This window comes from Zingiber officinale, chromosome 1A, assembly GCF_018446385.1.
Source record: "Zingiber officinale cultivar Zhangliang chromosome 1A, Zo_v1.1, whole genome shotgun sequence".
Taxonomy (NCBI): domain Eukaryota; kingdom Viridiplantae; phylum Streptophyta; class Magnoliopsida; order Zingiberales; family Zingiberaceae; genus Zingiber; species Zingiber officinale.
The window spans coordinates 110838931-110983109 of NC_055987.1; the positions used below are offsets into that span (position 1 = coordinate 110838931).

The following is a 144179-nucleotide window of genomic DNA, read 5'->3' on the forward strand; positions in this document are numbered from 1 at the left end:
CTTCCCAAAACCAGATGCCCGATCAACCTTAATCCATATGGATTTCCTCGTGCCTGGTTTCACTCACCAGGACTTCCCTTCTGCCTAGCTTCACTCACTAGGTCTTTCACCTGGCTTTACTCACCAGGATTTTCCTTCTGCCTATCTTCACTCACTAGGTCTTTCACCTGGCTTCACTCACCAGGACTTCCTTCTGCTTGGCTTCACTCACCAGGACTTTTCCACTGCCTAGCTTCACTCACTAGGTCTTTCACCTGGCTTCACTCACCAGGATTTCCTTCTGCCTAGCTTCACTCACTAGGTCTTTCACCTGACATCACTCACCAGGATTTCCTTCTGCCTGACTTCACTCACCAGGACTTCCAGTCAAGTATCCAGTCAACCTTGACCTATTTGACTCTCCTTTACATCTCAACTGATCAACCTTGACCAAACGGGAATTGTATCAACAATCTCCCCAAATGAACAACTGCACCTGCATTGTCCATATCATCTAAACCCAATATATTGTCAAACATCAAAACCCAAACCAAGACTCAAGCTTGGTCAACCAGGTCAACCTTGACCTAAAGGATATTGCACCAACAAGATGTACCTTCTTTGTCGTCTAGTACCTGTAAAAGAGTCTAGAAACATTTCTCCCGCCAAACCTGTTATACAATCATATAAGTTGTTTATGAACATTCTTGGAACATTTATTTTCGCTTATACTGAGTTATTTTTTTCGTTCAGACCTGTTATATATATATACAACTAGATATTATATTATGAATTCTGCAGGTTCTTGTGTCTTTACATACCTGGGTGATCATATATACTCGACCAATACCGGTTCATGCCTAGTTGCACTGCTCCATACCATCTTGCCTTATCTATCTTGCACGCTTAAGCCTAGTCGATATTGGCCTACCTCCCCAAAGGTATGTCTCGGTCAATATTGACTTACTTTCGTTAAGGTATACATCGATTGATATTGGCCTGCCTCCCTTAAGGTATATATCGGTCGATATTGGCCTGATTCCCTTAAGGTATTTCTCGGTCAATATTGTCCTACCTTCCCAAAGGTATATCTCGGTCAATATTGGCCTACCTTCCCAAAGGTATGTCTCGGTCAATCTTGGCCTGTTTCCCTTAAGGTATTTTTCAGTCGATATTGGCCTACCTTCCCAAAGGTATGTCTCGGTCGATCTTGGCATGTTTCCCTTAAGGCATATCTCGGTCAATATTGGCCTACCTTCCCAAAGGTATATCTCGGTCGATATTGGCCTACCTTCCCAAAGGTATGTCTCGGTCGATCTTGGCATGTTTCCCTTAAGGTATCTCCAGGTCGATATTGGCATATTTCCCTTAAGGTATTTCCCGGTCGATATTGGCCTACCTTCCCAAAGGTATGTCTCGGTCGATCTTGGCCTGCCTTCCCAAAGGTATGTCTCGGTCGATCTTGATCTATTTTCTTAACTCTGTTATCTCCCTTTCCTTTTTCACTAAGGACCTACTAAACCTAACCCATATCACTAGCCTTCCCTTCAAGTCTAGTCGAAGGAGGTGTAGCCGACTGACTAGACACAAGTCTATTTTTTGTTTTTTTGCCTAACTTTACCCGTGACTTGCCATGGGTACTGAGGTAGCCTTGTGAATTTCTGGTACAGCAATCCCGTGAACTCAAGTACAATGATCCCGTGACTTCCAGTACAGTGATCCCGTGAACCCCAGTACAATGATCCCTTGAGTCCTTTGATCCTTTAAATAAGGCTATGACTCTCTCTTTATTCTCCACTCGCCCTAGTTCTTTTTTCCTCCTTGTTCATTTCTTCCTGCCGAGAGTATGGCCTTAGATCCCCCTTTCTGGGGGTAATTCTTGTTGGACAAGGCGAGATCTATATATGAGTTTACCCAAGCTTTGGCTTTAGTTAACTTTTTGGTCCGAGAAACTATCCTAAGAAACGAAGTTTCTCGAGATCTAGAATCTCCAGCCAAAGGCACGGCTGCTCTGGAGACCCAACAAGCTTCAGAGGAGTTCCCACTACTCATGGAGGGCCAACAAAATAGCCCATGGATGTCGCGATGAGGGCATAGCCCAGGTTATCTGCAGGCTAAGGCGGCCACTCTGGAAGCAGAGCTTCAAGGCTCAAGCAGGAAAGGGACTCTTCAATCACCTTTCCACCAGGGCATGAATAAATCTGCCCTTCCTCATTCATGAGACCACTTTGCTTCATATCTTCTTTTGTCCTGGGCAAAATATTCCCACTTCTGCAGCCCAGACAAGCTTCTTCCGTGCCAGGCAGAATATTTCCACTTCTACGCCTTGGCAAGCTTGGCTCCGGTAGGATTGAAATCTTCTAAGTACTCTGAGAATTTAGATTAATAATCTGCACTGGCATCCTAGGATTTTGCATTTTGAGAGGAAAAATGTAATGTTATGTATCTGATCATGTCCTAAATGTAAAATTGAATGGTTTTTGTATCAAATTAGGTGACTCTCTTGAATCTTTTTGGTTTATGAGAATAGACAGGCTCTTCAACTTTTTCAAAATACTTAGCCTCCTTTTTTTTTTTATGAATACTAATACTCCCTTTCTCAATATGTCACCCGACCGATATTAATTTATCCACAACAAACAAGGCTATCTAGATCGATATTAGCCTGCTTATGGTGGACAAGGTTATCTCGATCGATATTAGCCTGTCTATATAGACAAGGCTACCTCGATCGATATTAGCCTGTGTTTTATAATAACATTAATTTAGACAGTGTTTTATGCCTAACTGACTCTCCTCATTTTTTGATTTCTGTCCTCGGTTCGGATTCTGTCAAACTCAATCCATCCTTCTTTATTGCGCACAGTAAACCATGTTTCTTTTCTCCAGAATTTCCTTGATCATGATTAGCTTTTCAACGGTAAGAGAATGTTGGAGGCGCATGACGAGGCATCATCAACCCCTACGTGATACGATTTGTCGTGTCCAACATAAATGCCCACTTATGATTATATGACACGTGTCTTCTCTCTTTTCTGTGCAACACTAGCATTTGCCCTTTTTCTATAATCCACGGCATCTATTGAAAAAAGGTATTCTGATCTAACGACGATTGTGTGTCTTCTAAACCCTAAACCCTTTATGTTCTTGTCGACTTTGTCCCTTTCTTCCTTAGCTTAGTGTTCTTCCTTTGCTGCAGTCTTTGATCAATCCTCGCGCTCACCGCTTTCCAGTGATCTCCTTTCTTGACTTCAGTAAGTAGTTTGTTATTCTACTAACCTTTACTTCTGTCTATGGCTGAAGAAACGATTGCCCCTTGGTATGTCCAAATTTCATCTTCTTTTGACAAGAATGCTAGGCTCACTATTCGCAATCAGTATGAAATCCCTAGAGAATATAACATCTTGATCCCTAAACTGGATGATCATCCTCATCATCCTCCCGCGAACTGCGTGACCTTTTTCATGGATCAATTGATAGGGGTTTGAGATTTCATATTCCTCCTTTTCTAATTGATGTGAGTCAGTACTTTAACATTCCCTTGCAACAATTCGCACCTAACACCTTTCGCTATCTATGTGGTACTTACATGTTGTTTCGTCTGTTAGATATACCTCCTACTCCCCAAAATTTTTTCATGTTTTCTTACCCAAAATGTTCGGAGCCCGACGTTTTTCTTTTCCAATCTCGAACCAAGACGGTCCTTTTTGAGGACATGCCTTCGTCTCTCAAAGCTTGGAAATCTCGCTTATTCTTTATGAAGTTTCCTGGGCCTATCCCTTGGTCCCATGCCTGGAAATCTTCCTTACCTCCTTTGCCCGATGTCAAGGAGTTTCACCTTCATCCTTCTTTTCCTCTCTATTGCCAAAAAGTACTATGTCGCCGCCTTTCTATCCCTAGATGGCTGCGGGTCGATTTTCTGTATCTATTTGGTTTAAGCCCTGTCAAGCCTAATACACAAGGCTCTTTAGGTAAAGTTTTGCTTTTCTCCTTATTGATTTTTGCTAACTAAAACCCTTCCTCCTATTTTATGCAGTGGCTGGGTTTTATGCTGCTTTGATTGATGAGGAGCTACATTTGGAGGAAGCTCAGCTGCACGCAAAAGAGCAAGAGCTCCTTACCACACTTAATCAGCCCTCCTCGACTGAGGTCTTGGCTCCTGCGGTGGAAGCTTCCAGTTCTCAGGTGGTTCCTGAGGTTCCTGGGGGCCTTCCTGCGGAAATTCCTGCTGTTCCTTTGCCAGCTACTTCTTCATCAGTGGCTGTTGCTTCTCCAGCGACTACTTCCCTTCCCATTATCGAGCTTACATCCCCTTTAAGCTCGGAAAAGTCTTTGGCTGAGGTTGCTCCCAGAAAACGTCCCGACCACAAACTTACCAGAGCTCCTCCTCCCAAAAGGAGATTGATTCTTTCTGCTGAAGAATTGCTCTCAGAAGATTTTGCTTCCGCAAACCTTCCTTCTGCTGAGCCCACTTTGGCTGACCTTTATCCTTCTCTTGTTTTCTCTTCTTCGCCCTCTTCTAGTACCACTGCTCCTGGTGACACTTCTTTCACTTTTCCCTTGTCTATTCCAGAATCTGGATCTTTACCCTCCTCACCTTCTACCTATCTGGTTTTTGCTCCCCCTTCTATTCCAACTTCTTCTTTTTCTATGGGTTCTTCTACCATTCCCGTCCTCCCTATATTGTTGGGAGGTTCTTTTGCTAGTGCTTCGGAGGAAATTCATCCTCTCTTTGGAGAGCTCACCACTCCTGAGAAAATTGATCAATTCTCTCACAAGGAAACCCATGTATGTTTATTAATGTTCATTTATTATTTATCCACGACTATTTTATGACCCTTTATTATATTTCTAGCGAGGATAGCCAACATGGGTCTGTCTCGGCTAATGCATAACTTATATAATGAGAACAAGAGGCTGAATTCTGAGAACGAGAAGCTGAAGCAACAAGTTATTGAGCTATCTTCTGCCGCGCTTTCCACTAAATCCAAGAAACAGATTGAAGCCCAACTTAAGAGTCTTCAGTCACAATTTAAATCGGCTATGAATCTCAACAAGGAATTAACTTCCAAGTTAGAGAAATAGACTGCTGAGACCAACAAGTTAAAATCTGACTATGAGTTTGCGTTGGCTGATAAACTTAAGGCTCTGCATCTGAAAGATGATGAAATAGCTTCTTTAAACACCTCTTTGAACACGGCTAAAGCAGAGGCCTCTACCAAAGATGCTGAGCTAAAGACTTCCCAAACAGCTTTGGTCGTCTACAAGACTGGTGAAGATACTCGCTTCAAGGAGCGGGCCACCATCATGATCAATTCTGCTGACTTCAATAGGCCCATCGCAAAGTCTATTTTGGCTGCCTATACTGCTGGGGCTGAAGGAGTGATTAGGCAATTATGGGAGCAGGGCTTCCTATCTCGTGATCCTCCTCTTAATTTCCTGGATTGACGCAGACTGTTGGCTGACAAGCCCGACGATCTATTTCCCCAATTGTCTATAGACTAACCCCTTGTAAGGTTGACTGCTATTGGTCATGACAACTCTTGCTGGAACTTGATTTATTTTTGGTGAGGTTAAACTTCCTCGTATCTGTTATCCCCAATTGCTTGTATTAATGAATTTGTTAAACCATTCGGTTTACAGTTTATTCCATACTTTTATCTTTTATATTTATATATTTCAAAATTATATATATATATATATATATATATATATATATATCAAACTTGTTCCTTTTCATTTAGGGTGGTTTACTTCCTTCTTCCTAAATTTTATCTCCTTTTCACAACTAGCTTTTCTTCCTTACTCTTATCATATTTTCCAATCTATTGCTATTTACACGGGGACCTAATTTCTATCAGTATATTGTAACATTATCAATTTCGACTGAATTACTATATCTCGATCGATTTACTGTATTATTAATCTCGATCGATCTATTATAACACTATCAGTCTCGATCGGTCTATTGTAAAGTTCTTAATCTCGATCGGTTTTTATATTATAACTGCCCAATTTAATATAACACTATAGCTCGATCAATTTATTGTATTGTTAGTCTCAACCGTTCTATCATGGCATCCTTATATTATCAATTTCGATCGATGTATTATAATGTTCTTAATCTCGACCGGTTTTATTATAACCGACCGATTCACTATGATGTTTACGAGTATCGTTCGGGATTTTACAAGTAGCAGCCTTCCACCCGATCTAGTGTACTCGTACGGGCTTATTGTTTAATTAGGTAGTTAATCTTTAAACGGTCTGTTCGTCCTCATACCATAGCGGCTTTCCTCATGCTTCTTTGATTCCTTTAGAATCAAGTGCAGAGAGAAAATAAAACCCTGTCGCGTTTTTCCGAGGATGATCGCTGAGCCTACCTTCCTTTGGGATTTGGTTTTCCTTTTGAAATTGATCCCATCTCTTAATGACGCCATCTCCTTTTATGGCAGTTATGTCTCCTTATGCTTTTCTTTGTTGAATTTACATATTTTCCTTTTTCCTACCCTCCTTTATAACTAAGTTATGCCAAAATTATCATTGGCCTTTGGGTTTTTCCCTCTTTCTAGTTCTTCTTCTACTTCTGTTTGAGGGTTTTTGGTCTAAGGCACAGAGGAAGGCAAGGGATTAAGACACTCTCTTATGTTTTCTGACTTCATCTCCTCTTTTCCCCTGTTCACCTTTCTTTTGTTGTTCAGCCATGGCCACTTCTTCCCCAGCGTGGTTTATTTCATGCGCTTCTAGCCTCACCGAGCCAGAGGAGTCGGAGTTACAAGTAAACTATGGTATTCCCTCATATATGGTTCGCCCCTCTCCTCAAGATAGTCCGCACCTTCCTCCTCTAGGAAGTATCTCCATCTTTCGAGATCAAGTTTTACAAGGTTTTCGATTCCCTATTCATCCCTTTTTCATTGATGTTAGTATCTACTTCGAGATTCCCCTTAATGAGTTTATTCCTCAATCTTTTTCTGTCCTCATGGGTTTTGTTGGTGTGTCTAAATTACTAGATTTCCTGCTATCCCTCCGTCTTTTTCACCACTTCTTCCTTCCTCGTAAAATAGACATTGGCGTTTTTAAATTTCAGTCTCTCCCTAAGGCTATTTTGTTTAACTAGATTCCTCCTCAAGGGGAATGACATCACAAATTTTTCTTTATGCGTCTCCCTTCTTCTCCTCCTTTTCCTATTAACTGGATATATGACCTTCCTCCAGTTCCTAGTGCTGACAATCTTCTTAATGATCCCTCTGTATCTTTCACTTTATCCAAACTAAAGGAGGCTAAATTTTCCTTACCGACCCTGATTGCAGAAGGTTTAATGTTTCCCTTTGGAGTAAGCTCTATTGAAACCCCCTTGGAGATGTCTTTTGGTATGTTCAATCACCCTTGATCATGTTTACTATCCATTTGTTAATTATCTTCTGTAATAACGCTTGATTTTTATATTTCAGCTGATGTTCTTCTACCTGCTTTCATGTATAAGAACACCACTATGACCAAGTCTTTTTTGAATAAACTTGGAGAAGAATGGTTACAGGCTTGTCAAGCTAATCCTACTTCTACTTTGGGTTTATTATCCAAGGAAGAGCAAGCAGCAGAAACTGTTGCTGCCATGGAAGAGAAAGAAGAACAACCTTTTGTGGCCTTAGTCAAGAAACCCAGGCTTACTGAGGATGTTCATTTTAGCGACATCTTCAGTACCTTTGTTCAAACCCCCATTGTTTCGGCACCTATTTCTTTTGAGAGAGGTAAGGCACCAATGCCTCCCACCCACATTATCTCCAATCTTTCTCTTAGAATGATGAGGCCGGCTCTACTTATTCCTTCCTCTTTTGTTATTGTTTCAGCTACTTCTGCTTCCCAGATGGCCACTACTAGCTCTGCCTCCTCTCAACCTCTTCCCTTGGCCCTACCTTCTTTAACTTTTGGATCTCGAGCTAAAAGGACACCCTGCTGGAGATCTTCTCCGAACCCAGCGCCCTCAGCAATCTGTGCTTCAACAACTGAATCAACTCTTCTTACATTGCCACCTTCTGTCCCTTCTAGTTCTTCCTCTGTTGCTCTCGTTTCTACTACTTCTTTCCCTTCTATTGCGTCTTCTTCTTCCCGGCCTTCTTCGCCTTTAGTCCCCTCGCCTTTATTCAGACAAGTTGTGGGTCTACCTTTTCAGATGGGATAAGCCTCCGATCCCCCTAGTTATGGTTCCCTACAGCTACAAGGCATGTTGGCTGAATCCTGGCTACATAGCCAAGAGCAGTTAAGGGGCACCAATCTTTCAAGTCGGGTTGACAGTCACAGTCGCCAAGCGGTTACTGTAAGTATTCTTAATTATATGTTATTAACTTCTTATCACTCTTTCTAACTGCATTATTATTTTGTTTAGTTCCTTGCCTCAAGTCTTCACATAGATCAGCTACTTATGGCTCAGGACCGGGAGAACGGCAAGTTAAAAGCTCAAATAGAAACATTGAAAACTACTCTTCCTCCTTCTCACACTGACATGACTCAATTGCACGAGAAGGTAGCCTCACAAGATCAACAACTAGAGGCTATGAAGCAAGAATTACAGGAATTACAACAATCATTGAGAAACAAAGAGCTTGAAAGGAGAACCTTGGAGCTACGAGTGGATCGATTGCATTCCAGTCTCCAGGTGGAAACTGCTTTGAAGGACAAAGCTCTCTCAGATGTTTCTCATAAAAGCATTGTTTTAGAGAAAGTGGAGAGGCTTCATAATGTCTTTCTTTCTGAGCAGGCTCAAGATTCAGCCTCAAAAGATTTTGCTATTTTACAGGAGCAAGAGCAAAGGAAAACTTAGGATGCTGAGATATCCTCACTCCAGAAGGAGATAGAGCAGAGACAGTTTCAAAGATCAAGCTGCTAAATCACAAGGTGAATTTCAAAGTTACAAGGAGCATGAGGAAGACCGATGGGAGGACAGGCTTAGCCTATTTGAGGTCCCCAGAATTTAACAAGGAATATGTTCGACGTATTATAGGAGCTCTAAATCACTCTGTTGTTGGTGCAATTTCCAGTAGGTCAAGGTTGACCTAGTTGACCAAGCGTAAACCTTGGTCATGGTTTCGATGTTTGACAATACAGAAAGACATGTAGACATGGACAATGCAGGTGCAGTTGTCCATGTGGAGAGATACTGATCAAGGTCCGATCAGGTTGAATGTAGAAGAGTCAAGTAGGTCAAGGTTGACCAGATACTTGACTGGGAAGTCCTAACTGGGATGTTAGGCAGAGTGAAAATCCTAGTGAGTGAAGCTAGGTGAAAGTGAAAGTCCTGGTGAGTGAAGCCAGGCAATGGGAAAGTCCTGGTGAGTGAAGCCAGGCAGTTGGAAAAGTCCTGGTGAGTGAAGCCAGGCAGTTCGGGAAGTCTTGGTGAGTGAAGCCAGGCAGTTGGAAAAGTCCTGGTGAGTGAAGCCAGACAGTTCAGAAAGTCCTGGTGAGTGAAGCCAGGCAGTTGGGAAATCTTGGTGAGTGAAGCCAGGTGAAAATCCTAGTGAGTGAAGCTAGGTGGAAGTCCTAGTGAGTGAAGCTCGGCAGTTGGGAAGTCTTGGTGAGTGAAGCCGGGCAAGGGAAAAATCCAGATGGATCAAGGGTGATCGGACATCTGGTGTTGGAAAGACCAAGTGGGTCAAAGGGATTGACCGGACACTTGGGGAGTCTTAGCAGGTCAAGGGAGTGACCGGATGCTAAGCATGATGTACCAACAGGTCAAGGTTGACCGGATGTTGGTTTGGAAGGTTTGGGACTTGGTTTGAGCAAAAACCAAGCTCTGGATCGATCAGTGGATCGATCCAGTGATACACTGCGTATTTGGATCGGTCTGGTGACCGATCAGTAACCAAACAGTAGCTTACTGAGTGTTATCTGATCAGTCTGCAGTCCGATCAGGAAACAACGATCAGAAGTTCGGGAGAAAAGGAAGGGACATGCATGCTGATCGGTCCCTAGGACCGATCAGGGTCTTCCTGGACCGATCAGGACATAGCCTGATCGGTCCAGGCTTAGCCTGATCGGTCCCCAAGACCGATCAAGGACAGTGTGGACCGATCAGGTTGGAGCCTGATCGGTCCAGGACTAGCCGTTGTGAGTGACAATGGCTAGATCTAGGTTCTTCTGCTGTCTTTGGCCTCTGTTCTTCTCGCAGGTGGATGCAGGCTATAAAAGGGCTGAGAGCTTCTACAGTGGACCCTCTCTCTTACTCTTCTTCTGGTCCGAAGCTTCTGCTTCTTCTTCTTCATTGCTGTGATTTGAGCTTTGCTGAGCTCGCTTCTGCTTGAAGCTTCGTGTGAGCTTCCTTTCGGCTGGGTTCCTGCTGTTGTAGGCGTCGCTTGAAGCTGCTGCTTCATCCAATCGAAGAGAACGCAAGTAAGCGAAGGTTTTACAGTTGTATTGTATTTTGCTTCTTGCTGTACTTGTACTCCTTCTTGCTGTTGTAAGTTTATGTGGCGAGGTTTCTCCACCCATAAGGAGTTTATATTAGCCGATTTTCTGGGGACTCATCCATCGACGGATTGATAGGCTTCGTCCACCTTACGGACACGCCGAGGAGTAGGAGTATCATCTCCGAACCTCGTTACATCGACGAGTTTGAGGTTTGCTATTCTCCGTTGTCGTTTCTATTGTTTATTTCCGCTGCGCTAACCTTGATTTGTAGAAAGAAACGAACGATTTGGGGCGGCTATTCACACCCCCCCCTCTCTAGCCGCGACCATCGATCCTAACAAGTGGTATCAGAGCCAGGTCGCTCTTCGTTGGATCAACACCCGAGGGAGCACGAGCTAGAGAATGGATCTATTTAGAGAAGATGTCACGATTCCACCCTTCTACGATCGCGACGACTTCGCGTTTTGGAAGGGAAGAAAGAAGTACTTTCTTATGACTAACCTTGAAAATTGGAGTTGTGTTCAATTAGGTTTCAAGCCTCCGATGGACAAGAAAGGAGAAATCCTAGAGAAGAAGGAGTGGACCAAGGAACAAGTCCACCAATCCCTAGTCAACAATGAGGTATTGAAAATTTTTGAATTTTCTTTACCTAATGATGTTTTGTGTAGGATAGGTGGATATAACGATGCCAAGGAGTTGTGGAACAACTTGGCAAAGTTCCATGAGGAGAACTCCACTTCAAGTCATGAAGAGGAGTCAAGTGAGCCAAGTAGCTCACTTCATGGAGGAATGGATTTAGAAGTTGAGGGCCACTCAACATCTAAGGAAGAAAAGGAGGAGAGTTCTTCTTCAAGATTGGAGCAAGAAGAAGAAGCTTCTACCTCCGGAAGGGATGAAGAAGAGAGCTTTCATCCATCCTCAAACCTAGGTAACTCAAGCATTTTAATTTCTAGCAAATTACACATAATGTGCTTTGAGTGTAGGGAATTTGGGCACTACAAGAGTAAGTGTCCAAGGAGGATTAGGAAGACTCCACCGGCGCCAAAGGTCAAGAAAGCCGAAGTCCCGATACGCAAGGGTAAGGAGCACGTGGTGTGCTTCCAATGCAAGCGAAGGGGACACTATAGGAGCCAATGTCCGAGGAGGAGGCAACCTCACAAGGACAAGAAACCAAGCACATCGATAGGGGGAGCTAAGGCAAACCCCTAAGGTAATCTTTAAGGCTCATTATTGCAATTCTAATAAGACACATGCTAGTAGTTTTATTGCAATTGCTAATAATGATAAGCATGTTAATTATAGGAATCAATATATGAGCTTAGGTGCTAAACATGTTAGCTTGAATAAGGACAACTCTAGAAATGTCAACCCTAGGATTAACTCATCTAAGGTTAAGGGAAACTTAGATAAGAATCCCAAAACTACTAGACATATGCCTAGGAGTACCTCAAAGAACAATGACAAATTAAAACTTGAGGTATTAGAAAAGGAGAATCAAGTCTTGAGGTCAAGACTTGACACTTTAGAAAAGACCCTTAATAATTTAGAGAAGTCAACTCTAGGGTCTAAGGGTCAAAAACCCAAGTCTAAGGACATGAAAGGTTTGGGTCACAAACCTAAGTCCCAAGTGGTCAAGCCCACTTATCACAATGTTCCATTCGATTATGGAACAAAATCTAGGACTAGGAAGAACATCACCAAGGTCACAAGGGGAGTCACCCCTAGAGTAGATCTTGATGAGTTCCAAATGACCAAGGCTTTAAAGCCTAGGAGGGTCATTAGGAGGGTTGCTAGGGAAGTCATCCCTAGTGAATATTTAGTGAACCCAATGAGCTCCAATAGGTATTGGGTTCCTAGGAGCGTGATTTCATCACGCTAGATGAGTTAGGGTGTGCCAACCTTACTTGAATAGGTAGTTAACCCAATCATGGCAAAAGGTGGCACTTTAGGAATTTTCAAGGTGTAATCAAGCCTTGAAAATGAAATTAAGAATTATTCCTAAGGTGATTAGAATGTGCCAACTACATTTGAGGAGTTCTCTTAGGTCAGTTTAATTGGCACATAGTGATCTAAAAATCTTTGGTATAAGATGCTAGGTCTATTACACTTAGGAATATAGAACCTATGGCAAAATAATCAAAATTATCAAAAATGGCAATTAAGGCTAGAATTAGGTATCTTCTATACCTTTACATGTTATTTGCCATATAATGTTTGCCATATGCCATGTCATGACATCATATTTATTTTATGATCATTTAAAATGTCATGATAATGCTTAGGTTAGTTTAAATGTCATGCTTTATTTAAGTTTCACACTTTATGCCATGACATCATGACATTGGCACATGTTCCATTTATGATACTATTTTATGCCATGTCATCATCTCATGCATTTATAATCAATGAAATTGACTTAAGGATAAACAACACAATTTGATATGGAGATCAAATTGTTGTTTAGAAAATGCATGAGAACTTAGCCTAAGATGACCTAAACACATATCTCACATCAAAATTAACTTATGTGTTTGATACACCTTAGATGTGTGTGAGATATTAGGATCATGAGTTAGGATCAAGATGCATAGTTCTTGTACCTAGATGAGCCTAATTCGAAATGAGGGATCATAGAGAAAGCTTGTGTACAAGTCATGTACATTTAGCCCTAAGATTGTGGTCCCAAATTAAAGGGTTTTAAATCATTTTAAAATTGATTTGAAAAACCTTGATGAAGCTTTTCTAGTGATAGCATTCATCATTGAGTAAGTTGATACAAAGATTGATTAACTTTGAGCTATTTCAAAGTCTTTTGAACTTTGTATCAAGATTGAAAAATGGAAGCTATTTTCATAGAAAACTATTTTTCCATGATAGCATATATTATGAGGAATGTATCCTCAAAATTTCACAATTTTTGGAATTTTCTGTAATTTTCTAGAGGTTTCTGAATTTCGTGGAGAGAAATCAGAATTTATCAGACCTTTATCAAGTTTGTGGACCGATCAGAAGGGTTTCTGATCGGTCCAGGGGAGCCTGGATCGGTCACTGTGACCGATCCAGAGGGAGCCTGTCGGTCTGGTGACCGATCAGGGCGTGCCAACCTGCTGAATTTCGACTGTTTGTCTGAAATTACAGCTGTGGAAGTGGTGTTTTAGAGTTCTAAAGGTTTGAAACTCTCCAAGACATTGTTGGTGCAATGGTCAAGGGGGAGTTGACCTTTAGGGGAAGTTTTACCTATTAGTCAAGGAGGAGTTGACTTTTAGGGGGAGTTTTTACTCGTCGAAATTTTTGAGGATGAGTGATATGGGATTATCACTAAGTTGATTGTTGAATTTAGTATCAAGGGGGAAATTAAGGGTTTCAATGAAAGGTATGGGACTTTCATTAGGAAGAAACTCTTGACCTTGATTCACTCCTTTTGATGTGTGTCAAAAAGGGGAAGAATGTCTAGAGAATGTTCAAGGAAGAACATTGGAGTTAGTAGGAGAGTTTGTTGATGTGTGCCAATAGGGGGAGAATGAAGGGTTTAAGTTAGGCCTTCATTATCTAAGAAGGAGGTTGCCTTCTTAGAAGGAGAATGTAAGATTGTAACTTATGTTTCATTACCTAGTGGCATGAGGAAAGTTGAGGCTATTGGATCAGCCTAACTTAAAGGTATTGTCAAACATCAAAAAGGGGGAGATTGTTGGTGCAATTTCCAGTAGGTCAAGGTTGACCTAGTTGACCAAGCGTAAACCTTGGTCATGGTTTCGATGTTTGACAATACAGAAAGACATGTAGACATGGACAATGCAGGTGCAGTTGTCCATGCGGAGAGATACTGATCAAGGTCCGATCAGGTTGAATGAAGAAGAGTCAAGTAGGTCAAGGTTGACCAGATACTTGACTGGGAAGTCCTAACTGGGATGTTAGGCAGAGTGAAAATCCTAGTGAGTGAAGCTAGGTGAAAGTGAAAGTCCTGGTGAGTGAAGCCAGGCAATGGGAAAGTCCTGGTGAGTGAAGCCAGGCAGTTGGAAAAGTCCTGGTGAGTGAAGCCAGGCAGTTCAGGAAGTCCTGGTGAGTGAAGCCAGGCAGTTGGAAAAGTCCTGGTGAGTGAAGCCAGGCAGTTCGGAAAGTCCTGGTGAGTGAAGCCAGGCAGTTGGGAAATCCTGGTGAGTGAAGCCAGGTGAAAATCCTAGTGAGTGAAGCTAGGTGGAAGTCCTAGTGAGTGAAGCTAGGCAGTTGGGAAGTCCTGGTGAGTGAAGCCGGGCAAGGGAAAAATCCAGATGGATCAAGAGTGATCGGACATCTGGTGTTGGAAAGACCAAGTGGGTCAAAGGGATTGACCGGACACTTGGGGAGTCTTAGCAGGTCAAGGGAGTGACCGGATGCTAAGCATGATGTACCAACAGGTCAAGGTTGACCGGATGTTGGTTTGGAAGGTTTGGGACTTGGTTTGAGCAAAAACCAAGCTCTGGATCGATCAGTGGATCGATCCAGTGATACACTGCGTATCTGGATCGGTCAGGTGACCGATCAGTAACCAAACAGTAGCCTACTGAGTGTTATCTGATCGGTCTGCAGTCCGATCAGGAAACAACGATCAGAAGGCAAGAAGTTCGGAAGAAAAGGAAGGGACATGCATGCTGATCGGTCCCCAGGACCGATCAGGGTCTTCCTGGACCGATCAGGACATAGCCTGATCGGTCCAGGATTAGCTTGATCGGTCCCCAAGACCGATCAGGGACAGTGTGGACCGATCAGGTTGGAGCCTGATCGGTCAAGGACTAGCCGTTGTGAGTGACAACGGCTAGATCTAGGTTCTTCTGCTGTCTTTGGCCTCTGTTCTTCTCGCAGGTGGATGCAAGCTATAAAAGGGCTGAGGGCTTCTACAGTGGACCCTCTCTCTTACTCTTCTTCTGGTCCGAAGCTTCTGCTTCTTCTTCTTCACTGCTGTGATTTGAGCTTTGCTGAGCTCGCTTCTGCTTGAAGCTTCGCGTGAGCTTCCTTTCGGCTGGGTTCCTGCTGTTGTAGGCGTCGCTTGAAGCTCAAGAGAAGGCAAGTAAGCGAAGGTTTTACAGTTGTATTGTATTTTGCTTCTTGCTGTACTTGTACTCCTTCTTGCTGTTGTAAGTTTATGTGGCGAGGTTTCTCCACCCATAAGGAGTTTATATTAGCCGATTTTCCGGGGACTCATCCACCGATGGATTGATAGGCTTCGTCCACCTTACGAACACGCCGAGGAGTAGGAGTATCATCTCCGAACCTCGTTACATCGACGAGTTTGAGGTTTGCTATTCTCCGTTGTCGTTTCTATTGTTTATTTCCGCTGCGCTAACCTTGATTTGTAGAAAGAAACGAACGATTTGGGGCGGCTATTCACACCCCCCCTCTCTAGCCGCGACCATCGATCCTAACATCTGTGACTGGAGTTATTTAACAATTGAGAGAAGGTGATTATCTAGCTCGTGAACCCTCCCCGCGATTCATAAATCGTCGTAGACTTAACCAAGAATTGCCCGAGGATTTAACAAGCAATTTCAAATAAGCATGATCATGTATTTATAAAAGACTTGTAATTAAAAGACTTGTGATTAAGTATCTGCAGTAAAAAAAAATTTGTACTTACCTGCTTTTCTTGGCTTGCCTTAGCTTGATACTACTTCCTTTGAGACGATCTTGAGAGCTAAAAATAAGTGTCATTTTGTTCAGAAATTCTTCCTTAGTTTTTGAACTTGAGCCTTGCTTTGATAAGCTTCTCCATCTGTAATACCTTCATTGTCCATATGATTTTGAGCAGTAAAAATTTTCATGAACCCCCTGAAATTCAGTCAGAGATGACCATGTACAAAGAATTCCAAAGACCTTAGTACTTCCACGGGATATGTAATACCTGAGTGAATTTATACTAATAACTCCATGAAATTTCTATGCTTTTAGCTGAGCATAAAATCCCGACCAACTTTAGAGAAAGAGCCTCATATGACTAAGGCTCTTAGTCGGGAATAAAGAATTCTCTTTGAACTTTGAAAATCCTGGTCGGGAGTGTAATACTAAGTAATTTTATGAAGAAATCCGCACAACTTTGAATTTCAACCAATAATATAATCCCGATCGATCATAACGAGGAAATCAATCAGCCAATGTTTTTCAGCGATGCCTCCCATCTTGATGGGCTCCACATGAAGAATTTTATCATACTTTGAGTTTTCGATCGGGCGTGTAATCCCGATTGATTTGGGTCCATAAATTATTGTGCTGTATCATATATGGATCAGGTATTCAATCTTGCATGATTTTACTCATAATAGTTTAAAGTCTTCGACTCCTTTCATGAAGACCCTTCCGGGTTACTTCATGAGTTTTCCCGATCGACTATGCTTTTATGATAGTTTAAAGTCTCCAGTTCCTCCCATGAAGACCCGCCCGAGTTATTTCATGAGATTTCCCGATCGACTGTGCTTTTATGATAGTTTAAAATCTCCGGTTCCTCCCATGAAGACCCGTCCGAGTTACTTCGTGAGATTTCCCAATCGACTATGCTTTTATGATAGTTTAAAGTCTCCGGTTCCTCCCATGAAGACCCATCCGAGTTACTTCATGAGATTTCACGATCGACTGTGCTTTTATGATAGTTTAAAGTCTCCGGTTCCTCCCATGAAGACCCGTCCGAGTTACTTCATGAGTTTTTCTAATCGACTATGCTTTTATGATAGTTTAAAGTCTCCGGTTCCTCCCATGAAGACCCGTCCGAGTTACTTCATGAGTTTTTCTGATCGACTATGCTTTTATGATAGTTTAAAGTCTCCGGTTCCTTCCCTGAAGACCCGTCCGAGTTACTTCATGAGATTTCTCGATCGACTATGCTTTTATGATAGTTTAAAGTCTCCGGTTCCTCCCATGAAGACCCATCCAAGTTAATTCATGAGATTTCCCAATCGACTATGCTTTTATGATAGTTTAAAGTCTCCGGTTCCTCCCATGAAGACCCGTCCGAGTTACTTCATGAGATTTCCTGATCGACTATGTATTTATGCAAAACTAAAACGCTTGCACTAACCTTGTGATGGTTTAACTTCTTTGAGATTTTCTTAAGGAAACCTGGTAGATCCTTCCTTAAAGCTCCCAATTGACGGTTGCTTGAACAGATTAAAAATGTTTGCTCAATAATCATCACGCTGTTTAAGCCATATTTATTTCTTGGGTGATATTTGGCCTGCATTGCATTTATTGAGTTGAATAAAGTACATAAACTATAAGCATACTTGTCATTTGTTCGCAGGGAAACTGCTTCAAGTAATTTTGATTTGTTCTCTCAGACATATCCTTGAATGATATGAGCTTGTTAAATTCGGTAGGGCTGTAAATGATTCATGCTCCAGGGATGCTCGAGAATTCTACCTTCAGCATCTTAGAGATAATATGAACCTGATGCCAGTTTTTCTACCACCTTGTAAAGTCCTCCCCATTGTGGTGCTAACTTGCTGACATCCCCAACGGGCTTAACACGTTTCCATACTAGATCTCCCACTTGGAAATATCTTGGGATGACTCTTCTGTTATAATTTTGCCTCATTCGTTATCGATATGAGGTGAGACGAGTTGCAGCTTTGTCTCTGATTTCCTCTATCAGATCTAGCTCCATGAGTCATCGACCAGCATTGTCTTCATCATATAACTGTTTTCTATCAAATTCTACTCCCACCTCGATAGGAATTACTATTTCTCCCCCATAAACCAATTGAAAAGGAGTAATCCTTGTAGCTTCTCGGGGTGTAGTACGATATGCCTAAAGAACACTAGGAAACTCATCTACCCAGCTGCCTCCGACATGATCCAGTTTGATTTTTAAACCTCTTATAATTTTTATATTGGTTACCTCTGCTTGACCATTACTCTGTAGATACGCCACAGAGGTGAATGCTTGAATAATACCATAGCTTTTGCACTAGTCTAAGATTCTGTCTCCTTGAAATTGCCTTCTATTATCAGAAACTAATTTATGAGGAATACCGAATTTGCATATGATATTTTTCCATAGGAATTTAATAACTGCCTCTTCAGTAATCCGAGCAAGTGGTTCTGCTTCCACCCATTTAGAGAAATAATCCACTGCTACTAATAAAAATCTTCTTTGTTCAGTTGTCATAGGAAACGAGCCCACTATATCCATGCCCCACTGATCAAAGGGGCAGGAAACTATAGAGGTCCTTAATAATTGCGTAGGATGATGCGGAATATTCTGATGTTTCTGATAAAAGATACAAGTTCTTACAAATTTGTTAACATCTCCATGTAGAGTAGGCTAGAAATATTCTGCTAGTAAAATTCTGCGAGCTAAGGATCTCCCTCCTATATGACTGCCACATGAGCCTTGATGAACCTCTTATAGGATAAATTGTATATCTTCTGTGCCAATACACTTAAGAAAAGGTCTAGAGAAATCTCTTTTATATAACTGCTCCCCTATCATAGTATACTGAGCAACCCTCTTCTTAAATATCCTTGCTTGTTCCACATCACTCGAAAGAATGCCCTGCTGCAAATATAATATGATTGGTGCCTTCCAGCCGCCTTGTATTTCTACGTCATCTTGTCTTTCAATACAAGATATTAACAGGGTCTGCTCCACTGGCCGATCCAGATTCTATGGTGTTATAGCAGAGGCTAATTTATCTAATTCATCTGCTACTTGATTTTCAGATCGAGGAACTTTTTTTATATTTACTTCTTGAAACTGAGACTTCAACTTATCAAATGCCTCAACATAAACTTGAGCCTATCATTATTAATTTCAAAGTTACCTAATAATTGTTGGGCTTCTAACTGAGAATCAGAGTAGATGAGAACCTGAGCTGCTCCTATATGTCGAGTGGCCTGTAATCCGACTATCAATGCTTCATATTCTGCTTCATTATTGGTGGCTCTATAATTTAGCCTAATAGAAAGTTGAAGTCTATCTTCCCTCGGAGATATAAGGAGAACACCAATTCCACTATCTTGTCTGGTTGAGGATCCATCCACATAAACTTTCCAAGTATTTTCTTCTTCGGGGCCTTGAACTTCTGTAATGAAATCTGCTAGAGCTTGTGCCTTGATAGCCGAGTGGGGTTGATACTGTATGTCATACTCACTAAGTTCGGTCGCCCATTTGATCAATCGACCGGATGCCTATGGGTTAAGCAACACCCACTCGAGAGTACTGTTGGTCAATACAATAATTGCATGTGCTAAGAAATATGGGCGTAACCTCTGGGAAGTTAACACTAATGCATAGGCCAACTTTTCAAGTGTGGTATATCTACACTCGGCTCCTTTTAATAAATGACTGGAAAAATATACGGGTTGTTTCTCTTTCCCTTCCTGTCTAACTAACACAGAGCCTACAGCATTCTCATTGGCTGACAGATATACCCAAAGGCTTTCTCCCACTACAGGCTTAGCTAATACAGGAAGGGTAGACAAGTAATCTTTTAATTCTTGAAAAGCTTTGTCACATTCTTCATTCCATTGAAATTTGTTCACCTTTCGGAGTATTTTGAAAAAATGGAAACTACGGTCGGCCGACCTTGAAATAAATCTGGACAAGGCTGTAATCCAGCCGGTGAGTCTTTGAGCTTCCCTCATGTTGCGTGGTGGCTCCATGTTTTGCAGCGCTTTGACTTTGCTCAGGTTGGCTTCTATTCCCCGCTCGGACACCATATACCCCAGGAACTTTCCACCTTTTTCTCCAAATAAACATTTGCCTGGGTTTAGCTTGAGCCCATACTGCCTCAATGTCTTGCAGGTCTCCTCTGTTGGTGCAATCGACCTAGGTTTTGATCGGTACGATCATAGTTTTGATGTGTGTGTCAAAGAGTTTAAGTTAGGTCACCCTTGTATCTGATATGTGTATTTGAGTTGTGCAGGTTCGCAGGATACACATGCGACTCAGGTTGATGGCTTCGGGTCTGGTGAAGGATGAAGCATCCGAGGGACCGTGGACAAGGCAACGAGGACAAGGGCCGAGGGAAGCAATTTCGAGGCATACACGAAGGATGGCATTGAGGACGAGCCGCAGGCTTGAATGCATCCGAGGGACGAGAGCCAAAGAAAGTATACTTGAAGGTTCTGTTAAAGCTGTAAAGGAAGCATCAAAAGAGTCGTAAGGGTGAGGGTACGAGTGCACGAGAGATTGTACTCGGAATAAAAGCATAAGTTTTAGGGTTTACTATAGCAGTACTGTAGCATTACTGTAGTGTTACTGTAGCAGTACTGTAGCAGTCGACTCCATATTTTGGCAGTCGACTGGTGCAGTCGACTGCGCAGTCGACTGGGCGTGAACAGAATGGTTCTGTTCGTTCGGTCGGTGCAGATCAGTCGACTGCAAGTTTTAGCAGTCGACTGCACCAGTCGACTGCTAGTTTTAGCAGTCGACTGCACCAGTCGACTGCTAGTTTTAGCAATCGACTAGTAAATAACCGTTGGTGCTGGAAAGTAGCCGTTGGCTACCTCTAACGGTAACACCAGTCGACTGATGGTTTTGCCAGTCGACTAGTACCGAGATGAGTTGATATGATGATCAACTCTCTCCTCTTATTTAAGGGATGCTTTGGGGGCTTGAAGGAGGTTACTGGTGCTAATTGTAAACCTTCTTAGACTTGCCCAAAGCTTCCAAGTTCATTCTCTTCCTCCTAATCTAATTCTCCATCTTGTAAGAGGAAGAGACATTTGTGAGAGGTTTGCTCCACCGAGAAGGAGAAAGCTCTAGCCGGAGATTGCCGGGGACTGATCCACCGAAGGATCAAGGGCTCGTCCACCTCAAGGACACGCCGTGGAGTAGGAGCAAACAATCTCCGAACCACGTAAAGGATTTGTGTTAGCGTTTGTGCTTTCTTGCTTATTCTTATTTGTTTTTAATTGCTTTAGTTTTTAGTATATTCCGCTACGTACTAACACCTTGTAGAGATGAAAGTTAATTGGGGGTGACCTAGTTATCCAACCCCCCTTCTAGCCGACCACCGATCCTCCAACAATTGGTATCAGAGCAAGGACGCCCTTCAACAGACTAATCGCCAAGAAGAGCACTTCATCAAAATGGCCGGCTCAAACATTCATCCACCCAAATTCGAAGGGGACTTCTCTTGGTGGAAGAAGAGGATGGAGGTATTTTTCGAAACCGATTTTGACATAATGCTAATCATGAAAAATGGTTTCGAAGTGCCTAGGGATCAAGACAATAAGATACTTGAGAAAACAAGGTGGAGCAAGAAGCAAAGGGAAGAACATTTAGCAAATTCAAAAGCCATCCATCATCTACTAAATGTTCTTCCCCAACAAGAAGTAACAAGGGTGGGAACTTACTCAAGCGCCAAGGAGTTATGGGAAAAGCTAGTGGAGCTTCATGAAGGCACATCGGAGGCAAAATTGGCAAGAAGAGATCTTCTCCGAACTCAACTCAACAATGTAAAGCTTGAGAAGGGAGATAATGTATCTACACTTCATGCTAAAATTAAAGAAATTTTAAGTGGACTAACAAGTGTAGGTGAGAAACTCTCCAACCGAGACATCATAATGAAAGCCATCAATGCCTTCCCAAGAAACTCGACATGGAGCTCTATTGTAGATTCATTCTACATTTCAAAGGATCTAGAGAAGAGCTCTCTAGATGAATTCTTCTCAACAATGGAGCTTCATGAAACAAGGGTTGAAGGATTAGAAGGAGAAGCAAATAGATCAAGAGGAGTAGCCCTTGTGGCAAACAAGGGAAAGGGTAAGAAGAAGAAGTCTTCATCCCCACCATCCTCCAACTCCGAAGAATCAAGTGCCTCAATGGATAGTGATCAAGAGGCATATATGGTAAGGAAGATGAGAAAAGCATTTAAATCTTTTTCTTCTAACAAATCACATGCTAGGAGAAGTTCAAGGGCCAAGAGTAGAAGAAGAAAGATCAAATGCAACAATTGTCAAGGAGAGGGACATATGAGAGATGATTGCCCTCTCTTGAAGAAGAAGGAAGGGAAGAAGAAGGAGGAGAAGAAGACAAAAGAAAAGGGGAAGAAGGCTCAAAACCTAAAAGCAACATGGGATGATCCTTCATCATCATCGGAGGAAGAAGAGCACCATGTAGTAAATTTTGCTTTAATGGGAATTGATGATGTAGCCTCCACCTCATCCGAGCAAGAAGAAGGAAGGAGCTCAAGTGAAGATGAAGAGGGGAGCTCAAGTGAAGGGGGAGGTCAAACTTCGGATTCGGACTTCTCGGTAAGTGAGGTACATAATCTTCCTCCCCATATTTTAATTAAAATTATTTCAAGCACAAATGATGATTTGTTCAATGCAAAAAGAATAAATAAATCCTTGAAACATGAGATTATGTGTCTTGAAGAAAAATTAGAATCCATGTCTTCTAAGGACAATGATATGCATGCTTCTTCTTCTTCAAGTTCAAATGTATCATGTTTAGAAGAAGAAAATAAGGAATTAAGGGAAAAGGTAGAACACCTTACCAATGCCCTTAGGAAATTTGAAATTGGCTCTAAAACCCTAAATATGATCATTGGGAGCCAAAGGGCAAGTTTTAAGAAAAATGGGATAGGATACAATGAACCAAATAATGACAAGACCTACCATTGTCTACTTGCTAGGGGACAATCAAAAACCAAGACCATAGAACGAAAATGGATCCCCAAGGAATATTTGGTTAACCCAATTAGAAAGAATTTCTATTGGGTGCCAAAGTCAATCCTCAAGGGTTAGAGGATTTTGGGTTTAGTCAACCAATGAAATCATAGTTCAAATCCTTGAAAAATGGTTTCATTGGTTGACTAAACCCAAAATCCTCTAACCCTTGAGGATTGATTTTGGCACCCAATAGAAATTCTTTCTAATTGGGTTAACCAAATATTCCTTGGGGATCCATTTTCGTTCTATGGTCTTGGTTTTTGATTGCACCCTAGCAAGTAGACAATGGTAGGTCTTGTCATTATTTGGTTCATTGTATCCTATCCCATTTTTCTTAAAACTTGTCCTTTGGCTCCCAATGATCATATTTAGGGTTTTAGAGCCAATTTCAAATTTCCTAAGGGCATTGGTAAGGTATTCTACCTTTTCCCTTAATTCCTTATTTTCTTCTTCTAAACATGATACATTTGAACTTGAAGAAGAAGAAGCATGCATATCATTGTCCTTAGAAGACATGGATTCTAATTTTTCTTCAAGACACATAATCTCATGTTTCAAGGATTTATTTCTCCTTTTTGCATTGAACAAATCATCATTTGTGCTTGAAATAATTTTAATTAAAATATGGGGAGGAAGATTATGTACCTCACTTACCGAGAAGTCCGAATCCGAAGTTTGACCTCCCCCTTCACTTGAGCTCCCCTCTTCATCTTCACTTGAGCTCCTTCCTTCTTCTTGCTCGGATGAGGTGGAGGCTACATCATCAATTCCCATTAAAGCAAAATTTACTACATGGTGCTCTTCTTCCTCCGATGATGATGAAGGATCATCCCATGTTGCTTTTAGGTTTTGAGCCTTCTTCCCCTTTTCTTTTATCTTCTTCTCCTCCTTCTTCTTCCCTTCCTTCTTCTTTATCTTGCTCCACAAATCGTGAGCATTCTTGATCTTTCTCTTTCTTTATCTTCTTCAAGTTCAAATGTATCATGTTTAGAAGAAGAAAATAAGGAATTAAGGGAAAAGGTAGAATACCTTACCAATGCCCTTAGGAAATTTGAAATTGGCTCTAAAACCCTAAATATGATCATTGGGAGCCAAAGGGCAAGTTTTAAGAAAAATGGGATAGGATACAATGAACCAAATAATGACAAGACCTACCATTGTCTACTTGCTAGGAGACAATCAAAAACCAAGACCATAGAACGAAAATGGATCCCCAAGGAATATTTGGTTAACCCAATTAGAAAGAATTTCTATTGGGTGCCAAAATCAATCCTCAAGGATTAGAGGATTTTGGGTTTAGTCAACCAATGAAATCATAGTTCAAATCCTTGAAAAATGGTTGACTTGAGACCTTAAGGGGGAGCACTTAGCCTTGATAGAAATTCATGATCAATAGGGCTAAGTAGAGGTTACCTTTATCTCACAATGACTTGAATTATATTCTAACCATAAATGTGAGATACTAGGATGATACAAATAATTCACTCATGCTTATTGCATTTTGATGAGTTATGAAATGTATCAATTTTTAGTGATCATAGGCCAACTATGGGGAAAGCAAATGTTTAATTAATGGACATCTTGACCATAGATCATAGTTGGACTTTTCAAATGTTTTGAAAATAATTCTATGTTTTATTTACTGTGGTTTAGCTATTTTGAAACATATGATTGCAAAACAAGGTTTCAAATTGATACAAACTTGATTGATTTTTAAAGTGTTTGAGTTTTTATCAAAACTTCAAAAATATGATGAATTTTCATGGAAACATATTTTTCCTTGTTAAAGAACATTATAAGAAATATGTGTTCAAAATTTCATGATTTTTCGAATTTTCTAGAATTTTTTATGCATTTCTGAAGTTGGCTTCAGAATGCTGAAATTTGGTTTTGGTATGTTCCAGTCGACTGCGACAGTTAGCAGTTGACTGGTATCTATTTCCCAGCACATTCAAGAGCTGGTTTTGGGTATTTTTAAGTCCACATTGATACCATAGTATGTATACATGTTTGGTACAATTTTTGATGGTGTCAAAGGGGGAGAAATGCAAAGGTTTAAGTTAAAAACCTAACTATGTGCAAAATTTGAAAATTATGGTTGAGAGCATATGTTAAGGGGAAGCTTGGGTATTATGCTTCATATTTACATATTGCTTCTAATTTTCATGTTGATATTTATGCCTAACTTAAACATATTGCCACACATCAAAAAGGGGGAGATTGTTGGTGCAATCGACCTAGGTTTTGATCGGTACGATCATAGTTTTGATGTGTGTGTCAAAGAGTTTAAGTTAGGTCACCCTTGTATCTGATATGTGTATTTGAGTTGTGCAGGTTCGCAGGATACACATGCGACTCAGGTTGATGGCTTCGGGTCCGGTAAAGGATGAAGCATCCGAGGGACCGTGGACAAGGCAGCGACGACAAGGGTCGAGGGAAGCAATTTCGAGGCATACGCGAAGGATGGCATTGAGGACGAGCCGCAGGCTTGAATGCATCCGAGGGACGAGAGCCAAAGAAAGTATGCTTGAAGGTTCTGTTAAAGCTGCAAAGGAAGCATCAAAAGAGTCGTAAGGGTGAGGGTACGAGTGCACGAGAGATTGTACTCGGAATAAAAGCATAAGTTTTAGGGTTTACTGTAGCAGTATTGTAGCGTTACTGTAGCAGTACCGTAGTGTTACTGTAGCAGTACTGTAACAGTCGACTGCATCTTTTGGCAGTCGACTGGTGCAGTCAACTGGGCGCGAACAGAATGGTTCTGTTCGTTCGGTCGGTGTAGATCAGTCGACTGCAAGTTTTAGCAGTCGACTGCACCAGTCGACTGGTAAATAACCGTTGGTGCTGGAAAGTAGCCGTTGGCTACCTCTAACGGTAACACCAGTCGACTGATGGTTTTGCCAGTCGACTAGTACCGAGATGAGTTGATATGATGATCAACTCTCTCCTCTTATTTAAGGGATGCTTTGGGGGCTTGAAGGAGGTTACTGGTGCTAATTGTAAACCTTCTTAGACTTGCCCAAAGCTTCCAAGTTGATTCTCTTCCTCCTAATCTAATTCTCCATCTTGTAAGAGGAAGAGACATTTGTGAGAGGTTTGCTCCACCGAGAAGGAGAAAGCTCTAGCCGGAGATTGCCGGGGACTGATCCACCGAAGGATCAAGGGCTCGTCCACCTCAAGGACACGCCGTGGAGTAGGAGCAAACAATCTCCGAACCACGTAAAGGATTTGTGTTAGCGTTTGTGCTTTCTTGCTTATTCTTATTTGTTTTTAATTGCTTTAGTTTTTAGTATATTCCGCTACATACTAACACCTTGTAGAGATGAAAGTTAATTGGGGGTGACCTAGCTATCCAACCCTCCCTTCTAGCCAGCCACCGATCCTCCAACATCCTCTACATCCCTGTATAGATCAATAGCTTGAAGAGACTTAATTAAGATATCATTGACATATACTTTCATATTTCTTCAAATCTGCTTCTGGAAGACCTTATTCATAAGCCTTTGATAAGTTGCTCTTGTATTTTTAGTCCAAAGGGCATAACATTATAATAATAAGTACCTTCAGATGTTATGAAACTGACCTTTTCTTGGTTCTCCTTAGCTAGGGGGACCTGATGATAGCCCTGATAAGCGTCCAACATAGAAATGTATTCGCACCCAACTGTAGAATCTACCAATTGATCGATCCGGGGTAGCGGATAATAATCTTTTGGGCAAGGTTTGTTGAGATCATAGAAATCAATACATACCCGCCATTTGTTTCCTGGTTTAGAGACCAAGACCACATTAGCTAGCTAGCTAGGGAACTGTACCTCCCTGATGTAGCCAGCTTCCATGAGTTTAGCCACTTCTTCCTTGATGATTTGATTTTGTTCGGCATTGAAATTTCTTTTTCTTTGCATGACTGGCCTGGCGTATGGGAATACATACAAAGAATGCTCCATTACTGAAGGGGAAACATCCATGACTTCTTTGGGCGTCCAGGTGAAGATATCATTGTTTTTCTTCAAGCACTGAACCAGCTCGACTTTCAGTGTAGGATCAAGATCGGCCGCGACATAAGTAGTAGCTTCAGGTCGACCGGTCTGTATCTGGACTTCTTCCTTTTCTTCATAAACCAGAACAGGTGGCTTTTCTTGAATGACATTGACCTCCATTCTTTGGATTTTCCGAGCGGCGCTGGCTTTGGTTCGGACGATCTCTACATAATATTTATGGGTTGTCTTTTGATCGCTCCGCACTTCCCCGACTTGGTCATCAACGGGAAATTTAATTTTTTGACAGAAAGTAGAAACGCCCGTCCTAAACTCGTTTAGGGCCGGTCGACTCAATATTACGTTGTAGGCAGATGGAGCATCCACCACCATGAAGTATGATCTTCTTGTCCTCATTAGGGGCTCCTCCCCCAAAGATATGGCCAATTTTATTTGACCGAGCGGTTGTACCTCATTACCAGTGAATCCATATATTGAAGATAATATTCACAGAACTACCAGTATCTATGAAGGTACGAGAAATAGTATAATTGGCTATCACAGCCTTAAAATGCATCATCATGGGGTATTTCTACCCCCTCAAGGTCTCTGGGCCCAAATGGTGATTTCTGGACCAGCTGCTCTTTCCATGCTGCACCCTATAGCATGGATCTCGAGTCTTCGTGCACGTGCTTTTCTGGCCCTGTTGGAATCTCCATCAGTGGGCCCTCCCGCGATCATGTTAATGTTGCCTCGGGCGGCATTACTCCTGTTTTCTTCTTGCCGGGCTATCATGGCTTCAGGCTGAGTCTTCTCAAGCACCTGAGCTGTACCAGCCGGACCTGGTAATGCGCCTTGTTGAGGCTCGATTGGGCGATATTCCAATTTGAGCGGACTTTGCTGCCTAGGGTATTGTTGTCGATAATAGTTTTTTCTCTGATAATGATCCCTATTTGCTCTTTTATTTCTTAAAACAAAACAGTCTTCAGTATGATGACTGCTAGTTTTATAATAAGTGCACCATCTTTTCGGTGCTTCTGGCTACATCTCCACATGTTGTACTGCTTATGGACAATATTTTGGATGACGATGGGGCGGATGAACTACTCGAGGCCCCCTCGGTGGAGGAACATGAGCAGGAGCTTTCTCCTTAACAAGAGTAGGAGAAGAAGTAGTGCCTTATTTTCTATAGGCAGCTTAAGCTTCTTCAACATTAATGAACTCAGTGGCACGTTCGATTAAGGAGTCAAAATTAGTAGGAGGATTTCTCACCAGATCTTTAAAGAAAGCATTATCATTCAAGCCTAGAGAGAAAGCACTTACTAATATTTCAGTAGTAGCGTTGGGTACATCGATAGCCACCTGATTGAATCTTTTGATATAGGCTCTAATGGACTCCTTAGATGTTTATTTAATCGAAAATAAACTCCAGGGAGTTTTATGATACCTTTTGTTACTAGAGAAATGGTGTAGAAAAACCTTCAAGAAATCCTTAAACTTTCGGATAGATTTTTCTGGCAATCTCTTAAACCAACGTTGCGCGGCTCCTCTGAGTGTTGTAAGAAACATTCGACACTTCACTCCATCAGAAAATTGTTGTAATAGTGCTACATTCTCAAATTTTAACAAATGATCTTCTGGATTTGTAGTCCCAGTTGACTCGCCGATCTGTAGATTTTGATACCGCTTGGGAAGCGGATCATCCAGCACACTTTGAGAGAATAGAGAAATAACTTTCTCTGGCGAACTGTCACTAGCTATCATCTTAACTTTGCGTTTCTCTCTATCTGGTGCTTTGCCAAAGGATTCCTAAAATACAGGCCTTCGTCCTCCCTGTTCCAAAGGAGTACGAAGGAAGGCTCGAGGACGCCTAGTCAGAGAAGCCGTAGCCGGAGGGAAATATACATGATCTTCTTCTTCCGACTCCTTTCCCTTTCGGTGCTCAGTAGTTGAAATTGCTGGATTATCAGCTACCTGCAAAGTAGCTCTAGTATGAGCTTGTTATTGCTGCTGCAAAGCCTTCTGCACATGAGTGTTGATGAGGAAGTCTAGATCCTCGTGACTAATAGTGAGTAGATTTGATTTTCCAGCCTCTTCCATCTTGTAGTCTCAGATTCAAGTGAAGTTCCCATAGACGGTGCCAAATTTAATCCTGTCTGAGAAGCTTGATGATCCTGTCTAAGAAGCTGGACAAAACGGAGATCCAGAAGAAAGAAACCCACCGTACTGGTGAAGAATAATGTCATGCCGATGAAGAATAACGTTTGCAGAATACCGATCTGAGAAATCCAAAGCGGATCGGGAGAGAATAAAGTCACTGGAGATTTTCCTCGTATGAAGACCCGATGATGAAGAAGAACGACTACTCGGAAGAGAAGAAACTCTGATCCAAAGCTTCCAAGCTTTCCTGCGCACCAAAGACCAACCAACACTATCGTCAGTGACCTAAGACCGGGGTGGGAATCTCTGGCTAGGCCCTCTGACACTCAAGTCAGTGATCTCTCTCGGTGTGGAAGAAAGAGGGAGAAGATGGTGAACAGTAGCTGGAAAAATTAGGGTTATGAATGTGCGCAATAATGTGAACTTACCTTGCCAACGGAGAGGATTCCCCTTTTTATACCACTTCATATAACCTCCGTAGTCATGAAGTGAACCTCGATTTATTAGAGTTCGTTATGAGATGATGTCAGCGGCGTACTTGCGGTAGATGACTTTTAAGGAATCTTTTTTGTACCCCAGATGTACCTTCTTTGTCGTTTAGTACCCGCAAAATAATCTGGAAGCATATTTCCCACCAAAATATATAACACCTGTCATGCATTTACATTTTACAGATATCCTCATTAATTATCTTCTTTCAAATATTCATTTATGATCCTTTCTCAGGCAGCTTCTATTTGCACCCTTTTATGTTAATAAGCTGCATTTTATCCAATATCTTTCCAAGGTATTGATCGACCGGCCTGTACTGGCTCTCCCCTTGAAAGGATATCCCCGACCGATATTAGCCTACCTTCGTCCTGAAGTTATGTCCCGGCCAATATTAGTCTACCTCCTTTACAGCATACATATCTTCCTCCTAGGAAGCGTATTTCGGTTGATATAGGCTTACCTCCTATCGGGGTATGTCCCAACCGATATTAGCCTACCTTCATCCTGAAGGTATGTACCGGCTGATATTAACCTACCTTCATCCTGAAGGTATGTCCCGGCCGATATTAGCCTACTCCCTTTAAAGTATATATATCTTCCTCCTGGGAGACGTATTTTGGTCGATATAGGCTTACCTCCTATCGGGGTATGTCCCGACCGATATTAACCTATTTTCATCCTGAAGGTATGTCCCGGCCGATATTAGCCTACTCCCTTTAAAGTATATATATCTTCCTCCTGGGAGGCGTATTTTGGTCGATATAGGCTTACCTCCTATCGGGGTATGTCCCGACCGATATTAGCCTACCTTTATCCTGAAGGTATGTCCCGACCGATATTAGCCTACTCCCTTTAAAGTATATATATCTTCCTCCTGGGAGGCGTATTTTGGTCGATATAAGCTTACCTCCTATCGGGGTATGTCCCGACTGATATTAGCCTACCTTCATCCTGAAGGTATGTCCCGGACGATATTAGCCTACTCCCTTTAAAGTATATATATCTTCCTCCTGGGAGGCGTATTTTGGTCGATATAGGCTTACCTCCTATCGAGGTATGTCCCGACCGATATTAGCTTACCTTTATCCTGAAGTTATGTCCCGACCGATATTAGCCTATCTCTTTTGCTTTTCCTTCCTCCTTTTCTTTCCTCATCGGGAGACCCACAAAACCTAACCCATATCACTTGACAAAATGAAAAGCTGGGAAAAAACCTACTGTCAATGAAGAATAATACCTGTAGAATACCGATCTGAGAAACCAAAAGTGGATCTAGGAGAATGAAGTCACTGAATGCCCTCCTTGTGTGAAGATCCAATGACGAGAGAGAAACTTGACTGAAGAAAATCGAGATCTGGAGCTTCCAGGGCTTCCTGCGCACAAGAGACCAACCAACACTATCGTCAGTGACCTAAGACCTGGGTAGGAATCCCTGTCTAGGCCCTCCGACGCTCAAGTCAGTGATCTCTTTTTTGTGTGGAAGAAGGAAGAAGATAAACAGTAGTTGAAAACTAGGGTTGTGAGTATGAGCCTCAATGTGTACTTACCTGGCCAACGGAGAGGATTCCCCTTTTTATACCACTTCATATAAACTCCGTAGTCATGAAGTGGACCCCGGTTTGTTAGAGTTTGTTATGAGATGATGTAAGTTGCATGCTTGTGGAAAATGACTTTTAAGGAATCTTTTTTGTACCCCAGATGTACCTTCTTTGTCATCTAGTATCTGCAAAAGAGTCTAGAAATATTTCTCCCACCAAACCTGTTATACAATCATATAAGTTGTTTATGAACATTCTTGGAACATTTATTTTTACTTATACTAAGTTATTTTTATCGTTCAGACCTGTTTTATATACAACTAGATATTATATTATGAATTCTGCAGGTTCTTGTGTCTTTACATACCTGGGTGATCATATATACTCGACCAATACCAGTTCATGCCTAGTTGCACTGCTCCAGACCATCTTGCCTTATCTATCTTTCATGCTTAAGCCTGGTCGATATTGGCCTCCCCCCCCCCCCCCCCCCCCCCGGCCCCAAAGGTATGTCTCGATCGATATTGGCTTACTTTCGTTAAGGTATACATCAGTTGATATTGCCCTGACTCCCTTAAGGTATATATCGGTCGATATTGGCATGATTCCCTTAAGGTATTTCCCGGTCGATATTGGCCTACCTTCCCAAAGGTATATCTCGGTCGATATTGGCCTACCTTCCCAAAGGTATGTCTCGATCGATCTTGGCCTATTTCCCTTAAGGTATTTTCCGGTCGATATTGGCCTACCTTCCTAAAGGTATGTCTATGTCGATCTTGGCCTGTTTCCCTTAAGGCATATCTCAGTCGATATTGGCCTACCTTCCCAAAGGTATATCTCGGTCGATATTGGCCTACCTTCCCAAAGGTATGTCTCGGTCGATCTTGGCCTGTTTCCCTTAAGGTATTTCCCAATCGATATTGGCCTACCTTCCCAAAGGTATGTCTCGGTCGATCTTGGCCTGCCTTCCCAAAGGTATGTCTCAGTCGATATTGATCTATTTTCTTAACTCTGCTATCTCCCTTTTCTTTTTCACTAGGGACCTACTAAACCTAACCCATATCAGATATGTTTGAATCACTGGTGAGACCTGACTTCTTTTGCTTGTGTAATGGCTCCAGTGTTGTTGTAGTAAACTGGTAATACTTCATCAATGGTCAGAACCACTCATAGTTCAGTGATGAACTTCTTGATCCAAATCGCTTCTTTTGCTACTTCCGAAGATGGAATGTATTTTGCCTCACAGGCAGAATCTACTATGGTGTCTTGCTTGAAATTCTTCTAGCTAACTACACCTATGTTTAATGTGAATATGTATCCAGACTGAGACTTAGAGTCATCCTTGTATGTCTAGAAGCTAGCATCAGTATACCCACGTATAACCATTTCACCATCTCCATATTCTAAGAACATATTCTTAGTTCTTCTTAAGTACTTAAGGATTAGTTTGATAGCCATCGAATGATATATTCCTAGAGCTGACTGATATCTTCTCATGATACTCAATGCATATGATACATTGGGCCTTATACATAATATAACATACATGGTAGAACCTATCACAGATGTATAGAGAATCTTATTCATGCAAATCCTTTCATCTTCTGTGCATGAGAACATAGATTTTAAAAGCTGAATTCCATGCCTCATGGGTATGAAAAATTTCTTGGATTTAGACATGCTAAATAGTTTTAGTACTCTGTCTATATATGTAGATTGTGAAAAATCAAGCAACATTTTTGATCTATCTCTATAGATTTTCATCCTGAGGATATAAGTTGATTCTCCCATGTCTTTCATAGAGAATATCTTGGACAACCAAACTTTAATTGACTGTAAAATTAGCATATCATTTTCTGTCAGTAATATGTCATATTAGGAATATGACTACACTTCCACTAACCTTTTGGTATACACAAGATTTGTCATGATTTTATAAGAAATCAAACTCTTTGATTGTCTCATCAAAATAAATATTCCGACTCTTGGATGTTTGGTTCAGTCCATAAATAGATCATGGAAGCATGCATACTTTATTTCTGTCAACAGATGTGAAACTCTCAAGTTGTATCATATATACGTCCTTAAGTAAGTTTACATTAAGGAAAAATATTTTTACATCCATCTGTCATATCTCATAATCATAATAAGCTGAAGTGGCTAGGAATATCTGAATGGATTTAAGAATAGCTATTAGTGAGAAGGTTTCATCATAGTCAATCCTTTACCTTTGACGATAGTATTTTAACACCAAACATGCTTTGTAGGTAATTACATTACTATCCATGTTAGTTTTCTTCTTGAAAATCCACTTGCACTCAATAGACATAATGCCTTCAGGTGGGTCCACCAAGTTTAAACTTGGTTTTCATACATGGAATCCATTTATGACTTTATGATTATAAACCACTTGTCCCTTTCTCAACTTTTCAGAACTTCTTCATAATTTGTAGGTTCCTCATCCTCATTGAATAACACATCATTTGATTCACTTATGAGAGATCCATATTTCTCAGGAATATTGCATGTCTTACGATATCTACGAGGAGGTTGTTTTACTATAGGCTCAATCGATGATTTATTATTATGAGTAATCAGTTGTGGTTCTTGACCATGCATCTCTTCAGTGTCTATTGGAGTCTCTTAGACTTTATCAAGTTCAACCATACTTCCACTTGTTTCCTATAAGAGACACTCTTTCTCTAGGAATGTCGCATGTCTGGAAATAAACACTTTTTGTTCTAAGAGATTATAGAATTGGTAACTCTTAATTTTCTTAGGGTAACCAACAAATAGACACTTATCAAACTTAGCATCTAGCTTGTTTAATACAGTCCTCTTCACATAAGCAGGATAATCTCATATCTTCAAGTGAGATATATGAGGTTTCTAGTAGCCCATATTTCATATGGAGTAGTAGAGATTGCCTTAGTCAGGACTCTGTTTAGGAAGTAAATAGTTGTCTCGAGTGTATTACCCCAAAAGGATTTGGGAAGACTTACATGATTCATCATTGACCTAACTATGTCCAACTGCTGGTTGGTCCTAGGAAGATCGTACCGGTTCCACTGTACAAAAATTTTGTACAAGTGTCGAACCTTTCCTAAACAACCTATTGTATTCTTTAGAAACTAAATTAGGAATCACAAATGGAATTTAATATTATTGATTCCAAATTTAACTTATCTGTTCTTAATGGTTTAGATTTGGATCGCAAGCGGAACTTAACACTATTGATCTAAATCAACCTAGGTTATAAATTCAATTAAATATTTATTCCTAAAATCGGCTCCCAGGTCAAACATGTTGAGGCACTTGGCCTTCTTGGGCATGGGATCATCCACCACTGCCTCGACAAAGCCTTTAATAGAAATTCAATATTTAATTTCCTAAAATAACATTAGGTTTAACCAAAAAGAACAATCGAATCACAAATTCAAAAAATAAAAGAAAAGAAACACAACTTCAAATATCTAATCTAAAAATCAAGAATCTAATGCCTCTTGTGTTTGGAATTCATACAAAAGAAAAACAACTAGTATGATGCAGAAATTAATTACTAATTATACCTTCCTTTGTATGCAACGACTTCTTAATCTTCTACCGTATTCCTCTTCTTATCCCGGACGTTGTGTGGGTAACGATCTACCGAGATGAGAACCACCCAAGTCCTTCTTCTTCTTCACCAAGTTTCGGCCACCAAGACTCCCCCAAGAGATGTAGAGGTTCGGCCACCACCACTAAGCTACAAGGGATGCTAGAAAGAAAGCCTCCTTTTCTTTCTTCTTCTCCAAGCAAGATCCGGCCACCTTCCAAGCTCCAAGGATGAAGAGGTTCGACCAAGGAGAAGAAAGAAAAAGAGAGAAGGGAGAACTAGAAGGGGCCGACCACACCAAGGAAGAGGAGGAAAAATAGAATAGAGTTGTTAGCCATGAAGGCACCTCTACCCCCTCTTTTATAATCCTTGGTCTTGGCAAATAAGGAAATTTAAATAAAAACTTCCATAATTCCTTTGCCTTGAAAAAGAAAATTTAATTGATTTAAAATCAATTTCCTCTTCTTAATTCATATGGCCGGCCACCTACAATCTCCCAATCATGGAAATTTTAATTCACACAAGAATTAAAACTTCCTAATTTGTTTCTGAAAATTTATAAAAAAATTCTCCAATAATTTTTCCCTTCATGGTGGGATATAAAAGGAAATTTTATAAATTAAAATCTTTCTTTTAAACATGTGGATGATTTCCAAAAAGGAAAGTTTTCTCTAAAATTAAAATCTCCTTTCAATCTACAAATAAGAAAAGATATCTTATCTTTTCTTAATCTTTTGAAGAAACTTATAAAAGGAAATATTTAATTTTAAAACTCTCTCTTAAATCATGAACATGGTTACAAAAAAGGAAAGTTTTTCTTAAAATTAAAATCTTCCTTCCAATTTACAAATAAGGAAAGATATCATATCTTTTCTTAATCTTTTGTAAAAAGCTATAAAAGGAAAGATTTAAATTTTAAACTCTCTTTTAAAACCATGGAATCCACATAAGAAAATTTTAAAAAATAAAATCCCTTTTAATATGATGTGGCCGGCCACACCAAGCTTGGGTTCAAGCTAGGGTCGGCCACACCATCTTACTCATCCTAATTGCTTTGGTCGGCCCAAGCTTGGATTCCAAGCTTGCGTGGCCGGCCCCATTAGGATGGGTATAAAGGTGGGTAAGAAGTGGGTATGTGGTTTGTATAATTCTCTATATACAAGAGGCTACGATAGGGACTGAGAGGAGGAATTGGTTTTGGTCTCCCGATGAAATTAAGCTTCCCGTGTTCGCCCCGAACACTCAACTTAATTTCATCAATAATAATTCATACCACTAAAGAATTATTATTGAACTACCGCACCAATCCCAAATTACGTTTTGGGCTCCTTCTTATTATGAGTGTGTTAGTCTCCTTGTGTTTAAGATGTCAAATATCCACTAATTAATTGAGTTACTGACAACTCACTTTAATTAATATCTTAGTCCAAGAGTAGTACCACTCAACCTTATCGTCATGTCGGACTAAGTCCACCTGCAGGGTTTAACATGACAATCCTTATGAACTCCTCTTGGGGACATTCTCAACCTAAATTACTAGGACACAGTTTCCTTCTATAATCAACAACACACACTATAAGTAATATCATTTCTCAACTTATTGGGCTTATTGATTTATCAAGCTAAATCTCACCCTTTGATAAGTCAAAGAAATAAATACTAAATATATGTGCTTGTTATTATATTAGGATTAAGAGGACACACTTCCATAATAACTAAGGTTTAGTTTTTTTATTAAGTCAGTATAAAAAGAACTTACCTTAAATGGTCCTACTCAATACACTTAGAGTGTACTAATGTAATTTATTTAGTCAAGATAAATTAATCCCTAATTACACTACGACTATTACCAATGGTTTGTTCCTTTCCATCTTAGTCGTGAGCAACTATTTATAATTTATAAATTACTGATAACATGATCTTCTATGTGTGACACCACTCACTATGTCATCTACGATATAAATTAATTGAACAACTACACTTTTCATAAATGTAGATATTTTTGACCAAAAGTGATTCTTTATTTCTAAATAAATGTTTATACAAAAGTTAGGCTTTTAGTATACACTCCAACAATCTTCCACTTATACTAAAAGACTATGCTGCTATCTATCCTGCCATACATCTGATTCCCAACCCTTTAACATGCCTATCAAAAGCTCTTGCCTTGAGGGCCTTAGTGAAAGGATCATCTGATGTTATCTAGGCGGCAACAACTTCTCCTCGTTTATACGATTTTTCGTATTGGGTAGTACTTGCGCTCTAGTGTATTTACTTGCCTTATGGACTTATGGTTTCTTCGAGTTTGCTACTGCACCACTATTATTACAATAATTTGTAATAATTTTTTAGGCAAACCAAAAATCATGTCTAAGTCCAACATAAAGTTTCTGAGCCATATAACTTCTATGGCTGCCTCAGAGGCTACCATATACTTAGTTTCTTTGGTGGAGTCCGAAAAACACCTATGCTTAACACTCCTCCATAGTTATGGCTTTACTTCCTAAAGTAAACACAAAAACCCTGAGGTCGACTTACTATTATCCCTATCTGATTGGAAACCAGAATTCGTGTCACCCACAGGGATCAAATTATCTGCCTTGTATGCTAGCATATAATCTCTAGTCCCTTTAATATATGCTTTATGGCAGTCTAGTGTCCCGATACTGGGTTACTTCGATATCTGCTAACTATGCCCTGGGCAAAACAGATATCCGGTCTCATGCACAACATAGCATACATTAGGCTTCCGACTGCCGAAGCATAAGAAATTGCCTTCATGTCCTCTATCTCCTTTGATGTCTTTGGAGACATCTCTTTAGATAAAGATACTCTATGTCTAAAAGGTAGAAAAACTTTCTTGGAGTCCTGCATGCTAAAACGAGATTGGATCGTATATGAAGCTCAGGATAAGCACAACATTCTTTTCTTGTGATCTTTGATCCCGAGAATATGTGCGCATTCTCCCAAGTCCTTCATATCGGATTGCTTGGACAACCATACCCCTACTTCCAACAACACTTTGATATTGTTTCCAACTACCAAAAATATTATCTACGTATAGTACAAGAAATACCACCACGCTTCCATCACACTTCTTATATACACAAGACTCATCCGGACGCTGAATAAATCCATACGACCAGATGTTCCAAGACCTTGAAGCTTTGCTTCAGTCCATAGACTGATTGAGCTTGCACACAAGATGCTCTTTGCTATTTTTGCAATGAACCCTTCTGGTTGCTTTATATGGATGTTTTCTTCAAGACTTCCGTTAAGGAAAACTGTCTTGACATCCACTTGCCAAATCTCATAATCCATATGAGCAACAATAGATAAAAGAATCCGGATAGACTTTAAGCATGACTATCGGTAAAAGGTTCCCCTTTTTTAACAAGCCTTGCTTTGAAAATATACACCTTCCCGTCTGTCCTTCCTTTTCTATTCTAGACCTAATGACTTTTACACCATTTGGTGATTTTTTAAGCTCCCAGACTTTATTACAATACATATATTCTAATTCTTTATTCATGGCTCTTTACTAAGATGCTACATCTTTATCTTGGAGCGCTTCGTCATATATCTGGGGATCAGGTTCATGTTCACCAGGGTTCTGGTCCAAAGACTCTCCCAAAACATGAATCTTTCAGGTTGCCTAACAACCCTCCCACTACGACGAGGCACTGTCTGTAATTGTGCATCATTTGTGACACGTGTTGTAGTTTCTTGTGGTATTACATCTTGTACAGTTGGTACTAGATTAGACGTGTCCTTTTTCTTTTAAGAACAATTTTACTTATGGGCTTTGGTTCATTACATAGTCCTCTTAAAAATCGGGCATTGGTGCTAACAATGACCTTCTGATTTTAAGGACTATAAACCTCCTTTCGTTTTTCTTAGGACAACGCACAAACAAGTGAACTCCTATCCAACTTCTCAGTGTCTCCCTTCAGCACATGTGCTGACCTACCCCAAATCTGAATATGCTTCAGATTAGGCTTACGCCTATTCTGCAATTCTATGGGAGTAGAGAGTTCTGACTTAGAAGGTACTACATTCACTTCCGTTTCTAAAGTATATCCTTAAAACAAATTTGGTAATTTTCTAAATAACTTATCATCGATCTACTCATTTCCATAAGAGTCCTATACCTTCTTTCTACTACATCATCCTAGTCGGGGTATACCAGGTGCAGTCAGTTGGGATTGAATCTCGACTTCTGATAAGTGACTCTTAAACTCTTCCAAGAGGTACTCGTCACTACGATCTCACCGTAGTGTCTTGATACTTTTACTCTGACGTTTCTCCGCATCAACCTCGTACTCTTTGAACTAATCAAAGCACATAGACTTGCGGCGCATCAAGTAAATGTATCTATATCTTGAATAGTTGTCTATGAAATATTCAAAACTACCTCTTGTCTGGATAGTCATAGGACCACATAAATCAGAATGAACCAATTCTAACACATCTTTGGCTGTATACCCCTTAGGCTTAAAAAGCTTCTTGGTTATTTTACCTTCCAAGTAAGACTCACATGTTTGGAAAATTTTCCATTATTAATGAATCCAAAAGTTCATCGGCTATTATCCTTTGAATCCTACTCAAGTTAATATAACATAGCCTTAGATGCCAAAAATATGATTGGTTCATTTCTGAAGGTTGCTTTCTCTTATTTAGTTAGAAGATATGTTATTAAATTCCATTTGTTGCATCATGAGAGTTATTGGATTTATAAATTGCCAATCAACATACCAGAACAGATATCTTTTCTATTTTCTTGATAACAACTTTGTTATCAGAATAGACACAGTATCTATTCTTTAATAGTTTAGAAACCGAAATTAGATTCTTTCTAAACTTAGTCCACAAAGACAATTTCTAAAAATCCATATTGTATTCCTATCAGAGGATAAATATCTCCCACTGTAACAGCTGCTAGTAGTGCCCATGTAGACGGTGTTTTCCCTTTCATATAGTTGTCGGGTTTCCTGGAACCCTGCAATGAATTGCAGACATGATTAGTGGCATCCGTATCTACACTCCAAGTACTGGTAGATAACACCACTAAACATGTTTCAACAACTAATGAATTAAATACACCTATATTGTTCTCAGTTCTAAGAGGACAGTCTACCTTAATGTCCAAGTTCTATTTCCAATCATTATAATTGGGACTACTAAGTCTTTTCTATAGTATAACAACTAGGGGATTGATAAATATTTTAAATCCTAAGAATCAAAAAATATTTGGTCAAGATCAACTCCTTAAAATCCCCATGAATTTTGTATGCCACGATAGTGTGGACATATACAAAATCAAAGAGGAGATTTTATTCATTAATTTTATTATCTCGTCAACCTTACTTTATGATGAATAAAATTAATAGTTGGTCTGTCAAATATTTGGTCAAAGCTTTGAATTTAAAATAATATTGATTCCTCAAACAACATTATTTAAATTCACCAACACCTCAAACACCGGGAATTATGCATGCCACGATAGTGTGGACGTATACAAATTCAAACATTTGTAAGAGGAGGGTTTTACCCATAAATTATCTTGTCAATAAGTTTTTATGACAAATAAAATTATCTCAAACACCGTGAATTTTATATGCCACGATAGTGTGGACATATACAAAACCAAACATTTGTAAGAGGAGTTTTTTCTATTAATTTTATTTTCTTGTCAACCTGACAAATAAAATTACCTCATACACCGTGAATTTTGTATACCACGATAGTGTGAACGTATACAAAAACTTGACATTTGTAAGAGGGGGTTTAAATTTTATTATCTTGTCAACTTGTCTTTTTGACAAATTAATAGTTGATTTTCTTCTGTCACACAAATAATAGCAGTGACTCCGATGGGGAGGACACTATTAGATGTGCCTAAATGTATACCATTACTTGACACTAAGTTCATTAATAAGATTGTGCCCCTTCCGATGGGGAAGATCACACGCTCTTAATAAATTTTCTATAGTCATCTAAAATGGAAGTTTTATCTAGTGATCCGCAAACAAACTCATTCGATATGGAGGAAGGCACTCAGAGCCAACGCGCAAGTTTGTTTGCATCACTTACAAACCAGTAATGAAGACCGTGGAATTTATTAAAATAAATCCCTCTCCCACTTAGTTATTTAAGGTGAGGAATTTTAACTATCCTATGCAAGCATTCATCACATGCACACACACACATCACAGCAAATAAAAGCAATAAATTTGGAAATTAATTTTTCAACTATTATGGCATTTTCCATCACTGTCCTTTGCGTGCTCCAACCCTAGCTGCTGCCTTCTTTAGCCACCGCCACCGGGTCGAGTCGTCACATCTATCTTGCTTGTTATTCCGCTGTGCCTTTGGTGCTCCAAAAGTACCACGCCTCGCAAGCATCTGATCCGCGACAAAAATAGAATTTTACATATATCGATCCTATATTCCACGAAGGAATGTACATGTAATCTAGATCGAAAATAAAATTCTAAAACCTAAGGCTAATACAGCTCCTGCTGTATTAGTTACATACAATCATGCACATACAAAAATAATGCCCTTGACATGTCCAAGGGTCCAATCACACACAACATCTATAAGCCATAATAGTTGGAACCTACAACCACAAAGTTAGCACATCCTACTATTATCCTGCCTAAATTATGTATGACATGTGCATAACCTAATTTGAAAACCAAACACACAGAGACAAACCCTAGCTTTGATACCAATTGTTGGTTGGTCCTAGGAAGATCGTACCGGTTCCACTGTATAAAAATTTTGTATAAGTGTCGAACCTTTCCTAAACAACCTATTGTGTTCTTTAGAAATTAAATTAGAAATCGCAAATGGAACTTAACATTATTGATTCCAAATTTAACTTATCTGTTCTTAATGGTTTAGATTTGGATCGCAAGTGAAACTTAACACTATTGATCTAAATCAACCTATGTTATAAATTCAATTAAATATTTATTTCTAAAATCGGCTCCCAGGTCAAACATATTGAGGCACTTGGCCTTCTTGGGTATGGGATCATCCACCACTGCCTCGACAAAGCCTTTAATAGAAATTCAATATTTAATTTCCTAAAATAACATTAGGTTTAACCAAAAAGAACAATCGAATCACAAATTCAAAAAATAAAAGAAAAGAAACACAACTTTAAATATCTAATCTAAAAATCTGGAATCTAATGCCTCTTGTGTTTGTAATTCATACAAAAGAAAAACAACTAGTATGATGCGAAAATTAATTACTAATTATACCTTCCTTTGTATGCAATGACCTCTTGATCTTCTACCGTATTCCTCTTTTTATCCCGGACGTTGTGTGGACAACGATCTACCGAGATGAGAACCACCCAAGCCCTTCTTCTTCTTCACCAAGTTTCGGCCACCAAGACTCCACCAAGAGATGTAGAGGTTCGACCACCACCACTAAGCTCCAAGGGATGCTAGAAACAAAACCTCCTTTTCTTTCTTCTTCTCCAAGCAAGATCCGGCCACCTTCCAAGCTCCAAGGATGAAGAGGTTCGGCCAAGGAGAAGAAAGAAAAAGAGAGAAGGGAGAACTAGAAGGGGCCGGCCACACCAAGGAAGAGAGGGAGGAAAAATAGAATAGAGTTGTTAGCCATGAAGGCACCTCTACCCCCTCTTTTATAATCCTTGGTCTTGACAAATAAGGAAATTTAAATAAAAACTTCCTTAATTCCTTTGCCTTGAAAAAGAAAATTTAATCGATTTAAAATCAATTTCCTCTTCTTAATTCATATGGCCGGCCACCTACAATCTCCCAATCATGGAAATTTTAATTCACACAAGAATTAAAACTTCCTAATTTGTTTCCGAAAATTTATAAAAAATTTCTCCAATAATTTTTCCCTTCATGGTGGGTTATAAAAGGAAATTTTATAAATTAAAATATTTCTTTTAAACATGTGGATAATTTCCAAAAAAGAAAGTTTTCTCTAAAATTACAATCTACTTTCAATCTACTAATAAGGAAAAATATCTTATCTTTTCTTAATCTTTTGAAGAAACTTATAAAAGAAAATATTTAATTTTAAAACTCTCTCTTAAATCATGAATATGGTTACAAAAAGGAAAGTTTTTCTTAAAATTAAAATCTTCCTTCCAATTTACAAATAAGGAAATATATAATATCTTTTCTTAATCTTTTATACAAAGCTATAAAAGGAAAGATTTAAATTTTAAACTCTCTTTTAAAACCATGGAATCCACATAAGAAAATTTTAAAAAATAAAATCCCTTTTAATATGATGTGGCCGGCCACACCAAGCTTGGGTTCAAGCTAGGGCCGGCCACACCATCTTACTCATCCTAATTGCTTTGGCCGGTCCAAGCTTGGGTTCCAAGCTTGCTTGGCCGGCCCCATTAGGATGGGTATAAAGGTGGGTAAGAAGTGGGTATGTGGTTTGTATAATTCTCTATATACAAGAGGCTACGATAGGGACCGAGAGGAGGAATTGGTTTTGGTCTCCCGATGAAATTAAGCTTCCCGTGTTCGCCCCGAACACTCAACTTAATTTCATCAATAATAATTCATACCACTAAAGAATTATTATTGAACTACCGCACCAATCCCAAATTACGTTTTGGGCTCCTTCTTATTATGAGTGTGTTAGTCTCCTTGTGTTTAAGATGTCAAATGTCCACTAATTAATTGAGTTACTGATAACTCACTTTAATTAATATCTTAATCTAAGAGTAGTACCACTCAACCTCATCGTCATGTCAGACTAAGTCCACCTGCAGGGTTTAACATGACAATCCTTATGAGCTCCTCTTGGGGACATTCTCAACCTACATTACTAGGACACAGTTTCCTCCTATAATCAACAACACACACTATAAGTAATATCATTTCCCAACTTATCGGGCTTATTGATTTATCGAGCTAAATCTCACCCACTGATAAGTCAAAGAAATAAATACTAAATATATGTGCTTGTTATTATATTAGGATTAAGAGGACACACTTCCATAATAACTAAGGTCTAGTTCTTTTATTAAGTCAGTATAAAAAGAACTTACCTTAAATGATCCTACTCAATACACTTAGAGTGTACTAGTGTAATTTATTTAGTCAAGATAAATTAATCCCTAATTACACTACGACTATTACCAATGGTTTGTTCCTTTCCATCTTAGTCGTGAGCAACTATTTATAATTTATAAATTACTGATAACATGATCTTCTGTGTGTGACACCACTCACTATGTCATCTACAATATAAATTAATTGAACAACTACACTTTTCATAAATGTAGATATTTTTGACCAAAAGTGATTCTTTATTTCTAAATAAATGTTTATACAAAAGATAGGCTTTTAGTATACACTCTAACACCAACATGGTTTAATTTCACCTTTCAAATACACTGTTATATTGTGGTGTATAAAGCGGAGTCCATTAAGATAATATTTTATTATCCCTTAGATAATCTTGAAACTCTTGGCTTAAATATTCGCCACCTTAATCAGATCAAACTATCTTAATATTTTTACCAAATTATTTCTCTACTTTAGTTCTAAATTTTTTTAAACTTTACAAAGGCTTTAGACTTGTGTTTCATAAGATACATATAACCAAATCATGAGTAATCATCGATAAAGGTAATGAAGTAGCTATAACCTCCTAGTGCATGAATTGATATTGGTCCACATACATCGATATGTATGAGACCAAGTAACTTTTTTACTAGTTCACTCTTTCCAATAAAAGGTATATTTGTCATCTTACCTTTTAAACATTAATTATATGTATCAAATGAATTTAATTCAAATGATTCCAGAATTGCAGGTCTTTGCAATTCGGGCAAGCATTTCATATTTATATGGCCAAGGCGACAATGCCACGAGTAGGAGGTCAATTGATCATCTTTTTAAGTACATTTGTTACTCGTTTTGATATTGAATACATCGCTAGATATATCTAATGCGTAGATGACATTGCATAAAGTTTCAGTATCATAAAGGACACCATTTAAAGTTATATAACAATAGTTGTTACTAAAAGTCAAATGAAAACCCTTTCTATTTAAACAAGAAATAGAAATAATATTCTTTATTAATAGGAATGAACTAACAATTATCCAATACTAAGACAAATCCATTAACAAGCTTCAACAAATATGTTCCGATGGCAACAGCTGCAACCTTTGCTCCATTGCTAACTCATAAATTTAGTTCTCCCTTAATGAGTATGTAAGTACCCCATTATAGTTTTGGTGTAATCAACCAGGTCAAGTTAGGTCCTGTGTGTGTTTGATGCATTGTATTTAAGTGTGCAAAAATTTAGAAGCATAGGAAGTCGAGCAAAAGATGTAGCTAGTGAGAAGGATGACACAGGAGAAAGTCGACAAGCTTGGTACGTCCGAGGGATGAGGTGCTGCAGAAGAGTATGCTAGCAGACGAGAAGGAAATGCATGACATTTCCAAGGGATGAGAAGCCAGAGCGGAAGCTTGCTTAAGGAGAAGGTCGAAAAATGGGTTCGGGTGAGTCCTATTCTGGATGGTTGAAATCACCCAAGCAAACGGAGCCTGAACGAAGGAATTGAACAGTCAATAAGGAGTTGATTGTCCGGGCTCCCGGACGGGTCCGAGCACCCAGACTGGTCAAGGCTCTTGGATCCCTTGGGTAGCCCAGGGTGCCTCTATAGGAGCCTGCATGAGCGAAGGCATCCAGGCGCTCGGACCTGGTTCGGCGGCTCGGACCTGGTCCGGCCGCCCGAACCTGGTCTAGGGGCTCGGACCAGTTTGAGCCGTTATGACATGGATAAAGTTTTATCGACACCCAAGCATCCAGAGCCATTCTAGGTACCTAGAGATGTTACGTCAACAAACAGTCAGATTTGACCAGCAGGCTATAAATAGAGCCCTAGTCTCAATAGTTCAGTACAACACTGACAAACGACTTTTGTACTTTAATTTCTAGTTCTATTCTCTACTTCTTTGTGCTTTCAACATTGTAAAGAGGCTACCCACATTTGAAACAAGGATATTTTTAGTGAGCTACAATTACCTTGGATTAGCAATCTTCTTATTGCAAATCAAATAAATATTCTTGCCTCTTTCTTTATGCATTTACTTTCTATTTATTAACAAGTGTTTGCCTAACTTAGTCCAAAGATCAAGAAGGGTCTATTCTTTTAATTTTAGGTAGTTCCCCCCCCCCCCCCCCCACCCCCCGCTCTTGTTGATTACCTAGGAACTTTTAGAGTCTTCTCAAGATAAATCTTACAGTTTCTTCATCAGTATTATCTCTTACTATAATGATGGCATGGGCCTTTTGTTTTTGGTTCTACTATCTTAGCCTTTTTCTTATTCCTAGTGCCATGATGCTTTGGCTTCCACTTAGAACCTTTCTTTGAGTAGTCTACTAACATCAATGTCTTCTGTTCTTTCTTTATAGAAGGTTCCACATCTTTCATCATGTTGATCAACTCTAGAATTGTAGATTCAATGTGGTTCATCTGGTAGTTCATCACAAACTATGAATGGCTACCAAGTAAACAGTGTAGAATTAAGTCAATGCTTAATTCATGATCCAATATAAATCTAAGCGGTCTCAAACACTCAATGTAGACATTCATTTTCAGCACAAATTGTACCACAGATGAACCCTCCTACATCTTAGAGGAAAAAAGTAGCTTGGTGTTCTCAAACCATTTGGATCTAGCTTTCTCATTAAATAGCTCACACAGATGAAAAATAATCGAATAAGTATCCATATGCTCATGTTGTTTTTACAGTTCAGGAGACATCGAGTTTAGTATGATGCAACTAGCAAGCTTAAAATTAGTCATGTGCTTTTCAAAAGCTAATATTTGATCTAGTATTGCATTATCTACTATATTTGTGGGAAATACCTTTTCAAGGGTATATACTGGTTTCTCAGTCTTGAGAACAATTCTAATGTTTCAAAACTAGTCCAAGAAGTTAAGCCCAGTCAGTTTGTTCGAGTCTATTAATGAACACAAATTCAAAGATGTCATTATTAAATGATTAATCTAAAAATATAAAAATGAGAATAACAATTTACATATAATAAAATTTCCATTTATTTATCAAATTCAAAAGCCCTTACTTATGAATTCGAGAGATGATAGGTTTTCTCCAAGTGGATTAATATCCACTTTAAATAAGAACAACCTTGGCTTTGGTACAACAAGTCATTCTTAGTTATATTGGTTGGTATCAAATATACCGATTACATATCACGTATATGTAACTATCACATTATTCTATCAACCAATTGATTATTGCATAAACATTGGGTTGCTAACACATTAACAAATACATCAAATGTATATCACTCAACTTCACCTCTATTCATGTTTACCTTAGCTTTGGCAAAATAAATCAATCCTTCAAGTTAAAACCAACCTGTTAATCATGAGATCATATCTTAATGGTTTGAATATGTTTAATTTTAGGTTGAGCTTGGCTTTGGCACAACAACTCAAGCAAGTAATCAAACTTTAGTTCTTACCATATTGACAGAGGGTGTAGGTTTTTATATTTTGTAAGGGATTTAGGTCTCATTTTTATCATGTATATGATCTATCTATATAACATCACACGCATAACAAATATGATGACATAACATCTCACACGCATGATATAATTACATCTAATCATGGCATAAAATTAAAATTAATTAATGCATTTATATGACATATGATATGACATGGCATTAACAAATTTATAGTTGTCATAATTTTATTTGGATATAAAATATGTTTAAGGATTTGATTTCCATAAATCAAAATTCCTTAATTTAGATTAGGAAACAAATTCCCAAGTCTAACCATATATTTATCTTAAGGAAATAATTTTAATTAAGTAAATCTAGTTAGGAGTTTCCCCTAATTATAATTTCCTTGATTATTTTAGAATTTCCAAAATTAAAATTTTTTGGATCGATCCAAGTTGTGTCAATCGATTAGCACAAGTCACTGATCGATTGGGAAGTTCCCAATTGATTCAGTGACAATTATATCCTTTACTGTTCGATCATAATTACCCTCAATTGATTCGGTAATCGATTCAGGGCCTTAATTGATTGGGCAATTGATTACGAGACCTTCTGTTCGTGAATACGGAGCTCTTAATCGATTACAACACTTAATCGATTAAGCAATTGATTACGAAACTCTCTGTACGCAAGATCAGAGCTCTTAATTAATTGAGTAATTGATTAAGATACTTAATCAATTCAATAACCGATTATAAAGTCCTCTACATATGATTTTTGGCCACTTAATCGGTTGATGACTTTCTCCAATTGATTGGGATTGATTGAATTGGTCAACCAATCAATTCAGAGGTCTCTGTTCATGATTTTTAGCATCTTAATCGATTGATGACTTTCGTTAATCGATTAGGAGAAGGTTTTTGTCATGAATTTAAACTACTGATCAATTGGCTCAGATGCTTAATCGATTGATAGGCATATTAATCGATTGGTGAATTGATTACGAACAATGCTATTGGATTCCAATCTCAGATGAGGAAATAATTTTCCACCTCTGTAATCTCCTAATATCCAAAAGAATAAAACTATGATTATTACAATTCATAAAATAGATTTTACAATGATGTTGAAGCATGATCAGGCTCTGATACCACTATTGGGTTATACCCAATGCAGTGTGTTCTTAACACATTTCCAAAACATGCAACGAAAGCAAAAAAAAGACAATAATAAAATTATTTTATTACAAAATAAACTCCACATGCATGCATGATACAATCACGCATACATAATTGTAAAATAAAACTTTTAAGAATAATGTATTTATTGTAGGTATACCTTACAGATGATGTGAAGGGGAAAGGACATCAACTTAGTGGCATTCATGAACCTTACCTCTATTCGTATCCACGCCAAGATCTTCAAGACAACTCCGGCGACCAACAAGGTTTGCCTCGATTGGTACTAGCCAAGCATGGAGATGATGTGATTCAAGAGAAGGAAGAAGAAGCGAAGAAGCTTGAGGAAGAAAAACTTCCTTTGACTCTTATGGTCGGCGGTGGCAAAGAGAGGGAGAGAAGAGAGAGAGGTTAGGTGTTCTATAAACCTAAACTCTTGAATAATGAATTCACTTTTTTTAATTTCTCCTTTCTATATCAATATATAGTTTCTCTTATTGAGTTGGATTAGAAATCCCAAATGTAACCCAAATTCCTTAACCAAAATTTGGTCCATTAACCTCTTGGTTTGGTTCACAACCAAACTAACTTTGTTTAAATTAAACTAATTTTGTTCATGATTAAACTAAACAGGATCTAACTCTTTCATAAGAGATGTGGCTCATCTGTGCTTATATTCTGACAAAATATCTTCCATATTTTCCCTTCGTCTAATCCAACCAAACATCTTATTTCTTAATTTAAAAATTAAATTCTCAAACTTGTTTTACATCTTTCAGATACTTTTAGTGCGTGTGACCTAATAGATTCTCAGTTTATCTTGGTCATCCATAATAAAATATTTAATTATGTATCGATCATGTGTGGCACCTAGTAGTATATTATAATCCCTAATTAACCAAAAAATTATAGTTAATTCCAGAACTAGTTATGAATCTTTCAACAGTTACAGTGAGTTGTGATTTATTCCTTTCACTCATCTTATACTCACTTGATTCAGGACATGGTCTACGTATATGCCCCCCATTAGACTGACTATGTCACACCTAGACCAAGTAATATTAATTCGTCCTGTGGATTCAAATTACTCCTATATGTATCTAAGATTCTCATACTCTTAACATATGATACTTTGCAAAGACTTTGAGTAACAATCCTGACAAGTGGTCATAGGGTATATATATTCTCATAAAGAGCAGTGAATCCTCTATGAGCTATCCAAACACCTTCGGTTACTTTGACTTATACCCAATTATCTCAGGTCCATATGTCCAAGGAGATGCTTTTCTTAAGATGTCAAAGTATAAGACTCCATGACTAAGGTAACTTAAATATCTCAGGTCGAAGAAAACTTATATTCGAGCTATATTAAGTACTTCATGGACATATCTATATATGTGGAGAACCATATAAAACCTTATAGTAGGTCACTCCAATGAACTAATTACCAAAACTGGTATCCACGTTTAACTCTCGATATCCCAATGTCTCTAGCTAGTGAGTAATAGCCACTTGGTTAGATCAAGGAGTATAATCCGTATTAATCTCATAGAATTAATGATATTCAAATACATCAATTCATTGATTAGGGAATATTTTAATACTTTTATAATTACACATGTAGAGACGCTCACTAGTTGTGATCCAATCACAAGTTCTCTCATGATATGAATCATATTATGGACATTTAGTAAGTGAGTTTAAGACCATTCAAAAACATAAGTAATATGCACTCAAATAGTGAATCTTTATTTATTGAATTAAATAGTGCAAATCATAAGGTGATTGCCTTAGGACACCTCTCAAACATAACATACAAGTTTCATATGACATAAAATCAACTTTAAGTGACTTCAATTTATTTTATAGTTCTTTAAATCTACCTTTTTATCTAGATAAAGCATTTTTTAAGCATACAATGGTAGAATATAGCTTATATAATTTAGGAGAGGTTATCTCATCATCACTAGATGATGATTCGCTTGAGGACTCCATATTCTCTGCATGAGTTTATTCTTCATCCTCGCTACTCTCAACATTGTCCAGTGCCATGAGTGCTAAGTGTCTTGAAGTCTTTTTCTCAATTTCTTCTTTTAATGAGCTAGAAGATGAGTCATCCTAGCTAACCTTCAAAGCTTTCTTTTTATTTAACTTATCATCTTGTTTCTTCAACTCCGTACAATTGGCTTTGTAGTTCCCTTTCCTATTGCACTCATAGCAAATTGCATCAAATTTTGATTTTGATCTTACAAGAGACTTACCCCTTCTTTTGTTGTCATTGAACATGTTCTTAACATCTTTCTTATTGAACTTTCTTGAGTGTCTCATCATCTTCTAAACAATGTTTGCCATTTCATTTAAAGATAACTCCTCATCACTATCACGATCTTGTTCAAATTCAGAGGAGGACTCTTCGTCTTCTTTTTTTTCTCTGTTTTTCTTCTTGCTCTTTTCACCTGCAACCAACACTATACCTTTCTCCTTATTGCTTGCATTAGCTTATTCATACAATTATAGTTAACAAAATAATGCATCTAGTTTAACAATTGATAAATCCCTTGAAATATTATAGGCATCAAATATTGATGACCATAGTGAGTTTCTTGGGAAGGATTTTAGCATATACTTGATGAGATCCTGATTCTCCACACTTTTTCCAACCAAATAGAGACCATTTAGAAGTTCCTTGAACCTTCTATGTAGTTGACTTACCATTTCTCCTTCATTCATGATGAAATTCTGCATTTGATTTATGAGAAGGTCCCTCTTTGTGATTCTTTGTGCCTTCATTTAGTTCAATGAGCTTGTCCCATGATTCCTTAGAACTCTTGAATGGACCAACCTTGTTTAGTTGCTCTAAACTCAGTCTGCATTAAAGGGTTATGGTAGCATTAGCATTTGCTTGTGCCTTCCACTTTTGATCAGCATACCATCTTAAAGATTCCAGAATTTTTTCATCTTAAGTTGGCACAACAAAGCCCTCGATCACATAGAACCCATTATCATTTTTAGTCATAAGGTAGTTTTCCATGCGGCTCTTCCAATAGGCAAAGTTATTTCCTTTATAGTAGGGTGGTTGAGTAGTGCTATGACCCTCTTTCAAAAATATCTTTGTAGCTCAAAACTTTTGCTCATTTGGATGTAAGTGAAGGATTAGGAAGAAGCGATAGAGGGGGTGGGGGGGTGAATATCGCTCATTAAAACTTTTTCTTTTTGTACTGATTCGTAAAACAAGAATCAAAGCGACAACGGAATATAAAAGTAAAAATAATACAGATGACTTAGATGGTTACTTGGTTTGGAGCCTATGTTGACTCCTACTCCAAGACCTGATCTTTAATCTCATCATTACACAATCCACTATAATTCTTCTTTCTGAAAACTTTGAAAAGAAGCAATGCATACAATATGAAGAATGTAAGATAGTAATACACTATTATCTTTTTGAAATTAAAGTAATGCAAGCTTTAACTAAAGTTATACCAACACCAAGTAGAAGATGAAGCTCGGTCGGCACTTCTGGATGGAGTAGCTTGCTTGTGAAGATAAAGCACAGAGTAGCAGAACAAACATGAGCATTGTACCCTTGAAAAATGATACCTTACCTCGAACCTCAAGCTCTACTTATATAAGCCTTTATTAGTCAATTGATAAATCGTTTGGTCGAATGATCTATTCGGTCGACTGATCTATTCGGTCGACCGAACCTCCTATCGGTCGACTGAACTACTTTACTTCCTTCTTCATTGAGATATGATCTTGGTGCAATTATGAGAAATTAATGTTTCGTCGACTGATCCCCTTGATCGGTCGACCGATCGGTGTAGTTTCCCTGTTTGTCGAGATTTTTCATCAATGAACTTTAATTGAATTTAATATTTGGTCGACCAATCCCTGGGGTTCAGTCGACTGATTAGTCTTGCTTCTAACATTGCTTCTGATTGATCTAATATATGCCACATTTACTTGTTTCAATCGACCAATCAACTAGTTTGATCGACCAATCAGACTTTGTTGTCGAACTGATCTCTGCTTTATATCAACCTAGTTCTATTGACCGATCCATAGGTTCTGTCAATCGATTAAGATTAATCTGTTAAACAAAGTTAAGATAAATACTCATATAAAACAAAGTTAGCATAGTATAATGTATGAGCGAGTAGTAAGATGTATGAGTAGTAAATGACAGTAAAACTATCTTGATCTTAACTTGAAAACCTTCTCATTTCTTCAGTTGGACCAGCAACCTAAGATTTATTCCTTTCTGGAACACAACCTTACTGTCGCTCTTCTCTAGTTGCTTACCTTAACCTACCTGCCAAATATTAGTCCTCTAGATCTGTTTGAAATTTACGGCTTAGCATCAGATTGGCTCACCAGGACTTCTTCTCGATCTTCAATCATCCAAACCTATCGAGCTTTCCTGCCAAGTGTCGAGTCCTCTCGACCTACTCACTAGATCAAATATCCTTTATGGATGATTATAGGAAGTTATTTAGGTGCATGTGATCTTCTCCAATTGAAGGGGCACAATCCTATTTAATGGACTAAGTATCAAGTAATGGTATACACTTAGGGGCATTTAATAATATCCTCCCCATCGGAGTCACTGCTATTATTTGTGTGACCGAAGAAAAACCAACTATTAATTTTATTTGTCATAAAGTTAGGATGACAAGATAATAAAATCAATAGGTAAAACCTCTCTTACAAATGTTTGAATTTGTATACGTCCATACTAATGTGGCATACAAAATTCACGGTGTTTTGAGGTGTTGGTGAATTTAAATGATATTGTTTGAGGAATCAATATTATTTTAAATTATAAAGTATTGACCAAATATTTTGTGATTCTTAGGATTTCAAATGGCCTTCAAATCTCCTGCTATTATATTAGAGAATAAACTTACAAGTCCCAATTATATTGATTGGAAATAAAAAGTGGACTGCCCTCGTAAAATTGAGAACAATAAATGTGTATCCTATTCATTAGTTGTTGAAACATGTTTAGTGGTATTATCTACCAGTACCTGGTGTGTAGATACGGGAGCCACTGATCATGTCTACAATTCATTGCAGGGGTTCCAGGAAACCCGAAGACTACATGAAGGGGAAATCACCATCTATATAGGCAATGTTATGAGAGTGGCAGCTGTTGCAATGGGAGATGTTTATTTATCTTTTGATAGGAATAAAACATTGATTTTGAGAAATTGTCTTTACGTACCGTATTTTAGAAAGAACTTGATTTCAGTTTCTGAACTATTTAAGGATGAATATTCTGTTTCTTTTGATGACAAAGTTGTTATCAAGAAAAATAGGGTAGTTATCTGTTCTGGTACATTGGTTGACAATTTATATACTCTAAATCCAATAACTCCCATGATGCAACAAATGGAAATTAATAACACATCTTCTAATTCTAATAAGAGAAAGCAACCTTCAGAAATGAACCAAACATATCTTTAGCATCTAAGGCTTGGTCATATTAACTTGAGTAGGATTCAAAGGCTAATAACCGATGGAGTTTTGGGTTCATTAGTTGTGGAAAACTTTCCAACCTGTGAATCTTGCTTGGAAGGAAAAATGACCAAGAGACTTTTTAAGGTCAATGGGTATAAAGCCAAAGATATATTGGAATTGGTTCATTCTGATTTGTGTGGTCCTATGATTATCCAAGCAAGAGGTGGTTTCGAATATTTTATCTCTTTTATAAACGACTATTCGAGATACGGGTACATTTACTTGATGCGCCGCAAGTCTGAGTGCTTTGATAAGTTCAAAAAGTATAAGGTTGAAGTGGAGAAACGTCGTGGTAAAAGTATCAAGATACTACAGTTTGATCGTGGTGGCGAATACCTCTTAGGAGAGTTTAGGAGTTACTTATCAGAGGTCGGGATTCAATCCCAACTGTCTGCACCTCGTACACCCCAACAGAATGGTGTGGCAGAATGAAGGAATAGGACTCTTATAGAAATGGTTAGATCAATGATGAGTTATTTAGAATTACCAAATTTGTTTTTGGGGATATGCTCTGGAAACGGCAGTATACATTCTGAACTTGGTACCTTCTAAGTTAGTACCCTCTACTTCCATAGAATTGTGGAATGGGCGTAAGCCTAGTCTGAAACATATTCAAATTTGGGGTAGTCCAGCACATGTGCTGAAGGGAGACATTGATAAGTTGGAATCACGAACAAAATTTCGCTTGTTTGTGGGTTATCCTAAAGGAACAAAAGGTGATTTATTTTATAGTCCTAAAGATCAGAAGGTCATTATTAGCACCAATGCCCGATTTTTAGAAGATGACTATGTAATGAACCATAAACCCATGAGTAAAATTGTTCTTGAGGAAATAAGAGAAGACACGTCTAATTTAGTGCCAACGGTACAAGATGAGATACCACAAGAAACTGCAACATGTGTCACAAATGATGCACAACCACAAGTAGTGCCTCGTCGTAGTAGGAGGGTTGTTAGGCAACCTGAAAATTCATGCTTTTGGAGAATCTTCGAACTTGATCCCTGATGAACATGAACCTGATCCCTTTACATATGATGAAGCAATCCAAGATAAAGATGCAGCATCTTGGCAAAGTGCAATGAACTCTGAAATAGAGTCTATGTATTCTAATCAAGTCTGGGAGCTTGTAGAACCACCAAATGGTATAAAAGTCATTGGATGTAAATAGGTCTACAAAAGAAAAAGAGGGATAGACGGGAAGGTGGAAACCTTCAAAGCAAGGCTTGTTGCAAAAGGGTATACTCAGAAAGAGAATCGATTATGAGGAAACCTTTTCGCCGGTAGTCATGCTTAAGTCTATCCGGATTCTTTTATCTATTGCTGCTCATATGGATTATGAGGTTTGGCAAATGGATGTCAGGATAGCTTTCCTAAATGAAAGTCTTGAAGAAAACATCTATATGAAGCAACCAGAGGGATTCATTGCAAAGGGCAAAGGACATCTTGTATGTAAGCTCAAACGATCCATTTATGAATTGAAGCAAGCTTCGAGATCTTGGAACATCTGGTTTGATGAAGTGATCCAGTCTTGTGGATTCATTCAGTATCCGGATAAGTCTTGTGTATACAAGAAAAGTGACAGAAATGTGGTGGTATTTCTTGTACTATACGTAGATGACATTTTGCTCATTGACAACAATGTCAAAGTGTTGTCAGACGTAATGGTATGGTTGTCCAAGCAATTCAATATGAAGGACTTGGAAGAATGTGGACATATTCTTGGGATTAAAGTAATAAGGGATCGTATGAAATTAATGTTGTGCTTATCCCAAGCTTCATACATCGATACTATCCTAGCTCGTTTTAGCATGCAAAACTCCAAGAAATGTTTTCTACCTTTTCGGCTTGGAGTACCTTTATCTAAAGAGATGTGTCCTAAAACATCAAAGTGTTGGTTGCTACTCGGAACACCGTTCTGTTTTCCCTGTATAAAAATTTGTACAAGCACAGAACTTTACCTAGCTACCCATGTGCTCTACTGAAGTTAAACTTGGATTGAAAACAACGCGTAACATTATTAATCTAAGTTGCTCTTCAGAAGTTAAAGTTGGATTAGAAACGATACTTAACATTTTTACTCCAAGTTTAACCGATGTGATTTTCCTAATTTAAACCATATTAGAGAAGGTGATTAAATATCTATTTCAAAGATTGGCTTCCAGGTTAAACATGGCGAGGCACTAGGCCTTCTTGGTTATGGGATCATCCACCACTTCCTAGACAAAGCCTTTTAAAGAAATTGGATATTTAACTTCTTACAGTAACCCTAGGTTTAACTATAGAGACCATAATAGAAACACAAGACCAAAACGTAAAATTGAAATACAAAATCAATAGCACGAAATTGAAACATAAAATCGCTAGCATCTTGTGTTCGTGTTTCAGAATCCATGCAAAAAAACTAACTAATTAATTCGAAGCGGAAACCATTAATTATTTATACCTTTCTTTGTAGCTAAAGACCTCTTGATCTTCTGTTGTATTCCTCTCCTCCTCTTGGACGTTGTGTGGTCAACGATCTACCAAAATGGAATCCACCCGAACCACTTCTTCTCCTCCAAGACTCTCGAGCCACCAAGGGATGCCAAAATAGGAAACCTCCTTCTCTTCTTCTTCCTCTCCAAGCAACCGGCCACCTCTATGCTCTTTCTTCTCTTCTTCTTCTTCTCCAACCTCCGGCCACCAAGATGATATGGAGTGTTGACTTTTTAGGGAAGAAAGGGAAAGAAGAAGCAAGGTTGTGTGTCGCCGACCTTAGGAAGAGAGAAGGGAGAGGGGAAGCCGGCCATACAAGGATAATAGAAGAGAGGAATAGAATTATGTGTTACCCCATAAGGCATCACCTCCTCTTCTTTTATAATCCTTGCTCATGGCAAAAAAGGAAAGTTTTAAAAATAATTAAAACTTCCTTATTTGTGGCCTCTAATTAAAAAAGGAAATTTTAACAACAATTAAAATCTCTCTTTTCTAAATTTCCTATTGTACATGGCAATAAAGGAAAGTTTTTAAAATTAATCTCTCTCTTTTAAAACATGTAGAAAACTACAAAAAAGGAAAGATTAATTAAAACTTCTCTTTTTAAATCATGGTTACAAAAAAGAAAGTTTTATCAAAAATTAAAATCTCTCTTTTAAACATTATAGATAACTATAAATAAGGAAAGATTTTAACAAAATTAAAATCTTTCTTTAATCCTTTGTAGATAGCTATAAAAGGAAAGATTTTAAAATTTTAAAACTCTCTTTTAAAACCATGAGAATGGCTATGAAAGGAAATTTTAAAATTAAAATTTCTATTTTAAATCTCTTCATGAATGGCTATAAAAGGAAAGTTTTTAACACAAAATTAAAAACTCCCTTTTATTCTTATATGGTCGGCCCCTAGCTTGGACACCAAGCTTAGCCGGCCACTACTTGGCTCCAAATAAATACTTGGCCGGCCCATTACTTGGGTAAGAAGTGGACTTTGTGGATACAAGGCTTTATAGAGGCTACAACATGGACCGAGAGGAGAAATTTTAGTTTTGGTCTCCCGATGAGCTTGAACTTCCTGTGTTCGCCTCGAACACCCAACTCAAGTTCATCAATAATAACTCATACCACTAAAGAGTTATTATTGAACTACCGCACCAATCCCAAATTACATTATGGGCACCTTCTTATCATGAGTGCGTTAGTCTCCTTGTGGTTAAGATATCAAATGTCCACTAATTAAATGAGTTACTGACAACTCACTTAATTAATATCTAGTTCCAAGAGTAGTACCACTCAACTTCATTATCATCCCGGACTAAGTCCACCTGCAGGGTTTAAATGGCAAATCCTTATGAGCTCCTCAAGGGGACATCATCAACCTAGATTACTATGACACAGTTTCCTTCTATAATCAACAACACACCATATAAATAATATTATTTCCCATCTTATCGGGCCTATTGATTTATCGAACTAAATCTCACCCATTAATAAATCAAAGAAATAAATACTAAGTATACGTGCTTATTATTATATCAAGATTAAGAGTACGCACATCTATAATAACAGAGGTTCTGTTCTTTTATACAGTCAGAATAAAAATAAACAACCTCAAATGGTCCTGCTCAATACACACATAGTGTACTAGTGTAATTTTATATTCAAGACAAACTAATACCAAATTACACTACAACCATTCCAATGGTTTGTCCCATTCCATCTTGGTTGTGAGCTACTGTTTATAATTCATAAGGAACTAATAACATTATCTTCTGTGCAGCACCACACATCATGTTATCTATAATATAAATTAAATGGACAACTACATTTAACATAAATGCAGACATTTGACCAATGTGATTCTTACTAAATGTTTATACAAAAAGCTAGGATTTTAGTATACATCCCAACACAAAGGAGATAAAGAAGATGAAGGTAGTTCCTTATGCTTCGGCTGTACGAAGCCTAATGTATGCAATGCTATGTACGAGATCGGATATCTATTTTGTCGTGAGCATGGTTAGCAGATATCAAAGTAACCTAGGATAGGGACATTGGACTGCCGTAAAGCATATATTAAAGTACCTGAGAAGGACTAGAGATTATATGTTGATTTACCAGGCAGATGACTTGCTCCCTGTAGGTTACACAGATTCGGATTTTCAATCACATAGGGACAGTAGTAAGTCAACCTCGGGGTATGTGTTTACTTTGGGAGGTGGAGTCATAGCATGGAGGAGTGTTAAGCAGAAATGTGTTTCAGACTCCACCATGGAAGCTGAATATATGACAGCCTCTGAGGCAGCCAAAGAATCTATATGACTCAGAAACTTCTTGATAGACTTAGATGTGATTCCTGATTTGCCCAAAATTATCACAATTTATTGTGATAATAATGGTGCAGTAGCAAACTCGAAGGAACCACGAGCCCATAAGGCAAGTAAACACATTGAGCGCAAGTACCACTTGATACGAGACATCGTAAAGTGAGGAGAAGTTGTTGTCGCTAAGATTGCATCAGCAAATAACCTAGTAGATCCATTCACTAAGACCCTTCCGGCGAGAGCTTTTAACGGGCATGTTGAGGGGATGGGAATCAGATATATGGCAGCATATATGATAATATAGTCTTTTGGTATAAGTGAGAGATTCTTAGGATGTATACTAAAAGCCTAGGTTTTTGTATGAACATTTATCTTGAAATGAGAATCACATTGGTCAAATATCTGCGTTTAGTTAAATACAGTTATCCATTTAACTTATAATGTAGATAACATGGTGTGTGGTGTCACACAGAAGATAATGTTATCAGTTTCTTATAAATTATAAATAGTAGCTCACAACCAAGATGGATTGGGACAAACCATTGGAATGGTTGTAGTGTAATTTGGTATTAGTTTATCTTGACTATAAAATTACACTAGTACACTTGTGTGTATTTAGTAGGACCATTTGAGGTTATTTCTTTTTATACTGACTGTATAAAAGAATAAAACCTCTGTTATTATAGATGTGTGTACTCTTAATCCCGATATAATAACAAACACATATACTTAGTATTTATTTCTTTAATTTATCAAAGGGTAAGATTTATTCAGCTAAATCAATAGGCCCAATAAGTTGGGAAGTAATATTATTTGTATGGTGTGTTATTGATTATAAAAGGAAACTGTGTCCTAGTAATCTAGGTTGATAATGTCCCCTTGAGGAGCTCATAAGGATTATCATGTAAATCCTGCAGGTGGACTTAGTCTGACATGATAATAAAGTTGAGTGGTTCTACTCTCAGAGCTAGATGTTAATTAAGTGAGTTGTCAGTAACTCATTTAATTAATGAACATACAATATCTTAAACACAGGGAGACTAACGCACTCATAATAAGTAGGAGCCCATATTGTAATATAGCATTGGTGTGGTAGTTCAATAATAACTCTTTAGTGGTATGAGTTATTATTCATGAACTTGAGTTGGGTGTTCGGGTCGAACACAGAAAGCTCAAGTCCATCAGGAGGCCAAAACCAATTCCTCCTCTCGGTCCCTGTTGTAGCCTCTATAAAACCTCGTATTCACCCATTTTGGTTTTGCTTCCTACCCAAGAAAGCGGTCGGCCAAGCCTTGCTTGGTGCCCAAGCAAGGGGTCAACCAAGCCTTGCTTCCTACCCAAGAAAGGGGTCGGCCAAGCCTTGCTTGGTGCCCAAGCAAGGGGCCGGCCAAACCAAAAGAAAAAGAAAAAAAAATGAAGAAAAAAAAAGAAAGAAAAAAAGGGGAGATTTTTTCTCAACGGAATTAGAGATTTTTCTAAAAAGAATTACGTTGATTCTTTCTTAGAAATTTTATAAAAAGAATTATATTAATTATTTCCTAAGAAATTTTTCTAAAAAGAATTATATTAATTCTTTCCTATAGATTTTTATAAAAAGAATTATGTTGATTCTTTCTTAGAAATTTTCTAAAAAGAACTACACTAATTTTTTCTTAAGAAATTTTTCGAAAAAGAATTATGTTAATTCTAGAGATTTTTTTTCTAAACAAAAATCTATTACTTTTTCTCCTTTTTTATCTGGTGCAGAAGGTTATAAAAAGGGGGAGGCCATGCCACTATGATCATCCAATCTCTCTTTAGTTGTTTCCCGTGGCTTGTGGGCGGCACCTTATCTCTTCTTTTCTCTATTTTCTTTTCTTTCCTCTAGGGCCGGCGCCCCACTTCTTCTTCTTCCCTTTTCTTCCCTCTAGAGCCGGCGCTCCATCTTCTCTTGGTGGTTAGAGCTTGGAGAAAAAGAAAACGAAGATACGAAACACCTTGGTGGCCGGCGGTTTAGAGGAGGAGAAGAAGGAGGAGGCGTTCCTCTTCTTTGCATCTTTTGGTGGTAGGCGGCTTGGAAACAAAAGAGAGTTCGGGTGGTTTTTATCTTTGGTAGATCGTCGCCCACACAACGTCCAAGAAGAGGAGAGGAATATGGCAGAAGATCAAGAGGTCTTTGTCTACGAAGAAAGGTACAACTAGTTATTTGTTCCGCAACGCAACTAGTTTTGTTTTCTTTGTATGGATCCTGAAATACCAACACAAGAGGCTAGCGATTTTATGTTCTCATTTTTGTGCTTCAATTTTGTGTTTCGATCTTGTGCTTTGATTGAGGTCTCTGTAGTTAAACTTAAGGTTACTATGAGACGTTTAAATATTCTATTTCTTTGAAAGGTTTTATCTAGGAAGTGGTGGATGATCTCATAACCAAGAAGGCCTAGTGCCTCGCCAATGACCTGAAAGTCAATCCTTGAAATAAATATTTAATCAACTTCTGTAATATGGTTTAACTTCAAAAGAACACAAGGATTGAACTTGGAGTAAAAATGTTAAGTTTCGTTTCCAATCCAAGTTTAACTTCTGAAGAGCACATGGGTTGCTAGGAAAAGTTCTGTCCTTATATAAAATTTTTTTTACAGGGGAAACAGAACGAAATTCCAAGTTTAATTAAGTGAGTTGTCAGTAACTCATTTAATTAATAGACATTCGATATCTTAAATACAGGGAGATTAACGCACTCATGATAAGAAGGAGCCCATAATGTAATATGGGATTGGTGCGATAGTTCAATAATAACTCTTTAGTGTATGAATTATTATTGATGAACTTGAGTTGGGTGTTTGGGTCGACCACAGGAAGCTCAAGCTCATCAAGAGGCCAAAACCAATTCCTCCTCTAGGTCCCTGTTGCAGCCTTTATGTATAAAGTCTCACATCCATCCAAGTCATCCTTATGGCCGGCCACATCCTTGCTTGGTGCCCATGCAAGGGGCCGACCAAGATGGGTTTAAAAGTGGATTTTTAATTTTTTTTAAATCTTTCTTTTTGTAGTCATCTATAATGTTTTTTTGAAAGAGAGATTTTAAATTTTAAAAACTTTTCTTTTTTGAAGTCATCCACATGGTTTTAAAATAGAGTTTTAAATTTTAAAAAATATTTCCTTTTTTAGCCATCTACAATGGTCTAAAAGAGAGATTTTATTTTTGTTAAAATTTTCTTTTTTTGTAACTATGATTTAAAAGAGAGGTTTTAATTTTAAAAATCTTTTCTTTTTGTAGTCATCTATAATGTTTAAAAGAGAAATTTTTAATTTTAAAACTTTCCTTTTGTAACCATCCATAATAGGAAATTTAAAAGAGAGATTTTAATTGTTGTTAAAATCTTTCCTTTTTAGCCATTACCAAGGATTATAAAGAAGGATAGATGGTGCCTTCGAGAAAATAATCATCTACACAATTTCTATTCCTCTTCTATTCTCCTTGTGGTCGGCCCCCTCATATTCTTATTCTCCTCTTGCTTTCTCACCTAAGGCCGGCGGCATCAAGAGGCTTTAACCATCTTGTGCCCAGCGGGTTGCAAGGAAGAAAGAAGAACAAGAGGTGGTGTTCGTAGCTTTGATCTCTTGGTGACCGAAAGTCTTGGAAGAAAGAAGGACTTGGGTGGTTTTTGCATCTTGGTAGATCGTCACCCGCACGACGTCCAAGAGAAGGAGAGGAATATAGCAGAAGATCAAGAGGTCTTTAAGCTACAAAGAAAGGTATAACTAGTTAATTGTTTCCACTGTGTACTAGTTTATTTTTCCTTTGTATGAATCCTGAAGTACCAACATAAGAGGCTAGTGATTTTGTGCTTTGATTAATATCTCTGTAGTTTAACCTAGGGTTTACTGTAAGGAGTTTAAATATTTAATTTCTTTGAAAGACTTTGACTAGAAAGTGATGGATGATCTCATATCCAAGAAGGTCAAGTGCCTCGCCAACGACCTGGAAGCCAATCCTTGAAATAAATATTTAATCAACTTCTGTAATATGGTTTAACTTCTGATGAACACATGAGTTGAACTTGGATTAATAATGTTAGGTTTCGTTTGCAATCCAAGTTTAAATTCTAAAAAGCACATGAGTTGCTAGGAAAAGTTCTGTGCTTGTACAAATTTTTGTACAGGGGAAACAGAATGAAATTCTGGGTAGTGCCAACAATCCCTACTCCACTGCAATGTCAAGTGGACGATCCATCCACATAGACTCAAAGTTTCTTCTGGCTCACGCTTTAATGGCCGATCTGGATTGGTACTGTATATCAAATTTGCTTAATTCCTTTATCCATTTAATTAGTCATTCAGATGCTTTAGAGTTGAGGAGAACTCGACCTAATATTACAATAAATATGACTTTTCATAATATGTTATCAACGACACACAGTTAGAGTGTGCCATTAATAATAGTGTTTACAGTGTTCTAATTAAGTGCACTGTAGATAATATGATATTTTTAGAAACGATGACGTGAAAAAAAAAAAAAAGTACATTATCAATTAATTTTTTTTTATGATGTATAAAGTACGTTGTTAAATTTAATATTAATAGCTTATAAAATGCACTGCTAATATTATTAGATTTATATAAATAACAATGTGAAAAAAATACATACCGTAAAACAAATATTATCTGTGCAAAACTGCGCGTCGTTAGAAGTCTTTAGAAATTTTAAATTCCTAAACCCTCCCTATGCATCCTGCAAACCCTTTGCCAAACTTCTTTCTTCCAAAACCCGCTCGCCCTGTGACTCCTCTTCACGGAATCTTTCTGCCGAAACCTACACTCCCTTTGCGCCCAACATCTTCGCCGAACAACTCCGCCCAATACCCCTCCGGCGAACCCTTCTCTACGAACCTTTCCACCGAACCCCTTCCGCCGAATCCCCCTCTCTGTTGAATCCCTCTCCGCGCTGAACATCTTTGCTGAACCCACTGGCAGCAGTGATGATAGCATCAAAAGCGTAAGCTTTCTTCCAACTTCCTTCCTCCTCTCCCCGTTTCGAGATTTGTTCCTTGTTTGAATCAGTTAACACTCGAATGGCTAATCTCGCTCTGGTGAATTTCATATTTGATCTGAAATTTATGCTTGCGTTTTAGAATTTGTCTGCGGATACCGGTAGAAGTTTACGGTTGTAAATGCTTTGAAAGATTTGATCGAACCATTTTTCTCAGAACCCTAGATTAGAACGATTCATTAAATTCCAATCTTTTTTAATTTGTGCATGCAATTGGATCGACGAAAGGAAACATTCGGTACCACTAACAGAAATTTATGCAGACTGGCCAGTGGTATCATGCTCGATTTTTTCCCGATCCTTTGTCAATTTCAATTGATAATGTATTTTGGTTTTAACTAAAATTGGGTTGGAAAATTTGAATCTAAAGTGATCGACTCGTGCTTGTTTATACAAATTATATGCACATGAATTGCTTAATTGGTCTCATTTTTTTAAATTCAGATCTTATGCACATGATTTGCTTGGTCTCACATGTTAAGAGCTTCCCACCTCAAACTGCACCTGCAGGATATGTTTATCCTACATGTTCTATCTCTATATTATACTAATTAACAAGTCTTTCATCAAATGTTTTTTTTGTTGCATAATCAGTTAAGATTTGATACATCAAATACATGGAAGAGATTGGATATTTTCATGTGTCATGAGTCAATCCATAATAGGATTTTCTTTGTCTTTTATTTTGGATTTCTTGCAAAAGACTGAAATAATTTATTACTTACACTTACCTTTATATATGCTTATTATTGGGAAATTTAGAAGTTGGTATTTATTTTGATTAAAGTCAGGTCATATACTTGATTCCTTGGGCTCAGTCACTGGAGTAGAAACCATATATCATTGCATGTTTAATTGAGAAATTTGTTCTGAAAATAGTGATGAGTTATTTCGTGACTTAATTAATTGTATCAAAGATATAGGACCGCGCTTGCAATCAAAGCTCAAGGAAGCAATAATTCAGGTAAAACTTGTTTGTTTTTAAATCCTTGCTGCTATATTATGTTAGTTTGTCTAATTAATCTTGCATCTAAAAATTTCATACTTTAAGGCAGGATACTTATTGAAACCGCAAGATTGTTTTGATGTGATCAAATAAATTAAGTTAGGTCATGTTTAGTTTAACCCCTGTGTATAAGTATGTAGGAGCTTAGGAGCACAGGAAGTCGAGCGGAAGATGTGGCTAGCGAGAAGGACGGTACAGGAGAGAGCCGATGGGTTCGGTGCGTCCGAGGGACGAGGTGCCGCGGAAGAGTACACGAGTGGACGAGAAGAACGTACGCGATGTTCGAGGATCGAGAAGCCAGGGAGGAGGGCTGCTCGAGGAGAAGGCCAGAAATTGGGTTCGAGTGAGCCCTATTCCGGATGGCCGAGATCACTCAAGCAAGCGAAACCGGAGTGGAAGACCCGAACCGAGGTGAGCGAAACCGGAGTGGAAGACTCGAACCGAGGTGAGCAAAACCGGAGCAGAGGGCCTGGACCAAAAAAGTCAACTATGTTGACTTTTATGGGTTCGGACACCCGGAACCTCAATCTTATCATATTCGACGTATCCGTTGACTGACGCGTCGGGGATAGAATTCTATCCCACTCCAGGCATCCGGAACCCTTTCAAGCGCCCGAAACAGTGCTATAAATATAGCTCTATTTTCAGTAGTTCAGACAACAACTTGTAATTCTTTTCTTTCTGTTCTACTATTGTGTGCGAACTATTAACGTTGTAAGAGGCTACTCCGCCCAAAAGAGATCTTCAGAATAGTGTGCTTCATTTTCCTTGGATTAGTAATCTCCTAATTGCAAACCAAGTAATTATCTTTGTGTTTCTGTCCTTTTAATTAGTCTCTTTTTTTATTATTATAAGTGTTCTTAATTAAGCTATAAAGTCAAGAAAGGGTTGAGTTTGTTTTTGTAGGGCAATTCACCATCTCCTCTTGTCGACCATCAAGGGGCCAACAAGTGGTATCAGAGCAAGGACGTTTCAGAAGGACTAACCGTCGACCGAAGCAAAGGAACCAATGGCCAGACCAAGCATCGTTCCACCAAAATTTGAGGGAGACTTCGTACACTGGAAACGTCGAATAGAGGTATTTCTAAAAACTATCTTTGAGATTCGTTTAATAACAAAATATGACTTTGTAACTCTTACGAATCAAAACGGAGAGGAAAAGAAAGAGAGTCTTTGGACGAAGAAAGAACAAAATAATTCCGTAGCAAATAACCGAGTGGAATATCACTTGCTGAGCGTGTTGCCGCCTCAAGAAGTCAACCGCATCGGGAGCTACTCGTCGGTCAAAGAACTCTGGGAAAAATTCCTGGAACTCCACGAAGGCACATCCGAAGCCAAGCTCACAAGACGAGACATACTTCGGAACAAGCTGATGAATATCCGTCTAGAAAAAGGTGAGAAGGTAGCCGATCTACACGCGAAGGCCAAAGAACTAATCACCGGACTCGAAAACCTTAGTGAAACAGTAACCAACTGGGACTCGATACGCTATGCACTAAATGTCTTTCCCAAGACTCCAGAATGGTCCTCGATAATCGACGCCTACTATATCTCAAAGGACCTGGAGATAAGTACCCTAGAGGAACTCTTTTCTACTTTCGAATTAAATGAAACCATATGTGCAGGTATAACAAAGAAACATGCCAGATTATGGCACTAAAAGTAACCAAGAAGGATGAACCCGAGTCAAAATCAGAAGAAGATCAAGAAGCTTACATGGTAAGGAAATTTAGAAAGTTCTTTAGATCTAACAAATTTAAAGAAATGTAGAACAGGAAAAATCCAAGAAATAGAAGAAGGGTTCGATGCTATTAGTGTCAAAAGGAAGGGCACTGTTACGCACCGCAAGTGTATGGTTACGTCGTCAGTAATAAAAAGATATCAAATCCACAGGGATTGTTGATTAAGCACTAATTAACTTTGCACGACGAATTATCTAGACAATCTAAAGTTGTTAACAAACTCTAAAGAGAAAGAGAAGAGAAGAGAGAGAGAGTAGAGAGAGAGAATGAGCTAGCGTAGTGAATGGAGGATGATAGATTTTAGGATTTCGGTTTCCTTGTAATGCTAGGCGATGTTACATAGATTGTTTAATTTCTATCCTCTATATTCATGCTCTTGTAGAAAGTTAGATTCATTACCGATTCTCCCCTGCAGTGGATAAGCCGGCATGATCTACTACTCCGTATTCTATGCTACTAAATGGTAATGATTCCCATGAAGTCCATTTAATGGGGCAGCCCTATCACGACGCCTCGTGGTCATACAACACAGAAATACCCTAAGACACAATAACATAGAAATAGAAATAGAGACTATGCCCGATCCCCTACTTCCTTGTGGAGATTTGCTTCTCCTTTCAAGGTAATACCCTAAACGCTCATTTAATGGGGCAGCCCTGTCATGACGCCTCGCGGTCATACGTGTTGGTGCAACCTTAGGTCAAGGTTGACCTGGTTGACCTGACTCGAGTTGACCTGACTCGAGTTGTATTTTGATGTTTGACGAGAATAGAAAAGCTCTATTCTGATGTTTGACGAGAGTAGAAAAGTTGTATTCTGATGTTTGACAGAATACAAACTTGGGAGATTGTGGGTGTAATCTTTGGTCAAGGTTGACCTGGTTGACCCGAGGTGAGTCGACCTGATTCGGAAAATCCTGGTGAGTGAAGCCAGGTGAAAGTCCTGGTGAGTGAAGCCAGACAAGGGAAAGTCCTGGTGAGTGAAGCCAGGCAGTTGGAAAGTCTTGGTGAGTGAAGCCAGGCAAGGGAAATCCAGATAGGTCAAGGTTGACCAGATCCGTGAAAAGTCCAAGTATGGAGACTTGGCACGGAAAAGTCCAAGTATGGAGACTTGGCACGGAAAAGTCCAAGCAGGGAGCTTGGCACGGGAAAAGTCCAAGTATGGAGACTTGGCATGGAAAAGTCCAAGCAGGGAGCTTGGCACGGAAAAGTCCAAGTATGGAGACTTGGCATGGAAAGTCAGAGAGGGCTCGGAAGTCGTTCTATGGAGACTTGGCACGGGAGAAGTCCAAGTATGGAAGCTTGGCATGGGAAGTCGGAGAGGGCTCGGCAGCTCGTTCTCCGGACTAGGTCAGAGAGGGCTCGGCAGCTCGTTCTCTGGACCAGACGAAGTCGGAGAGGGCTCGGCAGCTCGTTCTCCGGACTAGGTCAGAGAGGGCTCGGTAGCTCGTTCTCTGGACCGGACGAAGTCAGAGAGGGCTCGGTAGCTCGTTCTCCGGACTAGGTAGGGTTTAGGGCTGGGAGGTCTAAACCTGGATCGGTCTGGTGACCGATCCAATGATACGCTGGTTGACTGATCGGTTTGGTGACCGATCAGTAACCAAACAGTGTGTTTCTGTGAATTACCTAATCAGTCTGGTGACCGATCAGAAGCAAAGAAGATCGGGAGAAGAAAGAGGGGGGATCGGTCTGTGGACCGATCCACCTGAGTCCTGATCGGTCCACAGACCGATCAGAGACGAGGCTAACTCTCACAGAGAGTTGGCTGATCGGTCTGGGGACCGATGAAGCCTAAGGCCTGATCGGTCCCAAGACCGATCAGAACACTCCTGGACCGATCAGGAGTGTGCCTGATCAGTCCAGGCCCTAGCCGTTGCGACACAACGGCTAGTTTATCTGTCTTCTTCTTCGCAGGTTATATATCAAGGTCGAGGGCCTCTACAGAAACAACTCTTCTTCCTCCTAACTGTGACTTGAGCTTTGCTGAGCTCTCGGTTTGCTGAAGCTTCGCGTGAGCTTCGTGCTAGTTTTCTAGCTGCTGGAGTCGTGAAGCTGCTGCTTCATCAACGGACTCCGACGAGAAGGCAAGCAAGTGTGTTTACAATTTCTATTGTTCTTGTTTGTTTCCTCTATTGTTGTACTCCTCTGTTTTGCTGTTGCAAAGACTTTGTGGTGAGGTTTCTCCACCCAGAAGGAGTTCATATTAGCCAGTTATCCGGGGTTTCATCCACCGACGGATTGATAGGCTTCGTCCACCTTACGGACACGCCGAGGAGTAGGAGTTTCATCTCCGAACCTCGTTACATCGCTGTGCTTGAGGTTTGATTTCTCCATTTACGTTTCTGTTGTTATTTTTCCGCTGCGCTAACTTGATTTGTAGAAAGAAACGCAAATTTGAGGTCGGCTATTCACACCCCCCCCCCTCTCTAGCCGCTATCCGAAGGTCCTAACAAGTGGTATCAGAGCGAGGTTGCTCTTCATCGGATTAACACCCGGGGGAGCACAAGCTAGAGAATGGATCGACTCAGAGAAGACATCATGATTCCACCCTTCTACGAGTGCTGTGACTTCGTGTATTGGAAGGTAAGAATGAAGTATTTTCTTATGACTAACCTAGCAAATTGGAATTGTGTACAAGTAGGTTTTATTCCTCCGGTGGATAGAAAGGGAGAACTTCTCAAGGAAAAGAAGTGGACGAAAGAACAAATCCACCAATCCACAATCAACGACGAGGTAACGAAAATCCTTGAATTTTCATTACCTAGTGATATCTTGTGTAAGATAGGTAGATACAACAATGCCAAGGAGTTGTGGAACAACTTGGCTAAGTTCCATGAGGAGAGCTCCAATTCAAGTCATGAAGAGGAGTCAAGTGAGCCAAGTAGCTCACATCATGGAGGTAAGGAATTAGAAGTTGAGGGCTACTCAACATCTATGGAAGAAGAGGAGGAGGGTTCTTCTTCAAGATTGGTGCAAGAAGAAGCTTCTACCTCCAGAAGGGATGAAGAAGAGAGATTACATTCATCCTCAACCCTAGGTAACTCAAGCGATTTAATTTCAAGTAAATTACATATAATGTGCTTTGAGTGTAGGGAATATGGGCATTACAAGAGTAAATGTCCAAAGAGGATTAGGAAGACTCCACCGGCACCAAAGGTCAAGGAAGCCGGAGTCCCGAAACGCAAGGGCAAGGAGCACGTGGTGTGCTTCCAATGCAAGCGAAGGGGACATTATAGAAGTCAATGTCCGAGGGGGAGGCAACCTCACAAGGACAAGAGACCAAGCACATCTATAGGGGGAGCTAAGGCAAACCCTAAGGTATCCTCTAAGGTACATTCTTGTAATTCTAGTAGGATGCATGCTAGTAGCCTTATTGCTATTGTCAATAATAATAAGCATGATAACGATAGTAACCGATACACGTGCTTAGGTGCCAAACATGTTAGCCTAGATAAGGACAATACTAGGAAAACCAACCCTAGAATTAACTCATCTAAGGTTAAGGAAAACCTAGGTAGGAATCCCAAAACAACTAGACATATGCCTAGGTATACCTCAAAGAAAAATGACAAATTAAAACTTGAGGTATTAGAAAAGGAAAATCAAGTCTTGAGGTCAAGACTTGACACCTTAGAAAAGACCCTTAAGAATGTGGAGAAGTCAACTCTAGGGTCTAAGGGTCAAAAGCAAAAGCCCAAGGACATGAGAGGTTTGAGTCACAAACCTAAGTCTCAAGTGGTCAAGCCCACTTATCATAATGTTCCATTCGATTATGGAACACGACCTAGGGCTAGGAAGACCATCACCAAGGTCACAAGGGGAGTCACCCCTAGAGTTGATCTTGATGAGTCCCAAATGGCCAAGGCTTTAAAGCCTAAGAGGGTCATTAGGAGGGTTGCTAGGGAAGTCATCCCTAGTGAATATTTAGTGAACCAAATGAGCTCAAATAGGTATTGGGTTCCTAAGAGCATGATTCCATCACGCTAGATGGATTAGAGTGTGTCAACCTTAATTGAATAGGTAGTTAATCTATTCATGACAAAAGGTGGCACTTTAGGAATTTTCAAGGTGTAATCAAGCCTTGAAAATGAAATTAAAAGTTATTCCTAAGGTGATTAGGATGTGCCAATCATATTTGAGGAATTCTCTAGGGTCAATCTAATTGGCACATAGTGATCTAAAAATCTTTAGTATATGATTTTAGGTCTATTACACTTAGGAATATGGAATTTATGGCAAAATGATCAAAATTATCAAAAATGGCAACTAAGGCTAGAATTAGGTATTTTCTATACCTTTATATATTATTTGCCATGTATTGTTTGCCATATGGCATGTCATGACATCATATTTAATTTATTATCAATTGAAATGTCATGATAATACTTAGGTTAGCTATATGTCATGCTTTATTTAAGTTTCATACTTTATGACATGACATCATGACATTGGCACATGTTTTCACTTATGATATTATTGTATGCCATGTCATCATCTCTTGCATTAATGATCAATTAAATTGATTTAAGGATAAAAACTCAATTTGATATGGAGATCAAATTGTTGTTTAGAAAATGCATGAGAACTTAGATTAAGATGACCTAAACCATATCTCACATCAAAATTGACTTGGATGTGTTTGATACACCTTAGATGTGTGTGAGATATTAGGATCATGAGTTAGGATCAAGGTACATAGTTCTTGTACCTAGATGAGCCTAATTCAAAATGGAGGATCATAGGGAAAGCTTGTGTACAAGTCATGTACACTTAGCCCTAAGATTGTGGTCCTAAATTAAATGGTTTAAAATCATTTCAAAATTGATTTGAAAAACCTTGATGAAGCTTTTCTAGTGATAGCATTCATCATTGAGCAAGTTGATACAAAGTTTTTGAAACTTTGAGCTATTTCAAAACTTTTTGAACTTTGTATCGAGATTTGAAAATGGAAGTTATTTTCATAGAAAACTATTTTTCCATGATAGTATATGTTATGAGGAATGTATCCTCAAAATTTTATAATTTTTGGAATTTTCTGTAATTTTGTAGGGGTTTCTGAATTTCGAGAGGAAGAAATTCAGAAATCAGATGTGTGACCGATCAGGAGGTTCCCTGATCGGTCCAGGGGATGCTGGATCGGTCACTGGACCGACCCAGGGAGCTCCTGATCGGTCTGGTGACCGATCGAGCGTGCCAAAATGCTGATTTTCGACTATGTTGTCTGAAATTTCAGCCGAAAGTTAAAACACAGTTTGTGTTTTGGATTTCTAAAGGTTTGAAACTCTCCAAGACATTGTTGGTGCAATGGTCAAGGGGGAGTTGACCTTTAGAGGGAGATTTACCTATTAGTCAAGGGGGAGTTGACTTTTAGGGGGAGTTTTTACTCTAAAGACTTGAGTGATATGGGATTATCACTAGTATCAAGGTGGAAATTAAGGGTTTCAATGAAAGGTATGGGACTTTCATTAGGAATAAACTCTTGACCTTCATTCACTCTTTTTGATGTGTGTCAAAAAGGGGGAGAATGGGAGAATATCCAAAGAATGTTCAAGGAAGAACATTAGAGTTTGGGGAGAATGTTCAAGGAAGAATATTGGGAAACCTAAGTTAGGTTATCAGGTTAACCTAACTTGTTTATGGTTTTGTCAAACATCAAAAAAGGAGAGATTGTTGGTGCAACCTTAGGTCAAGGTTGACCTGGTTGACCTGACTCGAGTTGTATTTTGATGTTTGACGAGAATAGAAAAACTCTATTCTGATGTTTGACAAGAGTAGAAAAGTTGTATTCTGATGTTTGACAGAATACAAACTTGGGAGATTGTGGGTGTAATCTTTGGTCAAGGTTGACCTGGTTGACCCGAGGTGAGTCGACCTGATTCGGAAAATCCTGGTGAGTGAAGCCAGGTGAAAGTCCTGGTGAGTGAAGCCAGACAAGGGAAAGTCCTGGTGAGTGAAGCCAGGCAGTTGGAAAGTCCTGGTGAGTGAAGCCAGGCAAGGGAAATCCAGATTGGTCAAGGTTGACCAGACATCTGGTGAAAAGTCCAAGTATGGAGACTTGGCACGGGAAAAGTCCAAGTATGGAGACTTGGCACGGAAAAGTCCAAGCAGGGAGCTTGGCACGGGAAAAGTCCAAGTATGGAGACTTGGCATGGAAAAGTCCAAGCAGGGAACTTGGCACGGGAAAAGTCCAAGTATGGAGACTTGGCACGGAAAAGTCCAAGCAGGTAGCTTGGCACGGGAAAAGTCCAAGTATGGAGACTTGGCACGGGAGAAGTCCAAGTATGGAAGCTTGGCATGGGAAGTCGGAGAGGGCTCGGCAGCTCGTTCTCCGGACTAGGTCAGAGAGGGCTCGGCAGCTCGTTCTCTGGACCAGACGAAGTCGGAGAGGGCTCGGCAGCTCGTTCTCCGGACTAGGTCAGAGAGGGCTCGGTAGCTCGTTCTCTGGACCGGACGAAGTCAGAGAGGGCTCGGTAGCTCGTTCTCCGGACTAGGTAGGGTTTAGGGCTGGGAGCTCTAAACCTGGATCGGTCTGGTGACCGATCCAGTGATACGCTGGTTGACTGATCGGTTTGGTGACCGATCAGTAACCAAACAGTGTGTTTCTGTGAATTACCTAATCAGTCTGGTGACCGATCAGAAGCGAAGAAGATCGGGAGAAGAAAGAGGGGGGATCGGTCTGTGGACCGATCCACCTGAGTCCTGATCGGTCCACAGATCGATCAGAGACGAGGCCAACTCTCACAGAGAGTTGGCTAATCGATCTGGAGACCGATCAGCCTAAGGCCTGATCTGTCCCAAGACCGATCAGAACACTCCTGGACCGATCAGGAGTGTGCCTGATCGGTCCAGGCCCTAGCCGTTGCGACACAACGGCTAGTTTATCTGTCTTCTTCTTCGCAGGTTATATATCAAGGTCGAGGGCCTCTACAGTAACAACTCTTCTTCCTCCTAACTGCGACTTGAGCTTTGCTGAGCTCTCGGTTTGCTGAAGCTTCGCGTGAGCTTCGTGCTGGTTTTCTAGCTGCTGGAGCCGTGAAGCTGCTGCTTCGTCAACGGACTCCGACGAGAAGGCAAGCAAGTGTGTTTACAATTTCTATTGTTCTTGTTTGTTTCCTCTATTGTTGTACTCCTCTGTTTTGCTGTTGCAAAGACTTTGTGGTGAGGTTTCTCCACCCAGAAGGAGTTCATATTAGCCGGTTATCCGGGGTTTCATCCACCGACGGATTGATAGGCTTCGTCCACCTTATGGACACGCCGAGGAGTAGGAGTTTCATCTCCGAACCTCGTTACATCGCTGTGCTTGAGGTTTGATTTCTCCATTTACGTTTCTGTTGTTATTTTTCCGCTGCGCTAACTTGATTTGTAGAAAGAAACGCAAATTTGAGGTCGGCTATTCACACACCCCCTCTCTAGCTGCTATCCGAAGGTCCTAACAATACGATCTAGGGTATTCCCCCTACGGGATTAACAATTCTACACAACCATTTGATAAAACATGCAAAAGATATAATCAAGATTCACACACATCACATCAAACATGAACAAGACATCAACAAATCATTTAATAGAATCATGGCAAATCTACATAGTTTTACATCATCCATCACATCACAAATACTTCCTACATCCTAGATCTGGAGATCTATTCCATTGCTAAGGAAGAACAAACTCAAAACATAAAATAAAACATACTTATAACCCTAGATCCGAGAAGAAAGGGAAGAAGAGATGCTTGCTGACGATTCTGATGTCTTGGGGATGCCTCCATGCTCCGGAGATGGACGGATCGTGAAGGAAATGGAGGTGGATGAATCTCTAGGGTTCCCCCCCTAAGGGGAGAACTCTTCCCCAAGGAGAGGGATGAAGTCCCAAACCCAAGATAATCCAAAGAATGAGGATCTTGACCCTTTTATACCTCCTCCAAGCTGCCCAAGAAAACCAGGATTACAGGGGTCCGGTAAACCGGGGTTTTCACCCATTAAACCAAGTTTTATCGTGATTCACCCTGAATCAAAGTTGTATCTCTTGAAATTATCTTCAATCTAATACTTGGATCGAGCCCTAGCTCCAACCGAGCCGAAAGTTATGGTGGTTCAAAGTTTAGTCTGCAGTCTGGGCGGAGGTCCAGTTGAACTCGCGGTTGGGAGGCACGGCTATGCCATTTAGCACGGGAAGACAATGCTTTCTCTCTGTTGGATCTGAAGCAAAGTTGTAGATCTTGAAGTCAGCTACGTTTCGGTATAAAGAACATCCCGAAACTCCAACGGGGCGCAAAGTTATGGCCATTTTACGACCGGTCTATAATCTGCCTAGAATTCAACACAGCTCTATTTTGGCGTGGCACGGCCCATGTTCTTTGTCACACGGCCGTGTGGAACCCACATAGCCTCACATGGCTCCCTCTCGGGTTGAGTCACACGGCCGTGGCCCTTTTCTTCTCTGCCGAGGTCACACGGTCGTGGCCTAACTCTTCTCTAGAAACTTAGCACGGTCATGCCATTTGGCACGGCCGTGTGCTGCTTGGACATAGGTATCTGACACGGCCTCTAGAGAAATTGCACGGCCTTGCCTTGCTCTGCCTCTGGATTGTTGACACGGTCATGTGAGTCACACGGTCGTGATCCTCCTTGCCTCTAGAACATTGGCACGACCGTGTCAATTGGCATGACCAAAGCAAGATAATGGTCACACGGTCATGTGGCATACACGGCCCAAGCTAGATTCCCTCTAGAGTTGCTCCTGTGTGCAATTTAGCTCCATTTTCGCTCAAATAGCGTCCTATCAATCAAAACAAGCAAAGAGCAAATCTCCTAACAGAATATAATAGAAGTATGGCATTATAATGAAATAGGGTGCAATAAACATAGATTATGCTCATGAAATATAAGTAGATGTGCGTCAAAGTAGGCATATAAGTGTACATAATCTATGCACATCACACCCCCAGACTTAAATCTTTGCTTGTCCTCAAGCAAAACCCGTAATCTAGACTCATGTGGTTAGATAATGCATCATAATATCTAGCAAGTCAATCTAATCCTATCAAATGATTTCATTAGTAAGCAAGATACAAAAGTAGTTTGAGAATGACCTAAGTAGTAGTCCTCCGTGCTCAGTGCAATAGTGGCCTAAATTTATCAAGTATCAATCCCTAAGCCTAGTCAAGTCGTCATAAAATTGTGTTCCCTATGCTTCCAGCGATAGGAACTTACCTGCCACAGGCTTGGTTCATATCTCTAAAACTACACAAGGTCTCAAAGGACTACTTGAAATCAAGAGAAACATATTTCCCCAGTAACCTAACTCGGTCTCAAAGGGGTAAATTGTTAACTTCCACTCACGACAACTGTTTTTTTATCCCTTATTCAAATGATGATTTCCTTCTCTTTTTTTTTTTTTTTTGGTGCTTTATAAGGTGAAGCACTAATCGCATATGCAAACATAAGTGCAAATGCAGGGATTTTGATTTTTCCAAGTGAGTTGCCATGATCCAAGGTTATCTAGTAACCAAAATGTAATTAAGAAATCACCTTAGAAACACAAGTACTAGTCCAATTCAATGAATCATGACTATTTTCAGAGTTATCAACAATCAAAACTAGGCATAGTGTATAGAGATCCTAAAACAAGGTCAATACTTAAACTCTTACAGTAAAACATTGCTCACTTCATGCTATCATAGATAGAAAAAGATAGATCACTAAACATACTAGCACCATAAGTAACACATAAACCACATAAAATCTAGAATAAACGTGCTAGTATTTTGCATTAAGAAACAAACAATCATGATGTGATGAATGATGCAACTAGCAAAAAAAAAATTATTATGAAAAAAGAAATAAGCAAAAACTAAACTAAACCAAATGCATCTAATGCATCCCCCCCCAGACTTAAACTTTTCATTGTCTCAATGAAAACTAAAAACAATGTGGAGGAGATTTAAAGTAAGAGAAGTTACCAAATGATGCGTGTCAAATGCCCATGTCATTAACTTCTCCATCATCTAGTTATACTCCTCCTAATCTTTGAATCATATAAAAGAAGATTGACAACAAAAATTAAGTAGAGGATACATGTTTATTATAAAAAAGAAATGAAACTAGAAAGAATTAAAGGCATAGATGAAAACAAGGAAAATGAACTTAGGTTACCTCCCAAGAAACGCTTGTTTAAGGTCATTAGCTCGACCACCTTATTAGATTTAACGAAATCTCGCTCTTGGAGGGGTAAGATATTTTAGAACCCTCCTACCAGGGGCTCTTATTATGGAGGGACCTTTCAATATTGGAGTTAAAAAATGAAGTATTGCTCTCTCCATCTTCGTCTTCTTTGAAATTTTTTCAGGTGGTCGAAGACGGTTTAAATTGAGCTTCCAAATATCGGCCTCATGAAAATCTGCACACTCAGAAGAAATACAAATCTCCCACATACATGTTAAATAAGATAGAACCAAAACCATATTAAGATAAGCAGAATAAGAAATAAAAACTGAATCACATCCAACAAAGTCAAATATAGGTACCTTTATAAAATTTTCTAAAAGATCACAAGAAGTACCAACCTTACTTTACTGAGAGACACCTGAAAGTTCTAAACATGTGGATGTGACTTCTTCTTAATCAAATGATGGTTCTGGCCCTGGCTCAGGTGTTGGTCCTACCAAAGGTGGTGATTCTTGAGACTCTGCCAACTCTGCATAAGTCCCTACACATTGGTCCACAACATGTTCAATCTTTGCAACTCTCATAATCTCTAAGGGTTGTGTGGACAAAAGAGGTGATTCTTGAGATGTTGCTTCCACAACACAGCTCCCTACACTTCCTTCCATATCATCATCATCAACACATACATCAAAAAGTAAACCAACATCAATATCCTCAATAGGAGAATCAATTATAAGAGGATCAATAACTTCACTTGGAGTTTTAAGTTGATCTACCACATCACATTTATCATCTGAAAATTCAATTTCATCATAATACCCTGTAAATCCAGAAGGTATATATGAAAACTTGTTCACCACTGCATTATCAATAACATCCTCATCTGAAGAGTCTTCATCTTTATGCACATCATGAAATCTGCACTCAACCCTACCAGTGTCACAGAATTCGCCAGGATCTTTATCTTCATTGGCCCTCACTAGCCTTTGTGGAAAAGGAACCCTTAGTGAAGGGCTTGAGAAAGGTACTTCCTTTATCGCATATTCCATTTGAGCTCGAGGAGAAGGTTCAACTTTTTTATCTAGTGTTGGTGTGATCAAACGTTGAGGAAAAGGTACTTGTTGCCTTTGGGAACTTCCTGGAGTAATAAAACTGAGTTCATGTGGTCTTCTGTTGTTCTTCTCCTCAATTCTAAACATGTCATTCTTCATAAGTTCTTCATGATTCTTGCCACTTCTCAACTTAAGATCATTATCATTTTCACTAGATCTTATCAGTGTAGGAGGGGGATCTTCTTTGAACCATTTTGAAACTATACTATCAATCTTCACCCCCAAATGTTTGAACCCCTCATTCTATGACTTGTGAATTTCAAAATTCTTGGGTGGTTGAACTGCATTTTGTTTGACAGGCTCTCTAGTATTTATGGCTTGCACTTCTTGAATTTTTTAAGGAGATTCCATCCAACTTTTGTTCGACCATTCATGGAGGTTCAATGTTACTTGATCAATTAATGTATATGCTTCGTCTACACACTTGTCCATAAAAGAACCTCCAGTTGATGAATCTAACAAACACTTATCTGAGAAAAAAATTTTCCTATAGAATATGTGCAGGGTCAGCCATTATTTCAAACTATGATGAGGGCACTGTCTTTGTAGACTCTTGAATCTGTCCCATGCTTCAAATAATGATTATCCATATGTCTGAGCAAAATTTGTGATGCAATTGCTCATATAAATTATTCTACTTGGAGAGAAAAAATGATCCAGAAATTGCTTTTCCAATTGTTTCCAATTTGTGATGCTTTGAGGACGGAGGGAATATAACCGAATCCTTGCTTTATCCTTGTTACTGAAAGGAAATGCTATCAATCGAACTGCATCTGCTGACACTCATTCATAATTCACCATATCACAAAGTTCTAGGAATGTCTCAAGGTGCAGATAAGGACTTTATGATACTTCTCCTCCAAATTTGTGACCTTGTATCATGAAAATTAACTTCGGGTCTAGTTGAAAACTTTCTGCTTTAATATGAGGCTGCACAATGGGAGATAAAAATCTTGCAGAAATGAGTGCAGAAAATCTCTTAAGGATCTGCTTGACATGTTAGTGCTCATGATATCTAAAAAAAATTATAAGAAAAAAATTAGGAATGTAGAATTAAAGACAAGAAATAAAATGCATAATGAAAACAAGAAAGAAAACACAAAAAGAAAAAGAAAAATATCTAGAGTAACTCATATGCTAATCAACTAATGTTAATCGAAAACAGTCCCCGGCAACGGGGCCAAAAACTTGTTACGAACCGCAAGTGTACGGTTACGTCGTCAGTAATAAAAAGATACTGTATCCACAAGGACTGTTAATTAAGTACTAGTTAACTTCGCACGGCGAATTATCTAGAGAAACGTAAGATTGGTTAGGGAAGAAAGTAAGAGAAAGAAAAGAGAAATGAAAGAAAGAAAAGAGTGTAAATGAATGAAGGGGAATAGATGCTAGGATTTCGGTTTCCTTATAATGCTAGATGATGATACATAGATTGTTTAGTTCCTATCCTCTATGTTCATGCTCTTGTAGGAAGTTAGATTCATTATCGACTCTCCCCTGCAGTGGATAAGCCGACATGATCTACTACTCTGTATCCTATGCTACTAAATGGTAATGATTCCCATGAAGTCCGTTTAATGGGGCAACTCTGTCATGATGCCCCGCGGTCATACAACATAGAAATAGAAATAGAGATTACGCCTGGTCCCCTACTTCCTTGTGGAGATTTACTTCTCCTTTCAAGGTAATACCCTAAATGCCCGTTTAATGGGGCATCCCTGTCACGACGCCCCGCGGTCATATGATCTATGGTATTCCCCCTACGGGATTAACAATTCTACACAACCATTTGATAAAACATGCAAAAGATATAATCAAGATTCACACACACATCACATCAAACATGAACAAGGCATCAATAAGTCATTGAATAGAATCATGGCAAATCTACATAGTTTTACATCATCCATTGCATCACAAATACTTCCTACATCCTAGATCTGGAGATCTACACCATTACAAGAAAATACATCCAAGAAACAAGATGTAAAGCAATCTACAACTCAAGATATAAGGAGAAGAGAAGAGAAAGCTTATCCATGTAGCACCGATCTTCTTGGACGCAATCCTTGCTCCAGAGGTGGACGGATCGGCGAAGGATGGAAGATCTAGGGTTCCCCCAAGGGGGAGAACCCTTCCCCAAGCAATGGGGAAGAGCCCCAAGCCAAAGATCACCCAAGATGAGAGAAAAGGGGAAGAAAACCCCTTTTATAGGCTAGGCACGAGCACCACACGACCATGTGGCCTTTACACGGCCATGTACACTTCCCTCTCGGCCAATGTGACACGGCCGTGTAGATTCACATGGCCGTGTACTGCTTCAGCACTGGATGGCCTACACGGCCGTGTGACACACACGACCTAGCACATTTTGGCCTCTAGAAATATTGCACGACCGTGTGGACTTCACACGGCCGTGTTTTGCTTGGTCTCTAGAAAGCTTGCACAGCCGTATGAATCTGCACGGTCGTATGAATCTACACGGTCGTGTTCTGGAGCTGCTTCAAAAGTGACATAGTCATGTGAATCCACACGACCATGTGCTGCCTTGGCTCTGGTCTGATGGCACGGTCGTGTGGTCCACACAGCCAAAGTCTTCTTCTTCTCTGGAAATGTGACACGGTCATGTCATGGCCGTGTGGTTCTCACACACCCCTTGCATGGCCCTTGTCATAGCTCTAAATGGCTATGTTTCATTTCAATGTCTTTTGCACCATCAAGATGGGGTTTTCCAACCGAGCACAAAGTTTTGGCCATTTCACTTTTGGTCTGCAGTGCTGAAAATTCCACACAGCCTTCACATGACCGTGTAGCATTCACACGGCCTCAACACGACCTACACACGGCCATGTGGTCTTCACATGGCCAGAACTTGGAAGAACTCACTTTCGCATACCCATGACACTCTGGAAGCTCTAGACTTCATTTAAGCTCCGTTTTTACTCCAAATCATGTCCTATCAATCAAAACAAGCAAAGTGTAGATCTCCGAACAAAATATAATGGAAGTATGACATATAAAGAAATAGGATGCAATAAACATAGATTATACTCATGAAATACAAGTAGATGTGCGTCAAGACATGCATAAAAGTGTATATAATCTACGCACATCACACACTTAAAGAGGACTGGCCATAACTCAAAAAGGAAAAATGCAAGATGCCCAAGAAAAACAAGCACAAGACTCTAACTGCTACTTGGGATGACAGCTCATCATCAAAATCAGAAATAAAAGAATATGCCGGACTAGCACTGATGGCGAGACATGAAGAGCAAAGCACCTCAGAAGCCAGCATCGATGAAGGGAGAGCAACTTCAGATGAATGCAGCGAAGCAGGGGGAGAGTCAAGCTTCAAGTCTGATATGGTAAGTGAGGTATGCCTCTTACATCCTGATCAACTCTATTTTGGTATTAAGTCTATGGCAAAAACTATGTACAAGTTAAAAAATAAAAATGATAAATTAAAAATTGAAAACTTAGAAATAAAAAAAATTTTAGTAGAATCATGCCTAATAGAAGATTTTGAAAAAGTAAAACTTGAAAATATTAAATTAAAAGAAGAAATAGAAAACTTGAAAAATAATGCATGTTCAAATATTTTTATTTTTAGAAACTATAGAGGATTAAACTGGTACTATAGATTTCACAAAGGTCAGATCAGAAAAATAACAAAATCTTATATCCCTAAAAAATATCTGATTAACCCTGTAGGAAGGAACCTATATTGGGTTCCAAAAACTTGTTTAAATTAAAGAGAGAAATTAGACTTAGGGCTTTCAGGTAGAAAATTAAATATTTGAATTCATTAAAAGATTTTGTCTTGAAGTGGTTGATGATCCAATAACCAAGAAGGCCTAGTATCTTGCCACCACCTGGAAGGTAATTTCTGAATTGAATATTTAATTGACAAACTGATAAGCATGAAATAGTTAATTAATTTAAATGCTTTCAACATTTGCCAAAGGTTTAAAATTTAAAAAAAAAATGCAAACTTCACTTAAAATTTTTTTCAAATTTCACTTAGAAATTTGTCTTTGAAAAATTCATTTAAATTGTTTTTGTTAAAAAAAAAAATTTGTGTTTAGCTTAAAAATTTTTTAAGTTATTAAACCTAATATTTTTTTTACATAGAAATTTTTTTTGAAATTTCTAAAAAAAATTAATTCTTGATATTTTTTAAAAAAAAATTTTACTTAGAAAATGTTTCTAAAATTATTACATTGTTAGACTTTGAAAAAAAAATTCTTACTTAAAAAAATCTTTTTGGAAATTCAAGGTTTATTTTTAAATTGCCCTTAGATATTTATTGTACCTCATTTTTTATGTGATCAAAGGGAGAAAAGAAAAAGATTAAGTCTAGGGGAGATAGCTTAAAATTAAATTTTCCTACTTTTTATGCTTTATTACAAAATTTATTTTTGCTTTAACTTTATTTGTTTACCCTAACTTAACTTGGGTTGCTCACATCAAAAAAAGGGAGATTGTTGGAACCCCAAAGTTATTTTGATGTGATCAAACAAGTTAAGTTAGGTCATGTTTGGTTTAACTCTTGTGTTTAAGTGTGCAGGAGCTTAGGAGCACAGGAAGTCGAGCGAAAGACGTGGTTAGCGAGAACAACGGCACGGGAGAGAGTCGACAGGCTCGATGCGTCCGAGGGACGAGATGCCGCGGAAGAGTACACCGGTAGATGAGAAGAACGTATGCGACGTTCGAGGGACGAGAAGTCGAGGAGGAAGGCTGCTCGAGGAGAAGGCCGAAAATTGAGTTCGGGTGAGCCCTATTCCGGATGGCCGAGATCACCCAAGCGAGCGGAACCAGAGTGGAAGACCTGGACCGAGACGAGTAGAACCGGAGCAGAGGGTCAGAACCGAAAAAGTCAATTGTGTTGACTTTTATAGGTCCGGGCGCCCGAAGTCCGGGCACCCGGAACCCTTCCGAGCGCCCGAAGTCCGGGTACCCGGAACCCTTCCGAGCGCCCGGAACCTCAATCTTATCAGATTCGACGTGTTCGTTGACTGACGCGTCGGGAATATAATTCTATCCCACTCCAAGCGCCCGGAACCCTTCCAGGTGCCCGGAACAGTACTATAAATATAGCTTTGTTTTCAGTAGTTCAGACAATAACTTGTAATTCTTTTCTTTCTGTTCTACTATTGTGTGCGAGCTATTAACGTTGTAAGAGGCTACTCCGCCCGAAGGAGATCTTCAGAAAAGTGTGCTTCATTTTTCTTCGATTAGCAATCTCCTGATTGCAAACCAAATAATTCTCCTTGTGTTTCTGTCCTTTTAATTAGTCTCTTTTTTTATTATTACAAGTATTCTTAATTCAGCTATAAAATCGAGAAAAAGTTGAGTTTGTTTTTACAGGACAATTCATCCTTCCCCTCTTGTCAGTCACCAAGGGACCGTTTACCATGTTTATTTTGGTGTTTTATCATCCATCAATTTCTTGTTATGACTTTTAAATGTAGAAGGATTATTTCTGATCGAACTATGAAACTATCCTTTTTTTTGCTATTTTAGGTGTCATCTAGGTTATTAATTTTACTGTTGTTGATTTTGTAAGACACCTACTAATTTTTTAAAATTTTATGCAGGTTAGGCTTAGTTTAACTTAGACTTTGGTTCAAGAACTCAATCAGCCTGTGTATGTGTCTCTAGAAGATAGCAACTGGAAATTATTTTCGTCTCATCTTAAGTAACATATTCTCACGGACATGCTTATTTGTAACAAAACTTTCTCTTTTATTTCTTTCCATGTAGATTGGAGTTTTGTTTCGATCAAAAGTCTATATGATTGAATAAAAATTATGGTAAAAAAGTGCTCCATAGTAGAAATGCAAATAATGTAATAGGAAAGTGGATGTTGGGACCAAATTGGTACAAAATACAAGGTCAAGTTATCTTAGAACCAAAACAGAGCTTGACTAGACCCTATAATATCTTTTCCAGAAATTTGAGGATGCATTTGGAGGAATAATAATTTGACGTTGTCATCTGATTTTTAACCTTTTAATAAAATATTATTAATTTAATACATGTGTATGATATTTCTATTATTATTGATGTTATAATTTCCTCTGCAGTGAATAAATGGATTTCTAAGATGATTGATAGCATGTGCGACAAAAGATATGATGAAACAAAGGGATGAGAGATAGGTTGGCATCGTTGCATCATTAAAAATTGTATAAATTATTTGAGTCAAGCTTTGAAGCTCATAAAATTGTAAAATGCATTTTATTTTTTGATGTGGTATTTATATGTGATATTATAATTATGAATGATATCTGTGTGGTATTAAAATTATATGCAGTTGAAATGGCTTGAGTTTTGATTTTTCTTTTGTGCGGTGCTGATAATTATGTGGTTAACATCATATCTTAATTATAGTGTGTGGTGCACACTGCGAATGCTCTTAACTATAGTGTTATCGTGCGCTACAAACGCTCTTAATGGTAGCATGTGGTGCCGCTGCGAATGTTCTTAATCATAGCGCACGGTGCACATTGTGAATGCTTTTAACTACGACATGCGGTGTGCATTGCGAATACTCTTAACTGCAGCACATAGCGCACGCTGTCCATGTCTTGTGACTTTCAACAGATTGAAGTTGTACAACGTGCGATATGCGCTGTGGATAGCATAATTTCATGTTGCGAAAAGTCATATTTATTGTAGTATAATGTGTTGTTAGTTAATATAATAATAGGATAGGAGAGAAAATAAGGACAACCTCTGGGTGGCTAAGACCAACCTGCACGCCAACTTCTTGAGATAGCTATAGCGACATTCGACATCTTTTAAAAAATGGCTAAAAAAGTACACCGGCTACTGTTTATTGCCATCCTATTACACCAACGTTGATCCAACAGCTCACTCGATAGAAGACAAGTAGATCCAGAGCGTCTTGTCAGCAATGGGCTTTGCAAGTACAGGTAAAGAAGATAAGTAGCTTTTGAATCCTCCAGTGTCTTGTCGCATTCGGCGTTCCACTGAAACTTAGTGGCATGGCGTAGAATTTTGAAGAACGACAAACTATGATCATAATATTTTGAGATGAATCTTGATAGAGTGGTAACTAGTCTGGTCCGCCATTGAACTTCCTTTAAGTTGCACGGCGGGGGAATGTCTTGGAGTGCTTTCACCTTGTTGGGATTAGCCTATATTCCCTGCTCGGTCACGATATAGCCGAGGAAGTATCCGTTCTTAGCCCCAAACAAGCATTTATTGCGGTTAAGTTTGACTCTATATCTTCTCAAGGTCTGGCATGTTCCCTCAATATCTGCACACAATTCGATAGTTCGGAGGGATTTTATTAATATATCATCGACGTATACCTCCATATTTTGACCAATCAACTGCTAAAACACCATGTTCATAAGTCTTTGATATGTAGCCCCAACATTCTTCAAATCGAGTGACATGATGTTGTAGCAGTACGTTCCATCTGTCGTGATGAAGCTGACTTTTTCTTAGTCCTTCTTAGCGGGCAGGACTGTTAGTTAGAGCCCTAGAGCCGATCATTTGATGATTGTATGGACTCATGTATATCATATTTTTGTATATTAATAAAGGCATTGGTTTTTGGTTATTATGCTTATTTGTATTAGTGTCAGATAAAATAAGTATAGTAACGTCCTTGAGTAGAACGTTCATACTTATATCAATCGATTAGTTGAATCGATAGTGAGATGATATAGGGAACACTACTCTAAATCATTCCTAGTCGAGTATTAACATTCAGGGACAATGTTAATACAATAAGACTAGCATGTAAGTCAGCTCGATGACTTGATCTCACAAGTCATGGATATAGAGATATCAAGCTGACACATGGGTATGCATTAGAGAATGTATACTGAATGACCCGCCATGAGAAAGTATCATGGATCGTTATATGAGTGTCATATACTTTCTCATGTGGCTATTAGTATGACTATTAGTCCTTAGACCTGAAGTCACCATGGATCCCTACATAAGGAGTTATGTACTTTAGTTTCGTCAAACGTCACCCGTAACTGGGTGGACTATAAAGGCGATTACTGGGTATATAACAAATTATGCAGAGGGATGTGAGTGATGTAGATGGGATCTATCCCTCCTATATGACGGGAGAGACATCGATATTCTTGATAGAGTGAGATCACGAAGTGTATGGCCATACCCAAATGAGTCAATATGAGATATTGAGCTCATTTGATTGAGTGAGTCTACTCGGAGTTCAAGATTTAGATTGGTCAGAGGATGACACGGTCTATGCCTCACATTGATCAATCTAGATGTCTAGGATAGAAGGACACTTGTCACATATTGTGAGGAGTCACAATTAGTAGTCACAATGTGATGTTCGATCTCAACATTTCTTGTAACTTGGGTAGCAATGATGCATTGCTAGATGCCGCTCATTGCTTATGTTTTTAAAGGAGTTTATAACATTGCCAACGTTACAAGAACCTATTGGGTCACACACAAAGAACATGTGCATGGAGATTAGGTTCATATGATGAACCAATAGGATTAGATTCATATGATGAATCAAAGATTGGATTCAAATTAGACTTATTGAGTTAGACTCAATTAGATTCAATTGTTGAATGAGTCTAATTTAAATTTGATTTATGAGTCAATTTATATTAATGAATTGAGATTCATTAAATTAAAATTGACTTGAATCAAAGCTTGGATTTAACTCAACAAGGAAGAGCATTGGTCAAGTTTGACTTGACCAAATAGAGGTTGACACATCAAGTTTTGACTTGATGAATTGCCACATCATGAGGATGACTCATCCTACATGGCATGCCACATCATCCCCTTATATAATGGTGTGCCACCTCATGGAGGTTACACACCATTAATCCTCTTAATGTGGCCGGTCACATTAATGTGGGGGTTACACATGTGGTGGCCGGCCACACTAAGTGATGAGAGGTTTTCATTTGGTGGAAATTGAATGGTGTTCAATGCTTCTTCTTCCTTGGGTGCTTCTCCCTCTCTCTAGCCTGCTAATGGTCGTGGCTTCATGGTGGAGAAGAAGTGAGAGTTGATTCCAAGCAACTAGGTGGTGTGAAGGTCACAAAAGGAGAGTACCTAGAAGAGTGTGTGAGTTCCTTTTCCCTTCTCTCCTTTCTCACCTTTTAGATCCAACCCGAGAGCCCTAGAAAGTGCTAGCACACTTGTGGGTTCTCCTCTCCATCTTTGAGTGGTAGAAGACCACTCCTTGTTCGTGTGGATACCGCTAGAGGACCGTTCGCTTGACGGTCTCGAGATCCGGCTACCTTTGGACGTTGCGGGATTGCGAAGGGCACGCATCAAGGGTAAATGTTTTTCCCTCGTAGATCTAAGAGTCGATCGTGTTTTAAACTCGTACTCGCATTTTTCGAAAGTTTTACCTTGCACGAGATCCGTGGCTTGGGCGATTCGGGGTTTCCGCGACGCGAAAAGCGGTTTTCGCGGCCCGAAAAACCCAACAAGGACTTGGTGATATCCTTGATATATGTCCAGCATACATAGCAACTCACATCCAGATGCAGAGTCCACCACATGATCGATGTGTGGTAGAGGGTAATAATCTTTCGGGTAGGCTTTGTTTAGATCTCTAAAATCGACGCAGACTCGCCACTTATTTCCCAGTTTGGATACCAACACCATGTTGGTAAGCCAAGCCGGGAATAGTACTTCTCAGATATGTTCTGCCTCGAACAGCTTCTCTACGTCCACTCGGATAATCTAATTTTGCTTGAAGCTGGAGTCCCTTTTCTTTTGTGTTACTAGTCGAGCGTCTGGTTGGACGTGCAACTCATGTTGCATTATTGCTAGAGAGATACCCGGGAGCTCGTGGGTTGCCCATGCAAACACATCATGATATTTCTAATAAAATATGATCTAGATTTTTTTTTCTTTCAAAAGGGAAACCCCTGCTCGATCAGTGGTTTCACCAATTCAAAGCGCCCTCACTCTGATACCAATTGTAGGATTGAGACGTGCTAGAGGGGAGGTGAATAACGCTCGTGGCTTTCACATTCGTTTAAAAACTTTCAAGAGATAAGCAGCAGAATAAAGACAGAAAGAAAGACAAGCAATTACTAACACTTTGATTTACTTGGTTCGCAGTTTATGACGACTTCTACTCCAAGGCCCGCAATTATCGATCACTTTCGTTGGGCAATCACTATCAATCTGAAAAAATTACAAAAGTAATTACAATTATGTATAAGTAACATGAACAATTAAAGAAAATATCGATGACTAAGAGGAAGAAATCTTCAACATAGTTGTCATTGGATCAACTTTCGGGAGTCATGGAGGTGTTTTCTAAGCAGTATATATAATAAGTGGAAGATGTTCAAAATGTTATTGTTGAGGTGATGATTGAATCCTCCTTTTATAGCCCACTCCGGGTGCCTGGAACCTCCCAAGGTGCCCCCACAGGGTTGACATAGCGTGCTCTCGTCGAAATTTGTCTCTAGGCGCCTAGACATTAATGTAGGTCTGTCAATCAGCGTGCTTCAACTCGCCGCGCAGATAGATTTTCGGCCATCCGAGTGCTTGGAAACACTTCGGGCGCTCGAGCCGAGAGGGCGCTTGGCTAGGCACCCTGCTCTAGGCAAGCCTTCCCGGGTGCTCAAACCAGCTTTTTCCAGTAACTTCATTTTCTACAAAATAAAGTTAGTCCAGACAAAATAATATAAATAAGGTATGATTTTGACAGCATTCGGACTATCCGGTCCTGACTTTGAGTTTCATTGAAACTTTAGGTCGTACCGACGCCTACTGTTCCCTTTTCAGGGAACACATCCTCACTTACTCCTCTCAGGAGAAATTACCGTTTGCCAGACCGATCCTCCAGACTGTTTGAACTTTTGTTCAACATCCAAGACTTCAAATTTCATGTTGAACATATGATCCATGACCCGTCCAGTTTTCCACCTGGTGTCCACGACCCCCAAGATTTTCACCTAGAGTCCTCGACTCTACGATTTTGCCTAAAGTCCTCAACCCACCAAGACTTCACCTAGTCCTCCAGACTAAGACTTCGTTGACTAACCACAATTAGGACTTTCCACCAGCATAACTGTAGCTAGGACTTTTCTTTGCCTAAGATCAATTAGGACTTTCCTATGCACTTAGTTCAACTTGTCAGACAATAAGATATCTTAACTTTGAACCCCTTTACCATTATCAAAATGTAGATTCGATCGTCTAGTGCTCCCTACACCAATAGAAATTCCATCTCTATCTTCTTCTCTACCTCACTTGCATTTATTGATAAATTTTCTAGTTGTAGTTATTGTTTGTACAAGCTATCAAGGAAGGTAATTATAAATTACATATGGTATGACAAACAAACATAACGGGACAAATATTTTAAATTAGAAGTTAACTCATTTTAAGTAGGGGTTGACCTCATCACAGTTCAAGAGTATGTATGTTCTTGCTACATAGTATTCATTTGGATTTAACCATCTAGTATCAGATGCATGGTGGTGATAAGTCCACAAGTGCACAGAAATATCATCAAGTAATAAAAAGATATCGATCCCACCAGGAATATGAATCAAGTACTAATCAAAGAGGAAAAATAAGTTATCTAGAGAATCATGGGTGGCTGAAGTTATGAAGAAGCTAGGGAGAACAAGAGAGAGTTGAGAGAGAGATGCGAGCAAGAGAGAATTAAGAGAGGGCAGAAAAGTGAGCTGAGTCAGAGAAGTGAGTGAAGGGTGAAGTGATTCTAGGACTTAGGTTTCATCCAAATGATTGTAAATGAATAATATATATTTGGTTTCCTATCCTCAATGGTGATTTGTGTAGGTAGACTAACCTTTATATTCAATATAAACTTTTAGAACTATACTGGAGTATCAACTTCAATTATTGCATACTTTTAGAACAGTCAAAATTAGAGATCTCTTCCTAAGGAGACTCTGTCACGGGATCCCATAACCTCTAAATAACCGCTCTCCTACTATGTGATGATGAATTAGGATTGATCCATTAAGCTCTACGTTAGCCTAGGGTTCCTCGCGACATACTGATCTACTCTTGTAGCCGACTCTCCATGTCTCAATTGTCTACGAGTCAAAGGATTGGGTTCCCCTCTCGGTCCATCCCTAAATCCCTGTGGTATACGAATCTCATGACTCTCAAAATCGAGATCATGCTTACATAGTAGATCCAGACCACTAATACACATTTCATCGAACAGGTAACATGCAAACTCAATAGATTAAATAGAATAGTATTTACATATCAAAGGGGCTAATCCCTACTCTAGAATCAAGAGAACTACTTCATTGCAAGGTAATTACAAACTAAAGACACTAATAAAAACATTCATACAGTCAAAACAGAGAATAGAGGTAAAAAAATACTTAGGGAGAAGATTTCTGGTGTCTTCGGAATGGTTCCATGTGACAGAGGTGGATGGATCATTATGATGGATGAAGATGACATCTCTAGAATTTCCCTTAGAGGGGAAACCCTCTCCCAATGAGGGAGGTGAAGTCCCCTAGTCCAAGATGATTTAAGCAAGGGTTTGCTTGACTCTTTTATACTTCCCCAAACTATCAAGTTTTACATATGTACATAGCTCCACCAAAATGGATTTTTCAACTCTTAAACTAGGTTTTCTCGGGTTGGACTATGAATCAAAGTTATATATCTTTAAATTATCTACATTTTCATATGAGGTATGACCCATGGCTCAAATCGAACCAAAAGTTATGATCATTCGAAGTTTGGTTCATAATGTAACAAGACTCATGTCGTGCCTGCATGACTTCCCCTAGTGGATTCTACTAGGGAGCATTTTACTACTATTTTGTACCCGATTGCTTCTATATGAACATGCTCGTGTCATGGGATATTATCGGAGCATGTTCCTTAATTAAAACTTCATTTTGATAGTATTTCGAATCTTTTTTCTTCGTGGGCGCTTCATGTGGTCGCTAATTTAATGGCGCAATTAAATTACTTTACTCTTTAAATTATGAGGCGAATTCCACAAATTGGGCATAGGCGGTCTTAAATTTAGCAATTGGATTTAATTTCAATATTGAGTTGAACACACAAAGCGTCCACAAAGAAAAAGGATTCAAAAGACTATCAACTTAATTGTAAATATGAAATTAAACCATAAATTAGCTCTAAACATTAAAACATAAATATAACGACCGCTAAATCCTCAACGCATTCGAAATTTTTTCTACCATTCTCACATCTAAATTAGCGACAGAAATTAATTTTGGTCCCTAAATTAGGGACTGAATTTAATTCGATCACTAATTAGAGACTGAATTTAGGGAATGAAAATACGGGACCAAATTTATTTTCGATCCCTAAATTAGGGACCAAATTTAATTTTCATCGCTAAATCCTGAATCCTACGCAATTTTCGTCTGCCACCCTAACCTCCTAGCTAGGGATCGAAAATAATTTTGGTCCAAAATTATAGACCAAATTTAATTTGGTTACAAAATTATGGAACAAATTTAATTTCGCTTTGTAAATTAGGGATCAAATTTAATTTCGGTCCCTAAATTAGGGACTGAATTTAATTTTGATTGCTAAGCCCTGAATCCTAAATGCATATGTAATTTCCATCTACCACCCTAACCTCCTAGCTAGGGACCGAAAATAATTTTGACCCCAAATTAGTGATCGGCTTTAATTTGGTCTCAAAAATTATGGACCAAAATTAAATTTGGTCCCTGATTTAGGGACCAAAATTAATTTTGATTACTAAATTTAATTCGGTCATAAAATTATGCATTGAATTTAATTTCGGATCCTAAATTAGGATTAAATTTAATTTCGATCACTAAGTCCTAAATCCTAAAAGCATGCCTAGTTTCTGTCCGCACCCTAGCCTCCTAGCTAGGCATAGAAAATAATTTTGATCCCAAATTAATAACAAGATTTAATTCGGTTACAAAATTAGTCATTAATTAATGGTCAATATTCAATTAGGGATCAAATTAAATTTCGACCCCAAATTAATAACAAGATTTAATTCGGTTACAAAATTAGTCATTAATAAATGGTCAATATTTAATTAAGGATCACTAATTTCATGTTAGACAATTTTTTTTAGTCACGGATAAAAAAAAATAAAACGTTTTCATTCAATTTAATATTACATTTCAGTTTCTATAATTTAAAATAATATCCACAGCTCGTAGTGTCCTTTTCCATCTGAAAAGTCAAATTCATTGTACAAGAAAAGTTCCATCGATTCTCACAAGGTTTGGCTCATTTCCACTAAATCCACATTCATGCATTGTGGATAAGAACCAAATGTAATAAAGCTTCAATTAACAGCTAACGCACACACTGAACTGGCGGCAGCCGCCAGCTCAACCGAGCTCATCGCCTTTGCTTTAATTACTTGGCACCACGCACTATCCCACGCTTTCTTCATACGCGGATACGCCTTGTCGGAAACTCCTCGACAAAATATACCCCCCTATATTCCTTTCCTCCTCAGTAATGATATTGGTGCGTAATTAACTATTAATCAGTCAATAAAATGTTTAATTGGAGTTGGCAAACTGGCACTAATTAATTATATATATCCATGGTATTTTTAAAGTAAAAATTATATCACGTGAGAAAAGATGATTCATTCGTGTCTCAGTGTTATTATCAATTCATCCCTAGATTAACATGGAAAAAATAAATTACGGATGACTACTAATCATTAATAGATAGGATTAAGACATCAAAAAAATATATACTCGGACATACTGAATTTCAATCTTAAAATTTCATATCTTAACCATCCTACCACCAAGGGTGGAGCCAGCCCAAGTGCCTAACGGTTATGAGAAGAAAAAAGATCAATTTTATCGTAGAGAAAAAAAAGGAGAAATTAAAGACAAAGAGGAGACTTGCCCAAGTTTTAGCATCTGTATCGAAATCGGAGTTAACATCATCCGGACTGACTCCGTCATTACATACCACCCGAGAGGACATAAAAAATGATATCATCCATCAATATCATCCACAGTACTTTTGACTCCGAGTGCAGAGGACAATTGGAGACTTGCTTCTATATACGTTTGGTGTTTACTTCAACGTGTTTTAATTTCCTCGTGTTATTTGGCAAGTCCGCAGCTGAGCTATCATTGCGTCTGCTCGAGTACGGGAGAGAGGTGCCCGTGTTGCCTTTTGCTACGCTAAATTGTGAAACTGATGTTTCCTGCCGATAAGGAGGTTTATGTATATCATGTTTTTGTTTTGGATCTTAATTTGTATGTTCAAACTGATGATCAAGTTTCCTCCGATTTTGCTTGACGCTTGCCTACGTCTGGTTTGGGATGCACATACCTTCGGTGGTGCCGCATTGTGGCCAACACGTGACAAAGACTTTCATAAGCAAGAGACCTAGCTCACTCAGCCATCAATGCCACACAAAGTCCTTCATCGATCCTTTAATTCCTCGTTTGGTTTCAAAGACATCATGCTAATGTATCTTGTTGAGCAACAAAATATCCACGGCTCCTAATTGTCAAGCTCATACCCTTCCATATTGTTAGTATAATCAACCTCAAATTAAGGTTGACAAAATCGATCAAACTTGGTTTGATTAAACTCGAGTTAACTCGAGTTGGGGTTTGATTTTATATCAATATATTTGTTGACGAGGGCAAGACGTCAATTAAAAAAAGAGTTTGTTGGAAAGAAATATTGTCGGAGCAATCGACCTCGAGTCAGACAGACCGAGATTGATCAAGCAAAAAGTCAAGTGGATCAAGATAAATCGGATACTTGATAGTGAAGAAGCTCAAGTGGATCATGATTGGTTGAACACTTAGAGATTGAAAGTACAATCTGGATTTGGTAGGGTGAAGTCCAAGTGGATTGAATACTTGGCATGGAAAGCAAAATCCAAGTGGATCATGGAGAACTGAACACTTGACATAAGAAGAAAATTCCAAGTGAGTTATCGAGGATTGAACATCTGACATGAGAGGTTAAGTCCAAGTGGATAAACATTTACTAGTCACTTAGTAATGAGGAAGTCTAAATAAGTCAAGGATGCTCGAATGTTTTAATAGTAATGAAGTCCTAACAAATCAAGGACCGGATGTTAGATAATAATAAAGTCTCGACATGCCAAAATTAACTGGATTTTAGGCAAAGATGAAGTCATGATAGAACAAGGTGGATTGAATGTTCGACAATTTTTAGTCTCAAAAAGTCAAAATTAATCAAATGATAGGAAAAGGAACTCTAGAAGGTTGAGGTTAATTGAATACTAGGCAATGTGACACTCGATTGATTGAGCATCACTCGATCGATGAACATTAACAATTGATTATTAAGATCAAATCTGAATTGGAAAGAACCATTATATAGATACACATTCAAAATCAGTTGAGCAACTGATTGATATGGATACCATCAGTTAACTATTAAGTAGAAATCAACCTCAACTTGAAAGGTATAAAGAAAGAAGTTTGTGGAAAATTTTGATGTTGATTTTGGGTGTTTTGTATGAGAGTGTTATTGCATTTACAAACTTGAAGAGTCAAACCAAAACAATCCAAATGAAGATTTACTATTGTAAAGTTATTTCTTTTCCTTTGTTCTTATTGGTCATTGTATCAATTGTTTTTCCCCCGAGACTATGGTGCAGTGGTTAGACCCTCTAAGTGATTAACCAAATATCTAAGATTTGAATCCCAGCTACAACATGCTATAAGAATTTTTCTTCAGTGGGACGACGAACCTAAAAAAGTTGGTAGCTTGGATGGGCTTCCATGAGTACTTCTTGATTTACCTAGTGGTCGATGGAAAACTTCTATGGGATTTGTTGGTGCAATCGTCCTTAGGTCAAGGTTGACCAGTTTGGCTAAACTCGAGTTGGCTCGAGCTTGAGTTTCGATATTTGATAATCTGTGATAGAGAAGTCAAGTGGGTCAAGGGAGGACCGGATACTTGTCTAAAAAGTCCTAACCGGAGGTTAGGCAATGGGAAGTCCTAACTGAATGTTAGGCAATGGAACGTTCTAACTGGAGATTAGGTAATGAAAAAGCAATAGTGAGTGATATTAGGCAGGAGAAGTCCTAGCGATCTTAGGTAGTGAAGACCCAGTTGGGAACTAAGCAATGAAAGTCCTAGTAGAGTTAGTCAGTGAAGACTTAGTTGGGAATTAGGCAGTGAAAATCCTAGTGGGACTAGGCAATGAAGATGTAGTTGAGAACTAGGCAGTGGAAGTCCTAGCGGGGCGAGCCAGTGAAGACTTAGTTGGAAACTAGGCAATGGAAGTCCTAGCGCAGCTAGGCAATAGAAAAGTCCAAGTGAGTCATAGGTTGTTTGGATACTTTGTGATCGAAAGTCTAACGGGAAGTTAGCACGAGATGAAAAGTTTAAGTGGGTCAAAGGTTGACTGGACATTTTATGCAAAAGCCCTGACATGTAAAGGTTGATCAGAAGATAGACAATGGGAAGTCCCAATGAGTCACGGATGACTTGAGGGTTGGGCAATCGATTAGTCCAAGGTCAATTAATTGAGTGCTTTTCGTGAAGTATAGTAAGGCTAGGAATTGATTGGTCAATCAATTAAGGCTCATGTTAATCAATTGGGTCAATCGATTAAGGAGTTTTTGCGTTAGATCAAAAATGCTTAGAATCAATTGGAGCAATCAATTCAGTCCTGTCAATCGATTAGGCTAATTGATTGGGTAGTGATTCTCTCGTGAACATAAAACTTTGTAATCAATTGGGACAATCGATTAAGGCAAATGTCAATCGATTAGGACAATCAATTTAGCAATGTTTTTGCGAGAACAAAAAACATTTGAATCAATTGGGGCAATCAAATGCTAAATCGATTAATATGTCTCACCAATCGATTAGATTGACGAAAAAGAGTCATTCTGTAGGTTTTGAACAAACAGGTTAATGTGACAATCAATTGGGGATAAACCAATCGATTAGGAGATGTCAAAGTAATCCTAGAAAATGGGTTTTTGTAAAGATTTGAACAACACTTGGTTCAGCCGGTTCTTGAAAGTTTTGGAGCAAAGTATTGTTGCATTTCCATTCACTAAAAAGCAATCCAAAGCAAGAAAAGAGCAAGCAATACAAGGTTCTTCATTTTAAACCATAAAACTCATTCTCAATTGTATTTGGTATTTATGTTCTTGTTTTTCTTATTATATTCTCATGTTTGAACTTGTACGAGGCTTCTCCACCTCCGGGAAGAAGATTTTCATAGTGCATATGTCAGAGTGAAGAGTGGATCCTTGGATTAGTCACCTCGAGGAGGTGAATATCGAGTAAAATGAAGGTGTTAACATTTCTTTAAGTTTTTTGTTGCAAATCTAATTCAAAAAAGCGATCGAAGTTATTCATCCCTTAACTCGCTACATGTCCCAATAGGACTAAGCTGATCATCTTTAGATTTAATCGGTATTATTATATCTATTGTGTTTGTGTCTTGTGTTGCTTGTAAGAACAAAAATTGTAAGAGATTTCTTCTTCATAAATGCTTAGACAAGGAGAGAGATGGTGATGCTATAGCTAGGACGATAAGCAGTGGAGTAGAAATCGATGATTCCAAATTAACCACATAAAATTGGTTTGCACTTGTGTTTATTTTTTATTTGTACTTATTTTATGTGTATTTCCACTATGCATTAATTCCTTGTAGATGAGCGCAATGAACGTCCATCGATATCGAGTACAATCAAAGAATCATAATTCAGTATTCCGCCTCGTCTAGTGAGATATCTCCAATGCCTTCGATTGTAGCTCCCTCTAGTAGTTGAACAACGCAATAGGAAACTTGTCGCTTTTCCTTCTGACAAATCTATACCGGGATGCAAATGGATGTTCGCAGTCAAGTACTACCTTATTACTACTGTGGACCATCTTAGACCTCAATTGTTGGTAGGAGGGTATACTCATAAGATAGTAGGAGAGGAGAGGAAAAGTTACCTATGTAGTTAATCAAACTTGATTAACAGTTTTCAGATAATTAACCTGTTCAGACTTGTGCTTTGCTAATCAATTGATTCTCGTCGGTTTGGGTAGATCAAGCTGTGTTCATATTGTACTTTTTTTTTCAAAATTACACGTCAGATTAAACTTAGACGTTCATATTAATCAATTAAACTACAGTACTTTCAGCTACCGTTGAAAATGAAGTAGAGCTAAGAAGCAACATACATGCTTCTTACTTTACGTTTCTCAACTGCCTTCTTAATTCAATAGTCTGGATAATGGATGAATTCAAACCAGAAGCTTCTGCTTGCCATTTCACATTAACTAACTTTGGAGGATCAAATTAATTAAACTAATGTATTTGAAGATAACATTTTTGTCACTCCACTTAGCTTTGACATTGTGCTGTGTAATCAATTGGAGAATCTAGTAATTTGAATCATATAGGGGGAAATGGTCTCCCTGGAAGTTTGACTCGGACAGGAAAAGTCCAGCGCCTGCTCTGAAAAAGAAGCAGCGAGGAACACACTCTGTGAAAGTCACTGCCTACCAACTCATTCAGAAAGGGAAAAAAGAAATGTGTTGCTCATGTTTCATCTCCATTTAATGAATGGGAATTGGATTCTTATTTGACAATCTGGATTGGGTTGGAACCGATAAGGTCATATTTATCTTTTCGATTAAATTATTAAAAAAAAATGAGAGAGGAAAACTGATTTAATAAGAACGGGTTTACTGATTCAGCTGAACAGAGCTGATTGTTCAAACTAGACTGGTAAACGGTTGGCCATGGCAGTTGTCGCCCAAGGGAACTTGGATTCGTCAGTCCACCCACACGAGAGATCCGTGTGCCATGGTCAACGGGCAAGGATTTTTCTCTTTAGGAACAAGGTCAAAAACTCAAAGGTGACGGCGACATTGACTGGTCGTTGATCGCTCCGATTAATCAGGAGAGCAATCGGTATCAGATATTGTCAGATCCAGATCGGATTAAATTGAAAATAAGAAAATTGGGGAAACTTCCAAGAAAAAGAAAAAGATTTGGTTGACGTCGGAGAAAAAATATGATAAAACGACGGTGTTTACATCCATTAAGAATTAATTTTAAAATTTATTAAAATAATTATTCATATAATTACTAACTATGTCAATCCATCAATCCGTAGGGTGATATCATCGATTTCTAAATAAGCTCTCTCGTAAATAGTAGTACTATGGTACTATATTTTAAAGATTAACACCATAGAGATATTCTTCTTTGAAATTTAACATCACTTCTTTAAATACAGCACTAGAGTAATTTAGTAAAATGAAATGAGTCCCTTTGGTCAATTAATTGAATGTCTTGTGCTGAAGAAAAATCTCAAATCTAAAACTTCAATAACAACTCCCAAATTATTGTTGATTATTGCAACTGGAATTCGCTTATTACATGGAAGATCGATGAAACTGCCTCATCGATCCTCAAGTATGCGCAGGCCAAAAGCAGAGGAAAGCTTCTAACGGCTAAAGCTAAACGTTATAATCCTACTCGCCCATCGAGCTCGAGGGCCATGATCTGCTGCACGTGTGGCCGACGATAATCAACGCCGTCGATGGTCCTGCATCGTCAAATCCTGGTCAGCTTTTCCACGTGTCTTCACTCCATAGCACAACGTTCATCATCTATTTGACTATTCGACCTTCGCAAATTCTATAAATTCACTGCCACGCCGGTTGCTGAAGAATTCCCCTTAAACCTGAGTTCTCCCTGTTTTCTCCATCTGATCTCAGCTAAGCTGATCAGGGTGTGGTAACGGGAGAACGAACTCAAACTGCTCCACGTCTTCTATTTCCGCGATCAAGATGGCCGGAGTTTTGGTCGTTCTCGCTTTCGCTGTCTTGTCGATTGAAGGTGAATTCTTTGCTGTTTCTTATGAATCGTGTGCTCTGTTTCTCCTTTTTTTTATTTTACTAATCGTGCTCTGTTTTCAGGGGCTTTGGCCGCAACGTTCACCCTGACGAACAACTGCCAGTACACCGTTTGGCCCGGCTTGCTCTCCGGCGCCGGCACCGAGCCGCTTCCGACCACTGGCTTCGCTCTGCAGTCTGGCGAATCGCGCAACCTGGAAGCGCCTTCCGCGTGGTCCGGCCGCCTCTGGGGCCGCACCCACTGCTCCACCGACGCCACCGGCAAGTTTACCTGCGCCTCCGGCGACTGCGGATCGGGCGCCGTCGAGTGCTCCGGCAGCGGCGCCACCCCGCCCGCTACCCTCGCGGAGTTCACGCTCGACGGAAGCGGCGGAATGGACTTCTTCGACGTCAGCCTCGTCGACGGGTACAACCTCCCGATGCTGGTGGTTCCGGAGGGCGGCTCCGGCGGCACGTGCAGCTCCACGGGGTGCCTGGTGGACCTCAACGCCCTGTGCCCGTCGGACCTCAAGGTGGTCCTCGCGAGCAGCGACGGCGGCAGCGAGGGCGTGGCGTGCAAGAGCGCGTGCGAGGCCTTCGGGACGCCGGAGTACTGCTGCAGCGGCGACTACGGCAACCCTAACACGTGCAGGCCGTCGTCCTACTCGCAATTCTTCAAGAACGCGTGCCCCAGGGCGTACAGCTACGCCTACGACGACGCCACCTCCACCTTCACCTGTGCCACCGGCTCCACCAACTACATCATCACCTTCTGCCCCAGCACCACAAGGTCAGCACCACAAGTCACTTTCTTGACGGCTGCCTTCCATAGTTGACCATTAATTGATTGCTTTCTAACAAAAGTGTTTCTTTTTTTGTTGTCCCACAGCCAGAAATCGTCGGACTTGAACCCGCAGGCGGTGGGTGTTTCGTCGAGCACCGCCATCAGCAACAACACGATGGTATACGTGGGCGGCAGTCAATCCAGCGACGGCGCCGCGCTCTATTTTGCCCGCACGCCAGCGGTGCTGATTGCGCTCGCCGTCCTCCTCGCGGTGATCGCGTAGAAGCCGTGTCCTGTAGTGCGGCCGGCCATGCTTCGGTCACGTGGGCTCTGCCATATTTTCGGCCGTTGGGGCGTCTACTCCTAGACGTACTCTCCTTAAACGCGACCCTCTTAACTTACTCTCCCTGAAAGAAACATGTCGCGACAGAAGGCACCAACAGAAAAGTAGGTATTAATGACGGAGAGAATGAGTGGGACGCGAGTAAAGGACACTGCGTTTGCTGCTTGCCGTTTAATTTTCTTCTTCTCCGGTTACGTGAGAATTATTCTTTTATTTTAATTTGTTTTCTTAAAGAAAATAGTAGTTCAGTTCTTGAAATAGGAATTTGATTGATACCAGAATATTTGGCTTACTTGAGACACTAAGTGTATTTTTTTTTTAATTTAAAATTTTCATGATGATAAAATAATATTAATAACAAGAGGATAATTGTTCTAAAATAGTTCTTTCTTAAATATATTAAGTGATGATGTCACTACCTAGATCTGATTCATTTTAGAACAACGTACATAAAAAAGTTTGCCTTCTTCAATCGGTTCAAAATTATTTAATCAAATAAATCATATATTTTTCAACTAAATCCGAATAAAATTTATAAAATATCAGTTAATTTAAATTTTCAATAAATTAATTAATTTGTTTTAAATAATTATATATTTTATTATATTTTAATTTTTTATTCAGTTAATTCAGAATTAGTGATTTATTAACCTAATTAAAAATTTTAATATCAAAATATAATTAAATTAATCAAAATAATTATTATTTTAAAAAAAAATCGGTTCAATCGACTAATTCCATTTAATTAAATTTTTACTTAGTTCCCTCAACTTAGTGAAAGACTTAGAAAACCTAACTTCTTAAAATTGAAAAAAAATTAGAAACAGATTTCTAAATCATCTCAATTCCGTTCAAAAATAAGATAAATTTGTATTTCTCTCTAAATTTTTATTAATTTTAAACTATAAAAAATAATAAATTTTTATTTCATTTATACTGTATATTTATTTTTCAAAATTCCGTTTCAAAAATAAGATAAATTTGTAAATCAAATTTCCTTCTAAAATATTCTTATATTTTAAACTATATAAAAAATAATATAATTTTTAATTTCATTTATACTCTATATTTATTTTTGTAAATTCCGTTTAAAAATAAGATAAATTTGTAAATCAAATTTCTCTCCAAATTTTTATTATATTTTAAACTATAAAAAACGATATAATTTGTATTAAATGTTTTTTCTAACTCATATTTATTTGAAATTTCATCTCAAATTTTGTTTCAAACTTTTTTCTAAATATTATATTTCATTAAAATGTTTGAGATTTCAAATTTTGTCACACAACTTTTTTTCCTAAATATTATATTTATTAAAGTAAAAAAGGACTATTAATTACGTTAGTAAATCCATCTTTAAAATTAAAAATTTTAAATAGATTTTATTTCTTTCTAATAAATTTATATAAATCTGAGATAGATTTTTTTTATCTCAACTTTTAATTCAATTTTAAATGATTTTTTTTACAAAAATCATAGGTTCTCAAGTTTATTTTATAATTCGTATTTATTTTTATTTATAAAAATTTATATATAATTTTGTCTTAAATTTATTTTTAAATTTTTTTCCCAAATATTATATTTTACTATTCTAAAATATTTTTTCTATCTTGAAATTTCATTAAATTTTAAATGAATTATTTTTTGAAAAAAAAATCATAACAAATTCATTTTATAATTCATATTTATTTTTTATATGTCATTTCATATCAAATTTATTTTAAATTTCGTCTTATTTTTTAAAAAAAATATTATATTTTATATTAATAATTTCGTTGCAAATATGTATCTAATTTGTATAAATTTTATATCCGCCTTAAATTTTTATTAAATTTTAAATAGATTTTTTAAGCAAAAATCATATTGTTTCAAATTCTATTTTGTATTTTTTTTATTTATAAAAAATTATATGTAATTTGGTATTAAATTTATTTTAAATTTTGTTTTAAAATTTTTAAATATTATATTTTATTAAAGTAAAATGAATTAATAATTTTGTATCAAATCAATTTTTAATTTATATAAATCTAGAATAAATTTTATTTCTATTTTAATATTTTATTAAATTTTCAATGAATTCTATAACAAAAATTATATGATCTTAAATTTTATGTATAATCCGTATTTATGTTTATTTATAAAAATTTATATATAATTTGGCATGGGTGTAAGCCGAGTTGGTATCGGATAGTAAAATTGTCACACAGGAGTAAGGTTTAAATCCTCCGAGAGTCATTCCCTTAGGGAATAAGTGTTAGAAATATGAATGGAAATAAGGAGGTGGAAGAAGTAGACTCTTTTGTGTATGAGTTTAATTCCACATTGGGAGTTTCATGACACTATTGTTGATTTATATTGTTTCACATGTATATATAATGTTAACAAAATAAATAAAGAGAGATTTTTTTCTCATGCGTGAGTGTGTAGGGAGAGCAAATTTAGCGCCTCGATTGCACTAAACCAAATTGACTTGCGTGAGCGCGTGTACACCCAAGCAATGAAGTCCAAAAATGGTCAACTCAGAAGTTGACCATAACCATATTAAAAATTATAAATGGAAAAATAATTAAAAAGGTTTAAATTCTTTTAGATGATTAAAGGGTGCATCTAATGAAGAGGTAGTATGCCTCTTAGGAAAGAATGCGATCTACATCACCCATTTTGAAATGGATGGATGAGATCTAATTGAACCAAGAGGTTCTTATACCCTTTCATATGTATAAATAAAGTGTCTCACATACTCATTCATTCACTCACTTCCTTCCAAGCAAAGCAAGCATTGCATTTTTGCATTGGAGAGTTCAAGAAGCTTCCTCGGTTCGGAGGTCTTGCGATTTGCAGTGCTGCTATCGCAAGATAAAAGTCGTATCTTGGGAGACGATTGTCGTATTCCATGAGCACTATGTGCGGGACAAATTCGTCTTAAAGAGATAGAGTCTAACTCTAACCTCGACTTAGCTGAAAATGATGGTATATCATCATTCTGCCTGCAACCATTTTTCATCAGCAATAAAAGACCCAACAGACCAAGCCTTGGGTGATCTCATTGCAGGCGCCTTCAATGCCACATTAGCAACAATTGCTTGACTTGTAATCAAGTAAATCCTCGAGTCCTTTCTTTATTTTTATGTTATTTATTTGCTTTTAATTCAAAAGTCGACACTCGAACTTAGGAGTCTACACTCGGGAGTTGGGATTTGACACTCAAACCTGGGAGTTGGGAGTCGGGAGTCTATACTCAGACTTTGCAGCCGGAGTCCAGAGTCGATACTCGAGAGTCGGGAGTCTACACTCGAACTTTACATTTGGAGTCTGAGTCAAGAGTCTACACTCAAACTTTGTGGTGGGGAGTCTACACTCAAAGTAGGAAGTCGAGCATACAAGACAACTCAATTTTTCAGCCAACTCAGTCATCCCAAGCAGCTCTTCCTTCCCTATTTGGCAACCTTGGATTATCACCTCAGGTCAACTCAACAGATAAATCTAAATTTAGTTTTTTTAGAAATTCAAATCTTTTCCTTCTATCTCCGGCTACAACATTGTCCAACAATAAGTTCCTCCCACCTTTCACAGACCTTAGGATAGGCCGTGGAGGAATATCTAGGGTGAGCATTATTACCTTTTGTCACACAAAAGATAGAGATAGTTGCCCCCACGAGCATAGCTGAGTTGGTACTCAGGTGACACAATTGTCACATAGGATTAAGGTTCGAATCCCATGGGATTCATTCCCTTGGGGAATAAATTCCTTCCACTTAAGAGGTCGTTCAATACCGTAATTTACCACCCTTGCACATGCTTTGGAGCAGCCCGTGGAGGGGTACTTGAGCATTATCACCTTTTACCACATAGAGGACAAAGATAGCTAGCACTAGGGGTGAGCAAAAATTCGGTTAAAATAAATTAACCGACCAAACTGATCAAGTTTAAAAGTTCAGTTTTGTTTTTTTTTTTCAAAAATTTGGTTTTTCTTTTTAAAAACATCGGTTAATTTAGTTCAATTTCGATTTTAAAACTAATAATTTAGTTAAATTGAATAACTGAATAAGTCAAACCTTAAATCCCTAAACCGAGAAATCCTGAGTCTCTAATTTCAAATTAACCGAATATAAGTTAAAGTAAGATAGAAATGTATAATTATATTATTAAAAATTTCAATTAAGTCGATGGAAAACTAAATTAACCGATATTTCTATCAGTTCAGTTAATTTGAAAAAAGTTCAATTTATTTAGTTTTGATTAAATTATTTAGTTGATTTTTCACGAAAAGCATAAATAAATGATCAAAGAATAACCACCGAGATTGAGAAATCCTAAAACTAGTTTTCATCATCATTGATCGGATCTAGTCGTACCAACTTTCTAAATGACAATCCTTGTGATACAGAGCTAACTATTAATTGTATTGAGTGTTAATAAAATAACCCAAACAGTTTATTACCCATACTTCGAGTAATCGATTCAAAATTAAACTGATTTAATCAAATCGAACGATTTTTTCAATAAAAATTGAATAAACTAAACTAATAAAATATCGATTAATTTGATTTTTGAATGAATTAGCCTAACTTTTCAACCATTATATATTTCTATCCGATTTAAACTTTTTATTAGATTAATTCAAAATTAGGGACATAGGATTTCTAAGTTTAGGGATTTAAGATTTGACTTATTTGATTTAACCAAATTAGAAGTTTTAAAATTGAAATCGAATCGTAAAAACTGATATTTTTAAAAAGAAATATTAAAATTTTGAAATAATTAAACCGAACTTTTAAATTTGATCAGTTCAATTGATTAATTCGATTTAACTGAACTTTTATTTACCCTACTTCTCGCCACATTTGTTTTGGGCACCTCATTTTTCTTTACTAGCTTCACCAATAATAAGATAATTTTTTCCCCTTTTGTTTTAAAACACATCCATGTAGGAATCCACCGTGCATCAGCATCATAAGCTAGCTTTTGTGTGAACAAATCCAGTTTGCTTTTGGCGTCTTTGAAAATCCAGCTAAGTAATTAAAGAGGATTAGATAAGGTTATTTAAGAGGGAATTAACTTGACTTTAGTAGTGTCAGTATACACTCACTAGGCAATGCCTTAATTTCATCTCTAGGATTAAACTTAATCAGTGGACATGCAATCGGTCATTTCCTTTATTTGTTGAAAGAATCACATCGTCTTAATTTTGACGGTACATTTAGCTAGGGCCGAGAAGAAATGTCGACTCTAGTTGATACTATATGTCTATATCCTCCCTTTTCTTCTTATGACGTCGTTGTCACATATTAGATACTGACTGGATTTGCCGTCAGATTTGAGGAAATCCAGCTCACGCAACAACTCATAATGTTGGAGCCCATGAGTTTGCCGTCGCGAGCAGAGTACCCGGTTCAGCATTGGGACAACCTTATAGCAACAATGAAGATTGCGAAGACCATTAGCATTTACAGATGTATTCGATAGGCGAACCAAGAGGAAAGAGCCGTTCACCTTAATTCAGAATTAATCGGGTAAAGCCTGCACATTTGAATCATAAAAAAAATAATTTGAAAGTAATTAACTTATCATGATAGATATTTACTAAAATCCAACTCAACTATGATGCATATATATGTCACTCGAGCTCATAAAGTGGCCAAATAAAGTTTTCTGTATCTTGTCTGACCCATCCATAAGAAGAAGTTAAGGGTATCCACGCCAGCAACTAGTGATGCAAGGAGAGAACTTTATGCATGAATGCTTTTGCTGCAGGGTGCATGCAAACATGAGCAGTGACAGGATCAAGAGATTAGATTTAATTTATGATTTAGAATTTAGATTTATGATTGACTATAGATGTTACGCAGTCAACTTTACATCACATAAATGAGAAACCCACGTAGAAAAAGCATTATCTATGGATCGGATGACGATGGGAGGATAAAGAAAAAGGAACAGACTGACTAAAAAGAAATCAAAAACGATTATTATATGGGTTGCTATTCGTGTCATATATCATATCTGTTACTTTGTTAATTTTAATGTGATTTAAAATCAATTCAAAAGGTAAGTCGATCACTCTAGTTGCTCCAAGCATATCAAGCAAGTCTATTAACTAGGCAGCTTGTGGAGCTAGTCAAATAAATCTAACTAGACAAACCAATTGAGATGGTTAGAGCAATCATGTTATTTGGGTAGCGCCATCCAATCCAGTAGTGAGGGTGGTCTGGAGCTGAAGAAGTTAAGTATAATTAGTTGGATCGGCCGTCATGTTTTTGTCGCAGTTAGATGTGAAAGTGGCACCAAACAAGCTCCATTTCACCAAAAATGTGAAGAAACTCAGTCACCAAGCGATCATCTTCTCTACTACAAAACACTTCCGCGAAGGCTGATCTGTTTAGATCGATCATTATATTTGTTCAACTAGAGCTCGCAGATCTAGTTAGGATCCCATTTGCATGTCATCTAATTGAACTTGATACGGTATGTTATTAGTGGACCCAGTAGTGAGGTGGGAGTGGGAGTCAAAGTCAATATAAGATAACAGTCAAAGTCCAGATAAGGTGACAATCAAAGTCAAAGTATAAGTAGATGACCAAGTCGCTCTCACCAAGACTCAACTCTTCACTTTTTAACGCTAAGGCATTCAATACGGAGCCAGTCGATTTTAGAGTCGGTCGGACTTAAGAGCATCAACGCTCCACGTCTCAGTGTCAAGGCACACAAAATAAACCTGATCAGCTCCCATAATGGTCGGGCATAGAATACAACTCCCAATAAATGTCCGATCGACCCAAGGGTCAGTCGGGCTTACAAGGCATAACTCTCTATCTCTCAGCACTAAGGCAACTCTTAGCATATGATCGGTCGGCCCAAATGTCGATCGGGCTTACAAGGCATAGCTTCTTAACTCTCAGCATTAATACATGGCAACGCTCCCTCTCTCTCAGCATATGCTTGGTTGGCCTAAGAATCGGTCGGGGTTTACAGAGTATAGTTCCCTATCTTGCAACACTGAGGTAACTTTCAGCATATAGTCGATCGGCTCCAAAGCTGATTGGACTTCCAAAACTATGGTCGGTCGGTCACAACGCTGGTCAGATTGAAAAGGCTCAGCGCCCCCACTTATATATAAAGCAAGTGTATAAGGTAATTATCAGTACAAACTAAGTCGGTCTAAGAACTAGTCATACTTAAGAGACTTAGTTCCCCATTTCTATTGTCAGCCTCCCATCATACAATCGGTCGACTTTTAGGTCAGTCAAACTGCATCCAGAAGATAACATTGTTAGGGAATCACAACAACTCGTCAGATAATAACAACTATTTGTCAAAAAATATTCTATTACTATAATATATACGTGCTATGAAACCTTTCTCAAAGGGTTGCTATATATCTTCCATCACCTGAAATTCTGACGGCATATTCTTTCAACTGTCATATTGATGGTAGAAGTTATAAGAAGCGATTCATATACCGATAACGGAAGATTCCTCGGAGGATGACTACACATCTTCTATCACCAGACGTATTTTGACACCAAATATTTCATGTCGTCTCATTATTGTGGATGTTATGAGAGACAACATAAAAGGGAGGGGTGGGGGGTTCTCTCTGTTGGTCAAGTACACAAAAAATGTCTTCACACTAAACATTACGAATACGCATCTATTGTTCATTCTCTTCTCCACTTTTCGCTCGGCCACCATACTGACTTGAGCGTCGAAGGACCTGCACCAGGGCCCCCTCCTTGATTCTGCTCTAATGTTTCTTTTGCTCTCTTTGCAATGTGTGCAGGAATGGAGTGCCCTGGAGGAGTGCTATGTGTCATTTCTTCTCCGTCCCAGAGTCTTCTCTCAATCAATAACAGAGTCATTTGCCCAGCACTCCATCTTTACCGCTATCAGACATGATCAAATTTGTCATCTTCTGTGGAAACTTAACGCAGGTAAGAAAGTCCGAGTCTGACGTTCAAATTAGAAGTTTGCAAGGAAAGACATAGGAAGATAATTCATAAACAAAGAAGAGTCACCTCTAAGTTTAAACGAAAATAATTTATTTATTCAAATAAAAAATCAAACTCAACATTAACCACCTCTTTTTATAAGAGCTCTAACCCTTATTTAAATAACCTAAAAAATAAGAAAAAGTCGTAACATTGCAACTGAAAAAGAAAAAGTAAAAATAAACTAATCTTTAAAAAAAATAAAATTTAAACTAACTTTAAAAAAAATTAATCCTAAAAAAAGAAAGAGATAAAATCTATATTAATTTTTAGAAAATAAAACTAATCTTAACCATTCGAAACAAATAAAGAAAAAAGTTAAAAGACTAAATCTAGAGTTTTGACAATTTAGTTAGTTGATTCTATCTCATTCGGACTCCGAATAGAGTGTAATCATATCAGAAGGCCATAAACTCATCATCCTCCTTGTAAGTAGCCTCGATCGCCCTTCTTTTAGATTCAAAAGGGAGCTTAATAACCTTGTTTTCTTCTCGTCATAACTTGGAAGGGAACATGACCACGTTAGATGATATGAGATGATTATGTCCCTAGATGCTCCTGCATTAGATGCCTCAGGTTAAAAAGAACTCGTCCTCGAGTTTAAAGTAGTATCAGATAGTCGCCTAAAAGGGAAATCATATGATATCAACTCGGTAAAATCTACTGACAATTGCTTACTTTGGACTTTTCCTTCTTATAATCTTTCAATAGCACTACATTAGGTCTATCACCTAACATTTCAATTCTGCATACAGCTTGTGCATTGTAATGTCTGCTCGTTTTTTTTTTTTTATTTGGGGGGGGGGCTTCTAGGCTAGCTGTCACGTGCGCTTTCTAATTTATCCTGGTGACCAATAGAAAATTTCCGTAGAACCAGATCAATCACCCAAGGATAGTTAATGAGACTAACTGAGATTATCAATTTTTTTAAGTAAAGCTTGTAAACCTCCGGCCTCAAAAAATAACAGCAACTGGATAAACCTTAGTCAGCACCACATGTATTTTCTCAAAAGTTAACTGAATACATTTGCAGCATATATTCCCAGAAGCCTCTTCTGGTCCTCCATGTTCAATAATCCCATTGTTGGGCAAAAAAGGCAATAACGCTCGCCCCCAGCACCCCCGTGGACCTCGCCCAAGGCAATCACGAAGGAGGTTAATCACGGTAGCCGAAGGAGTTAAGGCGCAGTGGGCTGAGGGACACGGGGATAAGGGATTTACGCCCTTGCTGCCGCCGCGATTCGAACCCACGTTCTCATTGGGCAAACTTCTACGCCTTAACCACTTCGGATAACCCCGTAGGGCTTCAATAATCCCATTGTTGAAGCTAGAGAAGACTGAAAATTCTTTTCTTTTTACTCATCAATAACAATTGAATGCTGGGAATAAGGGTATCATTTTTCATTTGTTCCAGATTAACTATTCCTAGAGACATCTTAGGATCCACTTGCAATAATTGATCGACAGAAAGAAAACATGCAGTTACCCAATCTGGAACTTGAGATTCTACACCATCTAGAGAGCTAAGATTCATTGAGAAAGTAGGTCCATGGAAATCTTTACAAGCCCAGCTTGGTAGGCAACCTCTCGTGCCATAACATCATCATTAAGAAGTAGAGCAAGGACATTATAAAGTGCAAATAACATATTCTCACTTAATGTAGTTGAAGAATGACTTGAGAGAGGACTTTCTGCCGGTGCTGATCCTCATTTTGTGAGCATATTGTAACAAGAAGATTCCTTATAGGAAAGGCTAAAAGTGCATTCGCCTGCACGAGTTTAATGGATACCAATAGGATATCATCAACCGGCGACAATTGGATAACATCTTTTTTTTCATCGTAAATTGGATCACCGGCTATTTTAATCTTGTTGTCCATATCTTTCTCAAAAAAAATTTTATTCAAATTAAAATAAAATAACTTACGATCTTTAATATCTCAGACACTATGATTACTGAGTGAGACATCTTCAACCGGAACCTGTCTACCACATTGACCATGCGTCTCACTATCTTCAAGATCTTGCGCCGCTAGATATTGGGATAACTCCGTGACTTGTTCCTATAGATTTTCGCTGAGCTAGTAGGATATGTTTCGATCTTGGTGTGAGACTTCCTCAGCTAGAATCTGTCTTTCATGACCATGACCTCAACTACGATGATCATGCATGGATCTAAGGTCCTGATACTAACTGACGCAGGGAAGAAACTCTAGGTGCGACATTCGAATTAGAGGTTTGTAGAGAAAATCATAAGAAGATAATTTGTAAACAAAAAGGAGCTGCCTCTAGGTTTAAACAAAAATAATTTATTTATTCAAATAAAAAATCAAACTCAACATTAATCACCTCCTTTTTACAAGAACTCTAACCCTTGTTTAAATAACCTAAAAAAAAATCGCAACATAAAAAGAAAAAGTAAAAAAAATTAATCTTAAAAAATAAAATAAAATATAAACTATTTTTTTAAAAATAAATTAATTTAAAAAAGAAAGAGATAAAATCTATATTAATTTATAGAAAAGAAAACTAATTCTAAAAATTTGAAATAAATAAAGAAAAAGTAAAAAAAAAACAAATTTGATGACCTAATTAGCCAATATATACCATCTCATCCCGACTTCGAATAGAGTGCAACCACGTCAGGATGCCACGAACTCAGCATCTTCCTCGTAAGTAACCTCAAGCGTCTTTCTTCTAGATCCAAAAGGAAGGTTGATAGTCTCATTTTCTTCTCATAACAACTCGAAGGAGAACATAGCTGTGCTAGATGATATGAGATTATTGTTGTTGATACAGTCTGACCTGGCTGTTGTTTTGATGTTGACACTGATTTAAGTTTGTATCAGATATTAATTAAACTCAGACTGATCATTGATCAAGGTTGATCATATGAAGAAGAAAAGTCCAAGTACGGATACTTGGCACACGGAGTCGGAGAGGGCTCGGTAGCTCATTCTCCGGACGAGGTCAGACAGGGCTCGGTAGCTCGTTCTCTGGACCGGATGAAGTCGGAGAGGGCTCGGTAGCTCGTTCTCTGGAATAGGTCAGAGAGGGCTCGGTAGCTCATTCTCTAGACCAGACGAAGTCGGAGAGGGCTCGGTAGCTCGTTCTCCGGACTAGGTCAGAGAGGGCTTGGTAGCTCGTTCTCGGGACCAGGAAGACCTTAGGGTTTCGGGCTGGAAAGCTGCAAAACTCACATGAGCATTGGATCGGTCTGCAGACCGATCCAGTGATACCTTGGTCGTCTGGATCGGTTTGCAGACCGATCCAGTGATACTAAAAGATCACTGATCGGTCTGGTGACCGATCAATAACCACATAGACTTTCTGTGGGCTATCTGATCGGTCTGGTGACCGATCAGGAACCACACAAAAACTTTCTGTGGGTTAACTGATCGGTCTGTGGACCGATCAGTAACCACACAGAAGCATTTTGTGGGTTATCTGATCGGTCTACAGACCGATCAGAAAGAAGCGATCAGAAACGCTGAGAAAGGGTGGATCGGTCTGTGGACCGATCCACACATAGGCTGATCGGTCCACAGACCGATCAGGCTCTTCCCGGACCGATCAGGATGTGTCCTGATCGGTCCAGAGACCTATGGATCGGTCTGCTGACGGATCCACAACATGTCGTTTTGTTTCTGCGCATCTCTGATTTTGCTGATTCACTTCTGATTCACTTCCGATTCACCTGACCTAACTATCTGCTGTGAGATCTTTTAGTTACAGGTTGCAGGTATCGTGCCATTGGTTGATTTCAAATGAATCTCCATCAAAAGAATAAGAACAAGTGCCTTTTACGCTATATTTCACTGCAAATGATGCATTTGAAGCATCAACGGATACTGGCGATCTGAGTATGTTCTGGCTGCAATCAGCTTGACTCCTTGGCATTGGTTCGAGCTCAGAAGACACCAGTGAAGACCATGGATGGTATTGGTGCGAGTTCAGAGGACCAGATGAGGAGGAGGAGTGATTGGCTACGCCTGAGTTGATTGCAGTGATTCGATACAGATTGCAGCGATTCAATGCAGCTTGCAGTGATTCGATGCAGGAAAACGCAGTGAAGAAAGCAGAGAAATAATAAGGAGGAAGAAGAGAGGATTGCTAATGTTCTGAAAAAAAAAACTCTCTGTCGACCAAAGCAAGGGCGCTGTGTGGTTGAGCTCTTGGCTGAGGAATCCTTTCGTCTTTGCGCATTGTTTTTTATTGTGGCTGTCGAGTTCATTTGTTCATTCCTTTAGCCACAAAGTTCTGTAAGTCTGTGCTTCATTTCATATCATTTTCTGTGACTTCTGTGGAGAGGTTACTCTACCAAGAAGGAGGATCTTTAGCCGAAATTTATCCGGGGTGCGATCTACCGAAGATCAAGGGGTCGTCCACCTTACGGACACGCCGAGGAGTAGGGCAAGTTATCCCCGAACCTCGTAAATCCGTGTGTTAGTTGTGTTTTGTTTTCTTCCTTGTATTAGTTTGTTTTTGCTTATTTCCGCTGTGATAACAAAGTTCTGGAAGAAAATTTGTGTTTAAGTTTTTAAAAGGCTATTCACCCCCCCTCTAGCCATCTAAGATCCTAACAAGTGGTATCAGAGCGAGGCGCTCTTTCATTCGGTTTAACACCCTAAAGAGCAAAAGAAGATGGCTATGAAGGAAGAATTTAGCACCAATCGTCCTCCCTATTTTGACGGAGCAGATTTTCAGTACTGGAAGAGCCGCATGGAGTATTACCTCAAGACTGATATCTCCATGTGGTTCTCGGTCAAGGAAGGATTCACACCATCGAAGGACGAAGAAGGTAAGGAACTCGATTCATCAAGGTGGTCTACTGAACAAACTCGTAAAGGGCAAGCCGATGCCAAGGCGGTAGTCACCTTACAATGTGGGATTGCCAAGGACCAACTCGTCAAGGTAGGTCCATTCTCGAGTGCAAAAGATTTATGGAACAAGCTTATCGAGCTCCAAGAAGGAACTCGAGATTCTCGGATAGCCAAGAGGGACCTATTCTTGAATCAACTACAAAATCTCACCATGAAGGAAAACGAAACGGTAAGTGAACTACATGGGAGGTTCAAGGAAATCATCAATGGTCTACATTCCGTAGATGAACGCGTGGAGAATCGCGATCTAGTAAGGTACGCTCTTAAATCCTTTCCAAGGAATGCCTTGTGGTCATCTATGGTAGATGCCTACAAGGTTTCCAAGGATCTTTCCATTGTAAAGTTAGATGAATTCTTTTGTGAAATGGAACTTCATGAACTTGCTAACAAAGGTCAAAAGGAGAAAGGTATAGCTTTGGTTGCAGGAGAAAAGAGCAAGGATGGGAGAAGAAAGAAAGGAAAGAAGAAGGAGAAAGAGATTCTTTCATCTTCATCCTCCTCTGAGTCCGATGATGAAGGTGGATCATCATCAAGCGAGATGGCAAATTTTGTGAGAAGGATTATGAGAAGAAGCAGGAGATACAAAGGTAAGACTGTAGATCAAAATATTGATAAGTCTAATGTTACATGTTATGAGTGTAGCAAGAAAGGCCACTACCGGAGTGAGTGTCCAAAACTCAAGAAGGAGGAACGGGCCAAAAAGAAGGAGGAAAGAGCCAAGAAGAAGAAAGCTCTGAAGGCCACTTGGGATGAATCTTCCTCAAGCTCATCGGAGGAGGAAGAAAAGAAGGAGAAGAGTACTCGGCAATTGGCACTCATGGCAAGGGAGGAGTCCGAGTCCGAGAGTGATGACTCAAGCACTTCAGCCGCGGCTTCATCATCTTCGGATGATGAAGAGGTAACCTCTTCTCACTTAGAAAAATGCTATAAGACTATTACATATTTGTCTACCTTGCTTAAAAAATCAAAAACAGAAAATAAATCATTAAAAGAAGAAGTAAAGAACTTGAGAGCTCTTAGGGAAGATGAGGTTGATGACCTACATCTAGAGCTCCTTGAAGATGAAAACAAAGTCTTGAAGAGTGAAGTTGAGAAACTCAAGAAAATGCTTGAAAAATTCTCAACTAGCTCTAAGACCCTAGACATGATTCTAAATGCCCAAAGGGCGGTCTACAACAAGGCTGGATTAGGATACCAACCTAAGGAGTCTAGCTTTATTTCTTTAGTGTCAAGAACCCAATTTAATAGATCGCATGTTTCTAGGGTTCATGAGACTAGGAAGGGTGTAACCAAGGCATGGGTGCCTAAGTCTTTCATTGTAGATGCATTAGATCCCAAGATTTGGGTACCTAAAACATCTATCTTTCGTGTCTTGTAGGCATTTGTCGAGGGGGAGCATCTATCAACTTGGTTTGTTGATAGTGGATGCTCCAAGCACATGACCGGGGACAAGTCACTCTTTACTACCCTTCAAAACAAAAATAGAGGTAATGTGTCTTTTGGTAATATTGGTAGCCTTAAGGTTATAGGAGTTGGAGATATTCATATATCCGATTGTCTCCAAATTAGAAATGTCCTTCTAGTCAAGGGGATGACTTTCAATCTCCTAAGTGTCAGCCAATTGTGTGATACGGGTTACACAATTGAGTTTCACTCAAGTCAATGTCTGGTCAAACACATTGACACACTTGACACGGTACTAGTAGGCACAAGAGTAGATAACATTTATCAAGTATCATTTAAAAGTGCTACTAATGCCTCTGCTAAGTGTTTCATGTCAAAAGAAGAAGAATCTTGGCTTTGGCATAGGAGGTTGGCCCACGTAAACATGAAGAACATTCGAAAGCTGGTCAACAAAGGACTAGTGCAAGGCTTACCAAGCATCAAGTACCAAAAGACAAAACTATGTGATGCATGTCAAAAGGGTAAGCAAACAAAAGCAACTCATAAAGGTAAAAGCGCTGTAAGTACCTCCACTGTTTTAGATTTACTGCATATGGACTTGTTTGATTGTAGTAGTGTCATTTCTTTGAATGGTAGTAGATATTGCTTAGTGATTATTGATGATTTTACTAGGTATACTTGGACCTTCTTTTTGAAAAATAAGGATCAAACCATAGATATTTTTATTTCTTTTTGTAGAAGAACTGAAAATGAAAAATCAACAACAATTAAAACAATTAGAAGTGATCATGGTGGAGAATTTCAAAACCATAGATTTTTAGAATTTTATCAAGAAAAAGGATATAGGCATGAGTTCTCTACTCCAAGGACCCCACAACAAAATGGGGTTGTGGAGAGAAAGAACCGAGCTTTGCAAGAGGCTGCACGAAGCATGCTCAATGAGTACTCACTACCGAGCTACTTGTGGGCTGAAGCTGTGAATACAGCTTGCTATGTGCAAAACCGAGTCCTGATACATAGGTTTTTAGGAAAAACTCCTCATGAACTTTGGTTTGGGAGACCCCCTACAATTAAACATCTTAGGGTGTTTGGTTGTAAGGTGTTTATCTTGAACACCAAGGATCATCTTGGAAAGTTCACAGCTAAGGCTGATGAAGGGATACTAGTCGGGTACTCTCTCACCAGCAAAGCCTATCGAGTCTACAACAATAGGACTAAATTGATTGAAGAATCCTCAGATGTAGCATTTGAAGAAATCCCTAAATCGAATGATCAATCAAGGGATGTAGGAGATATTCAACTTGAACTTAGAAATCTAAGTTTGAATGATCAACATGAAGAAAGAGTCGAAGTTGACTCTGATGACGATGAGCAAAGGCAACAAAGGGCTCAGGCTGATCATTTGCCTGATACCGAGTCTCTGCCTGTGCCTAGTGAGACCATTCATGAGGCACCGCCAACACCAAGACAATCTAGGATAGCCTCTAGTCATCCCCAAGACCAAATTGTGGGAGACATCCAACAAGGGGTTAGGACTAGATCATTCTTTAGAAATGAGTCTAATGAGGTCGCCTTGATCTCAGAAATTGAACCAAGAATAGTTGCTGAGGCATTGCACGATCCTGATTGGATCATAGCTATGCAATATGAGTTAGGCCAATTTGAAAGGAGCCAAGTGTGGGATTTGGTTCCTAGACCTAAGAAGACCACCATTATTGGAACCAAATGGGTCTTCAAAAATAAGTTAAACCAAAAGGGAGAAGTAGTAAGAAATAAGGCAAGACTTGTAGCCAAGGGCTATAGTCAAGTCGAAGGCCTCGACTATGATGAGACTTATGCTCCCGTGACCCGATTAGAGTCCATTCGTTTAATGTTAGCTTTTGCTTCACATAGAGGCTTCAAGCTATATCAAATGGACGTTAAATCGGCCTTCTTAAACGGTTTCATTAAAGAAGAATTTTATGTTAAACAACCACCGGGGTTTGTGAATACCGAAGCTCCAAACCACGTGTACAAGCTCAAGAAAGCACTTTATGGGCTTAAACAAGCACCACGAGCTTGGTACGAAAGGTTGTCAACATATTTACTAGAAAAGGGTTTTGTAAGAGGCCAAATAGACCCAACACTATTTCTACGTAGAGATGGTGAAAACATTTTTGTAGCCCAAGTGTATGTCAATGACATAATTTGTGGATCAAATAACAAGGGCTATTTGAATGAATTTATTTCTCACATGGAAAGTGAGTTTGAGATGAGTCTAGTAGGAGAATTGACATTCTTCCTTGGACTTGAAATCAAACAAACTCGAGATGGAATTTATGTCCATCAGACGAAATACACTCAAGAGATGCTCAAAAAATTCAACATGAGTGACTCTAAGGAAGTATCCACTCCAATGGCGATAAACACTCGTCTTGACAATGATGAGAGTGGAAAACCAGTTGATCTAACGCAATATAGAAGCATGATCGGTAGTCTTCTATATCTCACAGCTAGTCGATCGGACATACTCTTTGCTATGGGCATGTGCGCTAGATATCAAGTCTGTGCCAAGGAATCTCATTTAATTGCGGTTAAGAGAATACTGAGATACCTTAAGGGCACAATTAGAGTAGGTCTATGGTACCCTCGTACAGAGTCTTTTGATTTGATAGGCTATACCGATTCCGATTATGCCGGATGCAAATTGGATCGGAAAAGCACTAGTAGGGGTTGCCAATTTTTAGGCTCATCATTGGTTAGTTGGTCAAGTCGGAAGCAACATTGTGTTGCTCTCTCCATGACCGAGGCTGAATACATTGCCATGGGAGAGAGTGTATTACAATTGTTGTGGATGATCCACACTTTAGAGGATTATGGACTTTCATATAAGGGAGTGCAAGTGTTATGTGACAACATTAGCACAATAAACCTAACGAAAAATCCAGTCCATCATTCTAGGACCAAAAACATTGAAGTGCGTCATCACTTCATTAGAGATCACGTAGCTAGGGGAGACATTGCACTCACTTACGTTGAGTCCAAGTCAAACCTAGCCGATATTTTCACCAAACCTCTTCCGGAAAATGAATTTAGTCATTTAAGGAGAGAATTAGGAATGTGTTTGGCTCAGTAGGCCATTAGGACACCATCATGATCAATAAGGACAATTAAAACAACAAGAGAAATTGGGAAATTAATTTGGGCAACTTGGGAATATCTCACACAAACTATAAGGATTAACAAATGATTTTTGTTTGCTAGAAATGGGGTGAGATGCTAGGATCAGCCAAATTATTCAAAATGTATCCTGCATCCCTTGAATAATTAGGTTGACGAGACATAAATTGAGTATGGGGAAGACCATTACATAACTCATGTGTATTTGGTTCCTAGATCTTACTCATATATTCCAACCAAGGAAACTTGGTTGGGCCTTTGCCTAGATTTTATCTAACCTTGATTAATGTGTTGTTTGATATGGCTGTTTGATTTTGTTCATGATTTTGAATGAAAAATAAGACAAGCTATTGAAGTAATAATAGCAATTTGAATATATTTTGACAAATTTGAAACTGTACATAACAAAGGTCAAAAATTTCAATTTTCAGGCCTTAAGTTGTTTGTTTTCTAATTATCTGCATCTTTAGGGCTATAAACAAGTTCAGGCCATAATTTTCAGGTAATAGTTATGCTTGTAGATCCTCCAGGTTCTAGATTCTGAACTTGGAAGTTTTCCTAGAGAACATCTCTATGTATTTCAGTTACTGAAACTGCGAATTTCAGTTACTGAAATCTAGTATCAGACACTGATCGGTCTACGGACCGATCAGGTCAGCCTGGCACGCAGAGCCCGCTACTGATCGCTTTCTGATTGGTCTACAGACCGATCAGGGAGTTCCCTGATCGGTCCAGAGACCGATCAGATCAATTCGGCACAAAGGCCACTGATCAATCTCTGATCGGTCTACCGACCGATCAGGAAGCTCGCTGATCGGTCAAGGGACCGATCAGTGAGTACTGATCGTCTCCTGATCGGTCCGTCGACCGATCAGGATGTTCCTGGATCGGTCCAGGGATCGATCAGGAGGCTTCTGATACTCCTGATCGGACAACCGTCCGATCACATTTCTTCACTGTACACCCATCTAAACCCTTAAAACCTCCCGATTCCTTCCTTTCCCCTTTCACGCGATACCCTAGCCGACTCTTCCCACCAGCTCACCCTTTCTCTTCTCTTTGCACGCCGGAACCCTAGTCGAAGTTCTAGCCCTCCGAAGCTCTAGCCAAGAGTTCAATGGTACCACGGTAACTCCCTATTTCTCTAGAACTATGGCATTTCTATTTCATTTCTCACATATATGTGGCTTTTGTTTCGGGTGGCTCCGGTGCTCTTTATTCTTCCCATTGTATCCCATTAGAAAGAAACCAGTGGGTGAGGGAACCTCTAAATCACCTGAGAAGTCGAAGTCTAAAGCTCCTTCCCGACCTCAACCATCTCTTTCCGGGAGATTCCCGAACCACAATTTTGAGGAAGCTTTTAAACAAAGAACTTTTAAGTTACTCCCCTGTAGGTCTGTAGATCGTAAATTCATGGACGAATTTTGTCCAACTGTGTCTGAACCATTGCCTACTACAAACTTGACTCACTTGTCTACTTAGAACGGGATATCAACTATGACTTGGTCTCTGAGTTTTATAACAACCTTCATCAGATTAATGATGTAGGTTATAAGACAAGAGTTGCTAAGCGTAATCTCGATTTTAGTTACTTATCCTTCTTTGAATATCTCGGTTGTCGGTTGTGTTCTGGTAATGTTTGTTCGATATTTCCTGATTTACCAGATCCTTTACCTCCACCATTTGATATCTCATCTGACGAGATTTATGAGTACTTCTTCAGACATCCTAGACCAGGGGGCCTTGATGAGCTAGATGTTGACTTTCCTACTTTCGCAGCCTTGAGATTATCCCCTCAAGACTACATTCTTTTCAAAATTGTCACAAACTGTCTTCTGCCTATCACATCCAAACCATTGTCTGAGATCTGACCATATCACTGCCTGATGCTTTATGGATTGCGTCGGCGTCTCGACTTTGACATCGTATCTAGCATCTACTCCTCGATCATCTCCTATAGTGAGCCAAGCGGCTACACTGTTTATATGCCTTATGGGCATATAATTACAGATTGGCTCGAGACCCTTCAGATTGATGTTTCTAAGGGTAGGATAATCAAGATGGTCAGACAAGATTGTAGACTTGGGAAGCGGGCTTTTTCCAAATCTGGGATCATAGGACGAAATGGGGATGTTTGGTGGAAGGATGGGAGAGCTCTAGGGGAGTTACCACGGAGACCTCCACAGGTTGCGGCTGCTCCTGCTGCTCCTGCTGCTGACGATGGAGAGGCCGACCCTGATCTACGCTGGCAGATCGCAGAGCTGGAGAGTCGCTTTGACCGACACGACGAGCTGCTGGTTGCTGAGCTTCACGGGCTACGCGTCCGGATTGACCAGCGCTACGATGACTTACGCAGTCAGCAGCTGGCGACCCATCAGGCGATCATGGACTGGATGGCCAGATACCCACCTCTGCAGGATTTCCCGGGTCATCCATCTTCGAGCAGCGGCTTCCCACCTCAGGGATCCTTTCCTCCCGCTGATATTGCTGATGCTCCTCATGATGAGGAGGCTGACTGACACACACTGTTCTATGATATCATTTTGATGTTTTGGATGTTGCTTGTTGATACTTATGTCTGACCAGACTTCATATATTTATGCTGTTTCTTTTCTTATTTTTCTCTATGTTTCATTTCCTATTTGTTTTCTTTATATAAATTTGCTGCTCATATGCAATGACTGGTATGTCTCTTATGTTGTTATCACTGTCTCGTAATACACTTAGAGACATTTTAGGTGGATTAAGAAAGAAAACAGTATGGGTTAAGGGGGAGTCTTTTAACATTTTCATACTTAGTTCGCACCTTTTCGGTGTTTGACAAAAGGGGAGAAGGTAACTAAGTTTAGAATTAAATGAAAGTTTGAGTTAGGGGGAGAATCATGATTCCTCTATTCTTACATGGTATTGTATCTGTCTTAGGGGGAGGATCTTGATTCCTCTAAAATTAGGGAAATATGAACATCTCTGATCTAAACTTAAATCTCGTGTTGTCAAACAGCAAAAGGGGGAGATTGTTGATACAGTCTGACCTGGCTGTTGTTTTGATGTTTACACTGATTTAAGTTTGTATCAGATATTAATTAAACTCAGACTGATCATTGATCAAGGTTGATCATATGAAGAAGAAAAGTCCAAGTACGGATACTTGGCACACGGAGTCGGAGAGGGCTCGGTAGCTCGTTCTCCGGACGAGGTCAGAGAGGGCTCGGTAGCTCGTTCTCTGGACCGGATGAAGTCGGAGAGGGCTCGGTAGCTCGTTCTCCGGACGAGGTCAGAGAGGGCTCGGTAGCTCGTTCTCTGGACCGGATGAAGTTGGAGAGGGCTCGGTAGCTCGTTCTCCAGACTAGGTCAGAGAGGGCTCGGTAGCTCGTTCTCTGGACCGGACGAAGTTGGAGAGGGCTCGGTAGCTCGTTCTCCGGACTAGGTCAGAGAGGGCTTGGTAGCTCGTTCTCGGGACCAGGAAGACCTTAGGGTTTCGGGTTAGAAAGCTGCAAAACTCACATGAGCATTGGATCAGTCTACAGACCGATCCAGTGATACCTTGGTCGTCTGGATCGGTCTACAGACCGATCCAGTGATACTAAAAGATCACTGATCGGTCTGGTGACCGATCAGTAACCACACAGACTTTCCGTGGGCTATCTGATCGGTCTGGTGACCGATCAGGAACCACACAGAAACTTTCTGTGGGTTAACTGATCGGTCTGTGGACCGATTAGTAACCACACAGAAGCATTCTGTGGGTTATCTGATCGGTCTACCGACCGATCAGAAAGAAGCGATCAGAAACGCTGAGAAAGGGTGGATCGGTCTGTGGACCGATCCACACATAGGCTGATCGGTCCACAGACCGATCAGGCTCTTCCCGGACCGATCAGGATGTGTCCTGATCGGTCCAGAGACCTATGGATCGGTCTGCTGACGGATCCACAACATGTCGTTTTGTTTCTGCGCATCTCTGATTTTGCTGATTCACTTCTGATTCACTTCCGATTCACCTGACCTAACTATCTGCTGTGAGATCTTTTAGTTACAGGTTGCAGGTATCGTGCCATTGGTTGATTTCAAATGAATCTCCATCAAAAGAATAAGAACAAGTGCCTTTTACGCTGTATTTCACTGCAAATGATGCATTTGAAGCATCAACGGATACTGGCGATCTGAGTATGTTCTGGCTGCAATCAGCTTGACTCCTTGGCATTGGTTCGAGCTCAGAAGACACCAGTGAAGACCATGGATGGTATTGGTGTGAGTTCAGAGGACCAGATGAGGAGGAGGAGTGATTGGCTACGCCTGAGTTGATTGCAGTGATTCGATACAGATTGCAGCGATTTATGTAGCTTGCAGTGATTCGATGCAGGAAAACGCAGTGAAGAAAGCAGAGAAATAAGAAGGAGGAAGAAGAGAGGATTGCTAATGTTCTGAAAAAAAAAACTCTCTGTCGACCAAAGCAAGGGCGCTGTGTGGTTGAGCTCTTGGCTGAGGAATCCTTTCGTCTTTGCGCATTGTTTTTTATTGTGGCTGTCGAGTTCATTTGTTCATTCCTTTAGCCACAAAGCTCTGTAAGTCTGTGCTTCATTTCATATCATTTTCTGTGACTTCTGTGGAGAGGTTACTCCACCGAGAAGGAGGATCTTTAGCCGGAATTTATCCGGGGTGCGATCTACCGAAGATCAAGGGGTCATCCACCTTACGGACACGCCGAGGAGTAGGGCAAGTTATCCCCGAACCTCGTAAATCCGTGTGTTAGTTGTGTTTTGTTTTCTTCCTTGTATTAGTTTGTTTTTGCTTATTTCCGCTGTGATAACAAAGTTCTGGAAGAAAATTTGTGTTTAAGTTTTTAAGAGGCTATTCACCCCCCCTCTAGCCATCTAAGATCCTAACAAGTGGTATCAGAGCGAGGCGCTCTTTCATTCGGTTTAACACCCTAAAGAGCAAAAGAAGATGGCTATGAAGGAAGAATTTAGCACCAATCGTCCTCCCTATTTTGACGGAGCAGATTTTCAGTACTGGAAGAGCCGCATGGAGTATTACCTCAAGACTGGTATCTCCATGTGGTTCTCGGTCAAGGAAGGATTCACACCATCGAAGGACGAAGAAGGTAAGGAACTCGATTCATCAAGGTGGTCTACTGAACAAACTCGTAAAGGGCAAGCCGATGCCAAGGCGGTAGTCACCTTACAATGTGGGATTGCCAAGGACCAACTCGTCAAGGTAGGTCCATTCTCGAGTGCAAAAGATTTATGGAACAAGCTTATCGAGCTCCAAGAAGGAACTCGAGATTCTCGGATAGCCAAGAGGGACCTATTCTTGAATCGACTACAAAATCTCACCATGAAGGAAAACGAAACAGTAAGTGAACTACATGGGAGGTTCAAGGAAATCATCAATGGTCTACATTCCGTAGATGAACGCGTGGAGAATCGCGATCTAGTAAGGTACGCTCTTAAATCCTTTCCAAGGAATGCCTTGTGGTCATCTATGGTAGATGCCTACAAGGTTTCCAAGGATCTTTCCATTGTAAAGTTAGATGAATTCTTTTGTGAAATGGAACTTCATGAACTTGCTAACAAAGGTCAAAAGGAGAAAGGTATAGCTTTGGTTGCAGGAGAAAAGAGCAAGGATGGGAGAAGAAAGAAAGGAAAGAAGAAGGAGAAAGAGATTCTTTCATCTTCATCCTCCTCTAAGTCCGATGATGAAGGTGGATCATCATCAAGCGAGATGGCAAATTTTGTGAAAAGGATTATGAGAAGAAGCAGGAGATACAAAGGTAAGACTGTAGATCAAAATATTGATAAGTCTAATGTTACATGTTATGAGTGTAGCAAGAAAGGCCACTACCGGAGTGAGTGTCCAAAACTCAAGAAGGAGGAACGGGCCAAAAAGAAGGAGGAAAGAGCCAAGAAGAAGAAAGCTCTGAAGGCCACTTGGGATGAATCTTCCTCAAGCTCATCGGAGGAGGAAGAAAAGAAGGAGAAGAGTACTCGACAATTGGCACTCATGGCAAGGGAGGAGTCCGAGTCCGAGAGTGATGACTCAAGCACTTCAGCCGCGGCTTCATCATCTTCGGATGATGAAGAGGTAACCTCTTCTCACTTAGAAAAATGCTATAAGACTATTACATATTTGTCTACCTTGCTTAAAAAATCAAAAACAGAAAATAAATCATTAAAAGAAGAAGTAAAGAACTTGAGAGCTCTTAGGGAAGATGAGGTTGATGACCTACATCTAGAGCTCCTTGAAGATGAAAACAAAGTCTTGAAGAGTGAAGTTGAGAAACTCAAGAAAATGCTTGAAAAATTCTCAACTAGCTCTAAGACCCTAGACATGATTCTAAATGCCCAAAGGGCGGTCTACAACAAGGCTGGATTAGGATACCAACCTAAGGAGTCTAGCTTTATTTCTTTAGTGTCAAGAACCCAATTTAATAGATCGCATGTTTCTAGGGTTCATGAGACTAGGAAGGGTGTAACCAAGGCATGGGTGCCTAAGTCTTTCATTGTAGATGCATTAGGTCCCAAGATTTGGGTACCTAAAACATCTATCTTTCGTGTCTTGTAGGCATTTGTCGAGGGGGAGCATCTATCAACTTGGTTTGTTGATAGTGGATGCTCCAAGCACATGACCGGGGACAAGTCACTCTTTACTACCCTTCAAAACAAAAATAGAGGTAATGTGTCTTTTGGTAATATTGGTAGCCTTAAGGTTATAGGAGTTGGAGATATTCATATATCCGATTGTCTCCAAATTAGAAATGTCCTTCTAGTCAAGGGGATGACTTTCAATCTCCTAAGTGTCAGCCAATTGTGTGATACGGGTTACACAATTGAGTTTCACTCAAGTCAATGTCTGGTCAAACACATTGACACACTTGACACGGTACTAGTAGGCACAAGAGTAGATAACATTTATCAAGTATCATTTAAAAGTGCTACTAATGCCTCTGCTAAGTGTTTCATGTCAAAAGAAGAAGAATCTTGGCTTTAGCATAGGAGGTTGGCCCACGTAAACATGAAGAACATTCGAAAGCTGGTCAACAAAGGACTAGTGCAAGGCTTACCAAGCATCAAGTACCAAAAGACAAAACTATGTGATGCATGTCAAAAGGGTAAGCAAACAAAAGCAACTCATAAAGGTAAAAGCGCTGTAAGTACCTCCACTGTTTTAGATTTACTGCATATGGATTTGTTTGATTGTAGTAGTGTCATTTCTTTGAATGGTAGTAGATATTGCTTAGTGATTATTGATGATTTTACTAGGTATACTTGGACCTTCTTTTTGAAAAATAAGGATCAAACCATAGATATTTTTATTTCTTTTTATAGAAGAACTGAAAATGAAAAATCAACAACAATTAAAACAATTAGAAGTGATCATGGTGGAGAATTTCAAAACCATAGATTTTTAGAATTTTGTCAAGAAAAAGGATATAGGCATGAGTTCTCTACTCCAAGGACCCCACAACAAAATGGGGTTGTGGAGAGAAAGAACCGAGCTTTGCAAGAGGCTGCACGAAGCATGCTCAATGAGTACTCACTACCGAGCTACTTGGTGAAGCTGTGAATACAGCTTGCTATGTGCAAAACCGAGTCCTGATACATAGGTTTTTAGGAAAAACTCCTCATGAACTTTGGTTTGGGAGACCCCCTACAATTAAACATCTTAGGGTGTTTGGTTGTAAGGTGTTTATCTTGAACACCAAGGATCATCTTGGAAAGTTCACAGCTAAGGCTGATGAAGGGATACTAGTCGGGTACTCTCTCACCAGCAAAGCCTATCGAGTCTACAACAATAGGACTAAATTGATTGAAGAATCCTCAGATGTAGCATTTGAAGAAATCCCTAAATCGAATGATCAATCAAGGGATGTAGGAGATATTCAACTTGAACTTAGAAATCTAAGTTTGAATGATCAACATGAAGAAAGAGTCGAAGTTGACTCTGATGACGATGAGCAAAGGCAACAAAGGGCTCAGGCTGATCATTTGCCTGATACCGAGTCTCTGCCTGTGCCTAGTGAGACCATTCATGAGGCACCGCCAACACCAAGACAATCTAGGATAGCCTCTAGTCATCCCCAAGACCAAATTGTGGGAGACATCCAACAAGGGGTTAGGACTAGATCATTCTTTAGAAATGAGTCTAATGAGGTCGCCTTGATCTCAGAAATTGAACCAAGAATAGTTGCTGAGGCATTGCACGATCCTGATTGGATCATAGCTATGCAAGATGAGTTAGGCCAATTTGAAAGGAGCCAAGTGTGGGATTTGGTTCCTAGACCTAAGAAGACCACCATTATTGGAACCAAATGGGTCTTCAAAAATAAGTTAAACCAAAAGGGAGAAGTAGTAAGAAATAAGGCAAGACTTGTAGCCAAGGGCTATAGTCAAGTCGAAGGCCTCGACTATGATGAGACTTATGCTCTCGTGACCCGATTAGAGTCCATTCGTTTAATGTTAGCTTTTGCTTCACATAGAGGCTTCAAGCTATATCAAATGGACGTTAAATCGGCCTTCTTAAACAGTTTCATTAAAGAAGAATTCTATGTTAAACAACCACCGGGGTTTGTGAATACCGAAGCTCCAAACCACGTGTACAAGCTCAAGAAAGCACTTTATGGGCTTAAACAAGCACCACGAGCTTGGTACGAAAGGTTGTCAACATATTTACTAGAAAAGGGTTTTGTAAGAGGCCAAATAGACCCAACACTATTTCTACGTAGAGATGGTGAAAACATTTTTGTAGCCCAAGTGTATGTCAATGACATAATTTGTGGATCAAATAACAAGGGCTAGTTGAATGAATTTATTTCTCACATGGAAAGTGAGTTTGAGATGAGTCTAGTAGGAGAATTGACATTCTTCCTTGGACTTGAAATCAAACAAACTCGAGATGGAATTTATGTCCATCAGACGAAATACACTCAAGAGATGCTCAAAAAATTCAACATGAGTGACTCTAAGGAAGTATCCACTCCAATGGCGATAAACACTCGTCTTGACAATGATGAGAGTGGAAAACCAGTTGATCTAACGCAATATAGAAGCATGATCGGTAGTCTTCTATATCTCACAGCTAGTCGATCGGACATACTCTTTGCTGTGGGCATGTGCGCTAGATATCAAGTCTGTGCCAAGGAATCTCATTTAATTGCGGTTAAGAGAATACTGAGATACCTTAAGGGCACAATTAGAGTAGGTCTATGGTACCCTCGTACAGAGTCTTTTGATTTGATAGGCTATACCGATTCCGATTATGCCGGATGCAAATTGGATCGGAAAAGCACTAGTGGGGGTTGCCAATTTTTAGGCTCATCATTGGTTAGTTGGTCAAGTCGGAAGCAACATTGTGTTGCTCTCTCCACGACCGAGGCTGAATACATTGCCATGGGAGAGAGTGTATCACAATTGTTGTGGATGATCCACACCTTAGAGGATTATGGACTTTCGTATAAGGGAGTGCAAGTGTTGTGTGACAACATTAGCACAATAAACCTAACGAAAAATCCAGTCTATCATTCTAGGACCAAACACATTGAAGTGCGTCATCACTTCATTAGAGATCACGTAGCTAGGGGAGACATTGCACTCACTTACGTTGAGTCCAAGTCAAACCTAGCCGATATTTTCACCAAACCTCTTCCGGAAAATGAATTTAGTCATTTAAGGAGAGAATTAGGAATGTGTTTGGCTCAGTAGGCCATTAGGACCCCATCATGATCAATAAGGACAATTAAAACAACAAGAGAAATTGGGAAATTAATTTGGGCAACTTGGGAACATCTCACACAAACTATAAGGATTGACAAATGATTTTTGTTTGCTAGAAATGGGGTGAGATGCTAGGATCAGCCAAATTATTCAAAATGTATCCTGCATCCCTTGAATAATTAGGTTGACGAGACATAAATTGAGTATGGGGAAGACCATTACATAACTCATGTGTATTTGGTTCATAGATCTTACTCATATATTCCAACCAAGGAAACTTGGTTGGGCCTTTGCCTAGATTTTATCTAACCTTGATTAATGTGTTGTTTGATATGGCTGTTTGATTTTGTTCATGATTTTGAATGAAAAATAAGACAAGCTATTGAAGTAATAATAGCAATTTGAATATATTTTGACAAATTTGAAACTGTACATAACAAAGGTCAAAAATTTCAGTTTTCAGGCCTTAAGTTGTTTGTTTTCTAATTATCTGCATCTTTAGGGCTATAAACAAGTTCAGGCCATAATTTTCAGGTAATAGTTATGCTTGTAGATCCTCCAGGTTCTAGATTCTGAACTTGGAAGTTTTCCTAGAGAACATCTCTATGTATTTCAGTTACTAAAACTGCGAATTTCAGTTACTGAAATCTAGTATCAGACACTGATCGGTCTACGGACCGATCAGGTCAGCCTGGCACGCAGAGCCCGCTACTGATCACTTTCTGATTGGTCTACAGACCGATCAGGGAGTTCCCTGATCGGTCCAGAGACCGATCAGATCAATTCGGCACAAAGGCCACTGATGAATCTCTGATCGGTCTACCGACCGATCAGGAAGCTCGCTGATCGGTCAAGGGACCGATCAGTGAGTACTGATCGTCTCCTGATCGGTCCGTCGACCGATCAGGATGTTCCTGGATCGGTCCAGGGACCGATCAGGAGGCTTCTGATACTCCTGATCGGACAACCGTCCGATCACATTTCTTCACTGTACACCCATCTAAACCCTTAAAACCTCCCGATTCCTTCCTTTCCCCTTTCACGCGATACCCTAGCCGACTCTTCCCACCAGCTCACCCTTTCTCTTCTCTTTGCACGCCGGAACCCTAGTCGAAGTTCTAGCCCTCCGAAGCTCTAGCCAAGAGTTCAATGGCACCACGGTAACTCCCTATTTCTCTAGAACTATGGCATTTCGATTTCATTTCTCACATATATGTGGCTTTTGTTTCGGGTGGCTCCGGTGCTCTTTATTCTTCCCATTGTATCCCATTAGAAAGAAACCAGTGGGTGAGGGAACCTCTAAATCACTTGAGAAGTCGAAGTCTAAAGCTCCTTCCCGACCTCAACCATCTCTTTCCGGGAGATTCCCGAACCACAATTTTGAGGAAGCTTTTAAACAAAGAACTTTTAAGTTACTCCCCTGTAGGTCTGTAGATCGTAAATTCATGGACGAATTTTTTCCAACTGTGTCTGAAACCATTGCCTACTACAAACTTGACTCACTTGTCTACTTAGAACGGGATATCAACTATGACTTGGTCTCTGAGTTTTATAACAACCTTCATCAGACTAATGATGTAGGTTATAAGACAAGAGTTGCTAAGCGTAATCTCGATTTTAGTTACTTATCCTTCTTTGAATATCTCGGTTGTCGGTTGTGTTCTGGTAATGTTTGTTCGATATTTCCTGATTTACCAGATCCTTTACCTCCACCATTTGATATCTCATCTGACGAGATTTATGAGTACTTCTTCAGACATCCTAGACCAGGGGGCCTTGATGAGCTAGATGTTGACTTTCCTACTTTCGCAGCCTTGAGATTATCCCCTCAAGACTACATTCTTTTCAAAATTGTCACAAACTGTCTTCTGCCTATCATATCCAAACCATTGTCTGAGATCCGACCATATCACTGCCTGATGCTTTATGGATTGCGTCGGCGTCTCGACTTTGACATCGTATCTAGCATCTACTCCTCGATCATCTCCTATAGTGAGCCAAGCGGCTACACTGTTTATATGCCTTATGGGCATATAATTACAGATTGGCTCGAGACCCTTCAGATTGATGTTTCTAAGGGTAAGATAATCAAGATGGTCAGACAAGATTGTAGACTTGGGAAGCGGGCTTTTTCCAAATCTGGGATCATAGGACGAAATGGGGATGTTTGGTGGAAGGATGGGAGAGCTCTAGGGGAGTTACCACGGAGACCTCCACAGGTTGCGGCAGCTCCTGTTGCTCCTGCTGCTCCTGCTGCTGACGATGGAGAGGCCGACCCTGATCTACGCTGGCAGATCGCAGAGCTGGAGAGTCGCTTTGACCGACACGACGAGCTGCTGGTTGCTGAGCTTCACGGGCTACGCGTCCGGATTGACCAGCGCTACGATGACTTACGCAGTCAGCAGCTGGCGACCCATCAGGCGATCATGGACTGGATGGCCAGATACCTGTAGGTCCCTTTGGAGGCCGGCAAGAGGGGAGGGGTGAATTGCCCTACAAAATAAAACCAAAACCCTTCTCGGATATTCAACTAACTTAAAAGAACTTGTAATTAAAAAGCAGAGACTAATTAAAACAGAAAAACAGACACCAGAGTTTTACTTGGTTTGCAATCAGGGGATTGCTAATCCAAGGAATGTAAGCACACTATCTGATTCTCCTCTGGGCGGAGTAGCCTCTTACAGCGTTGAACGTACAAGAAGAAAAGTAAAGCACACAGAAGTTGATTACAAGTTCGTTGTTCTGATTAATTGATTTCGGACCAAGGCTATATTTATAGCCTTGGTGGGCGCCTGGAAGGGTTCCAGGAGGATAAAACTTTATCCCCGTCGCTCGGATCGAGTTTGACTCGATCTGGTCAAAATCTCATTCCGGGCGCCGGGGTCCGGCGCCCGGACCCCAAAAGTCAACTCGGTTGACTTTTTCCGTCTGTCGCTCCGCTTCGGTTCAGCTCGTCTCGGTCCGGGTCTTGGCTCCACTAGCTTGGGTGATCTCGGCCATCCGGAATAGGGCTCACCCGAACCCATGTTCCGGCCTTCTCCTCGAGCAGCCTTCCTTCCCGGTTTCTCGTCCCTCGAACGCCGCGCACGTTCTTCTCGTCCACCGGTGTACTCTTCCGCGGACACCTCGTCCCTCAGACGCACCGAGCCCGTCGGCTCTCTCCCGTGCCGTCCTTCTCGCTAGCCGCGTCTTCCGCTCGACTTCCTGTGTTCCTAAGTTCCTGCACACTTAGACACAAGGGTTAAACAACGCAGGACCTAACTTAACTTGTTTGATCACATCAAAACACCTCGGGGTTCCAACAATCTCCCCCTTTTTGATGTGAGCAACCCAAGTTAAGCTAGGGAAAAACAGATGCAATAAAAACAATTTATTTGCAATTAAGTCCAAAGATATTTCATAAAAAATATGTATATACCTCCCCCTAGACTTAACATTCTTCTCCCCCTTTGATCACATTAAAAATAGGGGTTCTTTAAACAAGTCTAAGGTAAAAAAAATTTAAGTGAATTTTCATAAAAACTTTCTAAGGCAATTAATATTAATTTCTAAGGCAATGTTTCAAAAGAGAATATTTAGTAAAGAAAAATTCTAAGTCAATATTCAGAAAATTTTAACGTGAATTTTTATAAAAGATTTCTAAGGTAATTTTCAAAGGAAAATGTCTAAGACAGTATTCATAGAAAAATTCCTAAAAAAATATCTAAGTTAATTTAAAAAGATTTAAGTCGATTTCCAAAAAGAATTTCTAAGTCAATTTTCAGAAAATTTCTAAGTCAATAATTTTCAGAAATTTTCTAAGTCAATTAAAAAAAAATTTAATTTAAAAAAAAATTATTATAAATTATATAAATTGAATAACTCTTTTAAAGCATTAGGTAAATTAAATTAATGCTTTTTCAGTTAGTCAATTAAACTTTTCATTTCGATACTTAGCTTCCAGGTCGTGGCGAGGCACTAGGCCTTCTTGGTTATTGGAGCAACAACCACTTCCTTAGACAAAGCCTCATAATGAAATTAGTCGTTTAATTTTAATGCTTTAAATTAAACAGGTTTTTGGAACCCAGTAGAGGTTCCTACCTACAGGGTTAACCAAGTTTCCTAGGTACATAGATTTTTGATATATTTCTAATTTGACTTTGATGAAATCTATAATACCAATTTAAACCTCTATAATTTCTAAAAGTAGAAATATTTGAACTTTTATATTTTTTCAATCTTTCTATTTCTTCTTTTAGTTTTTCATTGTGAATTTTCAATTTATCAAAATCCTCTATTAGACATGATTTTGCTAAAATTCCTTTTGTTTCCAAAATTTCATTTTTTAATTTGGCATTTTCTTTTTCTAATTTATACATGGATTTAGTCATTGCCTTAATGCCGGTAAAGTTGATCAGGGGGTAAGAGGCATACCTCACTTACCATGTCAGACTTAAAGCCTGAATCTCCCCCTGCTTCGCTGCCTTCATCCGAGGTTGCTCCCTCTTCATCGTTGCTCGATTCTGATATACTTTGTCCATCGTAGCTTGCCATCAGTGCTATCCCGGCGTATTCTTGAGCTTCTGATTCAGATGAAGAAGTGTCATCCCAAGTTGCTTTTAGGTTGTGTTTCTTGGGAGACTTCCTTTTGTCCTTTTTGAGTTCTGGGCAGTCTTCTCTTATGTGTCCTTCCTTCTGACACTGGTAGCATCGCACCTTTCTTCCTCCTTTTTGATTCTTTTTATTCTGCATTTTAAATTTATTAGACCTAAAGAATTTTTTAAAATTTCTTACCATGTGCGCTTCTTGATCGTCTTCGGAGTCTGACTCGAGTTCATCCTTCTGAGTTGTGTTCAGCGCTATAGTCTGGGTTGTATCCTTTGTCGTTCCTGCACATCTAGTTTCGTGTAATTCAAGAGTAGAAAAACATTCCTCTAATGTACTTACCTCCAGGTCCTTTGAGATGTAGTAGGCGTCGATGATTGACGTCCACTCTGGAGTTCTGGGAAAGGCGTTGAGTGCGTAGCGTAAGGCGTCCCGATTTGTTACCTTTTCACCGAGGTTCTCGAGACCAGTAACTAGTTCTTTTACCTTTGCATGTAGACCGGCTACTTTCTCACCTTTCTCCAAGCGGATGTTCATTAGTTTGTTTCGGAGGATGTCCCTTCTAGCGAGCTTCACTTCGGATGTGCCTTCGTGGAGTTCTAGAAACTTCTTCCAAAGATCTTTAGCTGATGAGTAGCTTCCAATGCAGTTTACTTCCTGAGGCGATAATACGCTTAGCAGGTGATGTTCCGCACGGCTGTTTGCTACGAACTCATTCTGCTCTTTTTTTGTCCAATTGCTTTCTTCTTTTTCTTCACCGTTCTGATTTGTTGGAGCTACAAAACCGTATTTCATAATAAAATAAATTTCAATCTCGGTTTTTAGAAATACCTCCATACGACGCTTCCAGTCTGTGAAGTTCCCCTCGAATTTTGGTGGAACGATGCTTGGTCCGGCCATCTTTTTTGCTTCGATCGGCGGTTAGTCCTCCTGAAGCGTCCTCGCTCTGATACCACTTGTAGGTCCCTTTGGAGGCCGGCAAGAGGGGAGGGGTGAATTGCCCTACAAAATAAAACCAAAACCCTTCTCGGATATTCAACTAACTTAAAAGAACTTGTAATTAAAAAGCAGAGACTAATTAAAACAGAAAAACAGACACCAGAGTTTTACTTGGTTTGCAATCAGGGGATTGCTAATCCAAGGAATGTAAGCACACTATCTGATTCTCCTCTGGGCGGAGTAGCCTCTTACAGCGTTGAACGTACAAGAAGAAAAGTAAAGCACACAGAAGTTGATTATAAGTTCGTTGTTCTGATTAATTGATTTGCTTCTGGACCAAGGCTATATTTATAGCCTTGGTCGGGGCGCCTGGAAGGGTTCCGGGCGCCCTGGGGGGATAAAACTTTATCCCCCAACGTTCAGATCGAGTTTGACTCGATCTGGTCAAAAGTCTCATTCCGAGCGCCCCGGATGGTTCCGGGCGCCCCGGAGGGGTCCGGGCGCCCCGGATGGTTCCGGGCGCCCCGGACCCCAAAAGTCAACTCTGGTTGACTTTTTCCGTCTGGTCGCTCTGCTTCGGTTCAGCTCGTCTCGGTCCGGGTCTTTTGTTCCGGCTCCACTAGCTTGGGTGATCTCAGCCATCCGGAATAGGGCTCACCCGAACCCATGTTCCGGCCTTCTCCTCGAGCAGCCTTCCTTCCCGGTTTCTCGTCCCTCGAACGCCGCGCACTCCGCGGATACCTCGTCCCTCAGACGCACCGAGCCCGTCGGCTCTCTCCCGTGCCGTCCTTCTCGCTAGCCGCGTCTTCCGCTCGACTTCCTGTGTTCCTAAGTTCCTGCACACTTAGACACAAGGGTTAAACAACGCAGGACCTAAGTTAACTTGTTTGATCACATCAAAACACCTCGGGGTTCCAACAATACCCACCTCCGCAGGATTTCCCGGGTCATCCATCTTCGAGCAGCGGCTTCCCACCTCAGGGATCCTTTCCTCCCGCTGATATTGCTGATGCTCCTCATGATGAGGAGGCTGACTGACACACACTGTTCTATGATATCATTTTGATGTTTTGGATGTTGCTTGTTGATACTTATGTCTGACCAGACTTCATATATTTATGCTGTTTCTTTTCTTATTTTTCTCTATGTTTCATTTCCTATTTGTTTTCTTTATATAAATTTGCTGCTCATATGCAATGACTGGTATGTCTCTTATGTTGTTATCACTGTCTCGTAATACACTTAGAGACATTTTAGGTGGATTAAGAAAGAAAACAGTATGGGTTAAGAGGGAGTCTTTTAACATTTTCTTACTTAGTTCGCACCTTTTCGGTGTTTGACAAAGGGGGAGAAGGTAACTAAGTTTAGAATTAAATGAAAGTTTGAGTTAGGGGGAGAATCATGATTCCTCTATTCTTACATGGTATTGTATCTGTCTTAGGGGGAGGATCTTGATTCCTCTAAAATTAGGGAAATATGAACATCTCTGATCTAAACTTAAATCTCGTGTTGTCAAATAGCAAAAGGGGGAGATTGTTGATACAGTCTGACCTGGCTGTTGTTTTGATGTTTACACTGATTTAAGTTTGTATCAGATATTAATTAAACTCAGACTGATCATTGATCAAGGTTGATCATATGAAGAAGAAAAGTCCAAGTACGGATACTTGGCACACGGAGTCGGAGAGGGCTCGGTAGCTCGTTCTCCGGACGAGGTCAGAGAGGGCTCGGTAGCTCGTTCTCTGGACCGGATGAAGTCGGAGAGGGCTCGGTAGCTCGTTCTCTGGACCGGATGAAGTCGGAGAGGGCTCGGTAGCTCGTTCTCCAGACTAGGTCAGAGAGGGCTCGGTAGCTCGTTCTCTGGACCGGACGAAGTTGGAGAGGGCTCGGTAGCTCGTTCTCCGGACTAGGTCAGAGAGGGCTTGGTAGCCCGTTCTCGGGACCAGGAAGACCTTAGGGTTTCGGGTTAGAAAGCTGCAAAACTCACATGAGCATTGGATCGGTCTGCAGACCGATCCAGTGATACCTTGGTCGTCTGGATCGGTCTGGTGACCGATCAGTAACCACACAGACTTTCCGTGGGCTATCTGATCGGTCTGGTGACCGATCAGGAACCACACAGAAACTTTCTGTGGGTTAACTGATCGGTCTGTGGACCGATCAGTAACCACACAGAAGCATTCTGTGGGTTATCTGATCGGTCTACCGACCGATCAGAAAGAAGCGATCAGAAACACTGAGAAAGGGTGGATCGGTCTGTGGACCGATCCACACATAGGCTGATCGGTCCACAGACCGATCAGGCTCTTCCCGGACCAATCAGGATGTGTCATGATCGGTCCAGAGACCTATGGATCGGTCTGCTGACCGATCCACAACATGTCGTTTTGTTTCTGCACATCTCTGATTTTGCTGATTCACTTCTGATTCACTTCCGATTCACCTGACGTAACTATCTGCTGTGAGATCTTTTAGTTACAAGTTGCAGGTATCGTGCCATTGGTTGATTTCAAATGAATCTCCATCAGAAGAATAAGAACAAGTGCCTTTTACGCTGTATTTCACTGTAAATGATGCATTTGAAGCATCAACGGATACTGGCGATCTGAGTATGTTCTGGCTGCAATCAGCTTGACTCCTTGGCATTGGTTCGAGCTCAGAAGACACCAGTGAAGACCATGGATGGTATTGGTGTGAGTTCAGAGGACCAGATGAGGAGGAGGAGTGATTGGCTACGCCTGAGTTGATTGCAGTGATTCGATACAGATTGCAGCGATTCTATGCAGCTTGCAGTGATTCGATGCAGGAAAACGCAGTGAAGAAAGCAGAGAAATAAGAAGGAGGAAGAAGAGAGGATTGCTAATGTTCTGAAAAAAAAACTCTCTGTCGACCAAAGCAAGGGCGCTGTGTGGTTGAGCTCTTGGCTGAGGAATCCTTCTGTCTTTGCGCGTTGTTTTTCATTGTGGCTGTCGAGTTAATTTGTTCATTCCTTTAGCCACAAAGCTCTGTAAGTCTGTGCTTCATTTCATATCATTTTCTGTTACTTCTGTGGAGAGGTTACTCCACCGAGAAGGAGGATCTTTAGCCGGAATTTATCCGGGGTGCGATCTACCGAAGATCAAGGGGTCGTCGACCTTACGGACACGCCGAGGAGTAGGGGCAAGTTATCCCCGAACCTCGTAAATCCGTGTGTTAGTTGTGTTTTGTTTTCTTCCTTGTATTAGTTTGTTTTTGCTTATTTCCGCTGTGCTAACAAAGTTCTGGAAGAAAATTTGTGTTTAAGTTTTTAAGAGGCTATTCACCCCCCCCCCCCCTCTAGCCATCTAAGATCCTAACAATTGTGTCCTTGGATGCTCTTGCATCAGATTCCCCAAGTTAAAAAGAACTCGTCCTTGAGTTCAAAATAACGTCTTCAACATCTATAGTCTCCCTTTTTTTCTCATTGTCTTTAGAATATGGTATAAATTGCATCTTCAAATAAGATCAAAATCTTGAAAAAGTCATATTGAGAAAACAAATCACAAAATCCAAAACATGAAAAACATGCCTCGTAAATCTATGGCTTTGATACATGAGTCGTTCGATAGAGTTATAAGTGAGCATACTCTCGTGCCAATGTCCCAAACTCCCGAGTCATCTGGCTTGGTTATAAGTGACCATGCTCCCGTGCCAATGTCTTAGACTCCCGAGCTGATCGGCCTGGTTATAAGTGAGTATGCTCTCACGTCAATGACCCAGACTCTCGATGCTGGTTGCTACTTGGAAAATCCAATGGCTCCACTGTACAAAAATTTTGTACGTGATCTGAACCTTTCCTAGCTACCATGTGTTCTTTTAAGTTAAACTTGTATCTCCTGCGGAACTTAACACGTTTGATACCAAGTTTAACTTATATGTTCTTTTAGGTTTAGATTTGGATCTCCTGCGGAACTTAACGCGTTTGATCCAAATCACCTAGGTTATAAATTCAATTAAATATTAGTTTCCAAAATTGGTTTCCAGTACTGCATGGCGAGACACTTGGCCTTCTTGGATATGGGAGCAACCACCAACGACTAGACAAAGCCTTTTAAGGAAAGTTAATATTTAATTTTCTTATATAACTCTAGGTTAACCAAAAGAAACAATCAAATCACAAGGAAAAAAAAGAACACAACATCGAAACTAAATTCGAAAAACAATAATCGAATGCCTCTTGTATTTGGTATTTATACAAAGAAAAATTAACTAGTATGATGTAGAAATTAAATACTAGTTATACCTCTTCCTTGTATGCTAAAAACATCAAGATCTTCTGTCGTATCTCTCGCCTCCTCTTAGACGTCGTGTGGGTGACGATCCTCCAAGACGTACACTACCCGGAAAGCTTCTCCTCCTTCTCTAGAATTCGGCCACCACCACCACAAAGGAGCAAAAGAGAGAAAAGGGAAGAGAGGGAGAGGGGCCGGCCACTTGATGATCTCCAACAACACCATATCAATTGTTATATTTTTCAAGGCCTCCCCTTCCCCCCTTTTTATATTAGTTTTCCAACGGAAAATTATGGAAAGAGTTTTATAAAAATTAGACTCATTCATATTTCCTTTTAATTTTTTCTTTTTCTTTACTTTTAATTAATCAATCCTAGATTGATTTATTAATTAAACAACTATTTGTTGATGTTTAATTATTTGACCGGCCCCTTGCTTGGGCACCAAGCAAGGTGGACGGCCACTTATTAAAAGGGAAAGAAAATTTTTTTATAAAATTTTAAAAGAAGAAAACTTCTAATAAAATTTTACAAACTCTTTTTTTTTTCTAATGTGGATATCAAAAGGAAAGTTTTAAATTTTAAAACATCTCTAATAATATTTCTTTTTAAAAGAAAGTTTTATAAATTTTACAACTCTCTTTTAAAACCTTGTGGCCTAATTTAAATTAGGAAAATTTTATAAATTTTTAAAATCTCTCTTTTTACAAATTGTAAATATCTGAGGAAATTTAAAAATTCAAAAACAACCTTCCTAATTTAAATATTGCGGCTGGCCCCCTTGCCCAAGGCAAGGGTCGACCACTTCTAGAGAATATGTGGTCGGCCATTGCTTGGTCACCAAGCAATGAACCGGCCCCTTCTTGGATACCAAGAAGGCTTTTCCTTGGATGGACTTGAGGCTTTATTGAGGCTACAACAGGGACCTAGAGGAGAAATTGGTTTTGGCCTTCCGATGAGCTCGAGTATCCCGTGCTCGCCCCGAGCACACAACTCAAGTTCATCGATAATAACTCATTCCACTAGAAAGTTATTACCGCACTACCGCACCAATCCCAAATTACATTATGGGTTCCTTCTTATCATGAGTGTGTTAGTCTCTCTGTGTTTAAGATTACAAATGTCTACTAATTAAGTGAGTTACTGACAACTCATTTAATTAATATCTAACTCCAAGAGTAGTACCACTCAACTTTATTGTCATGTTGGACTAGGTCCACCTGCAGGGTTTAACATGACAATCCTTATAAGCTCCTCTTGGGGACATTCTCAACCTAGATAACTAGGACACATATTCCTTCTATAATTAACAACACATACTATAAGTAATATCATTTCCCAACTTATCGGGCATATTGATTTATCGAGCTAAACCTCACCCTTTGATAAGTCAAAGAAATAAATATTAAATATACATACTTGTTATTATATTAGGATTAAGAGCACACACTTCCATAATAACTAAGGTCTAGTTCTTTTACTAAGTCAGTACAAAAAGAACTTACCTAAATGATCCTACTCAATACACTTAAAGTGTATCAGTGTAATTTATTAGTCAAGATAAATTAATACTTAATTACACTACGTCTATTCTGATGGTTTGTTCCTTTCCATCTTAGTCGTGAGCAATTATTTATAATTTATAGAGAACCGACAACATGATCTTCTAAGTGTGACTCCACACTCCATGTTATCTACTATATAAATTAATTGAACAATTACATTAAATAAATGTAAACATTTGACCAATGTGATTCTTTATTTCAAAATAAATGTATACAAAAGCTAAACTTTTAAGTATACACTCCAACACTCGAGCCATTCAGCCAGGTTATAAGTGAGCATGCTCTCGCACTAATGTTTGAAACTCCTGAGCCATTTGGCCGGGTTATAAGTGATCATGCTCTCGCTCCAATGTCCCAAATTCTTGAGTCTCCTTTTTTTCTCATTGTCTTCTAAATATGGTATGAATTACATCTTCAAATAACATCAAAATCTCGAAAAAGTCATATTGAGAAAACAAATCACAAAATCCAAAACATGAAAAACATGCCTCATAAATCTGTGGCTCTAATACATGAGTCGTTCGGTAGAGTTATAAGCGAGCATACTCTCGTGCCAATGTCCCAAACTCCCGAGTCATCTGGTCGGGTTATAAGCGACCATGCTCTCGTGCCAATGTCTTAGACTCCCGAGCTGACCGACCTGGTTATAAGTGAGTATGCTCTCACGTCAATGTCCCAGACTCCCGATCCATTCAGCCAAGTTATAAGTGAGCATGCTCTCGCACTAATGTTTCAAACTCTTGAGCCATTTAGCCGGGTTATAAGCGATCATGCTTTCGCTCCAATGTCCCAGATTCTTGAGTCGTCCGATCGAGTTATAAGAGAGTATCCTCTCGCTCCAGTGTCCTAGACTCTCGAGCCATTCATCTAGGTTATAAGTGAGCATTTTCTCGCACTAATATCCCAGACTCCTGAGTTGTTTGGCCGAGTTGTAAACGAGCATGCTCTCGAGCCAATATCCCAAACTCTCGAACCGTCTGACCAGGCTAAAAGCGAGAATGTTTTTGCGCCAATGTCCCAAACTCTTGAGTTGTTCGGCCAAGTTATAAGTGTGATTGCCCATGCATCCAAGTATTAGATTGTTGAGCTGCCCGACCGAATTATTTCGCCTGACTTAATTATAAAAATGAGCGCTTACACATTTGGGTTCTTGATCTTTGAGTCACTGGACATTTTTTATAAAATGGCATTCACTCGGAGCTCATCTTACTAGCCTAAATATTCTGACAACAGAAAGCGTGAGAATACATAAAAACTAGGTATGACATTCTAGTTGGTAGTATGTGTTTACACTTTAATTTTATATCCTCTTCTCGAAAGGCTCAGTGCATAAAAGGGGCTACATATATACAATTAATCAAGTTTGCTAAAGAGGTCTCTCGGCAAATTATCCAAAATCCGTTAGTGATTTACAAATCTCTTGGAGGGCTACGTCGATAAATATCTCGCCTAACGGAGCTATCGGACTGCTCCTTCAGCTCCATGTGTAAGCATCCTAATCGTGTGTTGGCCAAATTTCAGACCCAATTGCGGGATTGAAAATAGGCTTGTCTCCTAGCTTCAAAACCTTCATCCTCTCCGGCCTTATACGCAGTCAACTCCGATTTAGCAGACTTTAACTCGGCCTGCAAGGAATCTATTCTGCTCTCTTGTGTATCTAGGTTCCTCTATTGCTCTAGTAAGGTAGGAATGGAAAAGCACAAACCAGTAGAAAGTTGATTCTTGAAGAAGACCACATAGCCTGGCGGAGGATGATACAAGCGGTCTTGGAAGGTTGGAATATGAATGTGAAGGCTCTTAGGAATCTCTAGAGATAGACAAATCATCTCCAGGTCTCAATTATCAAAGTCAAAGTGAGTGAAAGTGTACCAAGGAGTGAAGGTTTCTTGGGCTATGGATGGATGAGGAAGAAAGAAAGATCAATGAAAGAACTTACTTATGCAAATCACAAAAAAAAAAAAAAAGAGGTTGACAAAAATCTTCGAAAAAAAAAGATGGAGAAAGACAAAGTATAGGTCCTTTTCTATGAGGCACTTGGGGTTTTTTAAACCTTAGCCATAAGAGACACTTTAAGCTAAGCCGTCTATTCAAAATGACCCAATTGTTTGTAGTCATTAGATCAAAGCCATGGAACTGATGTGAGTCTATATAAAAAGGCATGTGTCAGCTGTCAGGGTAAAGAATTAAGAATTCATGAGACACGTGGTGCTTGTCCAGGAAAAGGCATTTATGATGGACAAGATAGTTAAATCATTTCGATAATAAGTGTCTTCCCGTGTATCACCAGCTCATGACTTAGCATATCAAATGTCTAACATGCATTTTTTCCAAGACGAATAAAATTGAATGCAACATTAAGAGGTGGTCATAAGCATGGTCACCGGTCAGACCAGCCAATTGGGTGATCAAGCAGAAATAAGATTCAGTGTTGGTGTTGGACGTACCAGCTAATCAAACTTGTGTTTTAATTTTGGCAAAGGTTTAAAGTTAAGTTATATTGTTGTTCTAACAAGTTGAACTAAGTGTGTAGGAAAGTTCTAAGTGATCTTAGATAAAGGGAAAGTTCTAGCTATGGTTAGGCAACGAAGTTCTGGTCTAGAAAATTGGGCAAAGTCTTAGCGGGTCGAGGATGTTGGGCAAAATCCTAGGGTTTTGGACGCTAGGTGAAAGTCCTGGGAGTTGCAAATACTAAGTGGAAGACTAGACAGGTCAGCGATCAGACGTTCAGCGGGAAATCTTAATGTCTCGGACGTTGAGCAAAAGTCCAAATAGTCTGGAGGATCGGTTTGACAAAAGGTAAATTCTTCTAAGAGGAGTAGGTGAGGACGCGTTCCCCGAAGAGGGAACAATAGGCGTCGATCTGACCTAAAGTTTCAACGAAACTTAAAGTTAGGATCGGATAGTCGAGAGGCTATCCAAACTTATTCTTTATATATATTATTGTCTAGACTAACTCTTTTTTGCAGGAAAGATAAAGTTGGAAAAAAGGTGGTTTGGGCACCCAGAGTTGCTCTAGGCGCCCGAGCAAGCATCGACAAGGGAGCGCCCCTGAGCAGGTGCTTGGCCAAGCACTCGGGCGATCTAGGCACCTGGACAAACAAAATATCATCTTCATGCTGAGCTAGAGGGCGACGACTAACTGACCCAAGTCAACTGTCTAGGCGCCTGAAGGAGGTCCAAGTGCCCAGACATGGATAAACTTCTAGAATGAAGTGTTGATGAGAGCTCGCTACCTTAGCATAGTCTAGGCGTTTGGGAGGGGATCCATTCACCGGGAAAGGGATGTAAAAGGAGGCTTCGACCAGTAGCTCAAACACATCAATTCAAAGAAGTTTTTCTCCTGTAAGCTGCTCAGAAAATGCTTCCACGACGCCCAAATGCTACTCTAACGACGGAAGGCTTATAACTTCATATCTTTAAAAGTTGTCGGTATAATTTTGTTTATAGTTCTTAAATCATTGTAGTTCTTATACATAATTCTTGTAACCTTTTTCGAGCTATTAGTGGATTTTCCATCGAAATCACTCAACGAGTGCGGGCCTTAGAGTAGGAGTCGTTATAGGCTTCAAACCAAATAAATCAAAGTGTCAGTGATTACTTGTTTTAACTTATCTAAATTCCGTTACGTTCACTCTCTATTGTTTTCCAAGTTTTAAACGGAAAAGTGAAGAAGTCACGAGCGCTATTCAGCCCCCCCCCCCTAACATTTTTGATCCTACACTCGGGTCTAGTCAGTCGGTCACAAATCTCCTTTGACTAAACTTGAAGAAGAGACTAGTGATACGATATGTTATGAGTAGACCCAGTAGTGAGGTGGGAGTCATAGTCAATGTGAGGTGGCAGTTAAAGTCCAGGTGAAGTGGCAATCAAGGTTAGAGTATATATAAACAGATAGCTAAGTCACTCTCATCAAGGCTCAGATCCTCACTCCTTAACGCTAAGGCATTCCATACGAAGCTAGTCGACTTCAGAATTGATTGGATTTAAGGGTCTCAGTGCTCCACATCTCAATTCCAAGGGCACAAAGAAAAAAAATCGGTCATCTCCTGCAACAGTCGAGCAAATAATACAACTCTTAATATATGTTTGGTTAGCCCAAGGGTCGGTCAGACTTACAAGGCATAGCTCCCTATCTCTTAGCACTAAGGTAACTCTCAACATATGACCGACCGACCCAAGTACTAGTCAGACTTACAGGGCATAACTCCCTATCTCTCAACATTAATACAGGGCATAGCTCTTTATCTTTCAGCATATGGTCGATCAGCCAAAGCGCCTATCAGATTTACAGGGCATAGTTCCCTATCTTGTAGCACTGAGGCAACTCTCAGCATAGGGTCGATTGGCTCCAGAGCTGATCGAACTTCCAAGACTATGGTCTATCGATCACAACATCGATCGAGTTTACAAGGCTCAGCGCCCCCACTTATATATAAGACAAGTGTATCAGATAATTTTCAGTACATGCCTGGTCGGTCTAAGAATAGGTCATACTTAAGGGACTTAGTTCTCCATTTCTATTACACTATGTAAAAAATGACTTTTTACTTTGCCACAATTTACTTCGTCAATTTAAATATACGAAGTAAAAGTGTATAAGCAACTTCGCTGCAAAAATCGACGAAGTATATACAAATATAGACTTCATAGATTTAAAAACACGGGCTTCGCTTTAAACTGAAATAAGCTATTACTTCGGAAATTTGTTAAATACTGAAGTAGAAACATCGTGAATATATTTTTTAGTGTTTACTCTGAAGTAATAGTACAAAGAGTTAACTTTTATTTTTACAAAGAGACTCTGACCACTTTTATTTCCCCCCACTTCCTTTCGTTTTCTTGGGTTAGGGCTTCCGATGCTCCTCTTCCGAAATTGAGTTGTTGGACCTCCTCTTCCTTCCCCTTCATTTCAGTCCTCTCTGTTCCCCCTCGTTAGGGCTTCCGATTTGGAGTCTTAGGCAACAGAGACGAAGGTTTGCAGCAGTCAGCCAAAAATAAGGTTTGGCAACTTGAACTTTCTTACGCAGGGTTTAGGTTGCAAGTGTTTGAGATATACCGCATGTTTTCAATTTGACAGAGCTGGCGGAAGGCTGAGGTCCAAGTTTCTTTCCTTCGATTTCTTTTTCTTATTCTTCTTCTTTTTCTCCTCCTTTATTTTGCAAAATCATGTTTTAGACGGTCTCCAATTTGTTGTAGGTTTGGTGCTATTCTTCCAACAAAGACAAGTGTTTGGAAATTTTTTTTTTCAGTCTCTATGTTTACGAGGTCATTACCTAAAGGGCTAATTCATGATGCTTTCTTGGAGTAGATACTTCTATTTTTGGTTGTTCTTTATTTGGTTTGTTGTTATAGATCGTGTATTGTGGGATTGATTTCTGTTGTGAAAGTTTATACCAATTAAAATTGTTGGTTTTTGATGTAGAAGAATGCATTTCAGCTACACAAATATAGATTTTTATTGAGCACTGACTATACTTCATGAGATTTATGAGTCATCCCATGCTTTCGTTCTTTATATATCCACATATTGTACAAAATATGTATTATTTTTCTTTATGATGAGTAGAAAATATTGACAGCTGTTGGAATGAGTATAAAATACGGAACTGTGCTCGATATGAATTTGACTACCTTTTTGCAGTCTTACTCTAACTTTTGCTTAACATATATGTAGTATCTTCAGGTTTTGATCAAAGAACACATTGAGCTAGCGGTAAATAATTTTAGCACGATAATTCTGAAGAAGTTTCTTGGGATTCTGTTGTACTATAATGGATAAATCCTGGATTTACTTAGATAGGAGGTCCAAAGAATATGAGGAGGGTGTGGAACAATTCATTAGAAGTTGTTTGCAGAATTCACATATCGACCCCAATT

The 144179-nt window shown here is 39.3% G+C and overlaps 1 protein-coding gene and 1 non-coding gene across 2 annotated transcripts; both read left to right on the plus strand.

The window, feature by feature from the left end:
* The first annotated feature begins 78364 nt into the window (after positions 1-78364).
* Positions 78365-78470, plus strand: LOC122039167. Its single transcript, XR_006128056.1, has one exon. It is a non-coding gene; the product is annotated as a small nucleolar RNA R71 (small nucleolar RNA).
* A 20069-nt stretch (positions 78471-98539) lies between these two features.
* LOC122028447 (thaumatin-like protein 1) lies at positions 98540-100115 on the plus strand. The gene is made up of 3 exons (XM_042587337.1): positions 98540-98695; positions 98776-99481; positions 99581-100115. The coding sequence occupies exons 1-3, from the start codon at positions 98647-98649 to the stop codon at positions 99756-99758; spliced, it is 933 nt and encodes a 310-aa protein (XP_042443271.1). The 5' UTR covers positions 98540-98646; the 3' UTR covers positions 99759-100115.
* The last annotated feature ends 44064 nt before the right edge of the window (positions 100116-144179 follow it).

Bases quoted from the DNA above. Each gene is read 5' to 3' on its own strand.
- LOC122028447 (XM_042587337.1), top strand. From the start codon at position 98,647: ATGGCCGGAGTTTTGGTCGTTCTCGCTTTCGCTGTCTTGTCGATTGAA. The intron at 98,696-98,775 runs GTGAATTCTTTG...CTCTGTTTTCAG, and splicing joins CGCTGTCTTGTCGATTGAAG to GGGCTTTGGCCGCAACGTTC. The intron at 99,482-99,580 runs GTCAGCACCACA...GTTGTCCCACAG, and splicing joins TTCTGCCCCAGCACCACAAG to CCAGAAATCGTCGGACTTGA.